This window comes from Pinus tabuliformis, chromosome 9 (genome assembly GCF_031772625.1).
Source record: "Pinus tabuliformis cultivar Carrire ecotype Pingquan chromosome 9, CPIR1, whole genome shotgun sequence".
Lineage (NCBI taxonomy): Eukaryota > Viridiplantae > Streptophyta > Pinopsida > Pinales > Pinaceae > Pinus > Pinus tabuliformis.
Genome location: NC_142307.1, coordinates 632,255,739 through 632,399,917, shown reverse-complemented (window position 1 = coordinate 632,399,917; position 144,179 = coordinate 632,255,739). Strand labels below are relative to the sequence as shown.

At 37.2% G+C, this 144,179-nt stretch overlaps 1 protein-coding gene across 1 annotated transcript; it reads right to left on the bottom strand.

Moving 5' to 3' along the window:
- Positions 1 to 64,141: 64,141 nt before the first annotated feature.
- Positions 64,142 to 134,255, bottom strand: LOC149150222 (putative methyltransferase At1g29790). Its single transcript, XM_089442738.1, has 4 exons — positions 134,009 to 134,255; positions 69,104 to 69,242; positions 67,552 to 67,788; positions 64,142 to 64,472 (listed from the first exon to the last, which is right to left on the bottom strand). The coding sequence occupies exons 1-4, from the start codon at positions 134,253 to 134,255 to the stop codon at positions 64,142 to 64,144; spliced, it is 954 nt and encodes a 317-aa protein (XP_089298864.1).
- Between the last annotated feature and the right edge of the window lie 9,924 nt (positions 134,256 to 144,179).

The window sequence follows — 144,179 nt, the reverse complement described above, 5'->3', positions numbered from 1 at the left end:
AAAGAAGGATGCCACTATGTCTTCTTGAGTCATCTTTTTGGTCCTTATCTCATTCTCCAAACTTGCTAATTGACTAATGTTCTTAATAATAAATAAATTTGACAAGGCATCATACAATTCCTAAGCATTATCGATGTTAGCTATGAATGGACAAGGTTTTCCTTTATTCCTTCTACCATTAGAGTCATGGCCACCAATTCTAGTTCCATGAATTTCACTTTGTCATCATCATTGTAATCCTCTGTATCCTTCTTCACTTTTCCTTTGACCAAATCTAGTACCTTATTCTTTTCAAGAATGAGGTCAATCCTTTTCTTTGAGGGCTTGTACTTAGAGGCTCCTTCAAGTTTATTCTCTCCCTTGATTGTGTTAGACATCTTCCTTGAATATAGTATATTCCTTCCTTGAGATAATCCTTTTGATTGGTTCCTTGAACAAGTGCTTGAGTCTGCCTTTTTCTTCCTTCTTCACCAAAGCTTTGATACTATGTTAAAAATTCAGAAAGGCAGAAATATTTTCTTATTATTGATAATTACTTGTGATGTTTCTTGTTATTACGATTCTTTATATCTTCTTTCTTTTAGTTCATCAAGAAATTACCAAAGCAACAACACATAAAACAATAAACACCAGATGTAGGCACTATACCAAGGAAAAACCCCCCCTCGAGGGGAAAACCCAGTCAATAAATTCTTCCTTTCAATAGTATTCTTTGAGACTTTTCACCCTAGAAGAAGACTAGATCTTCCCTCCACACCAAGTCAGCCTCCTAGAATTTCGACCCCTTTCTAGAAACTTCGACTAGGTAGCGGCTTCTGGCAATTGGTAGCTTCCGGAAACAATGAAACTTGGAAGCCCTCGATCTCCCAATCTAGGGCACAAAACACAGAGAGAGAGAGGTACCAAAATTTATATTTTCTTCTTCTCCATAGGATCCACCATACTCGCACTTCCTTTGGCTTCTTGGAAATAGACTTCACACTTTTCCCAGCTACAAGAGATATCTAACTTCTTGTGAGAAAGTGTGTTCCAAATGAATTCTACGTGCTTGTATTTATAAGCTCCATATGAGGTCAAATAGGGTCCTTAGGCTAGCTTGATATCTTCTAGGTTGACTTGGTGTGGAGGATACATAAATCATATTTGACTCAATACTTAACATTTTTACATGATTCAAAATCCCAAGGAGTGTGTCTTTAAAAGTATAATGACTCTATTGACTCATAATAAATCCTAGAAGTCCTCAATGGGGAATTTGACCTAAAACACGGTGAGTTAAGCATGAAACCCATGCTTTAATAAGTCACAATAATAATAATAAAAATTATTTTATTTATTCTTTTGACAATTACATTACAAGATGACTCAAATACATTAAATGAAGACTAAACCTAGTTACATTTTCCAACATATAAAATACCTGTTTCAGTGGAAAGCAAGAACCCACATTACTTAGAGTTAGGAAAATTTACCCCAACTGGATGCAATTCCTCAACCATTTTTCAAAACCAAGTATTGGGTTTTGTTTTAAGGAGGCTTTACAAGGAATGTTGGAGAATTCCTTGGATCCATGCTCTTCAAATTCTAAGTCCTACAAAATCTTATCCCAAATTTCATACAAGGAGTGTAAGAGGGACAAGGTGTGTTCCAGCTAATACATTTGGTACAAGTGAAAAGATAATGTTTGATAATGAAAATCAATACAGAGGGATTTTAAGGTGTAGACAAGATAAACAAATGAAAGATGCACAGAGAAGAAAAATCACATGGATCTTACAAAAATCAATCAATAGAAAGGCAATTGTCATCGTCAAAATGCACTCATCAGAAGAAGAGCAGGAAGATAAAGAGGGGGTTAAGATAAAAGATAAATGGGGGTGGTCTAAGAAAATGAAGTATAGGCTAAAGCAAAGAGAAAGGAAAACTCTATCAACAAACAAAGAAGAAAGTTGTAGGAACACATACAACCCCACAACCACTCCACTTTTGTGGTCATCAAAGCTTTATATAAGTGATCTCATCAGTGTTAGGTCCCTATAATACTAGTGTATTCCCTCATTGTTATTAGTGTAGCCCTATTATTGTTATTTTTGTGCCCCATAGAAGCCCACTATTGTTATTGTTGTGCCCTTACATTATTATTGCTATGTCAACTCTGATTATATTGTGACCCCTTAGACTCCTATATATAGAAAGGAGGTGTTGCCATTTGAAGCATCCAAGAATTTTTCATTTGTGTAATGTAAAGGAGGTTTCCCCCTCGAAGCTTTTTATTTTGAAGTCGTTGATCTATATTTTCTTCTATTTTGTGAGCTTGTTGCATAACATTTGGTGCTAGAGCTTTGGATTCTATGGTTTCACTACTTCAAACAGATCATCGTGGCATTTTCGCTATAATTTTTTTTTCTAAGAAGCTTCAGAAGTTGAAAAACCCATTTGATATGACAACTTGAAGAAGTTCGTGTCCATATTTTAGACCGTTTCTCGCAAAATTTTTGAAGATATGAACCGAGGAAGTTAGGGTTTTTGCAGGCTCCTGAACTCCATCGCAAGTGGATGACCTTGGGAAAATCGTCATAAATTTCTCTTTGAGCATCATATTCAAATTTCGTAAAAATGTACGGAAATAATACGAATGGTAGTTTGTTGGGTATCATTTTCAGGGCTTAAGGTCAAAACAATGACACATGGAACTTCGCACAAGTTCGCTCTACTGAAATAGTGTATAATCAAGTCATTGTGGGAGATTGTGCATAACTCTTTCTTGGAAAATCCAATCTTGATCAGACTTGTGGGGTTGAAAGGAGGGCTTAGAAGTCTATGACAAGATGAAATTTTAGTACTTAGAGACCATAAATTTCAGAGATACATCATATTCAAAATCGATCTCCTATAAAGAAAAACAAAAAAATAAAGGGTGTGTAGTATATTTTAAAATTTGCTGAAGTTTTGTTTGAAAAATTAGTTTGAAGTGATTCAAAGGGAGTAGTGAAGCATAATTATCATTAATTGATGCCCTGAAGAAAGAAAATGGAACTACCTAGTAATAAACCCGAAATCTCTTCTATGATTCATGAAGAAGAGGAAGAAATGCAACATAATATATCAAAATTACGAGACCAAGTGCAACAAATTTCACTCTCACAAAAAGTAATAGAAGCTAAGATGGATGATTTGAAGAATGACATGGAAGCTAAGATGGATTGTTTGAAGAATGGCATGGAATTTAAGATTGATAGTTTTAAGAATGGCATCAATGAATAAAAAGGAAACATTGAATATTTGAAGAAAGACATGGAAGGTTTGAAGGGAGGTTTCGCAAAGTTGCTACATGAAATGCTTCCTAATGGCAAAAAGGTAGTAGAGGAAACTCATGATGAGAACAAAATAAATGTTAATAATGATTTCATAGACTCTAATACTAGATTGAAGACCCACCATATTCCAAATTATGATATGAGGAAGTTTGATGGCAATGATCCCGTAACATGTATACTACAGATGGAGCAATATTTTGATCTCCATAATGTGCAAAACAAACAAAAAGTATGCATTGCAACTTTATATTTAGAACCCAATCATTTTGTATGGTATCAATGGATTTTCTCTCGTAAACAAATTGTCACTTGGTCAATTTTTATGAAGGAAATGATAGCACATTATGAATATAAAAAGAGAAACACATTCATTAGCCAATTGATAAATCTGAAACAAAAGGGTTCAATAGTGGAGCACATTGAAATCTTCCAAAAGTTTAATATAAGGGTAAATGATATTCTAGAGGATCATTGGATTGATGTATTCATAGGGACTCTAAAGGATAACATCCAACATGAGGTTCGCCTTTAGGAACCTCATTCATTGGAGAAGGCATTCAGGTTGGCAAGAAAAATTGAAAGAAAAATTATGGCAACAAGGAATCCTACCACTCACAAATATAAAGATGGAAGTGTGGTTTCTCCTAGCCTTCCACAACCTACAAGTTTGACACCACAAAAATTGGAAGAAAAAAGAGAAAAATGGCTTTATTATAGTGGTGATAGAAAGCACACTAAGGGTCATAAGTGTGCTGAGAAGAAATTATTTTACATTGATTGTGAAGAGGAGGAAGAAAAGGAACAAGAAACATCAAAAGAATAATATATACACCAGGAACCAACCCTAGAGAAATAAGAAATGAATCTGACCATATATTGTAATGAATTGGTAGGAACTGCCACTCCTCAAACTCTAAAGATAGAAGGACATGTAAAGAAGAAAAAGGTAATAGTGTTGATTGATTCGGGTAGTACCCATAATTTTATTCATTGTAATATAGCCAAGGAACTAAGTTACTTCCTATATCCAACACCAGAGTGTCAAGTGATGGTTGCAAATGGAGGAGCCATAAATTTCTCAGGAAAGTTCCATAATATCAAGCTATCCATGGGAGAATATGTATTGAATATTCTAATGATTTTCATTCCAATGGGTGGTGCAGATGTTGTACTAGGAGTCCAATGGTTACAATATTTGGGTATGATAGATTTTAATTTTCAAGAACTTTTCTTGAAGTTTTTTTGGGAAGGAAAGGAATTTGAATTAAGGGGTATCACAGGGAAACTAGGAAAGATAATCAGCTCTAATAGCATGAAAAATCTTCTAAAGAAATAACAACCGAACGTAATTTCACAATTATGTTTACTTGAGGCTAAAACATTGAAATCATCTATTTCTCTAGACCTCAAAAAAGTCTTGGACAATCACTCCAAGGTATTTGAGACTCCCAAAGGCATCCCACCTATTCGTGATCCTGATCATGCTATTAATTTGATTCCAGGAAGTATTCCTCCAAACATCAAGCCTTACAGATATCCCTATGCCCAAAAGAGTCAAATTGAATGTATGGTTGCAGAAATGTTAGAGGCTGGTATAATTCAACCTAGTCAATGATCTTTGTCTGCTCTAATGGTATTGGTGCACAAGAAGGATGGATCATGGCACATGTGTCTGGATTATAGGGAGCTCAACAGGAGCACTATTAAAGATAAATTTCCCATTCCTGTCATTGATGAATTATTGGATGAATTACATGGAGCAGTTTACTTCACCAAGTTGCATCTTCATTCAGGATATCATCAAATAAGAATGAAGACTGAAGACATTCTAAAAACAACATTTGGAACTCATTAGGGTCATTATGAATTTTTGGTCATGCCTTTTGGCCTTACAAATGCACCTTCTACATTTCAAGGTTTGATGAATTCCATTTTCAAACCCTTCCTTAGAAAATTTGTGTTAGTATTTTTTGATGATATACTAATCTACAACAGGTCTTGGAAGGATCATGTTCAACATGTGGACAGGGTGCTCAAGCTATTGGAGGAGAAACAATTATATGCAAAAACCTCCAAATGTTTCTTTGGAGTACAAGAGGTGGAATATATGGGTCATATTGTATCTCATGAGGGTGTTAAGGTATACCCTAACAAAATTAAAACCATTAAGGAATGGAAAATACCCACATCCATAAAGCATTTGCGAGGATTTCTTGGGTTGACATGGTATTATTGCAAGTTTTTTAAGAATTATGGGAGAATAGCAACACATCTAACAACATTACTGAAGAAAAATGCATTTTCTTGGACTCCAGAAGCAAATAAGGCCTTTGAGAATCTTAAAGAGGCAATGTGCCAAGCATCGTATTAGCTACGCTAGACTTCACAAAAAATTTTATTGTGGAATGTGATGCCTTAGGAAATGGAATTGGTGTTGTTTTAATGCAAGAAAGAACACCCATTGCTTTTAAAAGTCATCCAATCAAAGGAAAGTATTTATACAAATCTATTTATGAGAAGGAAATGATGAAAATAATACATGCACTTAAGAAATGACAACCTTACTTAATGGTAAGGAACTTCAATGTAAAAATAGATCATGATAATCTTAAATACTTTTTAGAACAAATATTATCTTCAGAAGAGCAACAAAAATGGGTCACAAAGATGTTGGATTATGACTTTGAAATTATCTACGAAAAGGGGAAGTAAAATGTTGTTGTAGATGCACTCTCAAGAAAGGATGAGGATGTGGAAGCATTGCTTTGTGCCATTTCTATTATCCAACCAGATTGGATAACCAAAGAAAGGGATGAATGGAAGAATGATGAAGAAGTGTGGGCACTCATTCAAAAATTGTAGCAAGATCCTAGTACATTTGAGAATTCAGCTGGAATAATGATTAATTATGGTACAAAGATCAATTGTACCTTTGTAAGAATTCCCAACTCAAACAAAATATTCTTTTGGAATTTCACACCTCTGCCTTAGGAGGGAACTTAGGATTTTTAAGAACTTACCACATGGTTAAGAAGGAATTTTTTTGGGGTGGCATTACATCTGATATTCAAAAGTTTATGGCGGAATGTTTGGTTTTCCAACAAAATAAATTTGAGAGAATTAAGACCCCGGCTCGGTTCTGTTACAACCTTTATCCATTCCAAGTCAATGTTGGGAGGAGGTTTCAATGGATTTTATCACAGGTTTACCCAAGTCCAAAGAAAAGAGTGTCCTCATGGTGGTAGTTAATAGAATTACCAAGTATGCACACTTTTGTGCAATATCTCATCCATTTAAAGCTAGTACAATTACTAATGCATTTATGAAAATAATTCAAAACCTACATGGAAACCCAAAGATTATTGTAAGCGACAAAGATCCTATTTTCACTGGAAAGTTTTGGACGAAATTATTTTCTTGTCTAGGTACTCAATTAGCTCACAGATCATCTTATCATCGTCAATCGGATAGGAAAATTGAGATAGTGAACAAATGTTTGGAAGGATACCTTCATTGCTTTGTATCTGATAAACATACATAATGGGTCAAGTGGTTACCTCTGGCTGAATGGTGGTATAACACTTCCTTCCATACTGTAGCAAAAATGACCCCATTTATGGCACTTTATGGATATCATACACAGTTCATCACATCATATTTACGAGAAAATTCTAAGGTTAAATAAGTGGAAGATCACATCGAGCGTCAACAATAAGTTCTCCAACTTTTAAAGGATAACCTCACTTTGCCGCATAATAGAATAAAATAACAGGCTGATCAACATCGCAGCGAAATAAGTTTTGACGTAGGTAACTGGGTATTTTTACGGCTAGAAGCATACAAACAAATGTCCCTCAAGCAAGCTAAGAAATATAATAAATTATCACCAAAGTATTATGGTCCTTACAAGGTGTTGCAAAAGATTGGTACCGTGGCATACAAATTGGAGCTTCCTACATCTTCTCGAGTGCACACAATTTTCCATGTTTCATGCTTAAAGAAGGTTATAGGTGACAAGATCCCAATTCAAACAATATTTCCATAAATTGATGAGGAAGGACAAATCATATTGGAACCTAAAGCAGTCATGGAAACAAGAACTCGAAAGATACGAAATCGATCAATTTCAGAGTATCTGATCAAGTGGAAGAACTTACCTGCAAAATATTCCACATGGGAGGATGAGAATCTTATACAGAAGCATCTAGAACTACTCAAGTGTTGAGGACAACACTTTTTTTGAAGGATAGGGGCATGTTAGGTCCCTATAATACTAGTGTATTCCTTCATTGTTATTAGTGTAGCTCCCTTATTGTTATTGTTGTGCCCCATAGAAGCTCACTATTGTTATTGTTGTGCCCTTACATTATTATTGTTATGTCGACTTTGATGATATTTTGACCCCTTAGACTCCTATATATAAAAAGGAGGTTCTGTCATTTGAATCATCCAATAATTGTTCATTTGTGTAATGTAAAGGAGGTTGCCCCCTCAAAGAGGCTAATTTTGAAGTCGTTGATCTATCCTTTCTTCTATTCTTTGAGCTGGTTGCATAACAATGAGCATGAAAATAAGAATTCAACTTATTGAATTGAAGGAACAACATGAAGACTTAAAGAAAAAATAAATGTTAGTACTTAGTCATAAACTTGAAAAGGAAAATGATGTTCTCAGAGAGTAGATAATAAATTTGTAAAACAATATGGAAAGAGGGCAACAACAATTGATCACTTTGAGACAAGAATTAGACAAAACCAAGATAGTTGAAGAAAAAGGCTTGGAGACAGGGAACATTAGCAGCACCAAAAAAATAGAAGAGTTTCAATCAAACTTGGCAAGCATGGAGATGAGAGAAATAAATCTAAGACAACAAATGAAAGAGACTAAATCATGGGCACAAGTGGTAAAGTAACCATCAGTCGAGCAAAAGGAAATCATGGAGAGGTAAAACAAGATGCAAGTAAGAGAAGAAAAAGATAGGTAAGTCAAGGCTACAAATGTAATTATAAAAGGTTTTAAGGACTTTTGAGAGAAATAGAGGAAATATATTCTAGTGAGGGACTTTCTCAAGGATGAGTTGAAATGGTCAGGCTATATTCAATAGGCAAACAAGATAGACAGGAAAGCAGAAAATGGAAGTAGCAGACATGTGAGAGTTATTTTGAGAAGTATAGAATATAATATGGCTATCCTAAGAACAAGGGGATGCTTAGAGATACTCCTATTTACCTGGATAATGAATTGACATTTCAAAAACAAGAAGAATGGAGGAAGGAATGGGAGAAAGTGAAATCAACAAGGGAGGCAAGAAAACGTGCATCGCTAAAAAATGGGAAAGCCCAAATTGATGAGCCTGTAAAAAATAAAAAATAGGGATTCGAGGCCCTCATGGAGTATCTAAACTTGGTAAGTTGGAATTATAGAGGTTATCCATGGAGGAGAGGACCAATTTTGGGGCCCATAGCTGAAGGGAAATACATCAATTTTCTTATGGAAACTCATGAACATGATGGTTTCAGGGTTCTAGAATTTGAGGGATACAATAAAATTCCAGTATGGAATAAAGAGAATATAATATGTAAAGGGAATGGAGGGATCATAGTTCTAATATGAGAAAGTTGGAGTGGAATTGCAAAAGTGGAAAAAGTGGACCCAAATAAGCAATTTATATGGCTTAATATAACATACAATGATGCAACAATTAGGCTTCATTCTTGTTATTTTTCTCCCAAAAATTCGAATTTCTACAAGAAGGAAAACTTAGACAGTGAAGACCCTTATGATACTCCAAAAAAAGACATTTCCGCCTTCAATACTTTAGGAGATATAATTTTTATTGGTGACTTTAATGCAAATACAAAGAACAATCAATCTATGCAATTAGGTAGTGATGTGAACATGTACAACAATCCTCTTTGGCTAAATGAGAGTGAGGATCACACGTGGAAAATATATTCTCAAGATAGAAAAGGGAGTGTTTCACACTTTGGTACTGAATTGTTAGGCTTATTTAATTGCTATGACATGGTGATTTGAAATGGTAGGAAAGTTTGGCCTAGATCTAGTGACATTACATGTAAAAATTACAATGGTCAAAGTGTGGTGGATTATGTGATTTGCTCTCATATATTTATTTCTAATTTGTCAGAGTTCAACATTGGAGCTTGTCATATTGAGTTGAAATAAGATCATATGCCTCTCTTCGTCAAGTTGGGCAAGCACGCAAGTGGGATGTAGGTAGAAAAAAACCATAATTTACATAAGAAAGTTCATGCAAAAGGTAAAGTCATTATGAATTAGGAAAATCAAGAGCTCTTTGTTGCTGCTCTGGAACATCAATTTTTATTGACAAAAGTCAACTCAGAAAGGGAAGAAGACAGTGTAGTAGTAGATAATATTGGTAGTAGTATGGTGATCCCTTTAATCCACAAAGCCTTAAAGGTCTGCAAAATATCTCATCCAATGAAGAGAATTTCAAACAATTTTCCAACCAATCCCTAGTTTGATGAGGAGTGTAAGGCTACAAAAAAATCACTTAAAGAGAATGAGGTAAACAGTGAAAGCACAAAAAGTACAAAAATATGATAAAAACAAAAAAAGAGAAGTATGTGACTTCAAGAAGGATTGAATTAATTTCTTTGGGAAAACTTAATCCCAAAAGATTTTGGAGGGAACTACAACAAAATAAAAAGAAAATGGATAATAATATCTCAGCTACTCAATGGTTAGATTATGCGAAGCTTCTATACGAGAGAGAACAAGAGAGAAGCAACACTCCCATAATCAACACTTCAACTGAGTTATTTTCATTAGAATATGTCAAGCGTGGTATAACAAAGTTAGCAAATGGTAAAGCTCAAGACACTAATGGATTGCAAGAAGAATTTTTAAAGTGGGGGGTTGAAACCTTGGCTCCGATTATCAAAAGGATCTTCAACAACATCACACAAAGAAATTTCCCAACTGAATGGACAACTAGTGTTTCTATCACTATTTACAAAAGTGGAGACATTAATATTCCCTCCAATTACTGCACTATTATGGTTAATCCTCTTTTTGGAAAGATATTTGAAAGCATGTTGGAGTGTAGAATTAATAGTTGGGCAGAAAAGGAAGGTAAAAGAGAAAAAAAGGTAGGCTAGTTTTAGGCCGCGACATTCTACCATTGATCATTGTATCACTCTTAGGCCTCTCAGAGAAAAATTATGGGACATATAGGGTGAGGTGGCCTTTTGTTTCTTTATTGATTTCAAGAAAGATTTCGATATTATTCCTAGAGACAAGCTGTGGTGAAGGATGGAAGAGATCAAAATTCCAAGCGAATATAGTGCAATAGTTCAGAATCTTTACAAGAAAGTTAAAGCTAAAATCAAAACTAAGGAATGCTTTTCTGAATGATTTAGTAGTGACATTGGGGTCAAGCAGGGGTGCCCTCTTTCCCCCAAACTGTTTGGCTTATATATTCATAAGCTAGAATAATGGCTAAGAAGTAACAATGGAGAGGGTATTCAATTAGCAAGTTATGTGGTGAGGCTTCTTTTGTATGCTGATAACCTTATCATAATTGAAAATTTGGCTAACGTGACGAGAGAGAATCTGAAGGCCTTAGAGATATTTTGTCAAGAGGTTGGGATGCAAGTAAACGTTAGCAAAACCAAGATCATGATCTTCTCCTTGAAGAGGAAAAAACAATAGGTTAATTTTATTTTTGAGGGGAAACCCTTGGAAATTGTGGAAGAATACAAGTATCTAGGAATTTTTTTTCACAACAGGCTCAATTGGGAGACATGTAGAGCTAAAAGGATTCAAGGGGGATGGAGAGACTTTTACCTTCTATAGAACATATGTAAGAAATAAGTATTAGGGGACTGGAAGACCAAGAAAACCATTTTTGGGTTATTGGTTACACCGGTTGTACTCTATGGATGTGAAGTTTGGGGGAGAAATATGTCAAACCACAAGTGGAGGCAATTAGAAAGAAATCAAAAGCACTTAATCACTAATAATTTCAAAGTCAAATAAGTGGTCCCTTATGAGATCCTACTAGTTGAGGCTAGTTTATTTCCGATGGAGGCTGAGGCGGTCTTTCACTTGTTAAGTTACTTAAAAAAGGTTGAAGGTATGGATGGGCATCGTTGGTCTAAAATATTTATTATAGAGGAGTGAAAAAGGAGGAAGAAAACTTGGAGGAAACAAAATGAAGAGTGGTTGGGTAAGTGGGGCATTAAGTGGCAGAATTGTCCTAACTCTAAAGAGGAGATAAAAAAATGGGTTCTTGAAAAATTCAGGAACCATATGGGAAAAGCAGATTGGTAAAAAAAAATCTATATATGTCAACGATTTCAACCTGACATGGTCTCACAATGAGAAGATATATTTCGGTACCAAAATCACAAGAAAGGCTAGATTATTAATAACATGGTTGAGGATCGGGTCTCATCATCTCATATGTGAAACAGGTAGATGGAAAACTCCAAAAGAAGAGTGGGAAGAAATAATCTATATCTTTTGTAGGAAAGGAGAGGTTGAAGAATGACACTACATCATGGATTGTCTAGCTTATGAAGATATCCATAATCAGTTTAGTAGCATTTTGAAGGTGGACTGTTTGAACAAGATGTTCAAGGAAGCGAGACTTATCAAAACTATGAGCTTGTTTGTCAAGATTCACGACAAGATAGTGGACTTAGAAAAAAGTTTGAAGTCGTAATATGTTGGAATCCTAAGTCCCTTAGACTACTTGGTCTCGTGGACATCATTAAAATCCCTTCATTCATTCATTCAACCTAGGAAGTCCACACTTAAAGAGTTCTTAGTGTGTGCCCATTCTCTGCACCTGAACACCTATTTCAATGATTATATAGATTTTAAATTCATGCTAAGCTACTAGAGAAACTCTCGTGGATTTCTATCTTCTTCATCGATTTTAAACTCATGATTAGTCTTCATTCCTTGGATATAGCACTTGTTGTCTTTGTTATGACATGCACATTCTCACAATTTTCTATGTTTTCTTGGCTCTCACTAAGTTAGGTTTAGCAAGCTTGGTGCAGACACATTTCTAATATCTTGTTCGAAACAAAAGAATGCTCTCCAATGTACAAAGTGAAAAATAAGAAGAGGAATCAAAACATTTGTGTCAATTGTAGATTCGCAAAATCTGCTTACCTGTCAGGTCGGGTCCACCTTTCCGTCTCCATTAACATAGACGGACGTTGGCATACTGAAACCTTTATCGCCGGAAAAGTTTTGCAGGCGGAAGTTTATGTTGTACGTTATATTGTGTTCTTTTCTTCCTTGGTCCTCCTGTCGTCAATGAAGAGCTCAAGAGACAGAATGCAGCTTCAAAGTTTACGAAAGTAGTATTAACAACCCATTTCATAGTGTTTTATTTGTATTTGAATTATTATTTCTCTGTAATGGATATTCAAAAATCATGTTGCCATGTTCCAAATTAGTTTTATTAAAATAATATTTTGGTAATTATATATATGAAATTGTAAAAAATAAAAATAAAACAATGAATATAAAATTGTCGTCATGAATTTTGTTCATTAGTATACATCTTGAAAAAATGATTTTTGTTTATTATTCTAAATTTTAAGAAACCTAAACTTTTCAATGAATATAAATTTTCCATAATGAATTTGATATTTTGTCTATTAGTCTAAATTTTAAGAAATTGATTTTTGTTTATTAGTCTAAGTTTTAAGAAATCTAAACTTCTCAAACAAGTAGTGAGAAGCTAAACTTAATCATGTAGAGGGACATTTTCAAACTAAGCTAATTATGTACTCAAAATATTTTTTGTTAATATAATCTAATCATGTACCCAAAGCATTTATTTTATCCATTAAGACCCCGGCCTGAGTCTGTTACAACCTTTATCCATTCCAAGTCAACTTTGGGAGGAGGTTTCAATGGATTTTATCAAAGGTTTTTCCAAGTCTGAATAAAATAGTGTCATCATGGTGGTAGTTGATAGACTTACCAAGAATGTACACTTTTGTGCGTTATCTCATCCATTTAAAGCTAGTACAGTTGCTACTGCATTTATGGAAATAATTCAAAAGCTACATGGAAACCTAAAGATTATTATAAGTGACAGAGATCCTATTTTCACTGGAAATATTTGGACAAAATTATTTTCTTTTATGGGTACTTAATTAGCTCATAGATCATCTTATGATCCTCAATCAAATGGGAAAACTGAGATAGTGAACAAATGTTTGGAAGGATACCTTCATTGCTTTGTATCTAATAAACATATACAATGGGTCAAGTGGTTACCTCTGACTGAATGGCAGTATAACACTTCCTTCCTTACTGCAGCAAAAATGACCCCATTTATGGCACTTTATGGATATCATCCACCGTCCATCACATCATCTTTACGAGAAAATTCTAAGGTTGAAGCAGTGGAAGATCACATAGAGCATCGACAACAATTTCTCCAACTCTTAAAGGATAACCTCACTTTGGCGCATAATAGAATGAAACAACAGGCTGATCAACATCGCAACGAAAGAATTTTTGATGTAGGCGACTGGGTATTGTTACGGATACAATCATACAAAAAAATGTCCCTCAAGTAAGCTAAGAAAGATAATAAATTATCACCAAAGTATTATGGTCCTTACAAGGTGTTGCAAAAGATTGGTACTATGGAATACAAATTGGAGCTTCCTACATCTTCTCGAGTGCACCCAATTTTCCATGTTTCATGCTTAAATAAGGTTATAGGTGACAAGATACCCATTCAAAAAATATTTCCATAACTTTATGAGGAAGGACAAATCATATTGGAACTTGAAGCAGTCATGGAAACAAGAACTCAATAGCTACGAAATTGATCGATTTCAGAGTATCTGATCAAGTGGAAGAACTTACCTGCGAAATATTCCACATAGGAGGATGAGAATTTTATACAGAAGCATCCATAACTATTCAAGCATTGAGGACAACACTTTGTTTGAAGGAGAGGGGCATGTTAGGTCCCTATAATACTAGTGTATTCCCTCATTTTCATTAGTGTATCTCCGTTATTTTTATTTTTGTGCCCTATAGAAGCCCACTATTGTTATTGTTGTGCCCTTACATTATTATTGTTATGTCGACTTTTATTATATTGAGACCCCTTATAATAACATATATAGAAAAGAGGTTTTGTCATTTGAATCATCCAAGAACTATTCATTTGTGTAATGTAAAGAAGGTTGCCCCCTCAAAGAGGCTGATTTTGAAGTTGTTGATCTATCCTTTCTTCTATTTTATGAGATGGTTGCATAACAATGAGCATGAAAAGAAGAATTGATATTATTGAATTGAAGGAACAACATGAAGATTCAAAGATAAAATAAATGTTAGTACTCAGTCATAAACTTGAAAAGGAAAACGAGGTTCTCAGAGAGCAGATAATAAAATTGCAAAACAATATGGAAACAGGGCAACAACATTTGATCACTTTGAGACAGAAATTAGAGCAAACCAATGTAGTTGAGGAAAAAGGCTCGGAGATAGGGAAAATTAGAAACACAAAACAAATAGAAGAGTTTCAATTAGCCTTGGAAAGCATGGAGATGAGAGAAATCAATCTAAGACAACAAAAAGAAGAGGCTAAATCTTGGTCACAAGTGGTAAAGGAAGAATCAGTTGAGCAAAAGGAAATCATGGAGAGGAAAATCAAGATGCAAGTAAGAGAAGAAAAAGATGGGCAAGTCAAGGCTACAAATGTAATTATAAAAGTTTTTAAGGACTTTGGAGAGAAATAGAGGACATATATTCTAGTCAGGGACTTTCTCAAGGATGAGTTGAAATGGTTAGGCTATATTCAACAGGCAAACAAGATAGGTAGGAAAGCAGAAAATGGAAGTAGCAGACATGTGGGAGTTATTTTGAGAAGTATAGAAGATAATATGGCTATCCTAAGGAATATGGGGATGCTTAGAGATACTCCTATTTACCTGGATGATGAATTGACATTTGAAAAACAAGAAGAGTGAAGGAAGGAATGGGAGAAAGTGAAATCAACAAGGGAGGCAAGAAAACGTGCATGGCTAAAAAATGGGAAAGCCCAAATCAATGAGCCTGTAACAAATTAAAAATAGGGATTCGGGCCCCCCCGGGAGTATCTAAACATGGTAAGTTGGAATTGCAGAGGTTATCCATGGAGGAGATGACCAATTTTAGGGCCCATAGCAGAAGGGAAAGAAATCATTTTTCTTATGGAAACTCATGAACATGATGATTGCAGGGTTCTAGAATTTAAGGGATACAATAAAATTCTAGTATGGAATAAAGAGAATATAATAGGTAAAGGGCATGGAGGGATCACAGTTATAATATGAGAAAGTTGGAGTGGAATTGTAAAAGTGGGAAAAGAGGACCCAAATACGAAATTTATATGGCTTAATATAACAGGCAATAATGCAACAATCAAGCTTCCTTCTTGTTACTTTGCTCCCAAAAATTCAAAGTTCTACAAGAAGGCAAACTTAGATAGTGAAGACCCTTATGATACTCTAAAAAACACATTTCCGCCTTCAATACTTTAGGAGATACAATTTTGATTGGTGACTTTAATGCAAGGAGAACGAACAATCAATATATGCAGTTAGGTAGTGATGAGAACATGGACAACAATCCTCTTTGGCTAAATGAGAGTGGGGATCACACATGGAAAATATATTCTGAAGATGTAAAAGGAAGTGTTTCACACTTTGGTACTGAATTGTTAGGCTTATTTAACCTCTATGACATGGTCATTTGAAATGGTAGGAAATCTTGGCCTAGATCCAGTGACATTACATGCAAAAATTACAATGGTCAAAGTATGGTGGATTATGTGATTTTCTCTCATATCTTTATTTCTAACTTGTCAGAGTTCAATATTGGAGCTTGTCTTATTGAGTTGAAATCAGATCATATGCCCCTCTTCATTAAGTTGGGCTGGAACACAAGTGGGATGCAGGTAGAAAAAAACCATCATTTACATAAAAAAGTTCATGCAAAAGGTAAAGTCATTATGAATCAGGAAAAACAAGAGCTCTTTGTTGCTGCTCTGGAACATCAATTTCTATTGACAAAAGTCAACTCAGAAAGGGAAGAGGACAGTGCAGTAGTAGAGAACATTGGTAGTAGTATGGTGATCCCTTTAATACACAAGGCCTTAAAGGTGTTTAAAAGATATCGTCCAATGAAGAGAATTTCAAACACTTCTCCAACCAATTCCTGGTTTGATGAGGAGTGTAAGGTTGAAAAAAGATCACTTAAAGAGAATGAGGTAAATAGTGAAAGCACAAAAAAGTACAAAAATATGATAAAAAAAAAAAAAAAAAAGTATGTGACTTCAAGAAGGATTGAATTAATTTCTTTGGGAAAACTTAATCCCAAAAGATTCTGGAGGGAACTACAACAAAAGAAAAACAAAAAGGATAATAATATCTTAGCTACTTAATGGTTAGATTATGTGAATCTTCTATACGAGAGAGAACAAGAGAGAAGCAACACTCCCATTATCAACACTTCAATTGAGTTATTTTCATTACAATATGTCAAGAATGGTATAACAAAACTAGAAAATGGTAAAGCTCAAGACATTGATGAATTGCAAGCATAATTTTTAAAATGGGGGGTTGAAATCTTGGCTCCAATTATCAAAAGGATCTTCAACAAGATCACACAAAGAAATTTCCCAACTAAATTGACAACTAGTGCTACTATCCCTATTTACAAAAGTGGAGACATTAATATTCCCTCCAATTACCGTAATATTATGGTTAATCCTCTTTTTGAAAAGCTATTTGGAAGCATGGTGGAGTGTAGAATTAGAAACTGGGCAGAAAAGGAAGGTAAAAGAGCAAACAAGGCAGGCTGGTTTTAGGTCGTGACATTCTTCCATTGATCATTGTATCACTCTTAGGCATCTCAAAGAAAAACTATGGGACATACAGGGTGAGGAGACCTTTTGTTTCTTTTCTGATTTCAAGAAAGATTTCAATATTATTCCTATAGACAAGTTGTGGAGAAGGATGGTAGAGATCAAAATTCCAAGGGAATATAGTGCAACAGTTCAAAAGCTTTACGAGAAAGTTAAATATAAAATCAGAACTAAGGAAGGATTTTCTCAATGATTTGGTAGTGACATTGGGGTCAAGTAGGGGTGCCCTCTTTCCCCGACACTGTTTCGATTATATATTGATAAGCTAGAAGAATGGTTAAGAAGTAACAGTGGAGAAGGTATTCAATTAGCAAGTTATATGGTGAGCCTTCTTTTGTATGTTGACGACCTTATCATAATTGCAAAATTGGCTCATGTTCTGAGAAAGCATCTAAAGGCCTTAGAGATATTTTGTCAAGAGGTTGGGATGCAAGTAAACATTAGCAAAACCAAGATCATGATCTTCTCCTTGAAGAGGAAAAATCAACAGGTTAATTTTATTTTTAAGGGGAAACCCTGGGAAATTGTGGAAGAATACAAGTATATAGGAATTGTTTTTCATAACAGGATCAATTGTGAGACATGTAGAGCTAAAAGGATTCAAGGGGGTTGGAGATATTTTTACCTTCTATAGAAAAAATGCAAGAAAGAAGAATTATGGGACTGGAAGACCAAGAAAACCCTTCTAGGTTATTGGTTACATCAGTTGTACTCTACGGGTGTGATGTTTTGGGGTGAAATATGTCAAACCACAAGTGTAGGCAATTAGAAAGAATTCAAAAACACTTAATTACTAAGAATTTCAAAGTCAAATAAATGGTCCCTTATGAGATCCTACTCGCTGAGGCTAGTTTATTTCTGATGGAGGCTGAGGTAGTCTTTCGCTTGTTAAGTTACTTAAAAAAGGTTGAAGTTATGGATGAGCATCGTTGGTATAAAATATTTTTTGTAGAGGAGTTAAAAAGGAGAAAGAAAACTTGGAGGAAACAAAATGAAAAGTTGTTGGGTAGGTGGGGCATTAAGTGGCAGAATTGCCCTAACTCTAAAGAGGAGATAAAAAAATGGGTGCTTGAAAAATTTAGGACTACCATGTAGGAAAAGAAGATTGGTTGAAAAAAATATCTGTATGTCAAGGATTTCAACTTGACATGGTCTCATGATGAGAAGATATATTTGGGTACCAAAATCACAGGAAAGGCTAGATTATTAATAACACAGTTGAGGACGGAGTCTTATCATCTCATATGTGAAACAGGTAGATGGAAAACTCCAAAAGAAGAGTGGGAAGAAATAATCTACATCTTTTGTAGGAAAGGAGAGGTTGAAATAGAATGACACTACATCATGGATTGTCCGATTTATGAAGATATCGGTAACCAGTTTAGTAGCATTTTGAAGGTGGACTGTTTGAACAAGATTTTCAAGGAAGCGAGACTTATCAAAACTGTGAGTTTGTTGGTCAAGATTCATGACAAGAGAATGGACTTAGAAAAAAGTTTGATTCTAAAGTTTGAAGTCATGATGTGTTGGAATCCTAGGTCCCTTAGACTGCTTGGTCTCATGGACACCATTAAAATCCCTTCATTCATTCATTCAACCTAGGAAGTCCACCCTTAAGGAGTTCTGAGTGTGTGCCCATTCTCTGCACCTGAACGCCCATTTCCATACTCAAATGGATTTTAAATTCGTGCTAAGCTATTAGAGGAAATCTCATGGCTTTCTATCTTCTGTGTCTACTTTAAAATCATGATTAATCTTCATTCCTGGGCTATAGAACTTCTTGTCTTCGTCATGACGTGCACATTCTCACCATTTTTCTATGTTTTCTTGGCTCTCACCGAGTTAGGGTTAGCAAGGTTGGTGCATACACATTTTTAATATCTTGTTCAAAATAAAAGAATGCTCTCCAATGTACAAAGTGAAAAAGAGAAGAGGAATCAAAACATTTGTGCCAATTGCAGATTCACAAAATGTGCTTACCTATCAGGTCAGGTCCACCTTTCCATTTCCATTAAAATATACAGACGTTGGCATAAAGAAACCTTTATCACCGGAAAAGTTTTGCAGGCGGAAGTTTATGTTGTACGTTGTATTGTGTTCTTTTCTTCCTTGGTCCTTGTGTCGTCAATAAAGAGCTCAAGGGATGGAAAGCAGCTTCAAATTTTATGAAAGTATTTTAGTCTCACGGACCTTAACATATTATTTCATTTCATTATTATTGTTTTATGTGTTTGAATTATTATTTCTCTGTAATGGATATTCAAAAATCATGTTTCCATGTTCCAAATTAGTTTTATTAAAATAATATTTTGTTAATTATATATATATGAAATTTTAAAAAATAAAAATAAAACAATGAATATAAAATTATGGTCATGAATTTTGTTCATTAGTCTAAATTTTAAAAATATATTTTTTGTTTATTATTCTAAATTTTAAGAAACCTAAACTTTTCTAATGAATATAATTTTTCCATAATGAATTTGATATTTTGTCTATTAATCTAAATTTTAAGAAATTAATTTTTTTTATTAGTCTAAGTTTTAAGAAATCTAAACTTCTCCAACAAGCAAGCAGTGAGAAGCTGAACTTAATCATGTAGAGGGACATTTTTAGACTAAGCTAATTATGTACTCAAAATCATTTTTTTTTATAATCTAATCATGTACCCAAAACATTTCTTTTATAATCTAATAAGATTGCTTAAAATTTTTAGACATGATAGTAGTTTCATTATGATGCAAGTTTTATTAAAAGAAATTGACATTTTTCCTAACCAAAATTTAAAAGAATACAAACTTTAAATCCACAGAATCTCTAACTTCTAATAAAGAAAACCCATCTAACATAACATTCTCGATTTAGATCTTTCTTTGTGCATATTCTTCCATTAAAAATTAAAATAAAGCTTACTCCTTTATCGAAAATCAATCATAACATTAGTCAATAATACATTATCCTTTTTATTATAATAATGATAAGTTGTCATATTTATAAATAGTTATTAAAAATTAATAATAATTATCTTTTTTTGTAAATTAATAAAAAACATTACATAATAATTTAACATTTCTAATTTATAATTGTAATAATTTTTATTCCATTAAAAAAAATATCCTAATAAAAATTGTATTATATTTTAAAAATTACTTTTATATTTAATATTTGATATAATATTTTTAAATTAAAAAAATAAAATGCTTAAAAAATTTATACCATTTATTAATCTACTATTTAACTTTTATTTAATATTTTTAATAAAAATTAACTAAAATGTTTTAAAATTAATTTTTAAATAACTAATTTTTATTAATTTTTTATTTAATATAATTTCACATTTATTTAGTAAATTATAAAAGAATATTTAATTTCTTAATAAATTTAATGTTATTTTTAATTGTTAAATGAAATATTAGTGAGAATAAGTGAAGAATTTTAGGAATTCTTATGAACTCTTAATGTTGGACTAAGTATCAATAGCTATTTGAAACTGATTTGGAGGCATAATGGAGGCTATGGTTACACAAGTTTTTAACTCTCTTCATGCCACTGTCATGGCTCATGGCTTTGTTTCAATCAAGGTGCTCATGCCATGGAGTGGAGAAAGGAAACAAGGCTATCTTTCGCTCATAGTCTGGTTTCAACCGTTGACTCTGAATGTAGGGGATGTATCTCTCACTAGCTTCATGGTTTGTTTGACCTCAAAGGGAGCTCGTGAGAAGATTATCTGTTGGTATCATCTTCCTGTGTTGGTATCAACCCCATTCTGATTTCCTGCATTGTATATCTTTGCATTTTTTGATAAAAGTGTGTGGCGGTTATGTTCAAAAGAATGAGTGTTTTTTTCAACGAGATTTCTTTCGGCCCTTGTCCACTTTTTCTTAGTCTCGCATGTATGCTCTATATCAAACACAACAAAGAAGGGGGCAGCTATGGCGCTTGTGCACCCTTTGGAGGACCTCGTCATGGGGATTCTCTCCTTTTGCCTCAGTTCAAGGCTCCAAAGCCACTGACAAAGAATAATCTGAAGCTTTCTTTTCAAATTTTTATTAAAAACACCTGCATGAAAACCTCAGAGTTTTGGGTTAGAGAAACATTTTTTGTCTCTTCATGCTTGCATATTTGCAGAGTTTACAATTTGAAGGGAAGGTTCTGCAATATCCCCTTCAGCTTAAAGATTATAGTATTATAGGAAACTCAACTTTCATTCTAAACTTAAGGCCCCTATATTGTAGAACAAATGGAGAAAGCTCCAACCATGGATGTAAACCTCCTTGAGGTATCTTCCCTTTTCTCTATTCTTCAATCAAAAGAAGTTATTTGTAGATTCAATGGCTTATGGCCTAAACCTAAAGCTTTATTTTAGTGGATTTTCTCCTTATGGATTCCAAACTATGACATATACCTTTTCTCAAAGGGTTTTTTCATAGTCCAATTTGAGACAAAGAAGGATCTAGATTATGCTCTAAATGAAGGGCCTTAGTTTTGGAGTAGAGCGAGGCCATTCATCACTCCATGGTTCCCTGAGTTTGATGCCAACACTATGGTGGTCTCCACTATGTCAATTTGGGTGAGGCTTTCAAACCTCCCCCTTCCTTTTTGGCATCATAAAGTACTTGAAGATATAGGAAAGACTTTGGAAAAATTCAAAAAAATAGATATGGAAAGAACAGAAAATGGCCTCTTCACATATGCCAGAATATGTGTGGAGATTGATCTTAGCAAAGGGCTCCTAGATCATATAAATTTGAAACACAATAACTTCCACTGGTCACAAGTTCTTAATTATGAGAACATGACATTCCAATGACGTGTATGCTTTCAAACAGGTCATTTACAAAACTCATGTGAACAGGAAAAGAAGAATCCTAAGAAGAAGAATAGGTAGTCTAATAGACCAAAAGGGTGGCAATTTTCAAAGCATCATCCTTTTGAGGATGAAGAAGAAGATAACAAGGAAAGTCAACCTAAAAAAGAAGAAATGAATGTTACGTCCCAGCAGGGAGACAAACTGAATGGGGACACTATGGTTTAGTTAGGAACGATCAACATTCAATAGAAAGGAATGGATCCTGAGGACTCTCTGAAATTAGGTGGAATTGGGAGCACAAAAAGAGCACATGTCTTAGAGAGCTTAGATTTTGAAAAGGAAGTCCCACATGTGGGACAAGAATTGGTTTTGGTTCTTATTGAATCAAATTTTGATGGTTGGCAAAAAGTGCAAAAAAGGAAAGAAAATAAAGAAAAGATCAACACTAGTTGTCAGCCATAATTTTCTTTGCTCTTTTGTTGTTATTTCTTGGCACATGATCTATGGTTTGTAGTCATTGAAAGAACCTTTCTGATGTTTTATAGCACTTTAGCTTCATCATGTTTTTTATCGTTCTATATGAGTACACACTATATGTGTTTACAAAATGATTTTTATATACTATTAATAAAAAAACTGTCTATATGCATACACACTATATGTGTTTACAAAATGTAAATTTTATACTATTAATAAAAATTACGATTTTTTCTTAGAAAAAAATAAATCAATTTTAACATTAATTTTAGGGGTAGTGTTTTTAAAGAAAAATATAAATATTATTTTACTTGTATTTTTTATTGGTTTATTTAAATGTTAAGTGTAGGTAGTAATTTAGATGTAAAACAAATACATAATCTTCATATTTTGAAGTAAATCAACACAGAGATAAATTGAAAAACCAATTAAAAAAATATTATTTTTAGTGTGGGTGCACTCAAAATTATGCAAAGAATACTTGTTAGATGTGAAATTTAACTATACATGTTTTTTATGTTATAATAAATATCTAAATAAATTAGGTAAAAAAAAAAATGAAAAATAGCTTTTATTTTTATTTTTTATTTTTTAATATGTAATTTTATTTTATTGTTATTGTTTAAAAAGTTTAGTATAAATTTATGAATTCCTTTAATAATAACATCTAAATCAAGAACCCCAGATGGGGTGCTTGAGAAGGGGGGGTGGTGGGGGGGAGAGGCATGTTGTCATCATCCCGCTAGCCCACATTTTAATAGGATGTGGCAACACACCCCCTTATAAACATATCACTTTTCTTACAACTTGCGTGGGCCAACATTATGTTCCACCACTCAATGATCTCGTCAGTTAATTTCCGTAAATTCTTCATGGAAAAGAGGATGGTAGAAGGTACAAGAAAATTTAGAAGTTTAAATGAAGGTCATACCAGGCCACCGAGCGAGCCTACCAAGTTGTGCCCTCACTAAATCTACATTCAATAACATAGAGAGGCAAGCACTTACTCTTAGATTTCGACCTTGGGATATAAAATTCATCATTGTTCTCAGTAGAGGTCTTGGTCATGGTGCATTATCTCCACGATGGGGGTCCTCAAGCTCTCTAGAGTCATGTGATTTTTATTAATCATGTTGTAGTGGGAAAATGTTAGTCTTCATCAAAGAGAGTTTTTCTTCATCCTTGTGTGCATTTATGGCATATGCCTTTCCATCCTTGACTAGCCTATACTTACTTTCTCTCTTCGTGAAGATGATAATGAAAGTTAGAATTGAGCCTTGGGATTATTATTCATTCTTTATCTTTCAAAAAGTTATTTTGTACCATTTTGGTCTCTACTAGAGAATTATCCTCGATTATGAAGATTAAAAAGAGTGTTGAATCATGTTGGATCATTATGGAACAAGTTGTATTAGTATTTTTTTAGATTATTCTTAGAGAAAAGATGTTGGGTTAAACTTCAGTGTGTAAAATAGTCATAGTTGTCATGTCAACAATAATGGTTTCGAGAACATGGTATTGATGATTTGTGGTAATTAACCCATGGATTACATGTAATGAAGCCTTTAAAATTCTTGAGGATACTTCATTGTAATGTCCCAAGAGGTGACAGGTGAAATATCACTTAATCAACTTGGTTAGGTTTAGCCAAAGGAATAATAGACCTATTTGTTGGTTTTTCTCATAATGGTTTTATAGGATAAATCACATGTGATTTATGTGTGCATGTCTATATGATTTGATATAATTATCTTTCTCTTACATTATTAATTCTTACATGTTGTATCATAGGAAGATTATGCCTTCAAGAGGACACCTTTATTTCTAAGGGTTTGGCTTGTTTTAGGTTTATGACAAGGTATTAACTAACAAATCACAATGATACAGGTTAGGTTGTGACAAGGAAATAAGAAATTTGATGTGATATTGGTGACTTATGGTATTGAGCTTATGGATTACATGTAATGAAGCCTTTAAAAGGCTTGAGGATACTCCATTGTAATGTGCCAGGAGGTGAGTGATGAATGCTAATTTGGATGTGTTTGGTCAAGGGAATAACATATTTATTAATTAGTTTTTTCAGTAAAGGATTTCCAAAATAAATTATGTGTGATTTATGTGTGTATGTTGTTATTATTTGTTATAATTATTTTTCTCTAAATTTTTTAGCTTTTACAAAAGAGTGGTTGATGTCACTCTATTCCTTGAGTATTTTAGTTGATAAGTTAATATGAGGTAATACATGATCAATTCCATGTTGTTTGTGAGAGATATGATATCCCTATGAGCTATAGAATTAAGCATAATGTTGTCTTTATTGCCAAATTATTGTTAGGATTATTAGCAAGATTAATTACATTGGATTTTTTTTAATATAGAGTTAGTGAGAAGACTGGACTTACAAGTAGAGTTTGTGTTTGTGTTGTGTTGTAAGAAAGTGGTGGCATGAGATTAACATGATAGTTGAGGTCATTCTAAGACTGTCTTGAAATACAAAACCCAAATATATTATAAATTGCGTCAGGGTTGTGCTTGAGTGCTCAAGTTACCACATTTAGACTTGTTTCTTCATCACTCGATCTGAGAGTGACTTCTACACAAGGTAATGTTTATGTCTAAATGGACTAGGTAAAGAACTAAAAAATCTTATAGCCATTGCACTATCACTAAATTATGACATCAAAATGACATTTATAGAAGAAAATTTGAATCCCCATGAATTCCATCTTGAAGGAAAGATTATAGAATAATGCTAAAAAGTTTCTAGAATAATCACTCATGTGTTGCTATTGGGTGGAAAGTTGTTAATTTTAGTTTTATTTCTAGAAATTGCAACAATTAATATGTTGTAATGTTAATGGAGAGAAAATTTGAAGGGCATAATTTTCTATGTGCATGTGTATGAGATTGGTCTATTTTGCTTTCACTATTTTATATTTTAGATTTATTTTACTTGTTAAAAATCCTTTAAGTGCTTTTATTCAGTAAAATTGCAACTAATAAATTTACATCAATGAGTTTACTAGGAAATAAAATTCCAGTAGCAAGGGTTAGTAAAACTAATATGGTATTAGAGCTTGCACTCTAGGAGCCAATTTCTAGGTTTTACACATATCAACCAATGGTTAATTGGCGGAGGACATTCTTTGGAGGGAGAAAGGGAGGACATACCAATCAAGGGTTTGAGAGAAATTATTTTTTTGTGAGTGTTTTAAAGGGCCAAAACCTATATCCACAAATATTCGTAGTTGAGGAGGTATATGTGCACTAGAATGAATGTGCATAATTGAGCAAATGTTGTTTCACTAATAATGTAAAAATGCAATTTTTATCATTGTCAGGTGCAAAAATTGGTTATGAAAAATTTAAAAAAGTGTAAATAACCATTGGTGTTTTTGTAGCGAACACCTCATTTTTACCATCTAGCACATCCATGCATTGTACAAAAACTATGATAATATAATGCACTTGATAATGTGCAAGCACATATGATGATATTTGTGATAATTATACCCAAGGGTTTCTAAGGTGGCTAACATAAAGGTCATTGGTTGTTCTATTTAACGATTATGCATAATCACAAATAAAACACCAACAAGTACTAGCTATTCTTGGGGAGAGATTTCAATCAGATATATCTTTAGAATAACTTGTAAACATGTATGCCTTGTATTTGGGATAGTTGAAGAGAGTATTTGGAGAAGAACATTTTTAATTTTAGTTTTGATAGATAAATCAAGGGTAACCCAATATTTAAGGAACTCTTTCCTTTTGACAAATGTTTTGGCATCCAAGGAACTACAAATGTTGTTCATTTGGGAATTTCCTTTCTTATATCTACTATCACTTGGGAAGAACCAAGACATCTATTGGGATATTATGTTCCTATATTAGTTCATTGTTATGATAGGCCCTCCCAAGTGAAATACCATGGTAATGAGCTCTGATATAACCAACAAGATGCAATAACTAAGTGGGAGTTGAATTGTAGCTTTGTATGTAAGGTAAACATTCATATATGCATTAAAGTGCCTAGAGAGGCCCTTTTGAATTAATTTATTTTGCATACCTAGAGAAACCATGAGATAAGATAGAATAAAATCACATTTTCTAAACTTTGGTTGCAAATTCACACCTACTATAAGGCATGAGTGACTATAAGAATCATTAGTATGGTCCACGATCATATCCCTCAAATCGTCATGAACAAAATACATTTATGTAGAGCTACTCTTGAGTAAGTCCTCGTGGCACAATTTATCTCTACTCCTTTGAAGCAATGGGAATTTGATTGTCAAAGTATTTTTTTAGTTGATCCCTACAGATGCCAATTGAAAATTCTAATGTTGATGGTGATGTTTACCTGTATGCATGGGACATGGGATTATGCCTTATGACTATAATGATTTTGGATCAATTTTGTTATCGTAATGTTTTCAAGCATAGAAATAAATTCTAAAAATTTCAAAATAATCTCTTAACTTTTTAAGGTCCAATAGGGTCATTTTTAATTTAGAAGACATTAATCACTATCATCATCATCATAATCATATAAAGATATCATGTGTGCCAAACTTTAGGCATAAATTTACACCTACCATAACTTTAAAGTGACTATAGAAATCACCAATAAGGTCAATATTCATATCCCTCAAATCATTATGAACAAATTGCATTGATATGATGCCTACTCTTGAACAAGTCTTTGTGGCACAATGTATATTTACTCCTTTGAAGCAATGGGAAATATATTGTGAAAGTTCCTTTTTGGCCAATCCCTACAGATGCCAATTGGACATTCCAAAGTTGATGTTGAATTTTACCTGTATGCATGGGATATGGAACTATGCACTATAACTATAGTGATTTTGGAGTGCTTCTCTTATCTTGATTTTTTTTTCAAGCATAAAAATAAATTCTAAAAAATCCAAAATAATCTCTTAACTACTTAAGGTCCAATAGGGCCATTTTCAATCTTAATAGATGTTAATCACTATCATCATCATCATAATCATATAAATATATATCATTCTTTGTAGTTTAGGATTCATTATGACCAATGGGAGAACATTTTATACAAATGAATATTACCTCACTCTATTTTGACATTTTGTGCAGTCTTGAACAATTATGAATATTTGTGGCTAACTTATTTATTAAGTCCTAAAGATGTCAATCAAACAAATAATATTAAATCAATAACAACATAGGTTGAACATCATTTGATGAGTTCACATTGAGCACACACGCTATTGTGTGATTTGTATCAACAATAAGCATCATATCTCTAAACTAGGGTGAGATTCCAACAATGTTGGATTTATTTCAGCTAAAGTAGAAGCAACGTTGACACTGAGTGACACTTGTAGATGTGTTGGAAATGATAGGAATACTCAAGTGGAGAGATAAGAATGCACACCTCCTCGATGAGGTGGGATGCTTAGAGAATCTAGTAACTTGAAAGTTGATTGTATTGGATCATTAGAAGAAACATTGACAATTTCATATCACTTGTCCAAAGACATCAAGGGATGATAAATTGAAAATAAAAAAGCCTTAGTTGGTGCAAGAGAAGGCGTGGATAGGGAAATATAGGACAATGAATCCAATAATTTTTTCCACTAATCATGAGGTATAATGACTAAATCATCTTTAGTAGAGTGAATTGGTGATATGGAGGAGTGAAATATAAAACCAAAATGGCCTAGAAATCTATTGACTGGACTATAAGGAATATCTCTCTTCTTCCACCAATATGGTAGTTAATAATGATGTGTATACAACCAGACTACATAACCATTTGTGGTGGCTGAAGTGGGGATGATATGGGATAGGGATAATACCAGTTTGTAGATAACAAAAATAGAGATGTATGAAGGCCATGGGAGACATGGATAAACATGGTGGAATTCAAGTGGGCTAAGGTGGCCTATAAGTAGCAAGTTTAGGGTATATGGAAACTGGGGTGAACAATAGGAAAATGATAGTAGATAGGTAGAGGAGTGGGGGGTTGTAGGGAGGAACGGTTATAAGTAGATGATCTAGGGTTTATGTTATGTGGGGTGAACAATAGGAAAAACATAACACATAGGTAGAGGAGAAGGTGATTATAAGGAGGAAGTTGAGGGCATGGAGTTGTGAAAAAAAAGGTTTTAAAATAGTTAAACTAATACGTAAATATGAACTAAATATACGATTGTTGGAATTGGGAGAATGTAGAAATATGGGTTGAAAGGAGACACATAATGTTGTAGGACATTGCAAAGTTGGTGTGTATGAGACAATCATCTAGGAGATTTGAAAATATTTTTTGTAAGTATGGCTGAAGCTCTAGAGCTATATTATGGAGAGTTAAGAACACATTAGATCACACGATACATGAATTAGGCCCTATTGATGTAAATTTGATCTAGTGAGGGTTATGTATGTTAAGAGTGAAACATGCCATGTTAGTAATTGATACAAGTAATAGATGCAAAGAGCCAAAAAAATAGATTTGAATATTTGTCCCAATAAACACACATCTTTTATGTTTAGAACATTTGTATAGTTATAAGAGTAAAATAGAAAATGGGGGTAGATAATAGTTGATTGAATCAACAAATATGCTAATTATCTTGATAAAGACTAAGCTAAATTGCTAATAAGCTAACAACTTGGTAGATACCCCTCATATCAATCCGAACAAGATTTAAGAGCCATATCAACATGCTTTTCAAAGTCATTTATTTTAGGTTCTTCTACCCATTCGAGAAAAATGGACACTGTGAAAACAAGAGTGAATACATTATTTTATCTTTGAAAATAGGTTGATATTGTCTACATGGATCAATCCCAACTAAATTTAGGGTCCATAACAACAGGCTTTTCAAAGCCCTATTTTCTGCTCTTCTAGAGATTCGAAAAAAAGGGTCATTATGAAAACAAGAGTGATTGCATGCTTTTTTCTTTCCAAAATATTCACTCTTTTGTATTTCCAAAATGTCAAAATTCTTATTTTTGAAGTTAATTACTTATTATATGGAAAATAATATTTAAATTCCATATGAAGTCATAGTTTTATTTTTCAAGACATTTTTTGAATAGGTAACAATGCCAAGGCACTCTCTAAAGACAAAGAACCTCCCTATTTTACTTTTCAAACTAGATCTTGTGGTAGCAAGAGTAACCCTCAAATATATTCAATGTTGACTACCCACTATAATTTTAGCTTGCTTCTATAAACTTCAAAATTTCAAGTATAATGATTGATGGAAAAAATATAATAAAGTAATATTACAAAATTTAGGTACAACTATTGATGATTGATGGACAAAATATAATAAAGAAATATTAGAGCCAAGGACTTAGGCAATCACATTTAACTCTTTCGTGTAGGGATTTATCCATTAGGATCCATTATCCTATGTTGCAAAAAAATAAAGTTGATTGAACATACTGAGCATTAGGAATTCAGCCTAGAAATTTAACTTAGTTCATAAGAACTGTAGGCTAACCTCAAACATTCAAGACATGTAAAAGATTCCATTTCATAATATAGATTGACAATACATATCAAAATATATGTGTATTCATGAACAAAACTCTTTAGACCTTAAAAACATCTATAAGTATCTATTGCAAGGTATAAATGGATATAGTAAATATCTTGAATTGCATTTACTTGTTCAAGAAATTCAAAACTATTGCAAGTTACAAAGGGATATAGTAAATATATTTAAATGCATTTAATTGTTCAGGAAATTCAGAAATGTTGACAACCATAATAAGAAATTTGTAACATAAATTTCTTCTTAATGGGTGTGAATACAATTCTAACCAACTATGATGCAACCTAGGCGAATAAATTGACCAAAGGCTCGAGCTCTCTTCTCTCAGCTATAACTCCCTTCAACTAAACTTTAAGTTTCTCCCATGATCAAATCCACCATAGCCCTTCTTCATAAACCCCATATCATAAGGGGAAATCCCAAAGTGCTCATTGTACATTGTAAGACCTTTAACAATCTGGCACCTATTACCTTCCTTGAGAACCCAATTATGTGCATTCATCCCTATCAAGCTTGAAAATTTCATGAATTGAAGGGTGCATCACCATCATATTTGATCTTCAATGTTTGAATCTTTCTCAAGAAGCTCAATGCAACCTCCAAAGGATGATTTCAAACCCCTTTTTGTTTGTCTCACAATTAATGATTGTACAACACTTGGTTTTTCCTTGCACTAGGTCTCAATTTTGGAAGCCAATTTCAATTTCCCACATTTTGATTTTGTCCCACAATTTTGCCAATGGAAAAAAAAATGGTTTTGCATAGCCACTTTACAATCTGGGTGCACCTTCCATCTCATCTCATTGTAATTTTACACAACAAGTTCCACCTTTCCTCATATGATCTCCTTAAGTGATTCCCACCATCGTTTGCCTCCACTCTAAATTTCCTTCTCAAGGGCAAAATAATATTCAATGCAATTGTTGGATCTAGTATTTCAAATAGAAGAACTCTCTATCTCTCTCCTTTACCCAAAACCCCTACATAGCAATTTCATTATCAATCAATCATTCATGAGTTCTAGTCTTTCGATCCCCTCACCGACTCTTGAATTTGTAACCAATGAATTCAATATTATTATGTTTGACACATAATAGGTTTCTACTTTTCTCTTTTACATAGATCAACATATAAAACATGCCAAAAAAAATATCCAAGACAGACCAAGTCTTCGCACTCAAAACCAACATAATTATATTCACAAGTATACAAAGGCATAATTTGGCCAGATTTACATTAAAAATTCCATTATAGCCTCATACCATATTTGGCTTTACAACTCTTTCTTTCCCTCACACTCACACCTCTTACACTCTATATCGATAATTCTTTTATGAATTCACTTACATTTTTGTACAAAAGGACTGAAAACCAACTTTTGGTTTCAGATCCTCAGTTTCCTTTTAGAACCACAAAAGACTCACCTAGACCTCTCAACTTAGGCTGTGAATCTACCAACAATCTAACCACCCAATATTCTCTCCAACTCTCACATAATCATCAATATCTCTATGAAAAAGAGATCCAATTACATTTTCCCACACTTTTATACAAATGGTCATGATACATAGGTTTATGCACTCAAAATAAATAATTAAAACAAACTTAGGGAACAACCTCCCTTAGTAAATGGCTTTGACCTTTTGGTCAATTTTCTGTAGTAAAATGAAGAGTTGATGCTCCTACATCATAATCCTCAAGTTAAAAGAGTTCATGGTCTCCTGACCATGTGTTGATGAAGAAAAGTACACCTGGATCCCACATTTTAGTTTGCAATTGATCTATCTCTTTGTCATGCTGCTACTACATTGTCTTCTTCTTTTGCATTCTCCCTGGTTTCCAAATTTTATGTTGTAATATTTCTTTCATCTTGTTGATGTATTCTCATCTTGCCTTCATCAAAAATTATTTTCCACCTTCTTTCCTCTCTGCCACATGTCTCTTTTGGGACACTTTCACTGTTAACCTTATAATTTGCTTGATCTCCTTGTGTAAGTTTCCCTCTTGCTGCCACAACTCATCCTTTCTTTGCTAGAATGTACTATTTCCCTCCATTAAATCTCCATCACTGTTTTCCCTTTGTTCATTCTCAATAAAAGTTTGCAACAAATGATACATGTCTTCACGTTGTACTGTCCTACTATGTGATTGTTCCAACAATTTTATACTTACCATTTTATTAAAAAGACAAATTATCCTTAGATAATTCATACTTTTGTGCAAGTTATCCTTCATAGTTCCGTTCCATTGTCCTTCATTCTTTCCCCTCTATAGGCTTACATGATTTCCTCCAAATCTCCTTTCACCCCTTCATCATTTTGACAAATTTTAGTACTTGTACCTACCTTCTTTTCCATTTTCTTGATTAGATGAGGCAATTCTATTCTCTTCACAAAATTATGAATCTTAATCTCTTTTCTTTCTTCATGTCCCACATCCAAAAAATATATGTCAGTTTAAAAAACATAGGACTTTATAGCCCCTTTTGGTGTTTCTAGCACCCTTTCCTTGTGCAACATACAACCATTCAAGTTGCCCATCAATTCTTCCTCAACTTCTCTAACTTGCTCCTCAATATCTATTCCAATATACTTATAACTTCCAGGTTGTTCTATCCTCTTCTTAGCATGCATAATAACCCTCAATTCCTATTCTCTCTCATTTGACATAACCTCCTATTCATCACTACCATCCTCTCCAAGGATGGATCCTTCCTTTGGTGCACAAATACACTCTCCCTCTTACTCTAACTCTGTCTCTGTCTTTAGTTTAGATTCAACTTTTCTGAGCTTCCTCATCCATATTCTTTGGTTCCCTTCTTGTATACTCATCATTGGCCATTTCACCTTTTTCTGATGGTGTTGGACCTGACAACATGTTATGCGATCTCCCTGGTAAGAAGTCCCAATTAGACCTCAGACCGTTTGGTGTAGGAGTCCCAGCAGTGGGTTGTAAGGTACTGCCATGACCGCGATGTCACACAGAGGCAAGTAAGATAACTCTGTTAGTAGCAAGGGTGTGACTTCCGCAATGAGTCAAGGAAGGTGAATGAGAGGGTCTAACACATGGGGGGTGAGATGAGTGCACCCCTTAAGAACCTGTAGCAATACTCAGCTGAGAAGGGAACACACGAGAAAAGATGCATCACAAGCTAGAAAGAAGATCAGTCGACAATCCAAAGTGATGGTTAAACCAACAACACATCTGTAAAAAGATTAATATAATCGCATACGAAGCAGTTCATACACAAATACGTAAGTTAAACAACATATATTGCTAAGCAACCAGAGCAGTCCAACTACAATAACAACATATGCATGAAAATGTGTTGGCTCTTATTATATAAATAAGTGTAAGTCCCAATCATACAGTACATCCATGTAAACTTTCTAGCCCTAACAGTGGAATGTTACAACCACATCTTCTTGCTCCTCCAAAGAGATAAACTAGCTCCGTGTAGTGGATCAACCAAGGCGCGTTACAATACTATCCAAGCTTTCTTCAAGATAGTCTTATTAGAAGCTTGGCTCACCAAAAGTGGTTACAATGAGTTATGAGGGACTATTTATAGCAAAGACTGGGGTGACCATTACATTCTCCTTTGTGACAGTTCAACTACCCTCATGACTCTTCACCTACTCTATGACTATTACATCCAACTATTGACACTTGACTTACACTTGACATGACTAAACATTACAATGAACATGTACTCATGTGAGACAAAATAGCTTGAGAAAGCCATGCAAGACATCACTGACACTTAGTCTGTTGTGATGATACCAACTCTTTGACATTCTTATGATGGTGAAGGTGGCGAGCTGATGCCAGGATTGGTCATCCATGATGGTGTGCATACACCCCATGGTGACATCTTGCTGAAGCAAACTCTTGCCTCTGTTTTATCTGGTGCATTGGTTTGGTTCCTTCATCCAACTCATCTGCTAACATGTGCATGGTCTTCTTGGCTACAACTGAACCAGCACACATTGATGCATAGTGTTCGTGCTAATATTCAAGTGTGCACTGGTGGTCATGCGCATCAACTTGCCGAAGTACATGTTCAGCTCCAGTTGGACTTGATTCTTGTCTTCGCCTTGGTGAGTGTGCTAAATGGGTTGGATTTCATGCATGCACACAATGACATGCATACTACTGAATCCCTTGCATGCGATCAACATCACTACTCACCATGTTTGCTCTGTGCCAGATGCTGGGATGAATCTTTAACTTGTATGGGCACAATTTCATCCGTGAGTGCATGTTGCGCCTAGTGTTGTTCATGTTCCTACTACAACTCATTTGTTTGTCTCTACAGCTTCATGTTATTCCTTGAGTTGTTGCTTTAGCACATGCAACTCCTTCTTTTTTCCATTATATTTCTTCGCGTGATCTTCATGTCGCGCCGTCACCTCATAGCCCGAGTCTCCCAAGTTTCTTTCATCATTGGTGGATCTGCTTGATCTTGCAACTTTGTTCCACCTCTGTGTTGTCAACAACCTTCATCTTGCATTCATTGCATTCGATGTGTTCACTGCATTCATTGCGTTTGTTGCATTCGTTACGCTTGCTGCATTCGGTATACTGCCTGCAGCTGCTATTCATGATGCCGCTCACTGTGATATCTTGATGTTCTTGTCTACGAACAACTTGATTTATTCGTGAGTAGGAAAGCTCATAGAAATTTGATCGACTACATCTACAAGTGTGCTCTGAGCTGTGTCTTTGACTCTTCCCTCTTGGAAACCATTTCACTTGCACTGTTGAGAGGTAGATGAACACCTGCAATACCTGGAGACAGGAAACACTCATGGCAAGCAATCTGTCAGTAGAAAACTGAAATGAACTTGAGAACCGACTTGTAGCATACCTGTGTGATTGATCATGAAGGTTGCGTAATTTCAGTTGGGAGACTGACTGCCAAGACCACACAAGGAATAGTATGAGCTACTGGGAGACTGACTGACTATTGGAACTGCATAATGCACAATCCAGTTTGACTGCTGACTACTAGAATTGTGCAATGTGCAATCTTAGCTGATAATGCCTATAGGCTCAGTGACTTCATTGCATAATTATCTGGGCCAATAATCACTGTCCCTCAGAAAAGCGTAAAAAAATCCTGGGGATAGTGACTGGGAAGAAATGCACATTTCCTGAGAGGAAGATAGAGATTTCCCTCTCAGGATTGTGCAATGTTGTCTTGGTGAGGCTCTTGGTGAGGCAGAGTTTGGGCCAAGGCTGCCTAGACTCATCGACGGGCAACTAGAAGTGAATGTGAGTGTGACTGCATGGTGATGATGAGTGTAAGCATAAGTGAATGATCATGCATGCACAAAACAAATGACCGATTAAGAAAATGAAACAACATCCATGTGGGTGAGGGGGGTCGTCGAATCAATGACAGTTCGTGAAAAACAGTTTCATGCATGCGACAACAGTGAGATAGCAATGAAAAATGAAACAATGCTAGTACAAGCTAATATACATGTAAAAAAAAACAAGCACTCACTGAAATCAAGCAAACAGTACTCACACGAGGTGAAACACAAAAAGCACCAAAAATGCAACACAAGTCATGGAAAGCAGTCTTACCCCAAAACAACTGAGCTGAATATGTCAACTGCTCCTAGATGTGATGTGGGATGTCAGAGATGCAAGGTTGATGTGAGGAATAAGCTCTACAACGTCCATTTGATGAGTTTTAATAATATCGAGGTTGTGATGCACATGCCATAAATCTAGGGAAAGTGACACTTGGTGGGAGGTTCCTGAAAGGAAGTTTGCATGTAACCTCCATCTGCTAAACATAGATCCCTGAAATAAGGGATGCCTTTGCATGTTGCCTTGGGAGAAGCAACCCATGCATGCAAGTTAGTTTTTCTTGGTCTTAGAGGGAACCGATCAACTCAGGTGCACATGCAAGAGACTGCTCGACTGCTGGGAGAAAATGCGCATTTCTTGCTGGAAGTTGGGCTGGCTGCCTAGGAGATTTACTCAAACTTATGGGCAGAGCAACTGACTACTTCCCAGATTTGAACAAATTCTGGGTTGAGCATCCCTGCTAGGGAAAATTGCTTAATTTTCGCTGTGAGTGTTGACTGCAAGAATTGTACAATTCTGGAACTCAGCCTACAACTGGACCAAGTCTGGGTGAACATCCTATGAGGGGAATGCATCAAGTTGTGATCAATAGGCTGCCTTTGTGCAAGCAAAGCACTGAAACTTGTGAACTTGATGAAACAAGACAAGTTGCTGTGAAGGTTCGAAGGGAGGCTCCAAAACAAAGCTAAGACAAAATTTTGGAGGGTGGTTGTAGCCGCTACAACACCTTCATACCCATATAAATACCACTTTTCAATTCTCGCCTCAAGCTTTCTTGTAGCTGCCTTGTCTGCATTTGTAACTGCTCCTTCATCTTGTTGAATTCCTCTTTCAGTTGAGCCATTTATAGCTCTTTTTCTTCATGACTCATACCAACTATCTTGACATTCCTCTTCCTATGAATGTGGCCTTTTTCTGAACCCATCACATGACTTCTTGTAGTCATTTTGGCCTTTTGTCTTCTCCTTTCTCTTGTGAACCCCCTTGTTCACTTGTGAGCTACAACCTACCCTTTCTCCTTGTCTTTGTAACAAGCCTGCTGCTTGCTACACAAAACCAAGTTCTCCTCTTGGTTTTCTTTCTTCCTCTGGACAATTTTACCCACACTCTCTGTGGAACTGTTTGGAAACTTCTACCCAACTTTTTCTGTTGGAAGTTGTCCTCTTCCTTGGTCCTCTGTAGTAAGACCTTTCTCACACTCTTTCTTCGGAGTGCACCTTCTCCTCAACTTCCCTAGTTGTCTGGCTATTGCAATTCTCATCTTGCTCACTTCTCCTTTGAGAACTATTCTTCCACTGTTCTCCTTTCCTTCTTTCTACAACACTAACCTCTGTTGCTAATTCTTTGTCACAGTTCCTGGTTTATTTTCTACTCTTCTTTAGCCTTGTTGTCTAACTGATATCACCTCTTCTAGGGATCTACTTCATTCTATAAAATTCTAGCTTCTACTTCTTTCTTGTCACTATTTTGATAGTTGTTTCTTGTTTTTTCATTTCAACTGTTCACCGTGACACAATTGTCTTATGGCCAGCATACACATTCCAATATTTATCAAATCCTCTTCTTTTGACAATTTTTATAACATGTTCAAGCTTTCTAAATGATGATTGGACTGTTAGTGCCACAATCATTAACTTCCTGTGTCCATCACCAAAATCTACAAATTCATATAGTTTCTAATAACTGGAAACTGTCAATTTAATAGGCCCCAAATATGGCACATCAACGATTTCCAGAAAAATCACAAGAAATACAAGAATGGAAAGCTTTGTGACTACACCTTTCAATGTTGACAACAATACCATGTTTGTGATGTTCAGAAAACGTCTTGGAAACAAGAATGCACCTGGCTCCTCATTGGAAATTCAACGACCTTTTCTCATTGCCTTGACATTTGCCAATTCATTTCAAGCAGTCCAAACTTCAGTGTAACCCTTCATCAACGATCAACATTGGACACTAACAAACCTCAGGCATACCTTCACTCTGTTTTTGAACTTATATGCTACAATTCCTAGTCCCAACGTAGATTTTAATTCCAGAATTTCAAATCACGAAATTCCCATACCCTTGCACATGATTTCAATGAAATCTCTGTGATCCACTTACCTTAGATTTTGATAAAAATGGTAATGTTTGTATTAATGAAAATAAAACCCACTGTTCAGCTCTATGAAAGAGAGTTTGAACCAAGAGAGTCTGGCTCTGCAAAACGCTCTCCATTGTCCATCAACATTACACATTAAATAGAATACATGGTTTTAGGGAAGTTAGAACAACATCCTAAGAAATAGAAACTAACTCCTATCTTGAGGCTACGTGAACCAACTCTACCTATTCTAGGATATTCTCCATTATCTTCAACACTCCCCCTTAATGGAGAATGGGTTCACATATATGCTTAACATCTCCCTAAACATTTGAAATTTTACTTTTCCAAGGGGCTTAGTGAAAATGTCTGCAACATTATCACATGTATTACAATATTCCAGATGAATTTCTTTAGATTGCACTTTCTCCCTTACAAAATGGAATTGAGTATCAATATGTTTAGTGTTTTTATGAAACACCAGATTGTTGGCCAGCTTGATTGAACTTTGATTGTCACATCTGATTGTTGTTGTGACTGTCTGTTCTTCCCCAACATCCTGGAGAAGTCTCCACAACCAAACCGCCTCGCACGTTGCTACACACATGGCTTGATACTCTGCTTCTGCTGAGGACAAGGAGACTGTGTTCTGCTTCTTGCTGCTCTAAGTGAACACCCTGGATCTAAGACTAAATGCATAACCTGTTATAGATTTGCGATCATCCACATTTCCTGCCCATTCTGAATCTGCAAATCTTGCCAATCTAACATCAGAAGAGTCAGTGTAAATAATTCCATAATCTACAGTAGCTTATAGATACCTCAAAACATTCTTCACTGCATCCCAATGGCTTTCAAGTGGATTATACATAAATTGGCTTAACACGCTGATTGCATAAGCCAAATCAGGTCTATTGGTGGTTAGGTGGATCAGACTCCCAACCAGTTGTCTGTAAAGTGTTGCATCCGCCGCTTTTGAGCCATCCTCACACTACAATTTGATGTTTTGCTGCAATGATACCTGTGTAGACTTGCATTGATCCATTCTAAACTTCACTAATAGGCCTTTGACATACTTTACTTGAGACAGAAATGTTTGACCTGAATCTCTCCAAATTTCGAGACCTAAACAATATCTGAGTTCACCGAGATGCTTCATCTCAAACATTTGTGACATCTGCTACTTGATTTCATCAATTAGATATATAACATCACCTGTAATTATCAAATCATCTACATATAATGAAATCAACACTACAAACCCTTGTTCATCTTTCATGGTTCAAAGATTAGGGTCATTCTTGCTTCTATTGTAGCCAGCTTGTAGAAAAAATGAATCAATTTCCTCATACCATGACCTAGGAGCTTGTTTTTGTCCATAGAGTGCTTTCTTCAACCTACAGACTAAATTTTCTTTTCCCTTCTGGAAAAACCCTTCCGGTTGCTCTAAATAAGCCTCTTCTTTCAGTTCTCCATTCAGAAATGCAGACTTTACATCTATTTGGTGCATCATCTAATGTTTCTTGATAACTAAGGCAATTAACATTCTAATGGTGTTCAATTTAGCTACAGGGGCGAAGGTTTCCTCATAATCTATCCCTTCTTTTTGTGTGTACCCCTTTGCAACCAACCTGGCTTTCAGTTTTTCTATAGTTCCATCTGCATTAATTTTTGGCTTATATAACCATTTGCAACCTATGACCTGTTTTCCTCTAGGGAGTTCTACCAATTCCCAGGTGTTATTTCTGATTATTGAATCATATTCCTGTTTCATGGCTATTTTCCATTCATTACTTTCATTTGCTTCTTTATAACTAGATGGTTCAACAACATTCATCATACTAGTTATAAACAGGGAAAATTTTAAGAACCCCCCCCTAAATTTATATGTATAATAAATGGGCAAATCTCCATGGTATATAGGAAAAATGGAAGGAGATTTTATCAATAATATAATATGTATATATAATTTTTTGGCGAATCTCTCACCAGGCATGGCGAATATTTTACTAAATTATAAAATCTTGTAAGATCTTGGTGAGTCTTTCACTAAATAATAAAACTTTGTAAAGTCCTAGTGAATCTTAGCATTGTGAACTCTTAGAGAATTTTTTGAAAAAGCACAAAACCATATATGACAAGAGCCACATGGTGGCAATATCACTGTTCTTTTTTCACATTTCCACGACATGGAACTTGTTTATAAAATTATAAAAAAGCCAACCAAGTCCCTTATAATATGCAGGTAAGCTTATAACAGAGTCTGATACCTCTACTATACTTGTCTGCATTCAAGTGTCATAGCTGCTATACTTAACACTGTGAATCACAACTCTCTCAGAACTCAACTTGATAGTGTAATTAAAACCTTTGGAAATTGAATCCGACAACTCTATAAAAAGGATTAGTGAAATAGAAGCTTTTGTGAATGATTCCACTAACTATCACTGCTAAATAATCAATCTAGACTATGAAGTCTTCCATCTTGATCACAATCGTGCTCATGATCAAGGGAGTGCGACCACCTGGCCTGACATAATGGCCATCATAGCTTCCAATAATCAACAACCACCTTGCAAGAACATGCTAGCTCATGTCTCATGAATTTTATTCATCAATCTTAACTGATATAAATCTTATAAAGATAATATTAGAATCCTCTCTAGATTCACTGTTAATACAAGGGTAAAGGTCCAAATGAAATTTTCTAGCTCAAGGCACTAGCCAATACCAACTTTGGTATTTGTGACCCCTTTGTGGGGATGCACCTACCCTGCCCCATTGGGTTTCTGCCTTGTAACATAGTTCAAGGATCACAAGACTTTCCAATATTCCTATTCCATTAGACACACTTTATATGCTATACATAGTGAATGGAAAAGAAACATTATAGAACACACAATTTCACATAAGGAAGAAAAATCTTAGCCAGTTCAATATCAAAATCTTAACCATTGATTAATAAAGAATAACAAGTAGTGTAATGAATTGTTCCGAGTTATTTATTTACAAGCTGTAAAGAATGTAGTGGAATGGAAAATATTACTTAGGCAACCCTTCAATATTTTCTACTAATATGTGTGTGCATGTAGATATGAAATTAAGAGCATTGTTCAATACAAAGTTTTCTTTTCTCTTGCCTCCATTTTGACAAATCAGTGTGAAATTAGTGTCACTTTGAATCTCCTTTCCTGTGTGGATGTTTTGAGAAATCAATGTGAAATCAAAGTCACTTTGAATTTCCTTTCCTGCGAGGGATCACATCCACAGTTGATTAGTAAAAGATAATCTACTATATATTGTGTTCAAGAAACTGACTGCAATCTACACTGGAAATGAGACCTCAATTCTTATTCTGAATTTGAATATCTCAGGACAACATAAGAGATAAAAATGCATATGGCCTTAGTAGCTAGAAAACAATCACTCCATCATTACAGGACCACCTAGATTTTGGCACTTAATCTAAATAATGGCACTAGTTGCAGTGCATATTTGCATTAACACCATGGAAAAGTAACAACAATGTTTCAAAACACACTTATTGGAAAAGTTGTAACGTTTCGAGAATATTTATTAGCATCTAAACCTCGTAGATATGGTGGGGAAACTAGGGAACCCAAATCTTGGAAGATATCTCATACCAAATCTGAGAAAAAAATAAAAAAAGGGAAAAAATCAAAATCTATAAATCAAGCAATGAATTGTTTACAAATCAAATACAATTCCTTTAACTAGCAGTTAAATTATGGTGATATATTTAAATATTTAGTAAGAGGGGAACTTCAAACCATGGAATATTACCTTTGTCATTATTGTCATCCCTCAGTGACTGAGATTACAAATCAACACTTATGGAAAGATTGTAAGAAATTCTGTGAAATAGTAAAGCATTACCTCTATTTTCAAGCAACAAAATCAAGACATTGTTACATCGAGAGCCATAATTAATACATAATCAATGAATCAAGTCCTTATATGGCACAGGCTTGTTTCACAACCTCTATTTTCTCAATAACAAAATCAAGACATTGTATGTGGTTATTGCCAAAAGGAAACTGCGTTCTACTTTGGAAGAGGATCTTATCGAAAGACATGGATTTATTCAAAGCTACAAAGCCTAATGGGTTACTGAAAAATAAGTTGGAATATGGGATCATGATACTTAAATTGAAAAAATATGCTTTCCTTTTATAAACATTACAGTTATACAATGTTTTTTGAAAGCATTAGAATTTGAAATTGGGCCTTTCTATCAAGACAAATTTTCATTAACAAAATGTACTTTCCTACCTGAAGCATTGTAGATATCCAAGAAAAAATTGAAAAGTATAAGAGAACTTAGCATAACGTACTTTCTTTCCTTCCTTAACATTCTTAAAGAGTTGAGGTTCCCCAAGTCATAAAGTAACTTTCGAAGGAAATGACAGTTAGTAATAATCCAATTCACAACTGAAAATGTGTAACAAATACAAGAGGACATCTCCTCTAAATCAAAAAAGTGCTCTAGGTTAAAATCTAGCATTATTGGAAGCTTAATGCTCAACTGGGTGTTATTGAACCCAGACATTTTTCCAATCTTCACTAAAAGCTTAAAGATAGCTTCTCTAAGTTATACATGACTTTACTATGCTCTTGAAGTGGGGGCACATGCAACCTCTCCAAGTGAATAGTCTTAAACTAAGTGAAGATAAGGTCGATAGATCATTCAGTGTGGATCTCTTTAACCCATAATTGAATACTATGTCTCTCTTGAACCCATAATTGAATACTATTAGGACTTTCAAAATTTTCATGGAACTCAAAAATGTTGGAAGAAAGTATTTGCTTCCAGAAAAGAATAAAACTAAAGCCTCTGCTTGAGGACAATTGATGTCACACCACTAATACTTCTCCATGAAATTTGTATAAGTAAACCACAAATGCAAAATTCCATTATAATATTTTGTTTATTGAATACATAAATGAAATCATTGCATTTCTTTAAAATATCTTTTGAAATCAAAATTACCAAAATTACATATCGATAACCTAGTGGGTGTAGTATAAAATTCACCTGTGTCATTCACGAAAAGCATGAGAAAAAACCTAATACTATATATAAAACCAAGAAAAATTCAAATTCATCACTTCTAGGGACCTTGTAACCACCCTGCCAATACAAAAGTATGTTCCTGTTTGCAGTTAGAAAAATTACCCAAATTACAATTTGTATACTCCAGCCTATGTTGGAAAGTTATAGAAGGATGACTAGTGCAATCAATCCATTCCTTTTAGCCCTGGATTTGTTTCAGTTTAAAATAGAAGTACACAAATATACTTGTCCAATGTCTATGCTTTAACCATTCACCTTAAGATGTTTTTACAATATAATTTCCTAAGTCTATTTAATATCTTCATTATCATAAAAACCAACCTATATCCATCTTAACTCCACATCTACCACTCTTAGGGGGATGAAATGGGATAAAATCTATTTATCCCTCTAAGAATTAGATGGATCTAAGATGATAGAATTTCCCCTTTAAATAGTCTATGCTCACATGAATACCATGGTATTACCATGGGTCAATACCATGGGTTATCATAAACCTGGAGCTTAAAAATTACTATTAGTAATTTATAAAAATTAATAAAATGAATAGTTAACTTTTATTTTAATGAAGCTAAAATGTTTAACATACATTAAATTACAACATCCATTTTTACTCTTGATCCACCAAGCCCCGAGAGGGATTAAATATTTTTTCACTCTATGCTAGTTTGCATATCACGATATTTGATACCTCTCGGGGGTTAGTAGATCCAGAGTAAAAATGGATCTATGCTGGTTTAATTCCCCCATTTAAATAGGCTACATTCCAGGTGAATACCATGGGTCATGGGGTTAGTAGATCCAGAGTAAAGATGGATCTATGTTGGTTTAATTCCCCCATTTAAATAGGCTACATTCCAGGTGAATACCATGGGTCAATACCATGTGCCATTTTGTTGCATACCATGGGTCAATACCATGTGCCATTTTTATTTTTATTAATACTAATATTAGGGTTAATAATGTTTTTTTGCATGGTATTAATAATAATCTAGCCCATGGTATTTGTCCCATAGTATTTTTCCCATAGGTTTCACCTAAATATAATGCATTTTTTGAGTGTTCGTAAATATAAGGTGACTTATGGAGTAAATATTAAAAAATGTTTTATTTGTTTACCATACCTCTCGTTTATTTATATTTTATTTAATTTACCATACCTCTTTTACAAATATGGTATTTGGCCCCTAGGATTCACTTAAATAAAACCTCTTTTTTGAGCCTTCATAAATAGAACGAGGGTTATGGACTAAATATAAAAAGAGGTTTTATTTATTTACCATACGTCTAGTTTATTTATATTTTTATTTATTTACCATACCTTTTGAGTAAGTATAAAAAGACGTTTTATTTATTTACCATACCTCCACTTTACTTATATTTTTATTTGTTTACACCCTTGCATGTATATAAGGTGACTTATGGAGTAAATATAAAAAATGTTTTATTTATTTACCATACCTCTCATTTATTTATATTTTTATTAATTTACCATACCTCTTTTATAAATATGGTATTTGGCCCATAGGATTCATTTAAATAAAACCTATTCTTGAAAATTAGGGGGAATAGAAGGTTGTAACTCCTAATTTCAAGGGCTAAATTTACCTTTTTTACCCTCTCCCTTAAAATAAGGTGGGCTATTTGAGGTGATTTGTAAAAATGTACTATGATACAAAATATTCGCCCACTAAAAATTTAAAACCCCTTAATTTCGCCAAAGGGTGAACATTCACCCCTAAAATTTTCCACGGTTATAAATGCATTTTCCCTATATCTTGTAGGCATTTGAGCTTTCCTACCTGATCTCCTGAGTGGTGGGGTGGTGGTTTCAAACTTGATTTCTTCCTGCTGCTGCTGTTGTTGCTGTTGCAGTTGTTGCGGTTGCTGTTGTTGTTCATCCTCTGCCTTTGTTTGCTGCTGATCCTGATTGTTCTCTGCATCCTCTTCTTCAAAGTACAGAATGTCCCATCCATCATAGTGCTCATCAATTTCTTCATTATCCTGCTCATGGAATTTAACATCTCTACTAACAAAGATCTTGTGAGTAGAGGGATTAAATAATCTGTATGCTTTATATGATGAACAATACCCTATAAAAGTACATCTGATGGCTTTTGAGTCTAATTTCTTTTTATCTTCCTTGGGTATGTGGGCAAATGATTTACATCCAAATATTCTTAAGTGTTTTACTACAGGTTTATATCCATACAAAGCTTCAAATCTTGATCTGTAATCAAGTTCTTTGTTATACCAGGCACATACATAACATTATAATTTTTTTTGATATTACCATCAAGTAGAATGACAGAAACTTTCCCACATCCTTTGATTTGATGACTTCTGTCATCTCCTAGGTAAATTTGTGCGCCTTCATTGATCTCTTTAAAATCCTCCAGCCAGTGCTTGTTCCTTGTCATGTGTGTTGACGCTCCTGAATCTACATACCAGATGTCTGCATCAACATTTTCATCACGATCTACCATGAATAACCTCAAATTCTGTACCTGAGCATTGTTTGCGAGATGACTTGCATGTCTCTTTAGCTTCTATTGTTCTTCATGATACTTCTTTTTCCTACATTCCCTAGCAATATGACCCAATTTTCCACAATAAAATCATTTAGTTTTAGAGTAGTTTTTATTCGAATGCATACCTTGAGTCAGATTTAGCCGTTTATGTGAACTTGCTTCGTTTTGCTGTTGTGGACCTCCTTTCCCTTTGTAGAAGTTTTTCCGAGCCACCAATGCAAGATTGACAGAATGGGGCTTCAAAGTCAGTCTCCTCTCTTCTTCCTGCATTAGTATACCTGTCAGCTCTTCAAAATGCGGGATCTTCTCTCTGGCATTGATCCCAGTGATGAAAATATGATAATCATTGTTGAATGAATATGAAAATAATGAAGAAAAGAAATAAACTAATTCAGTTATACATTGACCAAGAAAACAACATAACTGATTGGAAACCAAACTCACAAATAGACAACAGGACTTACGTGGTAAAACCTCAACAGGGTGTCAAGGAAACATCCACGGGGCAAGGGATTGGAATTTATTAATTCAACAATGATTCTCCACACTTACATTTCTCGTGCATTCACCAGTTTTATACCAGCCACCTTCGTTACATAACTAACATTTTGGTATAGAACTAACAAGTTACATTTTACCCAAAATTACATAATTCGTTGTCAAACTAACAAACTCCACCTTGACAACAATTTTCCTAATTCCTTGCCCATGCCTATTCATCATCTTTTCTGCCAGCCAAGAGAAGCTAAACACCACCGCAGCTTCTCTACTGTAACTGGCTTTGTGAATATGTCTGCACAATTCTCTCACGTATGGACCTTTTGAAGAGCTACTTTTCCGCCATCGATCACATGTCTCAGAAAATTATCACTTTACATCAATGTGCTTGGTTCTGCTATGATACGTAGGGTTTGTAGCCAAGTGAATAGCGCTTTGACTGTCACAAAGTACATTCACTTTCTCCTGCGTTCTTCCAATTTCATCGAGCAGACCCTTTAACCAGATTACTTATTTACTGGCATCTGAAGCAGCTATATATTCAGCTTCGGTAGTGGACAACGCAACTGTTTCTTGAAGCTTTGACATCCAACTAATTGCTCCACCTGCAAGAGTAAAGACATAACCTATAATAGATCTTCTTTTGTCCAAATCACCTGCATAGTCATCATCTACATATCCGCAGACTGATCCTTCACTACCATTAAAGACGATGCAATGGTCACTTGTGCCTCTTAGATATCGAAGCACCCATTTCACTGCTTGCCAATGTTCTTTACCTTGATTTTCCATGAACCTGCTGACAACTCCAACTGCATGTGAAATGTCATGTCTTGTAGATACCATCACATACATTAAGTTGCCTACAACGTTTGCATATGGTACATGAGACATATACTGCTTTTCTTCATCAGCTCTAGGACTCAAAATCGAAGAAATCTTAAAATGGGAAGCTAGTGGAACATTAACAGGTTTCACATTGTTCATAGAGAACTTTTCAAGTACTTTCTCCACATACTTCTGCTGTGATAACCAAAGCTTACCATTTTTCCTGTCTCTGTGTATCTCCATGCCCAAGATATGTTTTTCCGCTCCAAGATCCTTCATATCAAACATCCTAGAGAGTTGAGCCTTTAACCTGTTGATCTCTTCCATGATTTTGCTTGCAATAAGCATATCGTCAACATACAAATCTAAGATAATAAATATGTCATTGAAACTTTTGAAGTATACACAATGATCATACTCACTTCTTATAAAGTTCTGGCTCACCATGAAGGAATCAAACTTCTTGTACCATTGTCTGGGAGATTGCCTCAGACCATACAATGATTTCCTGAGCTTGCAAACTAATCTTCTACTGCGACCTTGTACAAAACATTATGGTTATTCCATATATATCTCTTCGTTCAAATCACCATGTAGAAATGTTGTTTTAACATCTAACTGTTCTAACTCAATATTAAGTAATGCAGTTAGTGCCAACACAGTATGAATAGAAACAAGTTTTACAATTGGAAAAAAAATCTCATGAAAGTATATACCTTCAACCTCATAATACCCTTTTGCTACCAATCTCGCCTTATACCTTTCGATACTTCCATCAACTTTCTGTTTCAGCTTGAAGACCCATTTGCATCCAACAATACTTCTCCATTCAGGAAGCTCTACAAGATCCCAGGTATTGTTCTTGGCTAAGGAGTCCATTTCTTCTTCCATAGCCGTTTTCCATTTTACGCTATCTATATCATCTACTACTTCATGATAACAAGAAGGTTCCCCATCTTCAGTAATCAAAGCAAAAGATGAAGCAGAATCGTCATACCTTTTGGGAGTTTTCCTTTCCCTTGTAGACCTTCTTAGAGTGACTGGTTGCTGAACTGGTTCAGAAACTTGCACTAGCTCAAAAGCTTCAACGGCTTTCTTTGTGTCTTCAACACCTTTTTCTCCAGAAGTTTCTCCTTCCTTTCGACTGTCACCGAAAGGTCTAGCCTCCAACTGAACTCATTGATTTGGCGATACCTGTTCTTGTTCAATTCTTTCAAAATTTGATTTTAAAAGAGAGGATTCATCAAATGTTACATCTCTACTAATGACTATCTTCCGCAATATAGGATCCCACAACCTATATTCTTTCACTGCATAGTCATACCCAACAAAGACATAACATTTCGACTTTGGATCTAATTTTGAACGCTAATTTTTCGGAATAAGAGAATAACCATCACAACCAAATATCCTCAAATGTGAATAGTCACAAGACTGACCTATCCAAAATTCTTCAGGAATTTTACAATCAATTTCTACTGAAGGTGATTTGTTAACTAAATAACAGGCAGTAGATACTACTTCTGCCCACAACTCCTTTTGCAAGTTAGCATTGTTGATCATGCTTCTGGCTCTTTCCATAAGAGTCTGATTCATATGCTTAGCAACACCATTTTGCTGAGGAGTATAAACAACAGTTTTGTGTCTAATAATTCCCTCATCCTTACAGTATTGTTCAAATTCAACTGAAGTGAAATCACCACCATTGTCAGTTCTTAAACATTTAATAGATTTTCCTGTTCTTTTCTCTACCATTACTTTAAATTGTTTAAAAACATTTAATACATCAGCTTTCCTTTTTAGCATATAGACCCAAACTTTATGGGAGTAATCATCAATAAACGTTAAAAAATACAGTGCACCTCCATATGACACAACAGGGGATGGTCCCCACAGATCAGAATGAATATAGTCTAAAACATCTTTACTATTATGGTTTCCAACTTTAAATCTCTGTTTACACCGTTTTCCACACACACAATGTTTTCAGAAATCTAATTTCAAGGATTTCAGATCGGGAGGAGATTTACGTTTCATCAGTATCTGAAGACCTTTCTCGCTCATATGACCCAATCGCTGATGCCATAGACAAGTACCTGCTTCTTCCTTTTCTGATGCAACTGCTGCTTCACTGACCTGAGTACTTCCTTTTAACCTATAAAGATTTCCGACCTTTTCTACCTTCATAACCACAAGGGCTCCTTTAAAGAATTTCAAGACACCATCTTGACCTATAAACTTATAACCATCTGAATCCAACACTACCAAAGAAATCAAATTTTTCTTCAAATCAGGTACATGTCTAACACTAGTTAATGTTCTAACTGTGTTATCATACATCTTAATCCTGATATATCCCATCCCAACAGTCTGATACGACACATTATTACCCATAAACACAGAACTACCATTTACATTTTTATACGAAGTAAACCAATTTCTATGTGGGCACATGTGATGCGAAGCACCAGAGTCTAATAGCCAGCTATCTAAACCCTGAGAGACATTACATTCAGGTGAAGTTTCATCTATCATACATAATTCTTCAGCAGATAAAACTTCGTCTATCATACCTGAATCGACCTAATTCGCTTCCTTCTTCGGGTTTTCAGATTCCTTTCGTTTCCAACAGTCCTTCTTCAAGTGTCCAATTTTATTGCAGTTCCAACATTTTGCCTTACACTTCTTTCCCTTCGATTTCGATCTGGAAGACCCCCTTGGTTTTTCTCCTCTTTCCTTTGAGTGTCCTCTAGCTACCATGGCTTCTGATGCAGCTGTTTCAGTGCTGGATTTCCTTCGTACTTCTTTAGATAAGAGAGCTCCCACGACTGATTCAAACTTCAAAGAATCAATAGTGCTCAAGCTGATTGAAGTTACGAAGTGATCCCATGATTCAGGCAAAGAACACAACAAGGTTATGGCTTTATCTTCTTCCTGTATTTTAACTTCCATATCTGTTAATTGACATATTAGTGTATTAAAAACATTCAAATGTTCTGCAACGTTTGAGCCTTCTTTCATTCGAAGACTGTATAAGTGTCTTTTCATATAAATTCTGTTGGTTAATGACTTTGTCATATAGAGTTTTTCAAGTTTTTCCCACAATCCTGAAGCTGTAGTCTCTTCAACGATATTGAAGAGAACTTCATCCGCTAGGCATAACCGAATGGTACTAAGAGCTCGGACATCCAAGTCCTCCTAGTCTAAAGTAGTCATGGTTGCAGGTTTCTTAGTTGCCCCATCCGATGCCTTGTGCAACCCTTGTTGCACAAGCAGATCCCTAACCTTTAGTTTCCAAAGAGAAAAATTTCTCTTTCCAGTGAATTTCTCCACCTCGAATTTCGCATTCGACATCTTAGCCATTTTTCCTCTTTCTAGGGTTTCAGTCTTTCTAGGGTTTTTCCTTTTCAACTAAGGTGTATATTTCCTTATTTCTCCAAAAAAAATTTCAATTTAAATAGAAAAACCCTTTAAAAAAAACTTATTTTCTCCTTTCCTTCAATTAAAAAAAAAAAAAATCTGTCTTCTTTTTTCTTCAATTTCACACATTCACCCCTTTATTTTCCACAAATTTCTGGAAAAAAAATTTCTGAAACAAGATTTGTCTCAAAAATTAAAAAAATACCCGAATTTCTTTTGCTGATCAAGATCCTTTGGTAATATCTATGGTTTCCTCAATTTTTGGTTTTCTCAAGCAACCAGCACTGGCAGCACGTAGAGAACAGTTCTGCCAGTTCTGCTAGACAGCTTCCTCAGCCACGCAGAGAACAGCTTCACACTCCAAACCACCCAGCGAATTTGTTCCATGCTTTTCCACACTTCCACGCTCAGCCTTTGACATACGCAGAGACACCAGGTGGATGAGGGTTCTGAACGGGCACAACAGTCAGCGAATGTCTGGCAAATATGCAGGTTCTGGGACGTAGAGGGTTTTCCTTGCACGCAGACTATTTTTCTTGCACCCAGAGGTCACACCTTCCCAGCGTATTTTTTCTTGCACACCTCACGTAGACAACGGATTTTCTGGTCAAGCAGCAGCACCAGACTCACGCGACGTAGCACCAATAGCATTGCACGCAGAGACAACAACGGCTTCCTGGCCTTCACGCAGGCAGGCAAAGGCAAGGACTCATGCAGAGACCTCCCAGCGTATTTTTCCTTCACACGTAGAAACAGTTTCTTCACACGCAGAAACAGGATGTTATCTGCTTGTCTTTACACGTAGAGACAGGGTGTTGCTAACAGCTTCCACGGGTTTGACAACAGCTCCATGAAAAACACACACTCCCTTCACACAGCAATGAGCTCGCCTTCATGCATAGCCTCCACGATTTTCCACTCTGGTCCACACGCAGATTGCCCCTCAATTCGCTCTGATACCAATTGTTGAATGAATATGGAAATAATGAAGAAAAGAAACTAAACTAATTTAGTTATACATTAACCAAGAAAACAACATAACTGACTGGAAACCAAACTCACAAATAGACAACAAAACCTTGACAGGGTGTCAAGGAAACATCCACGAGGCAAGGGATTGGAATTTATTAATTCAACAATGATTCTCCACACTTACATTTCTCGGGCATTCACCAATTTTATACCAGCCACCTCCGTTACATAACTAACATTTCAGTATAGAACTGACTAGTTACATTTTACCCAGAATTACATAATTCGTTGTCAAACTAACAATCAATAGTGACACCATTCATTGTAATGGTCACAAGATCTATATCGTCCATTGTATGACCAATATCTGATAATTTGATTTTTAGATCCTTGATCCTTGCTACAAATGAAGCAATCGTTTCATTCTCCTCCATCTTCATGGACAAGATCTTACTCTTGAGGAACAAAAGACGATTTGAATTTCTGATCTCGTAGAATTCCTTCATAGTTCCCCAGATCTCGTTAGCTAACTTACCTTCTCTGATGTGCAGTATAATGTAGTCTTTCACTAACATCTTTAACATTGTCCTTGCTCTGCTTTCTCATTTCTCCCAATCTGGGACTGATGCTGATCCGACCGCAAGCCTCGGCTCATCCCCATTCACAATCTGCCAAGAATTCTGCGCTTCTAGCAAAATCTACATCTTCAACTTCCAATTTGCATAATTGGAACCATCGAGCTTATTATGCTCGTTCATGCATGCTTCAAATATATTGTTATTCATCTTGGTGATTTAGAAAAAAAATTCGACAGGTAAAATATGTTAAATTTACCCCAGATCTATGACAGAGACAGATCAGTGTTGTTTAGTCTTGCAACACAAGCCCAGATCACCGTGGCTTTCTTCTCAGCCTCCAAACAACCTCTTGTTGTCAGCTACAACCTTGTTCTTGGCTTCCCCACTCAGCTTTTCTGGCAGTTACAGCCTTGTTCTTGGCTCCCTTTGCAATTTCTTTGATTTACATGATCGTCGCTGATATTTGCCCAATATCCGAGACTAGTTGCAACTGTCACTGATATTTTCCCAATATCCGAGACTAGTCATAGAAAAACACCAATTTTCAGAGACTAGTCGCAATCGTCGCAACTATACACTGGAAAAATGCGACGATCGAAAAATGAAATTTTTGAGAAGTGTAGTAGTGTATCATCGCGGCTATCCACTCAAAACCTGCAACGATTTCGGTTCAAAGAACCACCCACCAACCAACGTACAGGTTCCTCAACCCTGACACTCTGATACCATGATAAAAATGGCAATGTTTGTATTAATGAAAAGAAAACCCATTGGTCAACTCTATGAAAGAGTCTGAACCAGGAGAATCTGGCTTTGCAGAGCGCTCTCCATTGTTCATCAACATTACACATTAAATAGAATACATGGTTTTAGGGAAGTTAGAACAACATCTTAAGAAACAGAAACTAATTCCTATCCTCAGGCTACGTGAACCAACTCTACCTATTCTAGGATATTCTCCATTATCTTCAACATATTTGTCTCAGCTTCCATGGAAATTTCTCTAATAATGATTCCAGGTCTCACTGTTTTGGCGATAATTAGTTCAACAAGAACTCAGTACAATTCCAAGAATGTTTTCTACATGCAATCTACCTCTCGAATTAAAAGAATGCATTCTGTTGCAAACTTATGCAAACAAGAAATTAATTTTCTTAATTAATTTCAAAACAATATTCAACCCTGTTCTTTGCTTCTTTCAACAGTTCAACCTGTTCTCCCTTTAGAAATTATTTTTAGATCTTCGTAGCATTTAAAAACCTCTAGATTTTTAAATAAAATTCCTCCACAATAATGTGCGCTTTCTTCATCTAGGTATGCAGGTTTTCACTAACTTCCTTCCTTATTCAATTCTATAATCTCTTCCAAGTTTGCAAGAGGCATACCCAAAAACTATGGATCAATTCATTAAATAAAATTACTATACCAAAGTAATTGCTCGTTCTCGAATAATGCTTGCTCTTCAACAATATACACAAATATATAATAATGCACTAATTTATTTAAGCAAACAATGTAAGAGAACACAACTTTACCTTCCTTACGAACTTCAGAACACGATCTTCAAGCTTGAACGTCTATCCATCTTTGAAAATTTCAGCAATTCCAGTGATTCACAAGCAGGCAGATTTTTCTCCCCCATAGACAATTCCTAAACATGATCCTCTTACCTGCTCTGATTCTTCAGCAACGGCCTCGATCCTTCATCTATGAACAAGTTTCCTTGCTAACTTCTTTTATGCAAAATTTTTCTTCTGCTCTCTGATACCAAATCATGCAACCTTAGCCAATAAATTAACCAAGGCTCGGGTTCTCTTCTCTTAGTGGCATCTCCCTTCAATTAAACCTAAAATTTCTTCCAAGATCAAATCCACCAAATCCTTGCTTCACAAACTCCAAATCATAAGGGGAAATCCCAAAGTTCTCATTGTACATTGTAAGACATTTAATAATTTGGCACCTATTACCTTCCTTGAGAACCCAATTATGTGCATTCATCCCTATAAAACTTGAAAATTTCATGAATTTAAGGGTGCATCACCATCATATTTGATCGTCAATGATTGAATATTTCTCAAGAAGCTCAACGCAACCTCCAAAGGACGATTTTAGACCGATTTTTGTTTGTCTCACAATTAATGATTTTTCAACACTCAGTTTTTCCTTGCACTAGGTCTCAATCTCAGAAGGCAATTTCAATTTTCCACATTTCCATTCTGTCCCACGATTTCGCCAATGGACCAAAAAAACTGGTTTTGCATAGCCACTTTACAATGTGGGCACACCTATCCATCTCAACTCATTGAAATTTTACACAACGAGTTCCACCTTTCCTCATATGATCTCCTTCAACGATTCCCACCATTGTTTTCCTCATCTCTATGTTTCCTTCTCAAGAACTCAATAATCTTCAACGTAATTGTTGGATCTAGTATTTCGGATAAAATATCTCTTTCTCTCTCCTTTACCCAAAACCCTTACATAGTAATTTTACCATAAATCAATCAATCATAAAAAAAAATCTAGTCTTTAGATACGTTTCCTTCTTAAGAGCTCAATAATCTTCAACGTGATTGTTAGATCTGGTATTTCAAATAAAAGATCTCTCTCTCCCCTTTACCCAAAACCCCTACATAGAAATTTTACCATCAATCAATTAATCATGAGATCTAGTCTTTAGATCCCCTCACCGACTCTTGAATTCGTAACCAATGAATTCAAGACACATAATATGCCTCTACTTATCTATTTTACATAGATCAACATATAAAACATGCCCAACAAGAGATCCAAGACAAACAAAGTCTCCACACTCAAAACAAACAAAATTATATTCATAGGTATATATAAAGGCCCAATTTGGCTAAATTTACATTAACGGGCCCATTTTGGCCTCAAGCTAGATTTGGCTTTACAACTCTCGCTTTTCCTCACACTCACACCTCTTACACTTTATTTAGATAATTCTTTTATGAGTTTACTTACATTTTTATACAACAGGATTGAAAATGAACTTTTGATTTCAGATCCTCAATTTCCTCTTAGATCCACAAAAAGCTCACCTAAACCCCTCAACTTAGGCTATGAATCTACCAACAATTTAACCACCCAATATTCTCTCCAAATCTCAGATAATTGTCAAGATCTCTATGAAAAAAATCCAATTACATTTTCCCACACTTTTATACAAATGGTCATGATAGATAAATTTATGCACTCAAAATAAATAATTAAAACAAATTTAGGGAACAACTCCCTTGGTAAATGGATTTGACCTCCAGGTCAATTTTCTGCAGTAAAATGAAGAATTGATGCTCCTACATCAAACTAACTAAAAAATGAAGTAAGAGAAGAAGAAAGTTACACAAAAGAGAAATATATGGAACATAAAAAAATTAATTATGCCATAACCATAATGAATGCTTTGGTAGAGTCCTAGATCTGCTGGAATATATAATGGGCAATTGGGATTTGATAAAACTTAGCTTTTAGGCCGCAAAAAAAATTCCTCTCCTCCCAATATTCAACATTTCACTTTATTTTGTCTTTACTACTAATTTCCAAGCTCATGTAATGTAATTACTTTCCAAGAATAGAATGACCATACCATCACCTTCACTGGCCTGGGCATTGATCATAGCATTCAAGTTTTCCATTCAAGTGACTTCACTGACCTGGGCTGAGAAATCCTACAACTTCACTGGCATAGGCATTGGCCATTTTTCATAGCATTCAAATTTTCTATTCAAGTCACCACTGTCACCATAACATTCAATATGTTTAATATAAGCAAGCTTTGAATGCTATGGTCATTGGTCAAGTGATTCACCTTCCTAGATTGAGAGAATTATCATGTCGAGATCCTAATAAACCAGCCTAGATAATGTTTAATATGAAACCATGTTTCCTTCTTATCAATTTTTTTCTGTTTATTATGACTATTTGCGCTGAAATTGAATCCACTACCTCTCTGAAAATAACGTTTCACCAAAATGGCATAAGGGTTCAATTGTTGTTGTTGTTGGGTTTGGCGAAGAAAGTATATATGCGGTGGTGGATTCAGCGAGTTGCGCTTTGCCGAAAAAACAAATAGGAACCAAATACAATGTCTAAAAGTTGCAAGTCAACATTAGCTTCGGAGTGGGCCGACTCAACTTCTCCAATGTCGACGAATCATTACCATTTCATCTGGCCTATTAACAATGTAAACACTGGCCTTGACCCTGACATGTTTTTGCTGTTTCAGAGAGTAAATGGAGATTTGTAACTTTGAGTTTGATTTTTTTGGGAGGGAGGGTGAGTGATTGATGGAAACTTGCTTTAATTTCATCTCCACCTAACCACAACCTTTCAATTTTGAAATTTTTTCTGGAAATGGGAGTGTGGGATGATCGTAGACGGAGATGGTAACATAAATGGACTGGGGAAATAAGCAACATCGACAAGCAGAAGATAATATGCAATCGAGATAAGCTCAATTATATAGGATATGCTCTTTTGAGGCTTGACAATATGCATGCAATCGAGAACACATCGATCAAGGCCCGGGTAAACTCAATCAATTGTTGATCCTATGTTGATTCTAAGGTGTTGCTCATCAGGAGAGGGGGAAATACACAACCCCACGAGTGAGCCATTGTGGTAAGGACTAGCATTTTCACTTTATGTTGCAAAGGAAACGCCGTAAGGCATAGAGTGGGGAAGAATAGCATAAAGTGAAGAAGAATAGAGACATGTATAGAGTGGGGAAGAATAGGGACATGTGAATGGACATTGTTGAAAGCAAGGGTGGATGATAATGAGTTACAATTGCAATAGTTAGTTATGTGTATTCTGAAAATGAATATTTTGTAAATAATAATAGTTTGTGGAAGAATTTATAAAAAGTATGCCATCAACTACACAATTGATATCTACAGAAATAGAAGGCTAGAAAACAAGAATTTTAATTTATAAGATCCAATTTACATGGTTGGTCAACATGTAGAAACCCCTTGTGTCATCTCTCTGTCCAAGTGGAGAATAATAATATGACAATGGAATCACTATTGTGAATACGCAGAGACATAATACTATGGCATGCTTATAGATCGTTGTTGGCTGAATGACTTGCAATTGGCTTTCAAGCTACTGGTTCACCATAAGTTGGATCTACAAAATATTAGTTGGATCTGAAGAACAAATAAAGCTAGGATAAAAGGTCAAAATTTCTGAAATTATTAGTTTCTTCCTTCCCCACCTTTCCATTGTTGTTATTATTATTATAATACTAATGAAATATTATTATTATTACCAGATAGCTGCCTGGATGTCGACAAATAATTAATATTTATTTTATTAGAACAAATCAAGGTACGGATAGAAAGCTAGAATTTCTGAAATTATTAGTTTCTTCCTTCCCCTCTTTTTCACTCTTAGAATTATGACACTTCCTTTCACATCCTACAGTGGATTGAACTTGCAAGAATATTCGAAGTGAACCTTATACCTCTGCCTCTTTTGTTCATTTTTGTACAAAAGGAGGTATATACATCTTCAGTGCATATTTCTAGCCATTATCAACACCTAATACATGCTTCTGTATACAGGGAATTAAATTTTCATCATGTTTGAACTCAACTATTTGCCTTCCAAGGCTGGCTAAAATGGTTGTTGGGTTGAGGGCCTCCACTACAAATATTTTTATTGACAATGGCCCTTACAGAGAGTTTATTTTCAAGCATTTTCAAGTGGCTTCTGTGGATGAAGAAAGTGCAGCAGTAGTTTTAATAAGTTGATCAGTCTATAAAAGAAATTCCCATCTGAAGCCCTGAGTAGGCTATGAGTGAGACTTTTTGCCTCTTCATAAGAGTTCATTAGATAATGTGTTCTACAAACCCCTCTCACATACTCAACTTCATGACTACCCTATTCAAGAAGCCAGCTATTCCAATAAGCATGTGAATGAAAATCACCTATACAATTTACCAATTACAACAACAACCAACCAACAAAAAAAAAAAATTACTCAGCAGACTAAGGCAACAAACTGGTCAAGTAATAATCCTCAAAAGGGCCAATATACTGGAACTCTCCATTCAACTAGGTATTACCACCTATATTTTATCTTGATTTAAGTATATTTCCAGTAACAATTCACCAAACTGTAGTCAGCCTATGTGATGAAACAATATCACCAAAAGTTCAAACTACGCATGTTACCAATAAAATTGTTGGCTAAATCTATAAACAATCTTAATCATCCACTTCTACCTGCCTTCTTAGTATTAGGCTTTTACCAACATGTGTGTGATTAAGTTGTTTCTCATCTTTTATCAGCTACCAGGTTTGACAGAAAAGAAGTGCAAATTTCCTGCCTCCACTATTTAACAAATCTGCTAATTTTTGAATCATTCAAAACTTGAACAGGGCCAATATATTGATATAACACCATGAGAGCCTCAAAATTTATGCCTCCATTTATAAGCTATCTTAACTAAGCCATTTCTTTTGGTAATCCAAATAACAAAAAAACCATTCCATTTCTTGCCTTTAAAACAGATATTTTCATCCAACAACTTCTAGTGGCATGCAGAGGAAGATTCATTGAATTTTACCATTCACGCCAGTCTTGGTATGCAGAGGTAGATTCATTGAAATCGAATATTTCTTTTAGCAAAATATAACAATGTGATGAATATGTTGGCAACGATTAAATGACCCCTGGTCCACTGCAACGAGGAGAACATGATTAAATAACTATTCGAAGGCTCTGCATGTACAAATGTAGTACACTGTTTTCCTCTGCCCAAGCTACATTTATGGTTGTGATCATCACAGTCTTGTTAGGCATTGAAGTTTTTTCTCGACCACTCCCTAAATCAAAGGCAGTTACAGATGAATTCAACTCTGAACTCTGCAAGAGATTGGCTCTTAATTGAACCGTAATAGCCATGGAAATTTATTTATAAAAAGTATGCCATCAACCAGACAGTGAATCTGACCTATTCATGCCTCTTTGTTCTCTGAGTTATTGAAGAGAAAAAGTTTTGTTAATGTCGATTGTTTTATCTAAGAAGATGCCTACTTATTCCTTGTGCTTGTAATAAGGCCAAGAAGCCTATGTCACATAAAGCACTGCTATATACTATCATGCTCTGTGAATTTGTCTGACCAGTATAGGTCATTGGGGCTGTGATTTCTTGATCTCCGGGCTATAAAAGAAGAAAGGTGGTGGACTTCTCATTCCACATATTTGTAAGGAAGCGGAGAATCTTTTAAAGGAAAGTTCTAAGGCCCTTATAATTTAAGGAAGTCGAGATTCTGTTTGCATATATTTGCAAGCCTTGAAATGACAATCAGTGGGCATCCTATGTCATCTATATTAGTAAAATCAAGGAACCCTATTTGTGCATTGAAGAAGAGGCTAAGTCCTTATCACTGTTACAAGCGCAATATATAGATATATTTAAAAGTGTTAAAAGCATGTTCCATTCAAGCCAACTTGCAAATCAATAAGGAATATATATTCATGTGTTTGAAACCTTCATAAGAGGTGCCCTGAAGCCAATAAAAATAGAGGATGCAGTTATGAGAAGGGATGGTCCCTTTAGACATCAGTCTGAAAATGATTTTTGAATAATAGTAAAAGCCCTCCATAATGTCATTATCTAGCAGTTGATGTGATTTTTTTGAGAAGGTTTAGTGGCAGCCCTCCATGTGATCCTATTTTTGTCTAGCAACTGAAGCAAAGGAAGTTCATCCAAGAAAAGTTTGCAACTCCTTTGTGTTGGCACCATTGGATAAGGGTGACAATACCCTTGGAAGTCTGGAAGATAGAAGAAGTGTGAGGCACTTTGGAGCAGACCCCTGTAGCAGCGTGTGTGAACATAAAATCAGAGGTATGGTATCTCTCAAGGTGCCTCATGAAGAACACATTGGAAGAAGGATGTGCATGGCTGATCCTATGTCTTGGCGAGCACAATGAGCAGAGGGCACTGTGAGGACACTGATTTTGGCATCTTGATTAGGTCATTGGGCACTTTAATGCGTTGAGCCAGGATCTTATGAAAGACGGTCTTATGAATATGGATGCCTGGATGCGAAGGACCCCTCCTCATCATGGATTGGGTAATTTATTGCATATTACCCATTTAATGCAGTGATTTAGTTTTTTTTAGGGACTTTTGATATGCTATTTGCGGAGGTAATATTTCAATGTTCTTACAATAGGAAAGTCCTCCTTCAGCAGCTAAACCACGTGTCATGATAAGAAGTCAATGAAGAGTTTTGTTTTAAGAATTTGTTGATCTGAGTCCAATCTTCACAGTGGATAAAGCAGTCAACAGTATGTTTGAAGATCTGATCCCTTTGGCACCTCCGCATTAGAATTCTGAAGCTAGCAGTCCTTCCATCCAGTCACCTGTGCTCACATAAATTCAAGTCTTGTAAACAAAGATGTCCAACAAGAAAATTTGTTGAGGATCAAATAAGTGACTCTAGGGATACATATATTTATTTGGATTTGATCAATGAATTAAAGAGAGTCCTATGGAGCAATGAAGAACCAAGTTGTTGGCCTAGTTCTCTGAACCACATTAAGAAGGAGCCAAGTGTTCCTATTGTTCTGAGCACAAGAAACAATAAAGGTCTGCTATGCAATGGAGCTATCTCTCTTTTACATTCTGGGCATAAGTATGCTTTTGGATAAGTCTTTTGAAAATAACTTTATTCTCCTAGGAGGCCAAGAAAAGTGCAAGAACACAAGAATATGCCAAAGGTCATTTCATGAAGCCAACCTTGGAGAAAGGATTACTCTGTTCTCGATCTTGTGGTATGGAGACAGAAATGTTATGGTGGACTGCTTAATATTAAAAAGCGGACACACCTGCACTTCTCAAAATCCAACATGCATGATTGCTGGCCTCATCCCTTTGAGGGTTACTGCCATTAGGGTAGGGCACACTACAGTAAGAATGGCCAGATGACTAATGCCCTTAAGATCTTAATTAAACAAATAACTTGTTGAATTTAATTAAACAGAAATTAAATTTTAGGCCATATCATCAATTACACAATAGCTGGAAACTAAATAGTGGAAGCATAAAACAGTTTCACACATACAGAGGTAATTTCTCCTTCAAAATCAGATTTTCATTCTTTCAAAAACACTTACGAAGAAACCTTCATAGTGTGCTAAAATCTAGCAGCTCTATGGTCAAAAAATCACCCTAAACTGAGCAGTACAGTTGGCTCGAGAAGATACGGCATGATGTATGTCTGGACTGTGTTGCTTTATGGATTTCACGGCCCTATCTGCATGAACATATGGAACTATTTTGTAAACCACATGGAACTACCTAGATCCGTATGAATGTACATATCTGCTCTGCATGGTCTCTCCTTACTGTCGTATATTCTCTCTTGCTCTTCAATTCAGACAGTGAATCAGACCTATTCATGCCTCTTTGTTCTCTGAGTTATTGAAGAGAGAAAGTTTTGTTAATGTCGATTGTTTTATCTAAGAAGATGCCTACTTATTCCTTGTGCTTGTAATAAGGCCAAGAAGCCTATGTCACATAAAGCACTGCTATATACTGTCATGCTCTGTGAATTTGGCCGACCAGTATAGGTCATTGGAGCTGTGATTTCTTGATCTCTGGGCTATAAAAGAAGAAAGGTGGTGGACTTGTCATTCCACATATTTGTAAGGAAGCGGAGAATCTTTTAAAGGACAGTTCTAAGGCCGTTCATAATTTAAGGAAGTCGAGATTTTGTATGCATATATTTCCAAGCCTTGAAAAGACAATCAGTGGGCATCATATGTCATCTATATTAGTAAAATAAAGGAACCCTATTTTGTGTATTGAAGAAGAGGCCAAGTCCTTATCACTGTTACAAAGAGTTTGGACACAGTACACAAATTCTACATTTCACAACCATAAAAATGACGCGATTTTACTGTATACCGTATCTGCTTGTTATTCCATTCGTAATTAAAGATTCATTTTGTCATTTAGACTCTAGAGTAACCACTTAATCTTCATTTTCTCTTCTAATCAAGTAATAGATCTACGAATCTAACTCTTGAAGTTGGTTGTTTCTGACAGATCTTCCACACAGAGGCGGGTGTTGCACTCCTCTGAATCTCTTGCTGAACAATTTGTGGTGTTAGAAGATCCCTTAGTGTCTCACAGAAATACATTAGAAGAAGCAATATCATGTGATCAAGAACTTGGGAAAGCAGCTTGCTCTTCCTCTTCATATTCTCTTCTAGCGTTTGGTATATATCAAGGAAATAGTTGTATGATTCTAGCATGATAAATAGTTGATTACATTTAAGTAGAGTTTCATAAAAAAGAGGAGAGAGCCGCGATTCCAGCATGATAAATAGTTGACTACATTTAAGCAGAGTTTCATAAAAAAGAGGAGAGAGCCGCGGAGAAACAAATTTGTTTTTGCATTTGATCGCCAGTTTGAAATAAAAGTATTGTCTAAAAGTGATTTGCCACCTTTTGATAAAAGACCATAATCAAGATAAAGCACTCGTGGGTTCCAAATTGGCTAAAATAACACCTGTGCTGAATGGCCATTTAAGGCTTGGTCTAGTAGTGTTTCATTTGTACCATACTTCATTACCTGCACAACAATACAAATATTATTCTGAATATGCTTTAAGCAATGCTTTCACCAAGTGATCTGTTAGAACTATTAGATGGTTTGTCAAACTATTTCTCAGAATTCTTTTTAAAATGCATCAAATATTTCATCAGTGAACAATAAAAAGCACATCATGCAATCCACATCATCAGGCCAAAGCTTGAATGTGAAAGCTTCTGCACGAGACAACAAATCCTCTTCGGCACCAGCTCCAAGTGAATATAACTGTTTTTTTTATTTAATGAACCTCTGTATCTAATTTCGCATGGTACTTGTGCCCAAATAACCTTTAATCTGGAAGTAAGAGATCGCTTTATGGCCATCTTAGTCACTATTTCTGTCACAAATTTGTATAGGATAGATCCGGAGCAAATATTTCATTTGAAAGCTTTACAGCCCTTCAAAATCCATTTCATAGATCATACAAAAGTAAAACAAATTTATACAACCGTAGGTACGATCAGCTATTTGATTAATCACAACCAACAACAACTCCATAAGCCATTGGAAAGTCAACTACAATTAGAGAGAAGATTGTATTTATATGTGGAGCAGAGCTTATCCATGCACAAAAATCTTTAATTTTATCATAGGAAGGAATCTATTTTGAACCAATAGCGTGTATACTTTTTTGGGGCTTCATAATATTTGGTGTCCCAATCCTAAAAACTTCATAATTGAAAGTGGCATTATATTATTTGTAGACAACTATGGACCATGCAATTATGTAAGATAAAAATCATGATTTTTGAGAGAGATAAAAAGGAGTATCTTTCTTCTTACTCTAGGTGGAGGTACTTGGGTCTTTGTTAACTACTGATAAAAGTTGTTTCTATTCTTGAGCTTGATGGATTTGTATTCTCCTAGGCTTTCAACAAGTTCTCCTTTTGTTGAGGTATTTTAATCACTTTAACAAAAGAATGAGTAATTTGTAGCTCTATCAATTCATTCATTATGTTATAAGTCATCTTCATCATTGCATTAGCTTGTTCCTTGTATGCTATTCATTAGCTTGATGAAGGGTTGAATGAGGAGTATTATTGAATGCTTTTCCTTTACCTACTTGATTTCTAGGCTTGAACCTACTTAGTTGAGCTCTTTCTTGAATGAAATTCTCTTGATCTTTTTCATAATTTTCATGTTCATCATAGTTTTACGGAGTAAAAGTTTGTATGCTCTCTTCACATTGCATGCATTCTAGGAAATTTGATTCTTGAATTCTTTCATTGGTTGAAGGATCTGAGTACTCATGAAGTTCTTCAAAAGTGCCATTTTCTTTCAAAATGACTACATTTGGATTTGGCGCACAAAATTCTCTTGGTCCATGTCCTTTGGGCTTCTAATTTTAATCAATTTGTTCTCTAGAATTCAACATCACCGCTTTTCCTATTTGTCATGAGATAAGCTTATCATTTCTCTTGATAAGCTTATCTCGATGAATTCCAATTAATTTGCAGTTTCGCCATTGCAGTCAAGACCTACTAAACATGGCCATTGAATTTCAACCCTTGACCATTACAGATGAACCATCCACATTTTTTCAAAAATCAATGAAAACCATGGCACGGTAGAAAATCCAGAAATTCAAATTGCAGATGTGTTTTATATATTAATATGAATATGAAAATCTTGGAGCCCTAAATCAAACCCAGATACATGAACCATACACTGAAAGTGGCAAATATCTTAAAAACAGGCAAGGGCATCATATATATTCCCATAATTGAAAATTAAAATACATTACAGAGAGAAATGTTTATTTGTTTTAAGTTAAGGGGCCTTAAGCCCATGAAACTTAAAAATACATATACAAGTAGCATGTGCACTGCCTCTTAAGTGGCTTCTCCAAGACAGCAGAGATATACATTTCTTTGAGCTCGGACCCTCTATCCAACTTAGGGGCAACAGACCATTTCAGCTTCTTATACCCTAGCTGCTCAATCATGGGCACATAGATCTTCAGCTGATCCTTTGTGCAGAAAAAATGATCTAGCCAGAACAGGCCTCCAGGTCTCAGAATCCTGTAGATATCATAGAGTACAAATTCCAGCAGCTGTGAGGGAATCCAATTGCTCAAGACATGCATAGAATGAACAATGTCCAAAGTATTTTCAAAGAATGGCAGCCTCTGTGTTATAGTGATATACATGGGAATAACCCCTCTGGAGGCAATGAAACTGTTGAAGGGCTCGTTCAAGTTCATGGAAGTCGTACCTGTATGATACAGAAGAAAAGATACTGGTATAGAAATACCAAAATCACCTGCACTTCAACTCCGCCTCAAGTAGGACACAAAAAATAAGCAAAACCTGATGCTTACTTCAATCTCTAGGGTACCAGGTTCATTGTCGGGATAACTAGTCTTCAAAGAGGTTATATCTGACCAATGAATCTCCATATTGCTCTTCAGACCACCCTCCAAGACTTCCCAAACAAGTCTACGCTTTGCATCATAGCATTTTACCACCAAGTCTCCTTCATATCTTGAAATACGCTGGCATCATCAGCATCTTTATGTCAATGCAATCTTGCTAAATGTGCATTACTTACTACCATATCATGAGTTTCCATCAGTGCCTATCAAAAGGCTTGTTCAGGTGAACAAAAAATATTTAATATGTTCTGACAAGATTGAAGAATTTAATATGCAAACTTAGCTGTATTAATTTCTTATGCATATTACCTCCCAAGAACCAATTCTCAAAACCAAGGCTGGGAAGTTTGAGGCCTTGTACTTGTCAGCAATAGCCGGTCCTGGTGCACACTTTGATTCATTCTTTCTCCCCACCTCCAGGCTGGAATTATTTATAGCTAAGGGAGCTGCTGAGTCCCCTTCAGAAAGATTCATTTGAATAAGTTCTATGAATGAAGGTGTTTTCTTCAGCGTTAAACCCAATGGACTAGCCTCCTCGAATGGATGCAACAAAAATCCTGGAGAGAATGTTGTGCTTGTTACAGGGCTCCCCTGCTAATCCACCAAAACATGAAATAGAAGCATCATTGCCAAAGAGAATAGAAGGTAGATACAAAAACAAACTAAGGAAATCCACACCATGCAATGCCTCAACGAAGTTTTGTAGAAGCACACAACTTTCTTAAATTCCTCAACAATGTCAAAAGACATATTTTCAATTCTTGATACCCTACAAAAAAAATCAAGATTCTCAAGACATTCAAAATTTATTAATGACCAACCAGGTAAAAACAAAAATTTTATTGAGGTTGTAAACAAATTCAGAGTGCCACTAATACGGCAAACATCGTATTATTGACGATTTAAACAAATTTTGGGCAAAAACGTATTTTGAGCAAATGATGTTTTATTTAATTTTGCCCAACAGAATTTCAGGGCTCAAACATAGCTTCATACTTGTAAGTCACCAACATTCTTGAAGTACTCTGGGAGGTTTCAACCAATTTCTTATCCATTTACACTTTCATTCATAACAGTCTTGGTGACCCAGGGTACTCTTCAAATCACTTTTCTCAAAACATTTCAACATAGCCATTGGAAAAAGGGAGGTGAATTGAATAGTTAAAAACTTAAAGACTCTTTTACTCCACCTCTACAGGTCCTAAGGAGAGATGTTTATTTGGTTTTTCACTAGCAAAGCTCAAGGCTCAATCTTAACTTTATGCTTATGTTCCACTCACGTTATAGATGAGGCTTAGCAGTTCTACATAAATTTTCAAACATCATAGCCATTGGAAAAATGGAGGTAAATTGAATGGTTAAAAACTTAAAAATCTTTAATTCCATCTCTGCATGTCCTAAGGAGAGATGTTTATTTGGTTTTGCTTTCTAGATGTGGCTTAGCAGCTCTGCACCAGCTTCTCATAAATTTTCAAACATTTCATTTCACTCGTTGCAATCATGGTGAACCAGGTCCCTCTCCAAATCACTCTCCCCAACTCCATCTGTATTCTCACAGGCTGATGATATGGATACCTTTAGGCTCCTTTCGGCCTAGAGACCAACCCTGATCCATTTATTTCAAAAATAAAGACTCACCCAAAGCAAACTACACTCCATAAAAATGAAAAGAACAATGAATATGTCCTGTAACAACCATAGGATTAAAGTCTATTTGTTGGTTTTATAACTCATACTACAACATATAATCAAACTCAACATAATCAATGATGGGTATGTTCATGCAGGCCAGATTCGTAATAAAAAAAAGCTAAAACTCAAATAAAGGACTTGAAAAATAAAAATATAAACAATGAGCATTATTCACTGGGAAAATTACCAGATGATACTTGGTGCGCTTGTGTCTCAGATGGCGTTCTTCACCAACAGTTTCATCCGCATCTATTTTTGTAGTGCCATCGTGATATTTAGTCATAAGATCGCTAGCCATGATTGCTAAAAACTCTCTCCTAAAACCCGGCTCCATTTCCACCACGGTTAAATCCAGGCCCAAAAACAAGGTTCAGTTCTTATTATTGTTATCATAAAAGCTGCCCTAAATTGCTCCCTGCACCATGATGCCGCTTCACCCGAACTAATATATATATATAATCAAGCTGAATATAAATAAAAGACAAGCTCCCAAGCTCGATTTTCCCTATTCTACCATTATGTTAATTAGCACATTCAATCAAAATCATCAAATTGGCAGCAACCTGCAAATCCACTTATTCTTCTCTCAATAACCTCCTTTCTGCAGATTTCAAAGCTCGATTATAACTGAAACCCAAAGCTCGATTATGACTGAAACCCAAAGCTCGATTATGGCTGAGACCCAATTCACCTAGTACAGAGCAGATAAGAGAAATTTGATCGAAGCCTCGAAAAAAAGGAGGAGGGAATGCCAATGGCTGAGTGGGTTTCTAATCAATTTGTCTGCGTTCGAATCGGAGGAAATTTTTTGACAACAAAATGGAAAGGCCCACCGATAGTTCCTGAATGGGTGATCGAAACATGCAATCTCGATGATGCCCAGTGGCAATCTCGATGATACCCAGTGGCAAATCTGCTCAACCCACCTGTACATACTTTCGATTTTTCCCTTCTTCGCCCCCTTATATTTTCTTTTCTACGGTTTTCTTGTCGCTATTACAGGCATATACGTTCATGTTTGCTGACCCGACGGCCCCGTCATATCATGGGACCGCCTGGCAGCATGCTGTGAGGGAATCCAATTGCTCAAGACATGCATAGAATGAACAATGTCCAAAGTATTTTCAAAGAATGGCAGCCTCTGTGTTATAGTGATATACATGGGAATAACCCCTCTGGAGGCAATGAAACTGTTGAAGGGCCCGTTCAAGTTCATGGAAGTCGTAATAATTGTTACATTCCGCTCCCTCATTCTCACAGCAAAAGTTCCTGTTCCTCCTCCGATGTCCAACCCAATTCGAATTATCTTCTTCTTCAAATTCAAGACCTCGTCGATAGAGTAATCCATGGAGCCACCGCCATTAGGGTGGGACAGACTACAGGAAGAACGCAATCCTGGTGGACTGCTTAATATCCAATACGCATCATCACCCAGCCTCGCCCCTTTGAGACTCTTGCCTTCAGATAGAACACACTACAGCAAGAATGTAACCCTGGGGGACTGCCTAGGATTCAGTATCCACCATCAACCAGCCTCATACCTTCGAGATTTAGTAGACACGCCTGAACTTCTCAAAATACATTATACCCCGTCTCCCAGCCTCGTGCCTTTGAGATTTCCTGCCATTTGGGTAGGGTCCATTACAGTAAGAATGTAATATGGGTGGACTGCATGGTATCCAATATGCATCGTTACCCCAATCTCATCCCCTTTGAGATTCCTGCTATGAGGATAGGGCATACTGCAGTAAGAATGGAATCCTCGTGGACAGTTTATTTTTAGAAAGTAGACACACCCACTACTCAAAATGAATATGAACCATTTCCCATCCTCATTCCTTTGAGACTTTGTGTCGTTAGGGATCAGGACAGGGCACACTACATTATGAACTGAATACTGATGGAATGCTTAGTGTTTGACATGCACCATCGCACAGTCTCATCCCTTTGAAACTCCTACCATTAGTTTAGGGCAGACTACAACAAGAAAGGAATTCAAGAGGACTGCCTAGTATCTAATATGCACCATCACACATCTCTGCCCTTTGAGACTCCTGCCATTTGGGGTAGGTCACAGTGGACACAACAGTGAAAAATGAAATCCTGGTGGACTGCTTAATATTAGAAAGCGGACACACCTGCACTTCTCAAATTCCAACATGCATGATCGCTAGCCTCATCCCTTTGAGGGTTATTGCCATTAGGGTAGGGCACACTACAGTAAGAATGGTCGGATGACTAATGCCGTTATGATCTTAATTAAACAAATAACTTGCTGAATTTAATTAACCAAAAATTAAATTTCAGGCCATATCATCAATCACACAATAGCTGGAAATTAAATAGTGGAAGCATAAAACAGTTTCACACATACAGAGGTAATTTATCCTTCAAAATCAGATTTTCATTCTTTCAAAAACACTTATGAAGAAACCTTCACAGTGTGCTAAAATCCAGCAGCTCTATGGTCAACAAATCACCCTAAACTGAGCAGCACAGTTGACCCGAGAAGATACGATATGTTGTATGTCTGGACTGTGTTGCTTTATGGATTGCACGGCCCTATCTGCATGAACATATGGAACTGTTTTGTAAACTACATGGAACTACCTAGATCCGTATGAATGTACATATCTGCTCTGCATGGTCTCCTTTACAGAGTAATCCATGGAGCCACCGCCATTTACCTACCTGGTTTTCTCCCGGCCTTGAAGATTGAAGCAGTCTTTGCAGTCATCGAAGCCCTTCTGGTATTTTCTCTGAATGAGGTAGGAGTAATCCTTGCAAGAATATGCAGTCCAAACGACACTGGAATGGGGCTTTTCCCATGCTCGGCGCACAGATGTCAAGTGGAAAGTGGAACATTTTTAAATATTTTTTAATGGTTTAAAACATTTTTTATTAAATCAGACGGTTGATTTTTGTTTAATCGTCTAACAAAAGATCTAACGGCTACGATTAGGACAGAAAGGCATTTGGGGGAGTTCATTTCAGAGGGAAACGCCTTACGGCGTGAAAACGTGAATGAGGTATCACCCAACTAAAAAGTTTGTGTAGGTGGTTAACCGACCCAGTTGACTCTCACCAACAAATCAATCCACTCATATTCTCACCTGTTTATCTACCATTCTAGCTTGCTAGAGCTAAAACCCCTGTGCTTGTTGTTGTTACATTCGGAGAAAGAAGAAATTCCATTCACATTCAAGGTTGTCCAATCTACTGTTTTGGGTGATCTTTGCACTTATCGACACTATTATTCTCTGCTCCATCCTTGACTCGCCTCAGCTCTTAGAAACACCACTAATTTGTTGTATCGTTTTTACAAGGATACCGTTGGCATTCTTTATTGTCTCCTCGTAACAGTAAGTTGTTTTTTTACTGTGTATTCACGGCTTTGCTACACGGTGTGACTATTGCTAGCTCTAAAGAGGAGAATATTCCTGAAGTAGTGGTTTAGTAGAGATTTCGTTAGGCTACCACCTGGTGAGAAGATGAGGGTACAATTTTCAAATGTGAGCATGAAGTCGACTAAGGGATTTACAAATATGAAAATGAAGTTTCCAAGGGAACCACCACTGATTTATGCTACTTGCAATTTCCGATATTATTGAATCAGATATCATACGCACTACACATAGACTTTGTTCTTTCAAGGCCATTTCTCCACAATGACGTTCTATCAATCTTGCATTCTACACATGTCCTCGCAACTTCTCCATTCGGAAATTTAGGATACATTTCTCTAGTTTTATGAGAGTAAATTTCTCCATTATCATTTTATCCAAACAATGGTTTGAGATCGTCTAGTTCTTTTCATCCATAATTAATAACACTAAATTCTGTTAATTATGCTTAGATAAGGATGGCTAGACAGGAAGCATTGGAGCAATCATGAATATATTATCTTGTCTTTATTTTTTTGTTTATTTTAGTAAAAGTTGCAAATGATGAGCAGGAAATCTATATTCAAGATTTATATGTGAAGCCTCTAGTATACTGTACATTGCTACGACATTTTCATTTCCAGAGATTGATATAGCAAAAAAAGAAACAACAATTTGAGAAAGTTCATGGTCGGGATACTAAACCTAATTCGTGGACACTACTTGACTTTGGTGATGATAACTATATGCAAAAACATAAAGTTGTACACATTAGGTTACAAATTTGAAATTTTATATGGAATTTCGACATTTGTGAGCATTTGATGCCCATAACTTGTGGTTTGTAAAGGTTGGATTCTTAAGGGTACAAGCATGTATCTCTTTTCCTTAATTATTTTATCATTTGTTGAGTTTAAGATATCAAGAAAATGGTTAGAATTACGGAGTTATTAGAGTTTTTGATCGAGGTGGATGTTGGTGGCCATCCACCTATACCACTTGGACACCCACCACTATCTTTTTCATTTTTTCAGTTTCCTTAATTGCAGCACAATTTGCTATTTTTGGCAATTTTTCGGGTCTTGAACTTTCAAAGCTGTTTTGAGGCCCTAAACGACATTTTTTGGCAAAATTGGTTTGGCGATTGCTATTGCAATCACATCAACAACTGTATTCCTTAGAGAGATCTTTCCAACGAGGTATCATACGTGTCAAACGAAGATAATATGACCAATTTAGAACCCCGGGAAGTTGGCTGCCCAGCGAACCCCAATGGGGCCCATAAACTCTTGGTGTTACATCTCCTCGAGTTAGATTTTTGGTTATTTAGGGTTTTCTCTTATTGTTCAATAATGAAAAGGCCCTTGAGCCTCATTCTAACTTAGTTTAGAGCAATCTAGCCTCTACATCTCTTCTCGGAGATACGTTGTCATCACCCGAGCTAGTCTTCTTTCCATTCTGTTTGTAAGCATACTTCAGTATTTGATATTAATGAAATGAAGTGTTATTTCTGTTGCATCTCTGTATTTATGGTTATATATGTAATTTGTTGTGTTCTTGTTTAAATCCAGATCAGTTGCTAGATATTCTTATAATATTCTCCACTGTTGATTTTATTACAATCAAAATCCTCACTGATTTTTGAGCCGGTTTACAAGATGCACATGAAAAAACTATGTTTCTCTAACTCAAATCATAGCTCTAGTGAGATGAACTACAATAAAAGAGACATCATTCTTAATCATTTCTTATTTAGAATAATTCTCTTTTTGAGTTTGATATAGACTCTTATCAGTATCCAACACTTGATCATATAAATGAGGGCACTTTAGGAGTAGTGTCACACGAACATGCATAAGTTTAGCCTACACTTCCCAACCCATCATTAGACTTTGGGAAGAAATTATTGACAACAAACATAGAACTGTTCTAAGATATGAAAATGATGTGTTCTTTTACATTCCAAACTATTCCAAACCAATATGATTTCAGGGTGCTAGATTTCTTCAGGACAATTCACCTTCAATTGCTCCTCTTCCATGACCATTAAATCAGATTGTTAAATGCCAAAATTGTGATCAAGTTGTCCATGTAAAAGATCAATGCTTTGATCTCCACCCTTGTTAGCATTGTGGAAAACATAGTCATGATTTAGACATATGTTCTAGAAGCAAGACTCTTGCAAGAACAAAGATTCACCTTGGATGGATCACTTCTTGGCAATGATCTTCAACAACCAAGAAGATATATCAATCATACCTTAGAGTTCATTCTTGAGTATTGACACATCTTACAATGGAGAAATAATCATCTTATCACTTTGTATATATTAGGGGGCAATTGATGGTTAGTTACCAAATTTGAAGATAAATCAAGCGATATTAAGCCATAGCCTAAACCAAAGCCAACTGCTAGAGCCTAAAGTTAGAGTTAGCTAGTACCAGAGAGATAATTGTAGCTAGAGATAGATTGATGTTCCATGAGCATGATTTGGTTGGTGGTCTACCTTAAACTTTCACTTGTATAATACCTTGACTTCTACTACATGTTTCATCAATTTATGGTCATCTTTAAACCATCATTAGGAAGCACTTCCACTTCGCAAAATACTTCAACTTGTAGCCAGATTTGGAACTATTCTAGGAACTACTTCAAGCCAAGTTCAAGAGTTGGTGGTCAACCTTAAATCACCGTCGGTAGAAACTTTTATTTTTTCTACTTCATTTGGTTTGTGGTCTTCCTTAAACCACCATTTTAGAGAGCACATCCAGCCATTCACTGCCATATATTCTTGTATTTTAGCTCTCTTTTCAGATTCACATACACCACTTCAGATTATGGGGGAATGTTGGACACCTAATCTGTTAGGGTATGAATAAATTCCAAAAGTCATATAAGTCCAAGAGACCTCTTGGAAGATGAAAACCAAGGGTGAGTGACATGTATTAATATGTATATTCTATTACGGAAATGAATCACACAAATTATCTAAATTAGAATATTATTTGGTGTGTGTTAAATATATATATATATATATATATATATATATATATATATATATATATATATATATATATATATATATATATATATATATATATATATATATATATATATATATAGTACATTGTAATCGATCTTGATATTTTTTCATAAACAATTCTCTTGGAAACACTTTCCCTCTTTGCCATCTTTAAATATCAATTACATGATAACAGATGATCTATAAACTACCATGGATATTCTGCTGGACAGTTCATTACAACAAATCTGATAATATTATATAAGAAATCTGAAACTCTACACTATTATAGTTTTATCAAATTACTAGATTTGTATATTTTACTTTAATTAGTGCATGCAAATGAATGGAAATTACGTAGAAAGTAGAGAACGAAAAAATAAAAAGCTCTCACACACATAATGTTACAAAATTGGAAAGGTAAAAATATTTTTTTATGTTGATAATTACTTGTGATATTCTTGTAGATTTATTATCTTTTCTTATGTTCTTCTTTTATCTTAGATTCATCAAGGAATCATAAAAAAAAGAATGAATATCAACGACAACAGGTGTAGGTACTTAGTTAGGGCTAAAACCCCTTTATAGGGGAAAACCTAGTCAAAATATTCCACTAGTAAATAAAATTGATACAGACCAAGAACTTAGACTCAAAAGACCTTCCTCCTCCACCAATTCAACCTTCCAATATGATTCAGTAAACTTTAGTTGTCTCTTCTTGTCCAACAGGTACAACCCATCAACTGTAACACCCTCCTCCCACATCTACCCAAGTAACTGACCAACCGGGGTAAACATGTGACGAGATGCTACTATGATTGGATTCAACATCCTAGGTGACCTTAAGAAAATGGAATCGATGGAAACACATAATACAGACCTTCCACATCAACTACATGACCCCTAAGAACCATCCCAACACTTCTACTAACCAACACCTGGGTCCCACTAAGGTTTAAGACCTCTTGACCTATGGATGCTTCCATGCTATGGTCCTGATAGGGTCCAAGAGGCTCTAGATGCTCTCATGACAAGGCATGCCCACGTCTAGGGACTATTTTTCTCAGTGTTGTGCCAACGTCCTTGGTATTTGAGCCACTTTTTCAGGCCCAGAGCCTAGGTCATTACCCAGAATTGAATGGCACCTTCATAACAGAAAGATAACAATGAAATAATGATGCAATTGCAAATACTTGATAAATCCCTTGACTATACCCCTACTAGCCATGACATGCATTTAGCCAAACACATCAAGAATATGAAATCTACATGTATAAATAATATATCTAAGCATATGGGTCTCATACTCATTTGAGAATTGCTAAGAAGCATTGATGCCTCAACACATTAGCTGCAGTTTCATCCGTTAGGTCATAGATACATTGATAATTGATTTACAAATGAAAAAATGATGAGAGACACACATAGTCACCATCTTAATACATATTTATAACCAACATAATAGGGATAGAAATACCAAGGAAAAAATAGCCATATAATCCACATATAAACCAATACAATACTCATAAAATACAAGGAGAAATAAAATCATATTGATGATGCAAAATCCAAACTCGGGACGAGACTACCATGTTCCACCCGACCATAGAATGGTTGAGCCAAATATCTCTTCATCCATTCACTTCCGTGCCATATTCCAAGCATGAATGTGGGATCTCATAAAACACATCAATCCAAAACCATCCAAGGCTTCCAAAGGCCAACCACCTCAACCCATCAAATAGTGATTCCACCTCATGGTCGGACATCACTAAACCATCATAAAATTGGTCCTTACCCAAGCCTTCCAGGGCTCCAGAGTGTTTGTTCCAACCAAGGCTTCTATGACTAGTAACTCAACCCACAACTTATTCCAAGCTTCCAGAGCGTTTGTCCAACTAGGGCTTCCAGGACTAGTAACTCAACCCACCTAGGTATTTTAGAGCATCTGTTCAGCCAAGGCTTCCAGGACTAGTAACTCAACCCAATCTATTACATGGCTTCTAGAACGTTTGTCTAACTAGGGATTCCAAGAACTAGTAACTCAACCCAAGCTAAGGAAACATGATAACTAACCTAAAAAACAAAGAAATAAAGCAAAAACACCATGGATATCCAGGAAATGGAAATGCTAGGAAAATTCACTATCAATCCAGGCAATCCTCGATGCTAGTGACACATCATGACCAATAAACTACACACATATTCCATGCGTGCCAAAACTAGTGAGGAAAACATACATGCAACTTGGTATCTGCAAGAAAAAGTCATTGTAGCTATTGGTCCCAATGTCCTCTTGTGCTTTCCTACTTTTCATGCGCCTTCTTGCTCCAAAACTCCAAGTATGCCACATCGTCCAAGAGTGCTTCAAGAAAACTCTAAGTGCCCAAGAGTGAGAGAGAGAATAATGAGAGAGCTCCAAAACTTAACTGACCAAGCTTACCCACTAATCCTTAAAAGCCTTTTTATCAATAAGGCCTCTATTTTCTTTACTTTCCATTACTTTCCTTCATTTTCCTCCTCACATGCAACTTGTGACCTTTCACCTTCCTTTTCTCCTAATTTCCATTATTTCATAAATAAACGTGCCAAAATGTCATTTTGCCTTTCCAAAACCTTTACCATTTCCTTTATCAATTTTCTTAGCCGTAATAACCGAAATGAACACCCACTAGGATGATTTTCCCACGATTTAGCTTGGAATACGTGTCCCATCCCTATGGAATTATATATTTTTACATGATTTTTTAACCAGGGCTTTTACATAACCCTCCCCCTTAGGGGAACATCATCCTTAGTGTTCAATGACACCTATAACCAACAAGACTATTGAAAACAAAACATACTGTCCATGGAGATTTATAACACAACTTGTTGTAGTATTTACAATGACCATCTGCTGAAATATGACAAACATATCATTTACTGAATATTTATAACACAAATCATTATGACATTTACAATAATAACCACATATACTCACATACACATTTTCTTCACCCAACAAATAATCATATTTTCTATGGAGCTTTATAAATCCAACTCGATACAATATTTACAATAGTATACACATATACAAATATGCACATTTACTCAACTGACAAATAAAGGATATGATGCTTGCATCTACAACAAGGGAATCAAAAGGCTCACACCTCCACTGTCAAAGTAATACCAAGATTCATCTCCTTTCTAGGAATACGAAAATTCACTTCCAAAGTCAAAACTACATCAAATTGTCCATTGCTACAATCCAGCGCCACTTTTCCTCTCAGTGAACAATTACAATCTCATTGTTCCAGGGAACACTCCCAATGCGCATTTGATTCCATCTGGCAATGATAATGACCAAAAAAATCCATCCTCGGCCTTCCCTTATCTTCTACACAGTCCCTTTGGCAATCCTGTCACCCCCTTCCGTGCAATCATACACCTTCTAAGTTCCACTAGCACCCCCATCCCAGGTAGTCCATCCCTTGGCAAGGCTTCCTTGCATTGGAAGATACAAACCCAAGGCATATCCATGCCTCAAACCATCATACCTTTCATAGCATGCTCATGAAAATTAATGGACACTATTGGGAAACAATGTCCCATAATGGCCTTGCTCCTGAAGTGCTTTACCAACATACTATTGCTTGTTTAAATTTCTTTCATTGTTGCTGCTAATTCTTGTAGTCGATTTCAACCACCCAATCAGGCATTTCATGCATTCCTACACCAAGCACATAATTTCCATTAGAATCAAAATAAATTGAAATAACTTCAAATCATACCTCATTGTTAGCTCGTCAATAAGGTACACTTGCAATCCCATTTAATTCCTGTCACAACAAGTCAAACTAGCATCTTTGACCAAACCATCATGTATAAACATATCACATTAGGTTATCTCCAAACACAACCATCATAGATTAAAATCATAAATCACATCTAACCATCATAAACCAGAATCATAGATCACATGTAATCATCATAGACCAGAACCATAAATCACATGCATAATAAAACTAAAATAAAATATTGATACTTATCCTTTAATCAATCCTTGACTTCTACCTTTGTCCTTATTCCATACGCACATCAGATCAGTTGCCACACCTGACAATCACCATGTGCCTTCTCCTCAACCATGTGCACATACACATACAACCACACGCGACATACAACACGATGCAATACATGCACCTACACTTGACATAAGACATATACACCTACACTTAGTGTACAACACAACATAATACATATGACTACATCTAGTGTATAAAACAACACAAATACATAAACAAAGTGCAACACAATGAATACATATGTTGCGATACCACGAATACACAATGCACTTACATAGCACCACATGCCCGCAACACAACATATACGACATACACAAAATACCACATGTACACCAATACCATATGTACCACATGTACATAGTACCACCTGTACAAAGCATCACCAATAAAACATGTGCAGAACATCACATGTACACAAAACCACTTGCACAACGTGTACAAAATGCCACATGTACATCATACCGCATGTACAATGTTTACACAATATCAGACATACACAACACCACATGTACAGAACACCATATGCATGACATCTACACAACACCACCTTCACATAGCACCATATGTACAACATGTACAACATGTACATGGCACCACATTCCCACAACACCACTTATACATTCATGCACACAACACCATATGTACATAGCACCATATGTACAACATTCACACAACAACATATGTACATAGAATTTCATATACAACATGTACATAGCACCATCTATACCCAAAAATGCATATGCAATATTTACACAACACTAATTATACCACCCTATGCATAACATTGTATAAAAAACATGTACAGACATTATATATACACAACACCGCATGTGCACAACATCACATATGCAACATGTACAACATATACAACATATGCACAACAACATTACCACGCATCCAAAGCCACACTGTCTCTAGCAATAAACCTTGCTTCCAGTGTCTTATCCATGGTTGTCCCAATATGTTGCAGACCACACTACTCTCATTTCATTGATATATCCCTTGGTATAACTTGTCCATAACATAAACATACTATAATAACATAATATTGATTCATATCCACATGATATTGATCTCATATATTCATCAGGGATACTCTTCCCCATTGATTCCTTATAAACTAGGAACCTCTTCATACCATTCACATGCATAAGCAATCATTCCTCCACAAGAATGATCCCTGGTGACCCTGTCAGACAATGCCATACATAGATACATTTATAGATATAAACATCAACATAAAACAATCATGATTTGTGATGACCTTTTCAGATAACAACGTACATACATACATATATGCATATAAACATTAGCATAAAACAATCATGATCTATGATGACCCTGTCAGAGATGACATACATACATGTATCACAACATAAATACCAGATATCATAAGGTCAAGGTTAAGAGAACTCCCTTCATCCATGCACATCATGCACAACATTGAAAACAAAAGTTCCCAACATAGCCAAGGCATATGATGCCTCAAATCCATTCACCTACCTTCCCTGTTAGCTTTCTCATGATTTTCCTGCCATCATCATTTACACCAATGGATCGAACCAATACAATTGGCTATCATACTCTTGCCTTCAACTACCCTTATACATGCACCGAGCTTCATCCAGGTCTTACCTTACTTGTCGAGTACCACACAGCTCTCCCCAAGCTCCATTAACTTTCATCTTTACCAACCAATTCCCAAGACTCAAAGCATAAAAGGAAAGGCAAGAAACAAGAAAGAATAAAATCATGAAAATCAATAACTATATGACACCGCAAACAAAGTGGCAAGGCCTTACACTAGACATAGAAAAGATGCAATCAAGCACAACCAAATCAAAAATGCCAAAAGAAAAAAAAAACTAATAACAGACACCATGACTCAATCCCCATGGTTCCCAGTGCTTCCAAAGGAAAACTCAACCCGAGCCTTCCTTATAATTTCATGGCAGTCTCTTTTCCATGCAATCCCTTGCATCATACTATGCATCAACACATAACTATCAGTGCATAAATAAACATTAAAATATATTGGTTACCTTACCTTGTTGTTCCAAGCATGTTATCTTGCAACTAAACACATCCATGACATCTCTAAAGGGACTCCAATTCCCTTGAAAGATCTAGCTATAACTAGACACCAACTGTTATACCTGTCAAATACATCTCCATGAATATAGCACCTACCCACATAATATTAGTGGAAATCAAGGTTAAGAAGACTTCATGTATGCAAATCACTCATTCGTTTGGAATTAGGGTTTCCAAACATAGCCAAAGGAATTATTTCCCAATTCCTTTCTTTTACCTTATTACCTTGTTGCAATTAAATATTACTATGTACTATCACATCACCCCACTGTTAGTTATATAGCCAATTCAACTATTACCTTGTCATGTTAATACCAAGCATATTTCCCTGCAACTTCTCACACGTCAACCACATGTTAAAATACCAAGACAATCATATCTATCAATTTGAAATCAACCTTTACCAATACTAATAATAATGTCATAATACACAATCAACTCACATTCATAAGTCATAATACATAATGCTATAACAACCTACTTACACTCAAGTACATATCAACTGTCTCAACACATATGTATAAGTACAACCATCTTAATACAAGATCGTTTCGGAAATAAATCTTATAAACACATACTCATATCATTCAATTAATCAAACATTCAGGAAACAGATAGATGAGATAATAGACACCAAACACCCAAATACCAAATAAATGACATAATCAAACATTCAAGCACAAGTAGACGACATAAGCAAGCTCATACCTTAATGTATCCTAGGGGAGGTTATCTTGTCTACATAGTAAATCCATATTAGCATGATATAACTTCACGACATATCAACTCAAACACAAATAAGGTCATGATATCCATAATAGTCACTAGCTAACGTGTTCACATCATAAACTCATAAATAATTATCATTCTTGCATAACAATCACATATGCAAAGTCAATCAAGATTAGTATAACATAATATCACATCACATTAACTCATACATGAATGTCATAACCCTAACCATTTTCATTGACCAATCCAACATAGTATGATACATATAACATCAAAACCCTAATCATAAAGTTACTAGCATATAGCAACACCAAGTTATATATCATGCTCATCAACAACATAAAACCTAGTCATCAAGCTAACTATCATATAATAGCAACAAGTTAACCTATAACATACTCAACAAATACATATAACATAATCATAACAACTTAACCTATAACATACTTGTAACAACCCTGGTGAAAATTCCATGTAATAAAAGTAAATAATGGAAAAATAATAACCACGGATGATGGGACACTTATTCCAAGCTAAATGTTGGGAAAAATCCTAGGGATGTGGATCACTTGTGATTGTTTATGGTTAAGGAAATTGGAAAATGTAATGGATAAGGCTTTGGAAAAGAAAATTGGCATTTTTGGCACAATTATTTATGAAAATAAGGGAAATTAGGAGAAAAGGGAGGTGAAAGGTCACATGTTGCATGTGAGGAAGAAATTGAAGAAAAATAATGGAAAATGAAGAAAATAGAGACCTCATTCATAAAAAGGATTCAAAGGATCAGTTGGTAACCTTTTGTCAGTTTAGTTTCAGATCTCTTTCATTATTCTCTCTCTCTCTCTCATACTCTTGGAGACGTAGAGTTTTCTTGGAGCACTCTTGGTGGGTGTGGCATACTTGGATTTTTGGCACAAGAAGGCATCAAGATCAATAACTACATCATATTTCTTGCAGGTACCAAGTTGCATGTATGTTTCCTTCACTATTTTTGGTATGCATGGCACATGCATGTGGTTTCTTGGTTGTGATCTGTCATTGGCATGGAAGATTGCCTGGATTGATAGTGGATTGCCTAGCCTTGCCATTTCCTGGATAGCCATGGTGATTGTGGGTTTACTTTCATTGTTTGTTTTTGGTTGGTTCTCATGTTTCCTTAGCTTGTGTAGAGTTATTAGTTTCTGGAAGCCCTTGTTGGACAAATACTCTGGAAGCCCTATAACAACTTGGGTTTAGTTACTACTCCTGGAAACCTTGATTGGAAAAAAGCTCTGAAAGCCCTTGGTGGGTTGAGTTACTAATCGTGGAAGCCTTGGTTGGACAAACTCTCTCGAAGCCCAATGAAAGTTGTGGGTTGAGTTACTAGTCCTGGAAGCCTTGGTTGGAGGAAATGCTCTAGAAGATCAAGGAAGAAATATCAAATAGCTAGCGAGATCGCTGACTACAAAGACTCTCCTTATGAATCTAGAGAGTAGTATGGTGTTGGGAACCCTTCTGATTTGGCAGTTAGGATGAGAAGTCTAAAGTAAGAAATAAGGAGTTGTAAGGCAGATAATGACAAAATCATACAAGCATAGGAGAAACAAGCAAAGGTAAATCTAGATATACTTCAGAGTTTCTTAGAATTGCAGCGACAGGGACCACCTCGGATCAACTATGAGCAGAAGCATAAGACTAATGGGACATATGGTAGTCAGTCGAGTGGTGGTCATAGATCAAATAGAGATGACACAATAAGAGATGATAGATGGTTGGACACTCCAGATAGGATAAGGGATAGACACAGGTATGATTCTAGTTCTGATTCAGATCAGCACCATGATCATCATTGGTATCATCCTTACAAGAGGAGTGATATGGGATACTTTCCAGATGAGTTTAAGAAATAAAACCCACCAAAATTTGATGGAGAGATGAAGAAAGAACACGATGCAAAGGAATGGTTGTTTGACATGCAAAAATTCTTCACGTTGCATGATTATTTAGAGAAAATGAAAGCTAGAGTGGCCACATTTAGTCTCAAAGGTAAAGCAGACATTTGGTGGGAAATGTGAAGAATGTTAGATGTATTCATGAGGAGGATTTGACTTGGAGTGAGTTTGAGAGGCTATTCAAGAAGAAGTACTTGTTAGAGAGATACTTTAAAGACAAAGCAAAATAATTTTATGAGCTAAAGATGGGTTCCATGACAGATGATGAGTACACTAGTAGGTTCTTGGAGTTCCTGAGGTATGTGCCTTATCTCACAAAGGAAAATTCTAAGCTTTAGAGGTTCATTAGTGGGTTACCGGTTGCATTTAAATATAGAATTGAGTTCAATGAGCCTAGATCATTAGAGGAGGCCATTCGAAAGCTAAGGCATTGCTATGAACAATTGAAGCACAAAAACGAGACTAAGCCAGACTGGAGAGGTAATGCAAAGAACAAAGGAGAATGGGATAGAAAGAGAGCAAGACCTCAAGATATAGGTAACAAGGAGAATGTCACACCACCTAAGCATTTCAATGCATCAGATAGAGGACAGGGATTCCGACTAGGAGAACAGAACAAGGAGACAGGTTAGAAGCCTATAGAGTGTTGGACTTTTGGCAAGGATCATCGCAGGAGAGATTGCTTGTAGAATTAGGGTGGTAGAACTCAGATATACATTATGTAGGAGGCACAAAATGTTGGGGATGTTGGTCAGAGTATTCCACATATCTATGCAACATTGGATAACAAACAGGCAGATCATCAGGCATCTATCATTGAGATGGATGGTAAGCTTTGTGATCAAGTTATTTCTATTTTGATTGACGCTAGATCTAATTATAGCTATGTTAGTCTTCACTTGGTGGAAAAGTGTGGTTTGAGTAAGGAATTGCATGCATATTCTGGTTAGTACATTTGGCTACAGGTTCAAAGAAACAAGTTCATCATTGGGTAAGAGCTTGTGCATTTGATTTGAATGGTATGCCTACCGCAACACATTTGAATGTATTACCGTTGGGTTCATACAGTATGTTGTTGGGCATGGATTGGTTGTATCTTCACAGAACCAAGGTAGACTGTTATGACAAAGCCATTTTGTGTGTTGATGATAATGGAGAACCAATAGTCTTATAGGGTGAGAAGAAAGATACATTAGTTAGGATGGTGACAACTATGCAAGCAAAGCATATCCGCAGGAAAGGGTGTAAGTTATTCAAAGTGAACGTTTCTAGTGATAAGGGTAAGGAAGTTGAGGATATGGATGTGTTGAGCAGGTACTTAGTTTTACAATAGTTTAGGGATGTATTTCTCGAGGACATTACATATTTTCCACCTCACAAAGAAGTATAATTTTCTATTGAGTTAGTGCTAGGGGCAACTCCAACATCAAAATCACCTTAGAGGATGAGCACATTTGAGTCGGTTGAGTTAAAATTGTAGCTGAAGGAACTGTTGGACAAGGGATACATTAGGCCAAGTGTATCACCATGGGGCACACTGACATTGTTCGTAAAGAAGAAAGATGGAACACTTAGATTATGAATTAATTACAGGTAGTTGAACAAAGTGACTATCAAGAATAGGTACCATTTTCCAAGGATTGATGACGTATTCAAACAGTTGAAGGGAGCAACAATGTTCTCGAAGATTGGCTTGAGATCTAGATACCATCACGTACACATCAAAGAGGAGGAAATTTAAAAGATTGTGTTTCGGACCAGGTATGGGTATTATGAGTTTGTTGTTGTTCCATTTGGATTAACTAATGCTCCAACTACATGCATATGCTTGATGAATAATGCGTTGCATCCATATTTGGATAGATTTTTTATTGTGTTCATTGATGATATACTGGTATATTCTAAAAATGAGGAAGAGCATGCCGAACATTTATCAATAGTGTTGAGGTTGTTGAGAGAACAGCAGTTGTATGCTAAGCTCAACAAGTGTAGTTTCTTTCATACTAAGGTACACTACTTGGAGTATGTTGTCTCCAAGGAGGGCATTGCAGTAGATCCAGAGAAGATAAGGGCCATCATGGAGTGGGTAGCTCCTAAGAGTGTGGATGAGGTGAGATCTTTCATGAGTTTGGAAAGATACTATAGGATGTTCATCAAGGACTTCTTGCAGATTGCTTACCCCATTACATAATTGCAAACGAAAGGCAAGAAGTTTGAATGGATAGAGGAGTGTGAGGCTAGCTTTGAGTAGCTTAAGCATTTGTTGACACATGCACTAGAGTTACAAATTGCAGATCCGGAAAAAGAGTTTGTGGTATGCACAAATGCTTGCAAGAGAGGGTTTGGTGGAGTCCTTATGCAAGATGGATAGGTAGTATGTTATGAGTCCTAGAAACTAAACGAGTATGAGAAGAACTACCCAACACATGATTTGAAGTTAGGAGCAATCATACATGCATTGAAGACGTGGAGACACTATTTTCTTGGCAGAAGGTTTGTACTTATGAGTGATCACATTGGGTTGAGGTATTTATTTGACCAGCTGAATCTAAATGCCAGGCAGGCTAGATGGTTGGCCACAATCAATGAGCTTGATTTCGAGATCAAGTACATCAAAGGTAAAGAGAAAAGGAAGGCAGATTCTCTCAATAGACGGGTACAAGTAAATCACTTGGCAACCATGAGCTCCTATGGGACAAACTTACAAGATAGGATCTTGTAGGTAGGTCATCATGATGTCAGGTATATGGAGATTGTGCATAGGTGGTAGTACAAGTATAGGTGCAGGTACAAGTACAGATGGGTTGGTCAAGTTCCAAGACATCTATATGTACTGGATAACATCAATCTCAAGAAGGTGATATTGAGGGAGTTTCATGTGAAACCTTATTCAGGTCACCCAGGCTATCAGAAGACACTAACAACATTGAAGAAATTTTACTATTGGCCGAATTTGTGGAGGGATGTAGCAGATTTGGTGGCTAGATGTTTTGATTGTCATTGAGTGAAAGCAGAACGTAAACATCAAGGTAGGTTGCTACAGTGGATCATGATTCTAGAATGGAAATGGAAGGGTATTTCGATGGATTTCATCACAGGATTCCCGAATACAATGAAGCATCATGATTCCATTATTGTTATGGTGGAAAGGCCGACGAAGGCTACACATTTAATTCTAGTGAAGTCTACATTCTCAACTAGTGATGTAGCACGGTATTCATCTGAGATGTGGTTAGAATACATGGTTTTTCAAAGAATATTGTGTCACATAGGGATGCAAAGTTCACTTCCAAGTTTTGGAAGGAGTTATTTCCAGGTTTGGGCACATAGTTGGCCTTCAACACAACTTATCATCCGTAGACAGATGGACAGAGAGAGGGTCAATGAGATATTAAAGGACATGTTGAAGATGTATGTGATGCATCAACATAGGAAGTGGGAAGAGTATCTCCCTTTGGTAGAGTTCGCATACAACAACAGTTATTAGGAGTCATTGAGGATGAGTCATTTTGAGGCATTGTATGGGTGAAGTTGTAACACTCCTATCAGTTGGAGTGATCCGGTTAATAGGGTGTTGATTAGACCAAATATTTTAGCAAACATGGAACATGAAATGCAGGTGATCAAGAAGAATCTAAAGGCAGCACATGATACGAAGAAGAGTTATGAAGATAGGAACATGTTGTTCAAGGAGTTCCAAGTTGGGGAACATGTGTACTTGCGCATCAAATCAAAGAACAAATCATTATGGATTAGATCATGTGCCAAGTTGGCACCATGGTTTTGTGGACCCTTCAATATCATTAAGAGGATTGGGCCAGTAGCCTATCAAATTGAAATGCCTCTGCTAGTGAAAGTCCATGATGTTTTCCATGTGTCTTTTCTTAAGAAGTGTGTTAAGGATGATGATCATGTGGTTGACTGGTTTTTATTGCAAGTGGAACTAGATGGAGAATTCCAGCCGGAGCCTTAGTGTATATTGCATAAAAAGGTGCTCATGCTCCGGAACCAAGAAATAAAGCAAGTTAAGGTGCAATTAAAGCAATTTGGGCCCGATGAAGCTATGTATCCTTCCTTGTTTGTCGGTTGAGGAAAAGCAATTTTGGTTTGGTGTTTTGGTGTGATTTTGGTATATGTTTCGATGATGTTGGTTTATGTACATATGTATATGGATGTAAATACCTCAATGAGCTATGTTATAAATCTTCATTATGCAGTATGTTGTTATGATGTCATGTTACGATGTTTTTATGTTGGTTTTCTTTCAGCAGGATGATCATTGTAAATACTGCATTGAGCTAAGTTATAAAGCTCCATCAACAATATATTTTGCTTACAACAATCTTGTGGTTATAGGTGTTTTTGAACACCGAGGCTGGTGTTCCCTCAAAGGGGGAGGTTTCTATAAGAACCTTGGTGAAAATTCCATGTAATAAAAGTAAATAAAGGCAAAATAATAACCATGAATGATGGGACACTTATTCCAAGCTGAATGTTGGGAAAAAATTTAGTGATGGGGATGAATTGTGATTGTTTATGGCAAAGGCAATGGCTAAGGCTTTAGAAAGGCAAAATGAAATTTTTGGCACAATTATTTATGAAAACAATGGAAATTAGGAGGAAAGGGAGGTGAAAGGTCACATGTTGCATGTGAGGAGGAAATTGAAGAAAAATAATGGAAAATGAAGAAAATAGACGAATCATTCATAAAAATGCTTCATAGGATCAGTTGGTAGCCTTTTGTCAGTTTAGTTTTGGAGCTCTCTCATTATTCTCTCTCTCTCTCATACTCTTGGAGATATGGAGCTCTCTCATTATTCTCTCTCTCTCTCATACTCTTGGAGACTTATATTTTTCTTGGAGAACTCTTGGTGGGTGTGGTACAAGGATAATTTTAGGGGCGAATGTTCGCCCTTTGGCGAAATTAAGGGGTTTTAAATTTTTAGTGGGCGAATATTTTGTATCATAGTACATTTTTACAAATCACCTCAAATAGCCCACCTTATTTTAAGGGAGAGGGTAAAAAAGGTAAATTTAGCCCTTGAAATTAGGACTTACAACCTTCCATTCACCCATTTTCAAGAATAGGTTTTATTTAAGTGAATCCATTCGCCCATTTTCAAGAACAGGTTTTATTTAAGTGAATCCTATGGGCCAAATACCATATTTATAAAAGAGGTATGGTAAATTAATAAAAATATAAATAAATGAGAGGTATGGTAAATAAATAAAACATTTTTTATATTTACTCCATAAGTCACCTTATATACATGTAAGGGTGTAAACAAATAAAAATATAAGTAAAGTGGAGGTATGGTAAATAAATAAAACGTCTTTTTATACTTACTCAAAAGGTATGGTAAATAAATAAAAATATAAATAAACTAGACGTATCGTAAATAAATAAAAACTCTTTTTATATTTAGTCCATAACCCTCGTTCTATTTATAAAGGCTCAAGAAAGAGGTTTTATTTAAGTGAATCCTATGGGCCAAATACCATATTTGTAAAAGAGGTATGGTAAATTAATAAAAATATAAATAAACCAGAGGTATGGTAAACAAACAATTTTTTTTTTTATATTTACTCCATAAGTCACCTTATATTTACGAACACTCAAAAAATGGGTTATATTTAGGTGAAACCTATGGCCAAAATACTATGGGACAAATACCATGGACTAGATTGTTATTAATACCATGCAAAAAACCATTATTAACCCTAATATTAGAATTAATAAAAACAAAAATGGCACATGGTATTGACCCATGGTATTCACCAAAATGGCACATGGTATTGACCCATGGTATTCACGTGGAATGTAGCCTATTTAAATGGGGGAATTAAACCAACATGTAGCCTATGCTAAGATTCACTAGGACTTTACAAAGTTTTATTATTTAGTGAAAGACTCGCCAAGATCTTACAAGATTTTATAATTGAGTAAAATATTCGCCATGCCTAGTGAGAGATTCGCCAAAAAATTATATATACATATTATATTATTGATAAAATCGCCTTCCATTTTTCCTATATACCATGGAGATTCGCCTATTTATTATATTTATAAATTTAGGGGGGGTTTTTTAAATTTTCCCTGGTGTGGTATACTTGGATTTGGAGAAAAAAGGAAAGGGAAGATCAAGAAAGTGAAAGAATGCATCAAGATCAACAACTACATCAGATTTGCTTGTAGGTACTAAGTTGCATGTATGTTTCCTTCACTAGTTTTGGCGTGCATGACACATGCATGTGGTTTCTTGGTTGTGATCTGTCATTGGCATGGAGGATTGTTTGGATTAACAATGGATTGCCTAGTCTTTCCATTTCATGGATAACCATGGTGATTGTGGATTTACTTTCATTGGTTTCTTTTGGTGGTTTTCATGTTTCCTTAGATTGGGTTAAGTTATTAATTCCTAGAAGCCCTGGTTGGAAAAACACTTTGGAAGGCCTATAACAACTTGGGTTGAGTTAGTAATCCTAGAAGCCCTTGGTGGGTTGAGTTACTAGTCCTAGAAGCTTTGGTTGGAAAAACACTTTGGAAGCTCGATGACAGTTGTGGGTTGAGTTACTAGTCCTGGAAGACATGGTTGGAACAAATGATCTGGAAGATTTGGAAGTTTTGGATAAATACCAAACTGATGATGGTTTTATGATGTCTAACCATGAGGTGGAATCAAAGTTTGATGGCTTGAGTTGGATGGCCTCTGAAAGTCCTGGATGAGTTTTGATTGATGTGTTCTATGAGATCCCACATTCATGCTTGGAATATGGCACAGGGGTGAACGAAGAGATATTTGGCTCAACCATTCTATGATTGGGCGGAACATGGAAGTACCATCCCGGGTTTGGATTTTTCATCATTAATAAAAGGTTATTTCTCCTTGTATTTATATGAGCATTTGGATGGATTGTATGTGGTCTATATGGCTATACTTTCATGAGTATTTCTACTGCTATTATACTGGTGATGTATGTTTTTTATTACAACATCCATGTATGGATTTCCTCATGTTTTTACTTGTGAATGAGCAATGTATCTATGACCTAATGGATGGAATGGAATTTGATGTGTTGAGGCATCAATGGTTCTTTGCAATTCTCATTTAGGTATGAGACCCCTATGCTTAGAACTATTAATTACACCTGTAGATTACACATTTGCAATATGTTTGATGAAATGTCTGTCATGGCTAGTAGGGGTCCAGTCAAGGTCTTGAACAAGTATTTGGTTTAGTATTGTCATTTCCATGTTATTTTACTAATTTGAAGAGAAGGTTCAATTTTCGGCGGTGACTCAAATCCTAGAGTCACTGGCATAACACTGATAGTTTTAGTCTCTGGTCGCTAGTAGGCAAGCCTATGGGAGTGACTTTGAGTTGTTGGTCACACTCATGCTTATATAATGCGAGGAGTGAATAAGCCTTAAATTGTCCAAAAGCTCAGCGGGACCCCAAGGCAAGCTGTCTAAATTATTGGATTGGTTCATGAGGGTCATTTTGTTGATGACTAATGTCTGTATGGTGTGTTTCCATCAGTTCCACTTCCATAACGTGACTTAGGAGGTCAAATCATATCATAGTGGCCTCTCAGAGATGTTTACCCCGCTTGGTTGGTTGCTTGGGTAGGTTTGGAAGGAGGGTGTTATAGAGTGGTATCAAAGGTCCATATCACCAGCATAATAGCAGCAGACGGGTCTCATCCTTTAGCTCATAAAATTATTTTTCTCTGTTATCAAAGTATATCTCTGACAAATACTTCTTCTTGAATAACCGCTCAAACTCACTCCAAGTGAAATCCTCCTCATGAATGCATTTGAAATTCTTCACATCTTCCCACCAAATGTCTGCTTTACCTTTGAGACTGAATGTAGCCACTCTAGCTTTCATGTTCTCTGAATATTCATGCAACATGAAGAATTTCCGCATGCCAAGAAACCATGCTTCTATAGCTTGTGGTTTCTTCATCTCTCCATCAAATTTGGTGGCCTTGATTTCTGAAACTCATCTGACAAGTATCTTCTATCACCCCTCCTATAATGATGATACAGATTACGATCATGGTTCTTATATGAATTAGAACTAGAATCATACTTGTGTCTATCCCTTCTCCTATTTGGAGTGTTCAACCATCTGTTATCTTTGATTGTGTCATCTCTATATGATCTATGACCACCATGCGACCGACTACCATATTACCCATTAGTCATATCCTCCTGCTCATAGATGATCTGATGTGGTCCCTGTCGCTGCAATTATGAGAAACTCCGAAGTATTACTCCATTTACCTTTGCTTGTTTCTTTTGTGCCTATATGATTCTATCATTATTTGCCTCACAAATCCTTATTTATTCCTTTAGGCTCCTCAATGTAACTGCCAAATCAGAAGGGTTCCCAACACCATACTACTCTTCGGATTCATAGGGAGAGTCTTTTTATTCAACCATCTTGCTAACCATTTGATATTTCATCCTTCAAGAATGAACTGGAAGCCCTGGAAGGTTGGATGTTATTTTACTGATTTGAAGAGATGGTTCAATTCTCAGCAGTGACCTGGGCCCTAGGCCTGAAAACATGGCTTAAATCCCAGAGTCACTGGCATAACAATGATAGTTTTGGCCTCTGATCATTGGCAGGCAAGCTTGTGAGAGGGACTTTGAGTTTCTCGTCGGCGGTTGCACTCATGCCTATAAAATGGGAGCGACTGAGCCTTAAATTAGCCAAAAGCTCAGTGGGACCATAAGGAAAGATTTTCAAAGTATTGGATTGGTTCTTGAGGGTCCTGTAGCTGATAATTAATGTTTGTATGGTGTGTTTCCGTCAGTTCCACTTCCTTAACATGACTTAGGAGGTAAAATAATATCATAGTGGCCTTTGATCTCATGTTTACCTAGGCTGGTCGGTTGCTTAGGTAGATGTGGGAGGAGGGTATATCAGAGTGGTATCAGAGCATGGTTCACCGCTCAGACTAGATGAGCTATGTATTGGTCATGCATGCATGTAAGTTGCATGTGTGTCTCTCACACTTACATTCTTGTTACATTTTCATGATGTTGTTCATGGTTGTAATGATGTCATAATGTGAAATTTGAGGTGTTATTGTGGAATTCATCATTGTGAGTATATGACTAGTTACATGTCAATTTATGTCGCTTACATGTATTGTTGTAGTATGTTTGGTTACATTCTTGCATGTTTGGTTACATTATTGTATGCTTGGTTGTGTGTATCATTCTTGTAGGTTTGATTTCAATTATTGTTCATTCATGCTTGGTCATATGTGTTTATGCATATGTGTGGATGGTTATGCATCACTTATGCATGTTTCTGGTTACATGTGGTCAAGTGTGTAGTGACGTAATGATGGTTTTTTTCATGCATGAGGTCATGGTTTGGGTTATTATGGAGGTCATGCATTGATGATTGGACCCTAGATAGAATGACAGTTTCATGGTCATATGATTATGTTTTATGTTTCTATATGTTGTCATGATTATGTTATACATGTATCACGCTGATTTATTAATCTTGCAAATGAGGTATCCTCAATGAACTATACTAAGGTATGTTGGTTTATTGTGATTTGGTTTAGCTGACATGATATACCTTGCAGGAAGAAATATCAAATGGCTAGCAGGATGGTTGACTACAAAGTCTTTCCCTATGAATCTGAAGAGCAGTATGGTGTTGGGAACCCTTCTGATTTGGTAGTTACACTGAGAAGCCTAAAGGAAGAAATAAGGAGTTGTAAGGCAGAGAATGACAAAATCGTATAGGCACGTGAGAAACAAGCAGAGGTAAATGTAGTAATACTTCAGAGTTTGTTAGAATTGTAGCGATAGGGACCACATCGGATCAACTATGAGCAAGAGGATATGACTAATGGGGCATATGGTAGTCGGTCACATGGTGCTCATAGATCAGATAGAGATGACACAATTAGAGATGGAAGATGGTTGGACACTCCAGATAGGAGAAGGGATAGACATAGGTATGATTCTAGTTTTGATTAAGATAAGCACGATGATCGCCATCTGTATCATCCTTATAGGAGAAGTGATAGGGGATACTTTCCGGATGACTTTAAGAAAGTAAAGTCACCAACATTTGATGGAGAGATGAAGAAACCAAAGGATGTAGAGGCATGGTTTCTTGGCATGCGGAAATTCTTCAAGTTGCATGAGTATTCAGAGAACATGAAAGCTAGAGTGGCTACATTCAGTCTCAAAGGTAAAGCAAACATTTGCTAGGAAGATGTGAACAATGTGAGATGCATTCATGAGGAGCATTTGACTTGGAGTGAGTTTGAGTGGTTATTCAAGAAGTATTTGTCAGAGAAAAAGAATTTTATGAGCTAAATATGGGTTCCATGAAAGATGATGAGTACACTAGAAGGTTCTTTGAGTCATTGAGGTATGTTCCTGATCTCACAGAAGAAAAAGCCAATATTCAGAGGTTCATTTGGGTTACCAATTGCATTTAAAGATAGAATTGAGTTAGATGAGCCTAGATTATTGGAGGAGGCCATTTTGAAGCTAAGGCATTTCTATGAACAATGAAATGCAGAACTAAGACTAAGCCAGACTGGAGAGGTAATACAAAGAACGAAGGAAAATGGGGAAGAAAGAGAGTGAGACCTCAGGATACAAGTAACAAGGAGAATGTCACACCACCTAAGAATTTCAATGCGTCAAATAGAGGACATGTATTTCGATCATGAGAACACAACAAGGAGACATGTTGTAAGCCTATAGAGTGTTGGATTTGTGGAAAGGATCATCACAAGATAGATTTCCCACACAATCAGAGTGGTAGAACTCATATATACAGTGTGCAGGAGGCACAGACTATTGGGGATGTTGGTAAGAGTATTCCACGTATCTATGCAACAATGGATAACAAACAAGAGATCATCAGGCATCTATCATTTAGATGGACAATGATATTTTTGATCAAGTTATTTATATTTTGATCGAACCTAGATCTAATTATAGCTATGTTAGTCTTGACTTGGTGGAGAAGTGTGGTTTGAGTCAAGAATTGCATGCAGGGTCTTGGTTAGTATATTTGGATACAGGTAAAAGAAACGAGTTCATCATTCGATAAGAGCTTGTGCATTTTATTTGAATGGTATGCCTACCGCAACACATTTGAATGTATTACCATTGGGTTCATACAGTATGTTGTTGGGCGTGGACTGGTTTTATCTTCATAGAACCAAGGTAGACTGTTATGACAAAGCCAATGAGTGTGTTGATGACAATGGAGAACCAAGATTCTTATAGGGTAAGAAGAGAGGTACATTAGTTAGGATGGTGACAACTATGCAAGAAAAGTGTAGCCGCATGAAAGCGTGTAAGTTATTCACAGTGCATATTTATAGTGATAAAAGGAAGTTGAGGATATGGATGTGTTGAGCAAGTACCCAACTTTACAGTAGTTCAAGGATGTATTTCCTGAGGACATCACATAGCCTCCGCCTCATAGAGAGGTAGAATTTTCTATTGAGTTAGTGCCAGGGGAAACTCCAGCATCAAAAGCACCTTACAGGATGAGCACACTTGAGTTGAAGGAAATGTTTGACAAGGGATACATTAGGCTAAGTGTATCACCATGCGGCGCACCGGTATTGTTCGTAAAAAAGAAATATGGAACACTCAGAGTATGCATTGATTACAGGAAATTGAAAAAATTGACTATCAAGAATAGGTACCCTTTGCCAAGGATTAATGACTTATTCGATCAGATGAAGGGAGATGTAGTGTTCTCGAAGATCGACTTGAGATCCGGATACCATCAGATACACATCAAAGAGGAGGACATTTACAAGATTTGGTTCCAGGCTAGGAATGGGCATTATGAGTTTGTTGTTGTTCCATTTGGCTTAACTAATTCTCTAGCTACATTTATGTGTTTGATGAATAACATGTTGCATCCATATTTGGATAAGTTTGTTATTGTGCTCATTGATGATATACTAGTATATTCTAAAAATGAGGAAGAGCATGCCAAACATTTAGCAGTAGTGTTGAGGTTGTTGAGAGAGCATCAGTTGTATGCTAAGCTTAGCAAGTGTAGTTTCTTTCAGACTGAGGTATACTACTTGGGGCATGTTGTCTCCATGGAGGGCATTGAAATATATCGAGAGAAGATAAGGGCCATCATGGAGTGGGTAGCTCCTAAGAGTGTGGATGAGGTGAGATATTTCATGGGCTTGGCAGGCTACTATAGGAGGTTCATCAAGAAATTCTTGCAGTTTTCTTACCACATTACATCATTGCAAAGGAAAGTTAACAAGTTTGAATGGATAGAGAAGCGTGAGGCTAGCTTTGAGCAACTTAAGCGATTGTTGACAGATGCACCAGTGCTACAAATTACAAATCCAGATAAAGAATTTGTGGTATGAAAATATTCTTGTAAGAGAGGACTTGGTGGAGTCCTTATGCAAAATGGACAATTAGTATGCTATGAATCCTGGAAATTGAACGAACAAGAGCAGAACTACCCGACACATGATGTTGAGTTGGCAATGATCATACATGCATTGAAGATGTGGAGACACTATCTTATTGGCAAGAGGTTTTTACTTATGAGCGATCACATTGGGTTGAGGTATTTATTTGACCAACCGAATATGAACGGAAGGCAAGCTAGATGGTTGGCCACGATCAACAAGTTTGACTTCGAGATAAGGTACATCAAAGGTAAAGAGAAAAGGGTGGAAGATTCTCTCAAGAGGCAGGTATAGGTAAATCAATTGGCAGCTATGATCTCCTATGGGACAAAATTATAGGATAGGATCTTGCAGGAAGATCAATAGGATGTCAAGTATATGGAGATTGTGCACAGGTTGTAGTAGGATGTTAGTATAGGTACAGCTACAGGTGCACAATGTGTGAATTATTGTCTTACAATAGATGGATTGGTCAGGTTCCGAGACATGATATATGTATTGGATAAAAGTGAGCTCAAGAAGGTGATCTTTAGGGAGTTTCATACGAAACCTTATTAAGGTCAACTGAGTTATCAAAAGAAACTAACAACAGTGAAGAGATATTATTATTGGCCAAATTTGAAGAGGGATGTAGCAGAGTTTGTGGCAAGGTGTTTTGACTGTCAATGAGTGAAAGAAGAGTGTAAACATCTAGGTGGACTGCTACAGGCGATCGCAATTCTAGAGTGGAAATCGAAGGTTATTTCCATGGATTTCATCACAGGGTTTCTAAAGACAGTGAAGCAACATGATTCCATCATGGTCATTGTGGACAGGTGGACGAAGGGTTCACATTTCATTCCGGTGAAGTCTACATTCTTAGCTAGGGATGTAACACAAGTATTCATCTGAGATGTGGTTAGATTGCATGGTGTTCTGAAGAAGATTGTGTCAGAAAGGGATGCGAAGTTCACTTCCAAGTTTTAGAGGTGTTATTTGTAGGTTTGGGCACAAAGTTGGCCTCAACACAACTTATCATCCGCAGAAAGATGGATAGACAGAGAGGGTCAACCAGATATTAGAGGACATGTTGAGGATGTATGTGATGCATCAATAGAGGAAGTGGGAAGAGTATATCCCTTTGGTAGAGTTCACATACAACAAAAGTTATCAGGAGTCATTGAGGATGAGCCTTTCTGAGGCATTGAATGGGCGGAGTTGTAACACTCCTATCAATTGGAGTGATCTAGTTAAGAGGGTGTTGATTGGACCAGATATGTTGGCGGATACAGAACAAGAAATGTAGGTGATCGAGATGAAACTAGAGGTAAAATAGGATAGGTAGAAGAGTTATGCAGATAGGAATAAGTTATTCAAGGAGTTCCAGGTTGGGGAACAAGTGTACTTGCTCATCAAACCAAAGAAGAGCTCCTTGTGGATTGGATCATGTGCCAAGATGGCACCACAGTTTTTTCGACCCTTCAATATTGTTGAGAGGATTGGGCCAATATCCTATCGACTTGAACTTCCTCTGACAGTGAAAGTCCATGATGTTTTCCATGTGTCTTTGCTTAAGAAGTATGTTAAGGATGTTGATCATGTGATTGACTGGTCTGTATTGCAGGTGGAACCAGATGGAGAATTCTAGCTGGAGCCTTAGTGTATATTGTAGAAAAAGGTGTTCATGCTCTATAATTGAGAAATCAATCAAGTTAAGGTGCAGTGGAAGAACTTTGGGCTCATTCAAGCTACATGGGAGATGGTGGATCAGATGCGGGCTATGTATCCTTCCTTGTTTTCTGGTTAAGGCAAAGCAGTTTTGGCTTGGTGTTTTGGTGCGATTTGGTATATGTTTTGATGATGTTGGTTTATGTACATTTGATTGATGTGTTCTATGAGATCCCACATTCATGTTTGGAATATGATATGAGGGTGAATGGTTGAAGAGAGATTTTTCTGAACCATTCTATAGTCAGGTGGAGTGTGGAAGTCTGATCCCGAGTTTGGATTTTGTATCTGTAATGAAAGGTTAATTCCCTTGTATTTCTATGAGAATTTTGATGGATTGTATGTGGTCCATATGGATGTACTTTCATGAGTATTTTTGCTACTATTATCCTGATTATGTATGTGTTTTATGACAATAGCCATGTGTGGCTCTCATCATGTTTTTACTTGTAATCAAATGATCAATGTATATATGACCTAATGGATGAAATGGAAATTGATGTGTTGAGGCATCAATGGTTCTTAGCGATTCTAAGCTAAGTATGATACTGCTATGCTCAAAACTGTTAATTACACCTATATATTACACATTTGCAATATGTTTGGCAAAATGTCTGTTATGGCTAGTAGGCGTCCAGTCGATGTATTGAACAAGTATTTTCTTTAGTACTATCATTTCCATGTTATTTTACTAATTTGAAGAGATGGTTCAATTCTACGCAGTGACCTGGGCTCTGGGCTTCAAAAAGTGGCTCAAATCCTAGAGTCGCTGGCATAGCACTAACAATTTTGGTCTCTAGTCGCTAGCAGGAAAGCCTGTGAGAGTGAATTTGAGTTGTTGATCACACTCATGCCTATAAAATGGGAGCGATTGAGCCTTAAATTGTCCAAAAGCGTAGTGGGACACCAAGCAAAATTGTTTAAAGTATTGGATTGGTTTTTGAGGGTCTTGTAGCTGATGATTAATGTCTGTATGGTTTTTTTTGTCGGTTCCACTTCCTTTGATCTAGGTGGATATTGGTGGCCACCTACCAAGTCCACTTGTACCCCCACAATTTTTGGTTTCAACTTTTCAGTTTCCTTAATTGTAGCACAATTTACTATTTTTAGCAGTTTTTCGGGTCCTGAACTTCCGGAGCCGTTTTGAGGCCCTAAACGACGTTTTTTGGGAAGACTGGAAACAACATGGGTCCATGGACCGATGTTGCTCTTCCCAAAGTTGTAGTTCTCGGATAGATCTTTCTAATGAGATCCTGTGCACGTCAAATGGAGATCGTATGCCAAAGTTACAAACCGGGAAGTTGATGTACCAACTTACCCAAAACGGGGCCCACAATTTAGCGTTTCATCTTCTAGGGTTAGGTTTTGGGATGTGAAGGGTTTTCCATTATTTCTCAACAATAAATAGGCCTTCCAGCCTTATTGTAACATAGTTCAGAGGCATGTAGCTGCCACATCTCTTCTCAGAGATAAGCTACCATCGTCGTAGCTGGTTTATTTCCATTTCTGTCTGTAAACATATTTCAGTATTTTACATTAATGAAATGAAGTATTATTTCCGCTACATCTATGTGTTTATATTTATCTCTATAATTTTTTGCATTCCTATTTAAATCTAGATCAATGGTACTAGAGCGGTCTGCTTTTTCTCAGTTTTTGTTTGCACGTCCCTAACGAGGTTGGGATATAAGGAGTTAGGGCTTGAACTGGTCGAACCTTTGCAAGACCAGCCTCGCAAATCCCGATGGCCTCCCATGGCAGATGAAAAGAAAGACGAGGGGGAAAGAGATCCTATCAAAATCTTGTTTGAAGAAGCCCTCGAGCGACAAAGGAACGCGATGATGGACAACTTTGCCCAGATCCTTTAGTGGCTACCGAGAGGCGACGCATCGGTTTCCAACAGCTACTCTGGAAATGCCACGCCCTTTAAGGTACAAGTTAATTTTGAAATCCCCATATTCGAGGGTCACATAGAGGCAAATTTCGTAGATAAATGGTTAAATCTGCTAGAGGGTTATTTTTCTGTTCATGAATTTTTGAGTCGAGAAAAGATTGTTTTCGCTCTTCTCAAAGCAGCCCCCCACGTCAAGGACTGTGAGAAAACTACTACGAGTAGAAGGATGAAAGTACGAACTCACTATTCTCAGCCGCACCCACTTGGAATCCCTTCCAGGATGCCATCAAGGAGCAGTACTACCCTGTCAAAAGCTATGAGGACAAATACAAAAAGTGGACCACGATGCGGCAGGGACGAGACCAATATGTGTCAGAGTTCACAAACATTTTTCATACCATTCACACATAGTCAGGTATCAAATTCTGAGCTGCATCTGGTACTCAAATACCGCGACTGCCTACACAGATACATCCAAGAAGAGATGGAGTTCCTAAACATCTCCTCGCTCGGCACAGCATACTGATATGCTACCAACATCGAGCAAAAGTTCAAACAGAAGAAGAGAGATTTTGGATTTGCGAATTCAAAGACCAAAGGACAAAGCCAAGGCGGGGTGACCCAAGACAACCCGTCTAAGCCACAAGAAAAGAACTACACCATGAAGTTGAAGAAGCACACAGGAAAGTGGTGTGAGTTCCTTAAGAGCCCCACTCACAACACAAGTGAGTGTCAGACCAAGCAGCCGCTGGTGGCAGAGTTGAAGGCTTCAGAATTAGATGCCTGTTCCGACCCTAAGTCAGAACCCAGCAAGGGGATTGGCAAAGGGAATCAGATCATCGATGCAGAGACCAACATCATTTTTGCCACCACAAAGATCCAGAAGAATGAGCCCGAAGATCCACAGGAGGGGGAGCATCTTTTCCACTCACAAATGTGGTTGAAGGGTTCGCCGCTGCAATTCATTGTCGACAATGGCAGCTAAAAGAACCTCATTTCAGCATAGGTCGTGAAGTGGTTGGGACTACCAACTACACCACACCCACAGTCGTATGGTATCGAGTGGCTTCACGAAGGATGAGATATCTGAGTTCGCCAGCAGTGTCGCCTTCCCTACAGCATCAAGCCCTTCACAGACGAGGTATTGTGTGATGTTGCACCTCTAGATGTTTGTGATGTACTATTTGGCCAACCATACTTGTGGAGGCGACATGCTCTGTATGAGTCAAGGCCTCACACTTTTATTATTACTTTGGGTAATTCATTATACAAGATACCGGAGGCAGCCCCACCTACTGCCACCTCTTTAATCTATGCTAAGAAATGCAGCAAGATCATCTCGCAGACTAGGAAATTCATTTTCTGTCTGGTTCGCTCCCAAAGTAAGGGAAAGATCGTAGCCACATCCATGACCCCAGCGAAGGGTTCCTCCATGCAACAGTAGCAGCAAAGGGATACGGTCATGATAGAACACAGGAACAACTTCTCCTCACCCACAGGGTTACCACACAAGTTTCAGGTGGATGACAAAGTCTGGTCGCATTTGCAGAAAGAACGCCCGACAAGAGCCCATCAGAAGCTCAAACCACTTAAACATGGTCCTTACAACATTACCAAGGCTATGGGAAACAATGCTTTGGAGCACAACATTCCCCCATTCCTTGGCCTGCACCCAGTGTTCAATGTGGACCACCTTTGGCCATACTTTCCACCATCATTAGACACATCCAACATTGCAGAACAACTCACACCCACAAAGTTAAATCCAGATTGCATGGAACAAACTGCAACTGATCGAATCATAGACACACAGATCAAGCACACTCGCCAGCAGAATATCCAACTGTATCAAGTTGTCAAAGCAGGCCAACTCCTTCACCAGGGACCAAGTTCAACAGAAGTTTCCTCATTGCATGGAGGGACTCAATGCAATGGGGACCATTGCTTCCTAAGGGGGGAGGAATGATCCAGGTGGATATTGGTGGCCACCTGCCAAGTCCACTTAGACCCCCACCATTTTTTTTTCAACTTTTCAGTTTCCTTAATTGTAGCACAATTTACTATTTTTAGCAATTTTTCAGGTCCTGAACTTCCGGAGCCATTTTGAGGCCCTAAATGACGTTTTTTGGGAAAACTAGGAGCAACATGGGTCCATGGACTAACGTTGCTCTTCCCAAAGTTGTATTTCTTGGATAGATCTTTCTAACGAGATGATGTGCACATTAAACGAAGATCGTATGCCAAAGTTACAACCCCAGGAAGTTGATGTACCAACTTACCCAAAACAGGGCCCACAATTTGGTGTTTCATATTATAGGGTTAGGTTTTGGGATGTGAAGGGTTTTCCATTGTTTCTCAACAATAAATAGGCCTTCGAGCCTCATTGTAACACAGTTCAGAGGCATGTAGCCGCCACATCTCTTCTCAGAGATAAGCTACCATCACCCTAACTAGTTTATTTCCATTTCTGTCTGTAAGCATATTTCAGTATTTTACATTAATGAAATGAAGTATTATTTCCATGCATCTATGTGTTTATGGTTATCTCTGTAATTTTTTGCGTTCCTGTTTAAATCTGGATCATCCTTAACCTGACTTAAGAGGTTGAATCATATCGTAGTGGCCTCTCGTCGCATGTTTACCCCGATTGGCCAGTTTCTTGGGTAGATGTGGGGAGAGGGTGTTACAATACTCATCAACAACATATAACTTAATCATGAATTTATCTAACATAAAACAATAATAGCAATGCATACAACCACAAATTACTATCATTCATGACTATCTGACACATGTATATATGACTACACTGATCAACTAGTATATACCATGCATGTAAAAACAATACCAATAAAATGACCAACATGTATATAAACCTAATGCATATAACAATCCATTAACTAACATGCCTGCATACCAAAAATACAATACTTGTATGACAATATGCTTTTACCCAAAATTCTAATGCCATAACCACATTCTAAAGATTTTCAAATGTTACTCTATCTCAGCCAAAACATTAGCATCATAACATACCAATATCATTATGATGACCTAATTTCATACAATGACCTCATGCACAACAACCCTTACCATGACAATGCATTCATGACAACATATAAACACTAACATGCATAAAAAATGCATATACAACCATACACTCATGTCGACACATCCCACAACAACACCATTAACCTTCACATGGCGACATCACTACAACAATGATCAATACCATGCAAATGCAACAAGAACATGGACTACAAGCATAGGGAACACCTATGCAATAGAAATGAATGCATGATCGAAACACAACCCATCAAGTCCGAGGGGTGAACCATGCTCTGGTACCACTTTGTAACACCCTCCTCCCACATCTACCTAAGTAACTGGCCAACTGGGGTAAACATGTGACGAGAGGCTACTATGATTGGATTCAAAGTCCTATGTGACCTTAAGGAAATAGAATCGATGGAAACACATCATACAAATCTTCCACATCAGCTACAAGACCCCTAAGAACCATCCCAACACTTTTGGTAACCAACCCCTGGGTCCCACTAAGGTTTTAGACCTCTTGACCTCTGGACGCTCCCATGCTATGGGCCTGACAACATCTAGGAGGCTCTGGATGCTCTCATGACAAGGCATGCCAGTGTCTAGGGACTATTTTTCTCAGTGTTGTGCCAGCATCCTCGGGATTCAAGCCACTTTTTTAGGCCCATAGCCCAGGTCACTACCTAGAATTGAATGACACCTTCAGAACAAAAAGATAACACTGAAACAATGATGCAATTGCAAATACTTGAATAAGCCCTTGACTGGACCCCTACTAGCCATGACAAGAATTTTGTCAAACATATCACGAATATGCAATCTACAGGTGTAAATATCATATCTAAGCATAGGGGTCTCATACTTATCTAAGAATCACTCAGAAGCATTGATGCCTCAACACATTAGCTATGATTTCATCCATTAGGTCATAAATAAATTGGTCATTCATTTACAAGTGAAAATATGATGAGAGCAATATATAGTCACTACCATAATACAGATTCATAACCAACATAATAGGGATAGAAATACGAAGGAAAAAAAAACCATATAATCCACATATAAACCAGTACAATACTCATAAAATACAAGGAGAAATAGCCTCATATTGATGATGCAAAATCCAAACCTAGGACGGGACTACCACGTTCCACCCGACCGTAGAATGGGTAAGAAAAATCTCTCTTCATCCATTCACCCCTGTGCCATATTCCAAGCATGAATGTGGGATCTCATAAAACACATCAATCCAAAACCATCCAGGGCTTCCAGAGGCCAACCACCTCAACCCATAAAACAGTGATTCCACCTCACGGTCAGACATCGCAAAACCATCATCAGATTGGTCTCTACCCAATCCTTCTAGGGCTCTGTTGTGCTCTACAACAACCCCCCATTTCATAACATTTTCATTCACACAAAAAATTAACATATGGAATGGGTCCCTTTTAAAAAATTTAATTGGCATCAATGCTTTTGTGTTCAAAAAGGTATGATAATCAAATGAGTTTATGTATTTAAGCCTTTTTGAATAATAGTGTTCCAATAATAAAGCAATCTTTTGTTATTGCGATAAAGCGATCGCAAGATCGCATATCGCAATGACATGAGAAATACATTAAAACGGCACCTTGTTCTCCGCCGATGCGATATCGCTGTCGGCGATATTCCACGCACACCTAATAAGGGCACATAACTCACGCCCCAATGCGATGCGATATCGGCGATCGGCTATCGGCGCTCCCTCATGTGGGAAGAAACCCTTTAAGTTATACGCCCGACCCGATGCGATATCGCTATCGGCCGTCGGCAGGATCTCATGCACTTTGATAAGGCGCTCGGGTCTTACCCCCGATGCGATGCGATATCGCAATCGGAAATCGGCAAATCACTTTATATGCACTTTGTAATGTTTCCACGCGCTAGTCCGATGCGATGTCGCAATCGGCACTCGGCAGGATCTTTTTCTAATGATTGTGTAGCATCTATTCCCCAATGCGATGCGATATCGCTCATCGGCGGTCGGCATTCTCAAAAAGTCATCAAGCCTTAAAGTTATATTGATATCCGGTTGATAAAGCGCAAATTTCAAAATGCCGTTAAATGCAGGGATAAGGTAATGCATGTGTATTTAAAACTTTGCCCCTTCGATTAACGAACACTTGCGTTTAACCGCCAAAATATCTGTTGCACGCTTAAGGGGGTCATTCAGCCGGATAACGGTGTGATACTCATTTAATGGGTAGCAGGCCTTAAATCACCATTAATGCATCTGCAATATCTTTCCAGTGATTGGATCCGCAGCCACTTTTGAGAATTAATCTCACCACGCTTCAAATGATATATCTTTCCCTTTATGGATTGTCATTGTTATTTCCTTGTTACGATTTCTCTTGCATTTGTGTAGAATTCATCTGTTGAGAGAAGCCTAAGCATGATGGGGAAGAAATCCAAGAGGACCGCGGGCTCCGCTGCTACATCTGTTGCAGGACAAGCTGCCGCAGATAAGAAGAAAGGCCTAATTTCAGACACTACGTGCACTGGTCTCACTAGGACTTCATGGCAGGGCACCTATAATCTATTAGAGGCTGAGGAACCGAAAGTAATAGTGACAGAAGCTAGTGTGGATGTACTGAAGAAGTCCGATGCTACTCTCAAAGACTTGGCTGATTCCTTCCTCCACAGGATAGCAGCCAGAGAGTAGGTCCTTCCCTACACTGATGTAGTGCACTGGGCAATCGAGGAAATTCCAATCATCGATAGACCGTTTCACACAAGGGATGGAAGGATTTTCGGGTCGTTCAAGCCAGAGCACCTAAGGCAAATGTATCATTTGCCCGAGCCAGAGAAAATCTATAACAAAGCCTTCGTGGAGAAATTTGCAGCCGAGAATGAAGTACAATCTGAACCCATCCGGGATTGGAGGCAGAATCCAGCCAAACACAAGCACGAAAGCTCGGGTAAGTACTCTGTCGATTCTTTGGCTTCTCCCTATTGCTATGCGGGGATTATGATGTGTAGGCTATGGGGGTTACATGACTCTGCTAATTTCGACATAGAAATGGTTCCCCTGATGGAAGCATTTGTTAATAGTATAATCATGGATTGGGCCACCATTCTTTCTGATAAGTTGGCCGTTGCTGTTCGTGACTTTAGAGCCAAATCCAGAGTTACCGAAAGGAAAATCCCGCCATTTTATTATAGTGCTTACATTATGGATACTTTGTGTTTTAATTCTGAGTTTCCTATCCTCGGTTGGAGGTGGACCACCCAAGACCCCTCACCCATTCATTTGTACCATCAGAAATTGTGGAAGTCCTCTTACAAGGACCATTTGTATCAAATTTGCAATGGTTTTATGGTTCCCATTCATTATTCCATTTTTGATCGGCCTATTCCCAAAATCTCCTATCTGGCTTCCTTCGACTTACCAGCTGTAGCAGGTTGGTTTGGAGAAGAGCATTTTACCTATATTAGGGTTTTTGGGAGCCAAGCCAAGCCGCATGTTCTCCCTTTATATGTTCCAGACAAATTGTTGGCCCGAGAAATCTCCTACCAGATTATGGCCGAGAGTGTCACACAAACTCTCAAGAAAGAAAAGAAGAGGGGCTGGCCCTCTTTTCCCTTGAGAATTGGTGTTTTTACTCTGCATGATCTCAAGCATGCAGAAAAAGAGGCAACAAAGATGCAAGCTTTATCCCTAGCCACTATCCCAAGCAGACTCTATGATCCACATAAAATTGTATACACTGCCCTAGAACAGGCCAAATTAACAAAATTTGACCATCAAGAGGATATGTTTGATGACCTGTTCGTCGCCGCCGATACAATAGGCCAGGCCAAACAGCTTGCTAGAATGAGATATAATGATGAGACGTTAACTGAGTTCAATAAACTTAGAGAGCAGAGGTTGCAAACTATGCCTCTAGATTTATTGACAACAACCCCAGCGTCTTCCTCAAGCGAGCCTGTTCGGCAACAGACGAGCCAACCTCCTGTTACAACTAATGATCAAAAGAAACAACAGGAGGAAAGGCAAAAGAAGCTGCAGGCAGAAAAGCAAAGAAAAGAGCAAGCTGAGAGGTAGAAGAAGGAACAGTTAGAAAAACAACAAAAGGCGCAGAAGGATCAAGAACAGAGAAATTAGAAAGAGATAGAGGAACAAAAGAAGAAGGAAGAAGAGGAAAAACAAAAGAAAGAACTGGCAGATAGGCAGAAAAGAGAGCAAGAGGAGCAGCAGCGAAAAGAGTTAGAGGAGCAGCAGAGGTTAGAACAAGAAAAAGAGCGGAGCAGATCCCAGACAGAACAACATAAACAGACCTCCATTGATCCTGAATTGCTTAAACAATGGAACCAATTCGATTCCATTATCAGTGGAAAGGAAGGCTCCAAAGATACAGACACCTCTAAGACAAGCGATGTACCAGATACCACTTCTTCTCAGGTTCTAAGCGGAACCAGCGGCCCACCCATTTCAAAGGATGTTGAAGTAATTACTATAGACCCTTCCGATCAAATTGTTCTCCAGGTGGAAGATATTCCTCCCCTGGATGTTTTCTATAGCCCAAAGTATAAAGCTGTTGTTAAGCGCTCAAGGAAGAGACGAAGGCTTGATCAACCTTCTATCTTTCCTGAGCAAACAATCACGGGCAATGTAGTCTGGAAGGAGGAATTGGATCCCTCCGATGATCTAACAAAGCTGTCGCAGTATGCGGGAGCTTATTCTGCAGCGACTATTGACAAAGCATCGGAGGTAAGTCTTCTATTGAAGACTAAGGATAGGGAGATTTGTACATTACAGGCAGAAGTAACCGAGGCGAAAAACAAGGCAGCGCAGGTAGAAGAGCAGTTGCTAGCACAACAGCAAGAAAACAATATATTAACCCAGCAACTGCAGACTGAAAAACAGAGAATCGACCAGAGCGCAATCCAGAAGCAGAAAGAATTGTCGGAGGCATTGGCACAGTTGAGAGAGGCGAATGAGCTGATGATGAAATCAAAAGACGAGCAAATAGCTCGACTATTAGCGCAGCTTGAAGACATCAAGGGCACCCAGAAAGTGGAGGATTTCAGAGCAGAAGCAGCTCAAATAAATGGCGCATTAATATCTCAGATTAGACTCCTATGCCAGCAACTTACAGAGGCTGAGCCATTATGCGAAATATCTACAGCAGTATGTCAGCAGATAGAGAAAGCCAGAAATGAGCTAGATCAGGCCGAAGAAACCATAGCCGGATATCTTGATTGGCAAGATACTGATGTGGGGAAGGCAGCGAACTTGCCTAGAATCTATGAGACATACAAAGACATACTCTTCACGGAATGGAACACTCAGGTGATGAAAGCGGAAAGGGCAGCTTCAAGGTGTAAAATGATTGCCAGCAATATGATTGATTTAGTCAACAACACACTCTATTTGGCAAACATGATTTCACAGTGCACACCTGGAAGCATAACAACAGCAAACATGATTGAACAAACAAGTTATCATGACTTGGAAGAAAAGAGAAAGTTAATCGCTGGAGTAAATACTTTAACCTCCGAGGCATATTGGCTCTTTCTAATCAAGCCACACACTCAAAGGTCGGCCCTTAAATGTTTAACAGATGCTCTCGGATGCCTGATCTCCGACATTCAGGATGCCACATATGATGCCCAACTCACTTCGCGTCTCAACACTCCACCGGAAGTAGAGCCAATGCTGGCGATATGTCAGCTGAGGTTTAAAGGCAAAGAGCCCACCTAATGAAGCATTGCTGCCGACTGCCAGATCGCCAAGGAAGATGGAAAATATTTATTGATGCCAATTTAATAGCTTTTCAGTTTCTTAGATATTTAGATTAGCTTAGTATTTATAGACCCTTTCATTGTTTTGGAAAGGGTCGTAAAATTTTGTAATAGACTTAAAGGCTGAAGTTTGCACTATTGTGCTTCAGCCTATATTCTTTTGTGAAACTCGACCGATAGTTCTTAATTTAACGAGAAGGTTGTTTTATACAATTGCGCACTATTGTCTCTTGTTTGGAATGCTTTCTAGTTTGAAGGAAGGACTGCGACATAGCGATTAATATACTGGATTGTTAAGCAGCTTACATGGTACTTTTATCTGCAACTGTGTTCTTTCCTCTTATATGAATTGCTATGTTATTATTTTTGCTATTGTTGAATACATGCATGCGCTGTAACAAAAAATCTTCATTTCGATCCACTATTGGATGTTTCGTGATTTGCCCTCTCTTTTAATCATGCATGTAGCAATGATATGAATGACAAAGTGTAGTAATTCGCTATTATCGCTCTGCATAACTAATTATGCAGAGCAATCTTAAATGGTTTAAACATCTATGCTTTAGCGTTAGAGTCATCTATATGCCTGCCTTAAAGCACAGATTATCAAACGCTACGCTTTAAAAATTGATAAGTCCCGGGATTAGATTATAGTTATTATATTTCGCCAATAGTTTTAGTTGTTCGCTTATCACCACCATATATCATAAGTCACTCATCCATCCCGTTTACTTATAATTCTTGGGAAACTGGTCCCATTATCCCCAGTCGGAGCCACTATTCCAAACGGAAAAGGAGCTGTACTAAGGTCCGGACCGGGTGGTTTCCCCAATGTTGTTGCAACGATTTTCGGGGCATCAACAGGCTCCATAGTGTTTGTTCCAACCAAGGCTTCCAGGACTAGTAACTCAACCCACCTAGGCCTTCCGGAGTGTTTGTCCAACCAAGGATTCCAAGACTAGTAACTCAACCTAAGTCGTTACAGGGCTTCCATAACGTTTGTCCAACTAGGGTTCCAGGAACTAGTAACTCAACCCAAGCTAAGGAAACATGAGAACCAACCAGAAAAATAAAAAAATAAACCCACAACACCATGGATGTCTAGGAAATGGAAAGGCTAGGAAAATTCACTGTCAACCCAGGCAATCTTCCGTCTCAGTGACAAATCATGACCAATAAACCACATGCATATGCCATGCATGCCAAAACTAGTGAGAAAATCACACATGCAATTTGCAAGAAAAACTTGATGTAGCTGCTAATCATGATGTCTTCTTGCACTTTCCTTCTCTTCATGTGCCTTCTTACTCCAAAAATCCAAGTATGCCACACCCTCCAAGAGTGATCCAAGAAAACTCTAAGTGTCCAAGAGTGGAAGAGAGAGAGAATAATAAGAGAGCTCCAAAACTGAACTGACCAAGCTTACCCACTGATCCTCAAAAGCCTTTTTAGCAATGAGGCCTCTATTTTCTTTACTTTCCATTATTTTCCTTCATTTTACTCCTGACATGCAACCTATGACCTACCTCCTTCATTTTCTCCTAATTTCTATTATTTTTATAAATAAATGTGTCAAAATACTATTTTTCCTTTCAAAATCCATTGCCATTGCCTTTTCTAATTTCCTTAGCCATAATAACCAAAATGAACACCCACTAGAATGTTTTTCCCACCATTCATCTTGGAATACATGTCCCATCACCATGGACTTATATATTTTTACATTAATTTTTAACCACGGCTATTACATCAACAACCCATAATTTTGACCCCAACAACTTCAGAATTTCAGCCAAGATACAATCCAAAAGTTCACACGTGCAAGATAGGTTTCCCAAGAAATTGATTGGACTTCCAGCTTCTTCAATCTTGTAACATCCTTGGTTAAAAATCCATGTAAAAGAAAATATAAGACCAAGGTTATGGGACACGTATTCCAAGCTGAATGGTGGGCAAAACATCCTAGTGGGTGTTCCTTTCGATTATTATGGCTAAAGGAAAATGGAAAAGGATTTATAAAGGCATAAGGCATTAATTGGCATTTTATTTAGGAAAATAATGGAAAATAAGAGAAAAGGAAGGTGAAAGGTCATAGGTTTCATGTGAGGAGGAAAATGAAGGAAAATAATGGAAAATTGAAAAAATTAGAGGCCTAATTGATAAAAAGGCTTCTCAGGATTAGTTCATTGATTTTTTTCAGTTCAATTTTGGAGTTCTCTCTCTATTCTCTCTCTCTCACTCTTGGACACTTAGACTTTTCTTGGAGCACTTCAACATTGGACCAAGAAAATCAAAGAAGGCAAAGGAAAGAAAGGATAAAGAAAGGAAGAGTAGGATCAAGAAGCTATAACGAGATTATTTGCCAGTATCGGTTTGCATATATGATTTCCTTGCTACTTTTGGCATGCATGGCTATGCATGTGTGTTCTCGGTTCTCTTGCTATCATGGGCATATGTTTTGCTAGGTGTGACATTGTTTTTCAGCCTAGCCTTGCCATTTCCAAATAATCATGGTGTGATGGGGTTCTCATGTTTTAGTTGAGCTGGATTGTCGGATTGATTTGAGACTGAGTGAGGTGGATCTCTAAAAGAAAGAACACATGACATACTGATCCCTGAACTAGACCATGGATTGCGTTAAATCCTTGACCTAGTAGCCCCTGAACTAGAATGTGGGTTGTGGTAAGGACAAATTTTGTGTTGCCTTAGTGGGCTTAGGAATCCCCAACTAGTGAATGATGAGAAATATGATAAAGCTTAGAGGCGGGTTCCCTTGATCATGCCTAGGAATCCTTGGCCAATGAATGGTGAGATATATGGTAAATACTAGAGGGTGGTGTCTTGATTATGGCCTAGTGATCCTTGAATTAGAATGTGGATTTTGGTAAAGCCTAGAGACTATGAGACAACAAAATTCCTCACGGTATAGGTGAAGAAATCCAATGGCATCCATGCTTTTTTAGGGCCTAGTGATCTGGTGAGGATTGCGGTAAATCATGGTTCTATTGATGAGGGTGAGGTTGTGCAGCCATGGGAAGCCCTGGTTGATTTTTGGTTATAAGTCCCACGTTCATGCTTAGAATATGGCACGTGGGTGATTTGTTGAAAAAAAAAATTGGTTCAACCAATCTATGGTCACATTGTTCATGGAAGTCCCAAACCTAGTTGACTTTTGCATTCATTAATATGAGTTCCTTATCCTTGGTATTTCATGTGTAAATGTACTTTTTTATATGTGGATTCTATGGTTGTTGTATCCTTATTATTTCTGTTGTTTATATGCTAGTTATGAGTATGTTTTATAGCAGTAATAATGTATGGCTCTCATCATGTTTTGGTTGATAAATGAATGAACAGTGAATATGTATCCTAATAGATGATAATGCAACTAATGTGATAATACATCGATGCTTCTTAGCGATTCTGAGATAAGTGTTGGTACCAATTTATGACTGATTATTTTATGTTAAAACCCTCTTTTATTCATCATTTTAATTTATTTAGCCTTTAAATTTCCTCCATATTCCTTAGAAACTGATTGATATAATGTTATTTCTATTATTTTTATCGTGGAATTAATCTTAGGAATTTTTGTGTTGAAATTGGAAATTTCTAGAAAATTACAAGTTGTTGTAACTTCCTGTAATGGCTCCATGGTTTGACATGTTGCAGGACAGGTTGGCAAATTCAAAGACCTAGGGTTTGATCCTAAATGTACAAGGATGGTGGAATACCTATCCACTCTCAGATATGAAGATTCTAGGTGGTCGATCAATGCTGGTCAAACCCAAACATTTTAGCAGAAATTCCAAATTTTGTGAACAAACTTTGCTATTTTTGGGATTTTGCTCAAATTGAGGATCTGAACTAATTCGACCTCCTTTGATGTAATTGTTAGGATTTCATTAGGATTATGATGAGTACGAATATCTTCCTCTTGTTGTGAAGATTTAGGATAAATAACTCAAAAGGAGAATTATGTAGTTTAGTAGTTATTGATACATGAAAACTCTGGAACACAATTTATGTATTTTTGATTTCCAAACTTGAATATAGAGATACAGTGTTGGAGTCCATATTTATGTTTCAGATCCAGTAGTTGTCTTCATTTGAATTAGTCTAAGGTGTTCTTGCAAAGTGTGGATGGCCCCCACTACAGAAATGGTACACTTTTCCTTGAATTTTCTTTTACAATTGCATACATACATACATACATATATATATATATATATATATATATATATATATATATATATATATATATATATATATATATATATATATATATATATATATATATAGATATATATATATATATAGATATATATATGATACTTAGAATTGTCATTCAATTCATATGCTACAAGTTTACAAAATTGGAAATTGTTAATTGAAGAGATCCACATTTGTTGTGAAATAGTTTTGTAAGAAAACCTCAATTGATATTCATCTCGAAATTGACAATTGTGCTTGCTATTTCATGGTTTTTATCTCATAACTTGATCTACAGTTCGTTGTTCATTGGTTATGATTTGTAGTTGCGGAGCTCAATTGGTAGTTTGTTGACTGAACCTTGTAAGAGGTTCCACTATTGTTGATCTCCAAAGCTACATATTTCATTCATTGTTTTGTGTGATAAGTAATTATGACTCTGTTTTCCATATAGACAATTAGATTTGTTTCATTTAAGTAATTGATTAAGTGTTAAAAAGACAAAGAGAAACCTCTTGTAAAAGAGAATTGTTGATTTTTCCACATTAAGCTATCATTTAGAAACTAAATCCTTTTATATATATATATTAGATAGCGCCTCTAAGTGTACCTACTCAAGTTGACAGAAAAATTAAAGCCCGATTTACATCAAATACAGAAGGAGTACACCCTACAATCCACAGGCCAATGGACAAGTGGAATCTACAAACAAGACACTAGAAGGGATCATGACTAAAATAGTGGCAACAAATAGAAAAGATTGGGCAGATAAGCTCAATGAGGCACTCTGGGCATATAGAATCACCTGGAAAAACACAATAGGGTTTACACCTTATCAGCTGGTGTATGGCAAAGAAGTCATGCTCCCAATAGAATTTCAAATACATACTTACAAATTGGCAGCAGACTTAGGCATTGAACTCTCTGAAGCACAACAAGAAATAATTATCCAAGTGAATCAGTTGGATGAGATGAGACAACAAGCAATAGAAAGGACAACACTGATCCAACAACAAAGACAACAATGGCACGACAAACTAGTCAAGAAGAAGGAGTTTAAAGTTGGTGATTGGGCTCTATTATTTGACTCCAAATTTAAAGATTATAAAGCCAAATTTACAACACACTGGATGGGCCCATATGAAATACTTGAAGTTTTCTAGAATGGATCACTCAAACTCGGAACCATTGACCAAGAAGACCGAACATTTATAGTAAATGGGCACAGGTCGAAGATCTACCATAAGCTTGTCAGCAAAGAAGATTTCATGAAAACAGTGACACGACAAAATGAGGTTCAGATAGTACAACTCTCTGCTATGATATCTATGCCTTAATCATTTTTGTACTTTAAGTTTAAAAAAAAGTAATAAAAAATAAAATTTAAAAATAAAAATTAAAAAACAAAAAAAAAAACAATAACAGTTTAGATGTGAAAACCAGACTCTGGCACACTCTAAACTCGAATTCTTACAGGAAAACCAAGGAATTGGCCAGTAAGAATTCGGTCTTTTTTATTTGTATTTCAAAATAAAAAAACCTTTTCCTATTTGAATTTCAAATTGATGACTTGAGGACAAGTCATATGATCAGCAGAGGAGGAGAAAAGTTTGAACTTTTTCATGCTCTTTCATCTCCTTATTTTCAGAATTTCATTACAGCAGAGGAAGGAATTTGTTTTATTTTCATTCTTTAGTGGAATTTTCAACAAAGGATTGGTGTTCATTATTTCTCAAGAAGGATTTGTTCAATCTAAATTTAGAACACATCAGCAAAGGGACCTGTTGCTTGATAATATTTTAGAAGGGACTTGTTGCTTGATAATCTTTCAGAAGGGACATGTTGCTTGATAATCTTTCAGAAGGGACCTGTTAAGAAGAAGAAGACTGCATCATCAGATTATGTCATGTCTTGTACACATCAAATAAGTCAAGCATGGTTAAATTTCAACAAGGAAACATCTAAAGGCTGTAAGAAATTTTCATTTTAAATACTTGAATTTCTTTTATTAATTTCAATTTTTAAATAGTGGTTAATGATATTTATTGATTTCAGTTTCTCAAACATTCAACCTATTCTATATCATATTCACTTAGCCTATCCCTCACTCAGCCGAATAGCCTGATCCCTAAACCTGTACTCAGTATTCTATTCCTATATGATCTATTCCTACTCTTAAAAGCTATCCATACTAACCTATATATCCTATTTCTTTATCATGTATATAACACCTCGATCCTTAAGCCTATACTCCAATACATCAGTCAAATGTGCCAACAGATCCACTAAAACAAACCTAGTTAGATCTAGTCAAACATAGTCACAAATTAGACATTTCTGAGGTATGCGGTATAGGTTCAAAGATTTTAAATAGCAATGCAATTTTTTTTTATGGTTTTTAACCAATTTTTTTTTTTTACGAAATGCATACGTTTGTAGGTTTTAACCCCATACAGAAATTACCTGGATACGAATTCTAAAACACATAAAATAAACAATGCAAGAGCATAACACATAAAACACATATACACAGACATCTTCCCCTGGATCTCAAAACCGGGACTACCAGCTTGATTTTTCATTATATTCCTTTCAATGTTACAATACATATTTATACATGCTGAAGCATCCAATACCATGGACCGAAAACCATAGGTAGGTTCATCCAACCTAATATAGGGTCCAAGTAGAGGGGGGCTACTTGTGTTATGAAACCAGCCCAAGAAAAGATAGAAAAGATAGATCAACACCTTAGAATTCAGCCTCTTCGAGGGGGCAACCTCATTTACATTACATAAATGAACAATTCTTTGATGATTCTAATGACAAAACCTCCTTTCTATATATAGGAGTCTAAGGAGTCACAATATAATCCAGCCGACCTAACAATAATAATATAAAGCCACAAAAATAACAATAGAGGGATTCTATGGGGCACAGAAATAACAATATGGGGGTAATAGGGGCACAACAATATAAATAAGGGGCATAACTATAATAGTAATGGGGTAATCACTAGTATTATAGGGACCCAACATGCCCCTCTCCTTCAAAAAAGTGTTGTCCTCAACGCTTGAGTAATTCTGGATACTTCTGCATAAAATTCTCATCCTCCCATGTGGAATCTTCAGCAGATAAGTTCTTCCACTTGATAAGATACTCTGAAATTGATCGATTTCGTAGCTATCGAGTTCTTGTTTCTGTGACTGCTTCCGGTTCCAATATAATTTTTCCTTCCTCGTCAAGTTCTGGCAATATTGTTTGAATTGGGAGCTTGTCGCCTATAACCTTCTTTAAACATGAAACATGGAAAACTGGGTGCAATCGAGAAGCTGCAGGAAGCTCCAATTTGTATGCCATAGTACCAATCTTTTGCAACACCTTGTACGGACCATAATACTTTGGTGATAATTTATTATCCTTCTTAGCTTGCTTTAGGGACATTTGCTTATATGGTTGTAGCCGTAGGAATACCCAATCACCTACATCAAAACTTCTTTCACTGCGATGTTGATCTGCCTGTTGTTTCATTCTATTTTGTGCCAACACGAGGTTATCCTTTAAGAGTTGGAGGACTTGTTGTTGATGTTCGATGTGATGTTCCACTACCTGAACCTTAGAATTTTCTCTTAAATATGATGTGATGGATGGTGGTTGATACCCATAAAGTGCCATAAATGGGGTCATTTTTGTTGCTGTATGGAAGGAAGTGTTATACCACCATTCAGCCAGAGGCAACCATTTGACCCATTGTGTCTGTTTATTAGATACAAAGCAACGAAGATATCCTTCCAAACATTTGTTTACTATCTCAGTTTTCCCATCAGATTGAGGATGATAAGATGAGCTATGAGCTAACTGAGTACCAAGACAAGAAAATAATTCTGTCCAAAAATTTCCAGTGAAAATGGGATCTCTGTCACTTACAATAATCTTTGGGTTTCCATGTAGCTTTTGAATTGTTTCCATAAATGCAGTAGAAACTGTATTGGCTTTAAATGGGTGTGATAATGCACAAAAGTGTGCATACTTGGTAAGTTTGTCAACTACCACCATGATGACACTCTTTCCCTCAGACTTGGGTAAACCTGTGATAAAATCCATTGAAACCTCCTCCCAACGTTGGCTTGGAATGGATAAAGGTTGTAATAGACCCGGTGTCTTAATTGTTTCAACTTTATTTTGTTGGAAAACCAAACATTCCACCACAAAGTTTTGAATATCTGATTTAAGGCCATCCCAAAAAAATTCCTTCTTAACCCTGTGGTAAGTTTTTAAAAATCCTGAGTGCCCTCCTAAGGGAGAAGTGTGCAATTCCATAAGAATCTTTTGTTTTAGCTGGGAATTCTTACAGAGGTATAAGAAATCTTTTTACCATAACGAATCATTTTGCCAGCTAAATGTATCAGAAGTACTGGAATCTTGTTGTAGCTTTCGAATAAGTTCCCACACTTCTTCGTCATTCTTCCATTCCTCCCTTGCTTCGTTTATCCAATCTGGTTGGATAATAGAAATGGCACACAACAATGCTTCCACATCCTCATCCTTTCTTGAGAGTGCATCTGCCACCACATTTTGCTTCCCTTTTTTGTAGATGATTTCAAAGTCATAACCCAACATCTTTGTGACCCACTTTTGTTGCTCTTCAGAGGATAATATTTGTTCTAAAAAGTATTTAAGGCTATCATGATCCGTTTTTACCTTGAAGTGTCTTCCCATTAGGTAAGGTCGCCATTTCTTAAGTGCATGGAGTATTGCCAACATTTCCTTCTCATAAATAGCTTTGCTTAAAAACTTTCCCTTGATTGGACAACTTTCAAAAGCAATGGGTCTTTCATCTTGCATTAGAACAACACCAATTCCATTTCCTGAAGCATCACATTCCACAATAAAGGTTTTTTTGAAGTCCGGTGTAGCTAAGACCGGTGCTTGGCACATTGCCTCTTTAAGATGTTCAAAGGCCTTTGTTGCTTCCGGAGTCCATGAAAATGAATCTTTCTTCAATAATGTTGTTAGAGGTGCTGCTATTCTCCCATAATTCTTAACAAACTTGCGATAATACCCTGTCAACCCAAGAAATCCTCGCAGATGCTTTATGGATGTGGGGATTTTCCATTCCTTAATGGCTTTAATTTTGCTAGGGTCTACCTTAACTCCTTCATGAGATACAATATGACCCAAATATTCCACCTCCTGGACTCCAAAGAAACATTTGGATCTTTTTGCATATAATTGTTTCTCCTCCAATAGTTGTAGCACCCTGTCAACATGTTCAACATGATCCTTCCAAGACTTGTTGTAGATTAGTATATCATCAAAAAATACTAACACAAATTTTCTAAGGAATGGTTTGAAAATTGAATTCATCAAACCTTGAAATGTTGAAGGTGCATTGGTAAGGCCAAAAGGCATGACCAAAAATTCATAATGACCCTCATGAGTTCTAAATTCCATTTTCGGAATGTCTTCAATCTTCATTCTGATTTGATGATATCCCAAACGAAGATCCAACTTGGTGAAGTAAATTGATCCATGCAATTCATCCAGTAATTCATCAATGACAGGAATGGGGAACTTATCTTTAATAGTGAGCTTGTTGAGCTCCCTATAATCCGGACACATGCGCCATGATCCATCCTTCTTGTGCACCAATACTACTGGAGCTGAGAAAGAACTTTGACTTGGTTGAATTATACCAGCCTCTAGCATTTCTGCAACCATACGTTCAATTTCACTTTTTTGGACATAGGGATATTTGTACGGCCTGATGTTTGGAGGAACACTTCCTGGAATCAGATGAATAGCATGATCATGATCACGCATAGGTGGGAGACCTTTGGGAGTCTCAAATACCTTGGAATGATTGTCCAGGACTTTTTGGAGATCTGGAGAAATAGATGATTCCAATGTGGAAACATCTAGCGAACATAATTGTGCAATTACACCTCTTTGCTCCTTTTTTAGAAGCTTAGTCATGCCATTAGAGCTGATTATCTTTCCTGGTTTCCCTGCAATACCCCTTAATTCAACTTCCTTTCCTTCTGTAGAAAATTTGATGAAAAGTTCTTGAAAATTAAAAGCTATTGTACCCAAGGATTGTAGCCATTGGACTCCTAGTACAACATCGGCACCTCCCATTAATGGAAAGCATTGGGCTAGTCAATACATATTCTCCCATGGATAGCTTGATATTATGGCACTTTCCAGAGCAATTTATTGTTCCTCCATTTGCAATCATCACTTGACACTCTGGTGCTGGATATAGGAAGCAATTCAATTCTTTTGCTACCCTACAATGAATAAAATTGTGGGTGCTTCCTGAATCAATCAACACTATTACCTTTTTCTTCTTGATTTGTCCTTCTATCTTGATGGTTTGGGGAGTGGTAATTCCCGCCAATGCATTACAAGATATGGTCGGATTTATTTGTTCTTCATCTAGGCTTTGTTCCTGGAATATATCCTCTTCTTTTGACCTTTCTTGCTCCTTTTCTTCTTCCTCTTCACAATCTATGTAGAATAATTTCTTCTCAGCACACTTATGACCTTTTGTGTATTTGCTATCACAATTGTAACAAAGCCCTTTTGCTCTTTTTTCTTCCAATTTTGTGGTGTCAACCTTGTAGGTTGTGGAAGACTAGGGGCAACAACACTTTCGTCTTTATAGTTGTGAGTGGTATGCTTCCTAGTTGCCATAATTTTGCTTTCCATTTTTCTTGCTAACCTGAATGCCTTCTCTAATGAATCAGGTTCCCAAAGGCGAACATCATGTTGGATATTATCCTTTAAAGACCCTATGAACACATCAATCCTATGCTCCTCTGGAATATCTTTTACCCTTATGTTCAATTTTTGGAACTCCTCAATGTGCTCCATTATTGAACCCTTTTGTTTGAGACTTATCAATTGGCTAAAAAAAGTGTTGCTTTTTGTATCCTCATAATGTGCTATCAATTCTTCCGTAAAAATTGCCCAAGTGATAAATTGTTTACGAGAACAAAGCCATTGATACCATACAAACTGATTTGGTTCCAAATATACAGTTGCCATACGTACCTTTTGTGCGTTTTGCACATTATTGAGATCGAAGAATTGCTCCATCTGTAATATCCATGTGGCGGGATCCTTGCCATCAAACTTCCTCATATCAATTTTTGGAATATGGTGATTCTTCGATCCAACATTAGCGTCTATGGAATCATGATTAACATTTCTTTTGTTCTCATCATGATTTTCCTTTACTACCTTTTCACCATTAGTAAGTATTTCTTATAGAAAATTTGTCAAATATGTCTTCAAATCTGTCATGCGTGTCTTCAAATTTGTGTTCAAATCTATCTTCAAATTGTCCATCTTAGCTTCCACACCATTTATCTTAGCTTCCACGCCATTTATCTTAGCATCTGTTAACTTTTGTGAGCGTGAAATTTGTTGCACTTGTTCTTGTAATTTTGATATATCATGTAGCATTTCTTCCTCTTCTTCATGAGTCATGCTAGAGATTTCAGGTTCCTTACTAGGTGTTTGCATTTTCTTTCCTCGGGGCATCAATTACCGATAATAATGCTCTACTATGCCCTTTGAATTCCTTCAAAATAAATTTTCAAACCAAGCTTAAGCAAAAATTTAAAAAAATATACACGCCTTTTTTCACTTTGTAGGAGCTCGATATTGCCTCTGATGTATCTCTGTACTTTCCAATCATATAGTTCTAAAATTATGACCTATAGTAGCTCTCTGTGTCCTCTTTCCAATGCCACCAGTCTGATCCAAATTGGATTCTCCAAGAAAGAGTTATGCACAATCTCCCAAGATGACCTGATTATAGACCTTTCCAGAAGAGCGAAGTTGTATGAAGTGCCACATGTACAATTTTCGATATTTGGTTCTGAAAAAGATACAAAAGAAACTATAGTCCGTCCTCTTTCTGTACCTTCTTACGAAATTTCAATCTGATTCCCAGAGAGAAAGTTATGACAATTTTCCCCAGGTCACCTGTTTTGAATGTAGTTCAGGAGTCTGCAAAAAGACCAACTTCCTCAGATCATATCTCCGAAAATATCGCGCTAAAAGCTCTGAAATTTGGACCCCAGGTTCAGCGTGATTTCTTCTCAAATGGGTTTCTTTTGAGACTTCTGAAACTTCATAGAAGAAAAGTTATAGCGAAAATTCTACGATGACCTGTTTGGAGCAGCGAAACCCTAGAATCCAAAGCTCTGATACCAAATGTTATGAAACCAGCGCAAGAAAAGATAGAAAAGATAGATCAACGCCTTAGAATTTAGCCTCTTCAAGGGGGCAACCTCCTTTACATTACATAAATGAACAATTCTTTGATGATTCTAATGACAATACCTCCTTTCTATATATAGGAGTCTAAGGAGTCACAATATAATCCAGCCGACCTAACAATAATAATATAAAGCCACAAAAATAACAATAGAGGGATTCTATGGGGCACAAAAATAACAATATGGGGGTAATAGGGGCACAACAATATAAATAAGGGGCATAACTATAATAGTAATGGGGTAATCACTAGTATTATAGGGACCCAACAACTTGCCCCCCTCAAACCCCCCCGTTGCGCAATCGGGGCAACAAAGGGGGGGCTCCACCCCGACCCCCCCCCCCAAACCCCCCAGTTCACTATGTATGTTAGTCGTGGAAAGAATATAACACAACCCAACATTCTCCCACTTGTTGTTTTCTTTCCACAGGGGGCTACATGAGAGCTTAGTCATTTTTCCAACCCTGAAATGCCCATTGTTTCTCTACACCAGGAGAACTTCTGAGAGCTCACAAATTTTGTCAATGCATCTGCAGTATTCTTCAAAGTGTCCACCTTTACCAGCAACACCTTTTTGTCTTCTATCATATCCCTCACAAAGTGATACTGAACATCAATGTGTTTTGTCTTTGAATGATAAGCAGGGTTCTTTGCCAAGAAAATTGTGCTTTGGCTATCACAGTCTATCCTTATAACTCCCTGTACTAACCCCATACTTGAACACAATCGTTGCAACCAAACTACTTCCTTGCTTGCATGAGTGGCTACCATGTATTTTGCCTCTCTAGTTGATAGTGCCACTATAGATTGTTTCTTACTCATCCAACTGACTACACCTCTAAATAGGTTAAACACATACCCACTTGTAGATCTTCTTTGATCCAAATATCCAACCCAGTCTACATCAAAAAAGCCATGGATATCCAAAACTTTGTCCAATCCTGGTCTTCCTTGGTAGCACAAACCATAATCTCTAATACCATGCAAATACCTGAAAACCCGCTTCACTATTGTCCAATGCTCCTTCCCTGGTTTTGACATAAACCTGCTCAATACTCCCACTACATGTGCAATGTCTAGTCTTGTACAGATCATTGCATACATCAGGCTACCGACTACACTTGCATATGGAACACGGGACATATCCTCTTCCTATTCTTGTTTCTTGGGACACTATTCAGCAGATAACTTTACATCTACAGGAATAGGAACCTTCACCGGTTTACTATCCTATATATTAAACCTCGCAATATTGTCTCGACATACTTCCTCTGGTTTAACCAGAGCTTCCTCTTTGCCCGATCTCTTTTAATTTCCATGCCCAAAATATAGTTTGCAACACCAAGATCTTTCATGTCGAATTTCGAGGACAATTGGGTCTTCAAATCCTGGATAATTTCTTTGTCATTTCCAACCAGCAACATATCATCCACATACAAGATCAAATAAATAACACGGACACCAGTTAATTTAAAATACACACATATCTGCTTTTCTTCTGGTGAAGCCAAATTCCTTTATAAATGGATCAAATTTTTGATACCACATCCTTGGTGATTGTTTTAACCCATACAGAGACTTCTTTAACTTGCATACTAGTTCTTTCTTACCCTTCACTACAAAGCCTTCAGGTTGCTTCATGTAGATCTACTCTTCCAGATCCCCATGAAGAAATTTTGTCTTCACATCCATCTGTTCTACCTCAAAAGCAGCAACAACAAATAAAAGTAATCTAATAGAAGTTACCTTGGCAACAGGAGAAAAAATATCACCAAAATCAATTCCTAGCACCTAGGAATAACCTTTTGCTACCAACCGAACTTTGTATTTCTCCACCTTTCCTTCTGCATTTGTCTTCTTCTTGAGCACCCATTTGCTGCCAATGGGTTTCCTTCCATCCATCAACTCCACCAGATCCCAAGCCTCATTTTTGTGCAAAGATGCCATTTCATCAACCATGGCCTCTTTCCAGAGTTTTCCATCCTCTGAATCTACTGCTTCCTTCACAGTTCTGGGATCATCATCAAAAATAGATAAAGCAAAATTTGAATAGAAAGCAGATGGACTATACCTTTCTGGTTTCCTTCTTTCTCGAATTGATCTTCTCACACTCGAAGTTTGTGGCTCTTCATCTTTTGATTCCTCCTATGTTGTAGAGTCTGATTCTTCCTCCTTTAGCTCAAACTCTATCTTCTCAGGTTCCTTTGGTTGGACTTCATGTTTAATAACATCTTTCACCTCTCTGAACACCACATCTATGTTGTACACAACATTCCTTGTTGCTGGGTTCCAAAGCTTATAACCCTTTAAACTATCCTTATACCCAATAAAGATGCACTTTTTAGATTTACTATCCAACTTGGTTCGTTTCTCCTTTGGAACATGTACATATGCATCACATCCGAATACCCTCAAATGTGAAAGAGAGGGTTTCTTACCAGTCCATACCTCTTGTGGAGTTTTATCCTCCAATGCTGATGAAGGTGATCTGTTGACCAGATAACATGTTGTCTCCACTGCCTCTGCCCAAAATTCTTGTCCTAACCCAGCACCACTAAGCATGCTTCTTGCCCTTTCCATCAACGTCTTGTTCATTCTTTTTGCAATTCCATTTTGCTGAGGTGTATATGGAGTAGTCTTCTACAGTGCTATACCACACTTCTTACAGAATTCTTCAAATTCCTTACTGCAAAACTCTCCACCGCTATCTGTCCTCAGCACCTTTATCTTCTTCTCTATCTAGTTTTCCACCAGAGCCTTAAATTCTTTAAATCTGTCAAAGACTTCAGATTTCTTCTTAGTGAAATATATCCATGTATTCCTTGAGAAGTCATATATAGATGATACATACTACACAGAATTACCTAGTGATGGAACCTTCATAGGTCCAAACACATCACTGTGCACAAGCTCTAATATCTGTTTCGCCCTCTTACCACCAGAGGGGAAACTCAACCGATTCTGCTTCCCATATACACAATTTTCATAGAAATCAAAATCTAGAGAGCTATTACTCATACCTTCTACCATATCTTTACCATGAAGTATTCAAAGGCCCTTCTCTCCAATATGTCCAAGCCTTTGATGCCACAGCATGGTCTTCTCTTTAGAGACCACTAGATTTTCTGCTCCATTTTCAGGAACCATAGAACTGTTGCACCCATCAACAATAGTGCTACCTTGCAGCTTGTACAGAGTTCTAGTCTAAACTCCCCGCATCAATACCAGTGCTCCTCAAACCATCTTGCAGGTATCCTTCTCGAACACTGTTTTTACACCTGCATCATCCAACTTGCTTATAGAAATCAGATTTCTGGCTAATGCAGGAATATGCAGAACACCCGGAAGTGTTTTAGCCCTTCCACCTTGCAACTTCAACTTTACTTTTCCATGACCAATGATTCTAGCCTTGCTATCATCCCCTAAGAAGACATCACCACCATCATATTTATCATACTCGCAGAACCACTCTCTATGGGGAGTGAAGTGAAAGGATGCACCTGAGTCAATCAGCCATGCCTCATGATCTACATGTGTACTTGAAGAAGCCAAGTACACATCCCCACCTTCATCTGAGGTGCAGAAGGAGCATCATCATATCCCTTTCCCTTATCAGGAGCTTTAGATTTACAGTCCCTTTTGTAGTGCCCTTCCTTTCTGCATTTCTAGCACACCACCTTTACAGGTTTTCCTGGAGATTTAGATCTCCCACTCGATGAATTTTTTTTGTATCTGTTCTGGGACTGTCCTTGTATAGACAAGGCATCACCATTCTAGCTCTCCATATTTTTCCGTCTCATCTCCTCCGTCAGTAAGGATGAGACTATTTCATCAAAAAACAAAGCAGTTGCATTGCTACCTATTGCAATAACTAGACTATCCCACGAATCTTTTAGAGAACACAACAAGCTGATGCACTTATCTTCATCTAAAATTTTAATATCAACAGATGCTAACTGAATTACCACAGTATTAAATGCATTTAGATGCTCTGTCACTGAGTCTCCATCTTTCATCCTCAGGTTATACAGCGTTTCCGTCGGAACAGTTTATTCACCAGAGACTTAGATTGGTACAAAGACCCTAACTTTTCCCACAAGGCCTTTGCCGTAGCTTCCCTTGATACATTCAGTAATACCGAATCTGAGACACACAATCGTATTGTGCCTTTGCCTTCTGATCCAACTTCTTCCATTCTTCATTAGACACTCCCGTTGGTTTAGTACCCGGATCTACCGCGATCCACTGATCTTTATCCACCAACAGATCCTCCATCTTGAGTTTCCACAACTCAAAACTCTGACCATTAAATTTCTCGATCTCTATCTTTTCACTACTTGCCATCCTCTTTTACCACTAGAATCGATCTCGCAGATCTCCCACTGAACAAGGTCTACCTTAGGCCCAAACGAAACCTCTCAGCAGCAAAGACGTCCCCTTGAAGCCAAAACAGCTCCAATACCAAATGTAGGTTTTAACCCCATACATAAATTACTTGCATATGAATTCTAAAACACATAAAATAAACAATGCGAGAGCATAACACATAAAACACATATACACAAAGGTTTTCCCCTGGATCCCAAAATCGGGACTACCAGCTTGATTTTTCATTATATTCCTTTCAATGCTACAATATATATTTATACATGCTGAAGCATCTAATACCATGGACCAAAAACCATTGCGTCCAAAACCATGGACCAAAAACCATAGGTAGGTTCGCCCAACCTAATATAGGGTCCAAAAAAAATTTTCTCGGGGTGTTGCCCAAGACCCTGTAGAGGGCGGCTACCCGCCCCCCTCAAACCCCCCAGACAGGGGGGGGGGCTGTCGCCCCCCCTGTGACCCCCCCCGCTGCACAATCAGCACAACGAAGGGGGTCTCCGACCCCCCTCTAACCCCCCGGTTCACTACGTAGGTTAGTCGTGGAAAGAATATAACACAACCCAACAATGTTACGATGAAACGTTTTGATTGGAAAGAGTATTAAGGGATGATATGACAAAGTGTCATCATAACAAGGATCAACGGATAATTTCATAATAGGGATATTATGACAAAGTATCATTATAACAGGGATTCCATAGTTATTCACGATCTCAGCTAGGGTTCATACCATGCCATTATGCCGAAGCTCATCATTTTGAATGTGATTGTTCCACATAACCATCGTGCTTATCATTATTGAGTATTGTGTTGTAGGAGAGTTTCATTACTATTGAATGCTATAGGAAAGGTTCATTAGTGTTGAACGTTGTTTTCATTAATGTTTTATAAAGCCCAAATGCGTCAAAAAGCATTTCTCTGTTTTTAGAAACCCTGAACGCCTAAGAAATCCTCCTTGAGGCATGCATGAATTGTAATAAGGAGAGAAAGCTGAATGCATAGACAAGCATTTTCTCTGTTTCTAGAACCCCAAACGCCTGAGAAACCCTCCTTGGGGTATGTGTGAAGTGTAATAACGAGAGCTACGAGTATGTTGACAATGGAAATGTCAACATATGAGTCTTAAGGGAAAAATTACATAGGACCAGCCGAGAATTAAGAAGGAGATTCCATTTGAGGACAACAGTTGTTTTCACTCCAGCAGAGACGAGAAATTTAAGGCAAAAGAACGACATTCAGGTCAGTGTAGGACCAAGTAGTTTTTTTCTTTTTCTATCAAAAACATTGGTCAATTTTTCTTACAGAATAGGGTAAAAGTAAAATAATTCTCATGGCAAATAGAACCGAACCGGAACAAATTGATATTTCTAAACTGTATAAAGACTGTGTAGACATCCTTAGAGCAAAACTTTTCTAGAAAAAATTAACGACCACAATGAGTTAACAACTAGGGAATTTGCTTCTTCTTTCACTAGAGAGAGAGCCACGGTAGGGAACCTATCCTTTAGAGTTTCAGAGGATACAATTGCCCAAGCTATAGGCATAAGTCCAGAGGGAGAGAAATATTTCAAAACTAAGCAGTTTAAGGAGAAATCCTGGACACATTTTGTATCTAGAACAAGAGTATCAACAGTTGATTGGAAGATAGGAATTCCTAGGAGTTGGCTTAGTCATCCTTGTGATGAAATAGTCTATGTGATTCAAAAATTCATAACGTGTGAGGGCAGATGCAGTATAGTGTTTCTTTATCATATTAAATTGCTGATGCATTTGAGGGGAGATTATGTTATAAATTTACCTTATTTTCTTCTGCAAAGTTTAACTAAGTTTTCCAAAACTATACAAAAATAGAGAAGTAACATGGATAGGAGCTTATATCATTTTGGCTTGGTGAAAATTTTAATTGAGTTTGAATTGCAGAAGATAGGACTATCTTGGAAAAGATTTCTAGTTTCTAATGAATTTATAGCAGATGAAGAGGAACAAGAAAAGAAACAAGATCCAGAATTATTGGTTGATGTGGATGATGTAGAAGAGGAATTTTCAGAGCACATACCTAATACCTCTGCTCCATCTAGTAGCAGTGTAAAAACCAGAAAAATGGTAAGGGAAGAAACTGAGAAAGCTGAGAAGGATAAGATTTTTACCACCTATGAAAGGAAGTCTAGGAAGACTAAATTTGGACAAAAAGGGAAAACATTGGAAGAAGATGACATCTTACAATAGCCTCAGTATGATTATATACAGGAATTGGAAATAAAGGTGAAAGAGGAAGAACCACAGGAACAAAAATTTTCAGGCAAAAAGAGAAGGAAATTGGAAACGAAAATTGAAATATTGCAGCGACAACTTATGGAGTCTGAAATTATGGAAAGAGTTGTGAAGAAAGAAAATGAAACCCTTAGAACACAAAGTAAAAAATTTTGGGATGAAAATGATAAGTTGAAGAAGAAGGTCATGGAACTCCAAGGCTATAAGGTTCAGATTGGTAAGAGGACCTATAAATTATACAAACAAAAGAAGGCCATCAAAACTAAATACCAAATTTTGAAAACTGAATACAAGGCCTAGATGAACATCGATGCCTTACTCCAGGAAACATAGGTAGAGGTAGAAGCAGAAGCAGAGGGAAGAGTTTGACAAGTTAGAATTCATTTGCATGAAGACATGCAAAGTCTTGTGTTTGGGGGACCAATTTATGACTGATTATTTTATGTAAAAACCCTTTTTTATTCATCATTTTCCTTTATTTAGCCTTTAAATTGCCTCCATATTCCTTAGAAACTGATTGATATAATGTTATTTCCATTATTTTTATTTTGGAATTAATCTTAGGAATTTTTGTGTTGAAATTGGAAATTTCCATAAAATTACAAGTTGTTGTAACTTCCTATAATGGCTCCATGGTTTGACATGTTGCAGGACAGGTTGGAAAATTCGAAGACCTGTGGTTTTATCCTAAATGTACAAGGATGGTGGAATACCTATCCACTCTTGGATTTGAATATTATAGGTGGTCGGTCAACGCTGGTCAAACCCAGCCATTTCAGCATAAATACCAGCTTTTGTGAACAAACTTTGCTATTTTTGGGATTTTGCTCAAATTGAGGATCTAAACTAATTCGACCTCCTTTGATGTAATTGTTAGGCTTTCATTAGGATTATGAGGAGCACGAATAGCTTCCTCTTGTTGTGAAGATTTAGGATAAATAACTAAAAAGGAGAATTATGTAGTTTAGTAGTTATTGATACATGAAAACTTTGGAACGCAGTTTATGTATTTTTTATTTCTAGACTTGAATACATAGATACTGTGTTGGAGTCCATATTTATGTTTCAGATCCAGTAGTTGTCTTTATTTGAATTAGTCTAAGGTGTGCTTGCAAAGTGTGGAGGCCCCCCACTACAGAGCTGGTACACTTTTCCTTGAATTTTCTTTTACAATTGCATAGATATATCTGATACTTAGAATTGTCATTCAATTCATATGCTGCAAGTTTACAAAAATGGAAATTGTTAATTGAAGAGATCCACATATGTTGTGAAAAAGTTTTGTAAGAAAACCTCAATTGATATTCATCTCGAAATTGACAATTGTGCTTGCTATTTCATAGTTTTTATCTCATGGCTTGATCTATAGTTCGTTGTTCATTGGTTATGATTTGTAGTTGCAGAGCCCAATTGGTAGTTTGTTGACTGAACCTTGTAAGATGTTCCACAATTGTTGATCTCCAAAGCTACATATTTCATTCACTGTTTTGTGTGATAAATAATTATGACTGTTTTCCATATAGGCAATTAGATTTGTTTCATTTAAGTGAATGCTTAAGTGTTAAGTAGACAAAGAGAAACCTCTTGTAAAAGAGCATTGTTGATTTTTCCACATTAAGCTATCATTTAGAAACTAAATCCTTCTAGAACTATATATATTAGATAGCGCCTCTAAGTGTACCTACTCGGCTTGACAGATAAATTGAAGCCCGATTTACATTAGTAAGTAAGGCCCAACAATAAGTATGAGACCCCTATGGTCATATATGTTATTATGACCTATAGATTACATGTTCATGACGTGTTCAATGAAATATCTCTCATGGTTAGTCTTGGTTAGGTTAAGTATTTGATCAAGTTTTGTGTTAGAGGATTTCTCTTGGTGTCATTTATTGTCTTGGAAAGTCTCATCAAGTTCCAGGCAGTGGTATGGATACTAGCCCTGAAAAAGTGGCTTAAATCTCACAGTCTCTGGCACAAATTTGGCTGAAAAAGGCTACAGTCTCTCCCTTGCAGGAATTATGGGAGTGATTAGAGGGTTTCAGTCACATGGATGTCTTGTCATGGGAGTGAATGGGGGTTTAATTCATTGAAAGGCTAGGTTAAGTCAAGGGTTGGGTACCTAGAGTGGTGGATTAGCTCCTAGGAGTCCTGTAGCACTTGATGAAGGTCTATAAAGTGTTGGTTCATTGGTTCCACTTCCTTAACTGCACTTAGGGAGTTAAATCATATCAGAGTAACTCTTCATCACATGTTTACCCCGGTGGACCGGTTAGCTTGGGTAAATTTTGGAGGAGGGCGTTACAGAGTGGTATCAGAACATGGTTCAAAAATCAGACTAGATGGGAAGAATTTGTTTGTCATCCATGCATGTAGGTTGTATATGTGCTTATTATGTATGCATGGTAGTGGTCATTTTTGCAGTTGTGTTTTCAGTTGAAAGTTGATGATGTTGTTATTGGGATGCATTGGTCATGAATGCTTGTCGACTTTATATGAATTTGTTATGCATGTGAGAGTCTATATGTTGATGTGCATACATTTTCATGGTTATAATTGATGTGCATGAGATCATTGTAGGAATTTTAGGTCATCATGATTTTTTTGGTATGTTATGATGTTGATGTGGTGGCTGAGATAGAACAAGGGATTCATATCATCAAAGTGAAGTTGTGGCATTAGACTTTGGGGTAAGAGTTAATCATCATATAGGTTTGTATATTTGGCATGCAGGTATGTGGTTAATGGTTGCTATAAGAATCAGGGTTACTTATATCATTTTAATTCTATTATTATGGTTACATACATGATATATTCTAGTTAATTAGTTTGTTCATATGCATATGGGTCAGATAGTCGTGATTGGTAGTAACTTGTTGTTATATGCATTACAGTTGTACACATGTTATTATGGTCATTGCATTTAAGATCTTGATGTTATATGTATCATGATAATTTGGATTGGCCTATGCATATTGTTAGGGTTATGACATTCAAGTATGAGTCGACCTATTTGTGATATTGTGTTATACTAGTCCAAATTGAATGTGAATATGCGATTGGTAGGGATGAATGACAATTGTTTATGAGTTTATGATGTGAATATGTTAGCTAGTTACTGTTATGTATGTCATGGCCCTAATTATATTGAGTTGATGTGTTGTGAAGTTATATCATGCTAAACTAGATTAATTGTGCAGACAAGATAGCCTCCCCTAAGATACATTAAGGTATGAGTTTGATTATGTCATCTATTTGATGGTTGAGTGTTTGATTATGTCATCTAGTTGATTTATTTAACATGGTATGTTTGCAAGTTGTTTGAATGTTTGATTAATTACATGATATGAGTATGTGTATGAAAGATTGCACAAATGAATGGTCTTGTTTTAAGATGGTTTTACTAATGCATTATGTGTTGAGACAACTGATATGTACTTGAGTGTAAGTGTGTGCTAGTTGTAGTATTATGATTTTGACTATTAGTTGATTATGACATGGATGTTAGTCCTGGAAAAGGTTGATTTTAATTAATAGACATGATGTTTTGATCCTTGGAACATATGGTTGACATGTGTAAATAGTTGTAGGGAAACATGTTGGGTATTAGCATGACAAGGTAATAGTTGATTTTATTATATAACTATATGTTGGGTGATGTGACAATACATATTAAGACTCAATTGAAACAGGGTAAAGGTAAAAGAAACGAATCATGTGATAATTCCTTTGGCTATGTTTGGAACCATAATTCCAAATGAATGAGTGATTTGCATGAATACAAGAAGTCTTCTTATCCTAGATTTTGTCTCATATTATGTGGATATATGTTATATTCCTAAACAAGTATTTAACATATATGTTAGCTAGATTCTAGTTATAGTTGGATTTGTCAAGAGAATTGGAATTCCTTGAGGAATGATATATGCAGGTGTACAATGTGGCAACGTGTTGCGCACAACAAGGCAAGATAAATGGTATCTGTTATGTTTACTTATGCATTGACAGTTGTGTGTTTATCATTGTTAGGTAGGGGATCCCCCAATAGTGGGTTTTTGGGGCTTAAAGGCAAGTTTTGGGTCAATGTAATGTAAGACCCCGCAAAATGCGGGCACAGAGCGCGCGAGTCTAGGGTAGTCTACCCTAAAATATTGTAATTTAATATCGAATATGTCGGCCTACCCATGGTCCGTGGACCATGGGAATGTATAAATAAAGTGAGGCTCTAAGGGTAGAGGGTAGCTTTTGTTCTGATCTTAAATGTAATGGGTTTGTGAATGCGATATTCGCTCTGAGTCTATAAGTTCGAGTCGTGGTTGGTAGTAGTAAGAGTAGGCTCTACCGCTATGTGTGCAGAGGCCTGGTAGAGTTTGCAGCTGTTTGCATGGACCCCTGTAGTTGAGTGTGTAGGTAGAGTTGGGATTGTAATAGAGAAGAAGATTAATGAAAGATAAGTGATTCTGAAATATTGTGCCTGCTCGTAGATCTATGTGTTTATACTTCTATTATGGTTTTATGCATCTCTTTATCATTTATGGTTGCACACAATTGTTATGAATATTGAATGATTGATAAATACTATTAAATTAAGTCAGATCTATAATAATAACATACTAAGGGTAAGGGATCTAGACAATGCCTCTTCACGCTCAGTACAAGAGATACGTGAAGGTCAGAAAACTACATGGAACCATACAAGAGTGTGAGATAGGTTTGCGAACTTCCTAGACCTCATCAAGACATCCCTAGGGTGCGGAAACCTGGTTCCAACACCCCCCCCCCCCCCCCCACTAGCTCGAATGAGACCTTAGTCCACGCTCTGCAAACTATTGCCAAAAGGGCTGGTAGTGCGAGATTTGTTTGGCTAAATCATTTCTGAACCTGGGTCAAGCCCCAATAAGCTAATAAATGGTTTTGTTGTTGGGACCGCGATCTGCCTAAGGGATGTCTGATGTCAGAACACTAGAACCCCACAAAGAAGGAAATCGAAGAGTGGTTGGATCAAAAGCTTCACGAGTTCGTGGTACAAGAAAACAGAACTCCGCAGATATCCGAGAAGAGGTGGTTGGATCGCTACGTATATATGGAAATCCACGAGATTTTCTTCGTGTCCTTGTCTTCTAAACTATATGAGTGGACCGCAAGGTTAGCTAACAACCAGGTAAGGTATAAGCTCAATCAACTGCTAGTGTGGACTCTGGAGCTAGTGCGCAGAATAGAGGCATCAGAAGATAAGATCGCGCAAGCTGTGGACCACTGGCTCGACCGGATAATAGGAGGATTTATCACTGAGTTCACGATAGATACGACCATGAGCTATAGCGAAGCAGAACGACATTTTCTTAAGGGACCATGAGGTAGGTACATCAAATCCCTGAATACTTGGATTAAGATGCTGTTATGTGAAAATCAAGTTATGCGAATAAATTAATGAGTGGAACTATGTGGAGTGGAAATATCTACAAATGGATCGAAGGGTTAGGGAACAGTCCTTTAATTTCACTTTCGCGAGAGAGCAAGGAAGAGCGCGCTCGAGTTTCTTCGAGAAGTGCAGTCAGTTTGATAAGGTAACAAATTCCATAGTTATCACCTCCACTTATGCCATCACCCACTTCACCTACTTCACCTCCATCTTCAACCACCCCACCTCCACCAAACTCGCAGTTCAGCATGGCGAGCATGATCAAGCTACCCGTATTCAGAGGAGTAGGGAATGAGGATCCGGATCAGTTCTGGTTCATGGTAAGAGAAGTGTGGGAAGCACATGGGGTCACGGATGACAACATTAAGAAGGCCACCTTGGTAAGTGCGCTACAGGATCGCGCGTTGACATGGTATATCAAGCACTCGAATGATCACCCAAATGCAGGAATAGCAGAGATACAGAATGCGTTGAACAAAGAATTTAGCCGACCGAAATCAGAGACACAGTCAATCATCAGATTTAAAGAGATCCTGATGATTCCAGGTGAAACCCCCTGGGATCTAGATCAAAGGCTGAAAAGTATGATCCACGAGGTCAATATGACACTGACGGATGCGCAACACCGCTCGTGGTTTGTGGCGTATTTGACACAACACCTAAGGACGACGTTGTCACAGCAGAAGCTTTCAACCCAGGAAAGAGCGTTGGAAATGGCGATGAGGTTGCATGAAGCATTGATACAGGATCTGGGGTTGGGAGTCCAACAAATCCATGCACAGCTATAGAACTTATGCTTGGAGATACAGAGTTTGAAGCAAGATAGGGCACCCCAGCCAAAAGCATGCAAAGAAGTGTGGTTCATAAAATGTAAAGGCCAGGGCCATGATAAGGATCACTATCCAGTATTCGCGAACCATTTGGCAGGAGGAGGACCAATGCTATTGAGACTAGAGGCATAGGCAGGGCCAAGTGTGGCACCTGCGCTTTGGTGTGCAATTTGTCAGGTGGGAGGAAAGCACACGACGGCAAACTATCATTTGTTGCAGAAATATACACAGACTCCCCAACAGTTGTTTTGCAATTTTTGTAGATTGGTGGGCCACAACGAGCGTACTTGTCATAGCTACAAGTTAATGATGGAATGGACCTTAGCATATAGAATGCAGACATAAACGTGAGACCTCGACCCAGCCGCGGGGATGGCGCGTGTTGGATTTCAAGGCCGAGGCCGAGGATGTGGAGGAATGGGACCAAGAAGGGGTCGTGGATAGTTAATCTGTTATAATTGCGGAGGACCAAGGCACTACACTCGCGATTGTACCAACCCAACGAGAATATCTTGTTCGTACTGTGAGTAGTTTGATCATGAAATGGTAGATTGTCCTACGTTGATCGCATAGATGTGCGAGTAAGGGTACTACAACCTACTCCAACTCAGAATATCCAAATGAAGAGGTATGAACTGCACAAAGAAGACCCTAACATGAACATGATGCTCAGAAGCAGTGCAACCAAAGGGGAATATAAGGGGAAGTAGCCTAAGGGAGATACATGGGTTCAGAAGGCTCCTACAAAGGAACCTGAGTTTGACTTGGAACGTGCAAGGGAGATGTTTATGGAAGCTAATAAGAGCTTCACAGAGGCCTCTACTTCAGGTAGTAAGGATCAACCAGAGCCGGGAATGGATCCTTCTATGCTTACTACCTTTTTAGAGACATGCATGAAGCTGTTGCGCTAAAATAAGTACTATAAGATATGATCACTAGGTGCACAGGGTCAGGTGAATCGCGTGTAGTCCGGAAACTGGGAAAGCATGCATTGAGCACCAGAAGGGAAATGAGATTGACGGCACAGATTGGCGAATATGAAATGGATCAGGTAATCCTGGACCTAGGTTCGGATGTGAATGTGTTACCAAAGCAGATGTGGGAACGTATGGGTAGGCCCATGTTACAATGGTCCCCTATTCAATTACAGATGGTGAACCAACAAAAGATCTTTCCCATGGGGAGATTGCAAGGGGTAACAATGGATATCAAAGGTGTGAGCACACAAATGGACTTTGAAATAATAGAGATTGTTGATGATAGCAATTCTTATCCCGCGTTGCTAGGAATAGACTAGGCCACTGATATGAATGGAGTCATCAACCTGAAGAAGCGGAAGATGATATTCGAAAAAAAGTCGCTATGTGTAGTAATTCCACTAGATCCAGCCAAAGGAGCACGCTATACTGAACTGGTGCGCAACAATGACAGCGACGATGAATTGGATTTCATTTACCAGATAACGGTGCAAGATTAGGATCGGGGGAACCCGACAGTAGATGGGAGAATCTCATGGGAGCGCGATAGTTCCTGTACTTCGGATTCAGATGAAGAAATAGAGCGCTAGCAGAACCGATTGCACGAAGTGACAATGTTGAATTACAACATGATGATTAGATCGCTACGGCGTGTGACGACTGAAGTAAGGGAACTGCTACCATATGATGGGGTAACAAGATTGGATGAATCCTTAAACAAATTTGAAAGTGCAGTACTGGAAAAGCAGCAGTGAAGTGCGCTAGAAGGGGTGTTACCCGCGACACCCGCACGGTGCGGGCATATAGCTCAGAAGACTATGGGGAACTAGCACGAATGTAGAAGACAGATAAGCTTACGATTTGGAAGTCCCCAGTGATGAATGTGAGCTGGGTAACTAGAATGCAACAGTTTTCACGCCCACTTGTGTCAATGGGTGCAGACGTGTGTTGTGCAAGCACCTCCTAGACTAGGGATCGAAAATCAGGGAATGCAACGCATGCCACAGAAATTTCATGTCGGTGCCTTCACAAAGCTATGTGGAATCATGAATAGAGTTTACCAGATAGGACGAACTTATTGGGACTTGCGCATACCAGTGGTCTGATGGGCATATAGGGCCATGTATGGGAACCGGGGCGCGGAAATGATTCTGAAGACGACGAGCAGAGTCAAGGCCGTAGTTTTGGGAAAGAATCCTCACACAATCACTCCCATAATTGCACCAACACATGAGGACCAGGGCGAAGAGATTATGCAGTTGCGCGAGAACAAACATACGTAGATTCAAGAAGCCATTTAGCGGGGGAACATTGAGCTTCATGAACTCGAAGAAGATCGGGTACGACTGAAGCATAAAAGCATATTAATGGACAAGGATATTAGAGAACTGGAGACCAAAATCTCGCAAGCATTACACGCCGACAGTAGGACAGGGTCATGTATGGGAAACCCCACCACCGTGCTTGAAGATTGTCACCAGGAGCTGTTGGCTATATTACAATGGCTCCGACCACACCTTATCAGGCAAAGCAACCAAAGAAGCGCTCCACATAAGGGAGAATGCGAGGCGCTGATTGGCTCAAGGGTAACTAAGGAAGGCCAACGGACCAGGTCAGGCAGTGACTTGAAGCCTCGCACCAGTAGTGCGACCACCTGACTATCCGTAGGAAGCACAGTCTCAGCGCTCCAAGTAGTTGAAAGAGAGCGTGGGACTATAAAAGAGTTTGTATGGGAGCTGCGCAACCCGGACATTGCACGTAAGATTAGTGTGACACACAGATCGCATTCATGCATAAGGGACTAACCTGCCATGTGGATGGGATGGAAAGTGATCGTTGGTGACACTGTTCATGACAAGGTGTCCAATATAAGGCAATAAGGAGCAGACGGTGGACAATTAAGACATGGGGTCATAACTAGATTTGAAAGGATCTATTGCTAATATCACATTAATGAGCCAAGAAAGGGGGGAACGGTCGAATTTGAATTCCGGCAGGCTTATAAATCCAACATGGTCATCCGCCGAATAACCCTTTGCATCTTGAGAATTCAGTTATTGCGCATGGACTTTATGGCTTTAGAGGCTTTGACAGTGAGTTCAGTATTTGAAGCATTACCGAAAGAGACACAGGACCTTCTTAGAAAATCAATGTCGACCACCAAGGACACCACACTGAGCCCTATGTCACCAGTGGGGGATTCCAAAATCACCCCGAATGTCAAGGGCCAAAAAGCATCCACAGGTAGCAGGACCAGTCCGTATGTCTACGTGAAATCCGCGGTTCGGAAAACTGTCGATGGAAGAGAAGAGCAAAACAATTAATATTGAGAGCGATGATGAGGAAGAGGATCCTCCGATCTTTGTCGAAGAGATGGAAGAAGACATCCAGCCAGTACACACCACAAAAAAGCTACCCAAGTATGTTCCTCTGCGGAAAGAGAGGTTAAAGGTATCTAAAGATTTGGATGTCGTTAAGAGCACACTCAACACCCCATTCCTCCCCCGCAGAAGTTCTATTTGAGGGTTCGGTTATGGGCCGTGTACCCACTATGAAGTTTGAAGACTGGGACGTCGCAGATAATGAGAAGTTCCCTAATTTGGAAAATAGCTAGCTGATGGAACAAAGCACGGAGGGGGCAGTTACAACACTGCAACCATGCACATGGCTACGCGGGGTGGAGGAGGCCGGGCTACTCGACCTCCTATCGATTTCACACTTTCATTGGGCCCCAATCATGATATTTGTCATCAGGCAATTGCTTTGCTTGGTGCATGATGGGTACTTGTGGCTAGAAGAGCCCATTCCCATCATGGCGAAGCTCATTCATAAGATTTCTTGGCTTCCCTGTGCAGGAAGGGACCCCGCAGAAATAGCAGGCATAACTGGAGACTTGGTAATTGTAGAGGCCATGAAAAAGAAATATAAGATGGAGAAAAAGCAGAGGGGGTACGTTATTACTAGTATTCAGAACAAAGGGGTCCGCGTCACTACCTAGTTGTTGGCAAGAAAGGTGATGAGAAAATGTTGGGGCAATGAGGTACAAGGAATGGTCATCGCGTTGGCTGAGCAATGCGCAGAAGGGGTATGATTCAACTGGGTGCAGTTTCTATGCGACGAGTTCCTGACGAACTGTAGGGAGGCCCAAGATCAGGGTAAGATCTTCCACTACGCATTGTTCCTCTTATCCATCCTATTGGTTACAATTGAATTTCCTGAGGATAGTCAGTTTCCTCCCCTTGACTAGGACTGGCTAGAGGCAACAAGATACGTGTCGCTATGGGTGACGAAGGATGTTACGCGAATCCGAGAAACCAAGATATTCTAGGTACTGATGGAGGTGAGCATATGACTGTGGATCAAAAAACGGACACGCTTATTCGCCTCAGTATAGGACAGTCTGAAGAGCTTTGTAGAATTTAAAGAAAATATGCACAATGTGTATATCAGGGCGCAAAAGGATCCAGAACAGAAGTGGACCACACTCCCCTTCATCGCCATAGATGACGTTGTTTTCACAATACTCGACACATGGCCACTGGAATGGCACTCACTAGATTTGGTGGCACGTGATGAGACAAAGATTCAAAGATAGAAGGCTACTGCCAAGCTACTAGCACAACAGAAGTGGAACGAACAACTCGTTGAAGAAGTATGGGTGTCCCAAGAGGCAGCGAAGGCCACCGCGGAAAAGGCAGCAACAGGAGGGGCCGCTACAACACAGGACGAAAGAGGCCTAACCATAACCACAGAACACGGGACATATGCGACAACAAAAGGCATGGACCCAGGCACCACCTTGACACAATTGAAACGATCGCACAGAACCGAACGAACAGGGCCACAAAAGAAGACCAAGGCTTCCAAGTTGGATGGGGAACCTATTATACTGACCAAGGGTGACCTATACGACATTGGCGACATAGTTCATGAAGTCACCAGGGAGGTGCTTCAGGAGGTAATGACAGAGCAACAGAATGTGTTGGGGGAGCTTAGGGCGCAACTCTAGGAACTTTAGGTGTGGGCGCGACAGCAAGCAACGGTAGCCGGGGATACAGGTACATTAGCAACCGAGCAATTGCTGCGGCCAAAATGGCAAATACCGTTGCACTGTCGGAAGGAGAACTGACATCGGCCAATACGAAGGATAGAGCTATGGTAAGCCCGCTCAAGGGACTTGGTTTAAACTTGGCTGCCTTGCCACGAGAAATCTTATACTAGCTGCAGGATGGAGCGACGACAAAGCTCCACGCTAGGGAAGGACGCGCAGTCCATGTGCTCAGTGAACATCGAATCAACATCAAGCAACTAAGCCTCCAACGTGATGAAGCAGTAGCACAGGATCAACAGCTAGAGAAAATCATCGAGGAAGCATGTCGCCACGTCCCCGAGCTAGAGATTGCAACAGACTTACCAGTGGGTATCCAGATCCACAAACTGGCCAGTGGATTCTGCCAGGCACAGGAGGAAGCAACAAAGATCCAGATGGACCTCAACCTGTAGATCGCGGAGCTGAGGCTGAAAGCGCAACCCTCTACACCGCTGGAAGTCAGAGAGCAGCGGAACTGCGACATTCAATCAGGGTTGGAAACAATAGAGCGCACCATATGGGACTGTACAGGCTTGTTAGATCAGTAACTCTCCACCATCACTTCACTACAGGAAGATCCCACGCTACAACGGTTAGAGATAGAAGCACGGGAATTGCAGTGGGCCTACGACAATGTCTGGGGGACCATACAGACGGTCACCCTTACTCAGTGATTGGCCAAGATGAGGGAGGCCCAGGCTCTCAAGGCATAGGTGGACGCCGCACGTCAAAAAGAAGCAGTGCTTAAAGAACGAATCTAACCTTGGCTCCAGGAATCATTCACGGTTACAGCCAAGATCGAGGGAAAGCTGGCACAGATGCAGGGTGTATACGCATTCAGGCAAGGAATTTCACCTGACAACGAAGCATCGAAGATACATGCACAATAGGTACAACAGACAGTGGAAGAAAGCACTGCGAACGTAAGCAAAGCATAGAGGTTACTGGATGGCCTTCGCGTGAAGATCGCCACACCAGCCGAGTGACTCGGGACAAGTCACAATGATTGTGTTAGGGGCCTGTTGGGTAGCGGATCCCCCAATAGTGGGTTTTTGGGGCTTAAGGCCGAGTTTTGGGTCAATGTAATGCAAGACCCCGCAAAATGCAGGTGCGAAGCACGAGAGTCTAGGGTAGTCCGCCCTAAAATATTGTAATTTAATATAGAATATGTCAAACTACCCATGGTCCGCAGACCATGAGAATGTATAAATAGAGTGAGGTTCTAAGGGTAGAGGGTAGCTTTTGTTTTGATCTTAAGTGTTATGGGTTTGTGAATGCGATATTTGCTCCAAGTTTGTATGTCCGAGTTGTGGTTGGTAGTAGTAAGAGTAGGCTCTATAGTTGTGTGTGTAGAGGCCTGGTAGAGTCCGCAGCTGTGTGTGCGGACCCCTGCAGTTGAGTGCGCAGGCAGAGTTGGGATTGTAACAAAGAAGAAGATTAATAAAAGATTAGTGATTTTGAAATATTGTGCCTCTGCTCGTAGATCTGTGTGTTTATACTTCTGTTATGGTTTTATGCATCTCTTTATAGTTTATGGTTGTGCGCACTTGCTATGAATATTAAATGATCAATAAAGACTCTTAAATTAAGTCAGATATATAATAATAACATACTAAGGGTAAGGGATCTAGACAACGCCTCTTCGCGCTCGGTACAAGAGATACGCGAAGGTCAGACAACTGTGCGGAACCGTACAAGTGCGCGAGATCGGTTCGCGAACTTCCTAGATGTCATCAAGACATCCCTAGGGTGCAGAAACCTAGTTCCATCACCCTCCCCTACTACCTCGTGTGAGACCTCAGTACATGCTCCACAAACTGTTGTCGAAAGGGTTGGTAGTGCGGGATTTGTTTGGCTAAATCATTTCTAAACTTGGGTCAGGCCCCAATAAGCCAACAATCATAGTATGATGCATGGGATTACATGGAAAAAGAGATTGCCATGAAATATTGAAGAAGTCTCAGGGTGAATTTCCCTTGGAGGATTTGGGAACCATGGGGATTGAGTCATGGTGTTTGTTGCTAGTCTTGTGCTTTCGGTGTTTTGTGATTTTCTTGCGCTTAATTTTTAGTTTTTGTTTGTGTCTTGTGTATGGCCATACCACTTTATTTTTGGTGTCTTATCGCTATTGGTGCTTCATGGTTTTTTTATTATATATTTCTTGTTCTTACCTTTATGTTTTAGGGTCTTGGGAATTGGTTGGGAAGGAGGAAGTTAATGGAGCTTGGGGAGAGCTTTGTGGTACTTAATAACTAATGAAAGACCTAGATGAAGCTCAGTTCATGAATAAGGGAAGTTGAAGGTAAGAATATGACATTCGGTTGGATTGGTTGGGTCCATTGTGGTAAATAGACAGTGGCAGTACAAACCAGAAAGTTAAAGTAAATGGATTTGAGGCGTCAAATGCCTTGGCTATGTTAAGAACCATTGTTCTCAATGTTATGCATGCTGTGAATGGATAAAGGGAGTTCTCTTAAGCTTGACCTTATGCTATTTTGTAATTATGTTGTGATCATGATTATATCGATGTCTATATATGTATACATATATGCATGTATGTCATGGTCTAACAGGGTTGTTAGAAATCATGATTGTTTAATGCTAATATTTATATGTATATATGTATGTATGTATGTAGTTTTCTTACAGGATCATGATTGTTTTATGCTAATGTTTATATATATGTATATATGTATGTATCTATATCACTATTTGATAGGGTTGTCAGGGATCATTCTGTGGAGGAATGATTGCTTATGCAGGTGAAGGGCATGAAAGAGGTTCTTGGTCTTATGAGGAATCAAGTGGGAAGAGTAGGATTGAAAAATTTGTGAGGTCAGTATCATGTGGATATGAGTTGATATTATGTGTTTATACTATGCCTATGTTTATGTTATGGATAGGTAATGCTGAGAGATACATCAACGGAATGAAAAAAAAAACATGATCCACGACATGCTAGGATAAGCATGGATGGCAGAAAGACACTAGAAGAAAGGTTTCTTGGTAGAGACAATATGGTTTTGGATGTGGAGTGCTACTATTGTATATATGTTTTGCAGATTGTATATTCAGTGATTGTACCTATGGTGTGTGTACATATTCCATATGTAGTGATGGGTATAGATAATGTTATTAACATGTTGGATATGCAGTGTTGTGTACATATTGTATTGTGCGCATGATGAATATGCGGTGTTGTGTGCATATGGTGTTGTGCACATATTGGATATGCGATACTGTGTACATATGGTGTTATGTACATGTTGTATATGTAGTGATATGTACATATGGTGTTGTGTCCATGTTGTACATGTGGTGCTATGTACATATGGTGTTGTGTGCATGATTGTACATGTGGTTTTGTGTACATGTTCTACATGTGGTGTTGTGTGTAGGTGGTGTTGTGTACATGTCGTGGAAGTGGCGTTGTGTACATGTGGTGTCATGTACATTTCGTGTATGTTGTGTTATATACATGTGGTATTGTGCACATGTTGTACATGTAGTGCAGTGTACATGTGCCACTGTGTACACATTATGCAGGTGATTTCATGTACATGTGATGTTGTACACACGTTATGTAGGTGGTGTTGTGTACATGTGGTACTATGTACATGTTGTACATATGGTAGTGGTGTACATGTGGTACTATGTATGTGTATTTTGTAGTTGTGGTATCATGACATGTGTATTCGTTGTGTTGTACTCTATGTAGTACATGTGTTGTGTTGTGTTGTACGCCAGGTATAGGTACATGTATTGTGTGGTGTTGTACATTATGTGTGGATATACATGTTGTGATGTACATTGTGTGTATGTGTACATGATTGAAAGAAGAAAAGGCATTGGGTGCTTGTCAGGTGTGGCAACCGATCTAATGTGTGTATAGAAATAATAAAGGCAGGAGTAAGGACCAATTAAAAGATCAGTATCGGTATTTTATTTAAGTTTTATTATGCATGTGATATATAATTATGATTTATGATGATTGCATGTGATTTATGATTTTGATCTATGATGGTTTTGTTTTGAACTAATTGGATATGATATGTTTATACATGATGATTTGGTCAAAGAACTAGTTTGCTTATTGTGACAGGTAGTAAACAGAGTTGTAGGTGTACCTTACTGATGAGCTACCAATGAGGTATGATTTGAATTTTATTTCAATTTGTTTTGAATCTAATGACAATTATGTGTTTTGTTATGAAACCAACTCACAAAAAGATAGAAAAGATACATCAACGCCTTAGAAATAAGCCTCTTCTAGGGGGCAACCTCCTTTACATTACACAAATGAACAATTCTTAGATGATACAAATGACAAGACCTCCTTTCTATATATATGAGTCTAAGGGATCATAATATAATCAGAGCCAATATAACAATAATAATGTAAGGGCACAATGATAACAATAGTGGGCTTCTATGGAGCACAATAATAACAATATGGGGACTACATGGGCACAACTATATAATAAGGGGGTTGTACTAATAACAATAAGGGGTTATACTAGTAGTATAGGGACCTAACATGCCCCTCTCCTTCAAAAAGTGTTGTCCTCAACGCTTGAGTAGTTCTTCATGCTTCTGTATAAAATTCTTGTCCTCCCATGTGGAATGTTCAGTGGTTAAGTTCTTCCACTTGATGAGATACTCTGAAATTGATCGATTTCATAGCTATCAGGTTCTTGTTTCTGCGACTGCTCTAGGCTCCAATATGATTTTTCCTTCCTCGTCAAGTTCTGGAAATATTGTTTGAACTGGGATCTTCTACAACTTTTGAATGAGCGGCCACACTTCTTCATCCTTCTTCCATTCATCCCTTGCTTCGTTTATCCAAGATGGTTGGATAATAGAAATAACACAAAACAATGCTTCCACATCCTCATCCTTTCTTGAGAGTGCATCTGCAAAAACATTTTTCTTTCCTTTTTTGTAGATGATTTCAAAGTCATAACTCAACATATTTCTGACCCATTTTTCTGTTCTCCTAAAGATAATCTTTGTTCTAAAAAGTATTTAAGACTATCATGATTCATTTTTACCTTGAAGTGTGTTCCCATTAGGTAAGGTCGCCATTTCTTAAGTGCATGTAGTATTTCCAACATTTCCTTCTCATAAATAGCTTACTTGAGATGTAGCCGTAAAAATACCCGATCGCCTACATCAAAACTTCTTTCACCGCGATGTTGATCTACCCATTGTTTCATTCAATTCTGCACCAAAGTAGTGTTATCCTTTAAAAGTTGGAGAACTTGTTGTTGATGCTCGATGTGATCTTTCACTTCTTGAATCTTTTTCTTCTTCATATGTTCTTTTATCTTGAGAGTTTGAGGAGTCATAATTTCTTCCAATGCATTACAAGATACGATTGGATTCATTTCTTGATGCTCGATGTGATCTTTCACTTCTTGAAAATTTTTCTTCTTGATATGTCCTTCTATCTTGATAGTTTGATTAGTGGTAAGTCTGGCCAATGCATTACAAGATATGGTCAGATTCATTTCTTATTTCTCGATGTGATCTTTCACTTCTTGAACCTTTTTCTTCTTGATATGTCCTTCTATCTTATGAGTTTGAGGAGTGGTAACTTTTGCCAATGCTTTACAAGATATGGTTGAATTCATTTATTTTTTCTCTGGGGTTGGTTCATGGTGTATATCCTCTTCTTTTGATGTTTCTTGATACTTTTCTTCCTCCTCTTCATAATCTATGTAAAATAATTTCTTCTTAGCACACTTATGACCTTTAGTGTATTTGCTATCACAATTGTGAGAAATCCCTTTTTCTCTTTTTTCTTCCAATTGTTGTCGTGTAAACCTTGTAGGTTGAAGAAGGATAGGAGAAAAAATACTTCCATAATTGTAGTCGTGAGTGGTGGGATTCCTTGTTTCCATAATTTCGCTTTCAATTTTTCTTGCCAACCTGAATGCCTTCTCCAATGAATCAGGTTCCCAAAGATGAACCTCATGTTGAATGTTATCCTTTAAAGTCCCTATGAAGAAATCAATCATTTTCTTCTTTGGAATATCATTTACCCTTATATTTAATTTTTGAAAGTCCTCAATGTGCTCTGCCTTTGAATCCTTTTGTTCGATATTTATCAATTAGCTAAAGAAGGTGTTACTCTTTGTATCCTCATAATGTGCTATCATTTCTTTTGTGAAAAATGACGAAGTGACAAGTGCTTTATGAGAACAAAGCCCTTTATACCATAAAAATTGATTTGGTTCTAAATATAGAGATGCAATATGTACCTTTTGTAACAGTTGAACCTCATGTAGATCAAAATATTGCTCCATATGTAGTATCCAATTTACCAGATCCTTGCCATCAAACTTCCTCATGTCGCCTTTTCTTGATTTTAGGAGCTTGATCTTGAAACGACTGTAACTTGGTAATTTCAAATCTCCAAGTTCTGAAATTGTGTCCTACAGTAGCCCTCTGAGTCCTCTTTCCAACCCCACAAGTCTGATAAGATTTTGATTCTCCAAGAAAGAGTTATGCCCAATCTCCTAAGATGACCTGATTATATAATGTTTTAGTAGATCAAACTTGTATGACGTGCCACGTGTCATTGTTTTGACCTTCGTATCTGCAAAATATACACTGAATAACACAATCTGCCCTCTTTCTGTAACTTCTTACGAAATTTCAATTTGTTTCTCAAAGAGAAGGTTATGACGCATTTCCATAGGTCAACTGTTTGGAATGTAATTCAGGAGTCTGCAAGAACCCTAACTTCCTCATATCATATCTCCTAAAATATAGTGAGACAAGCTCTGAAATTTGGACCTAAAGTTGAGAACGAGTTCGGCTCAAATGAGTTCATTTTTTTAGCTTCTGAAACGTCGTAGAAAAAAATTTATAGCGAAAATTCCACGATGACTTGTTTGGAGTAGCGAAACCATAGAATCCAAAGCTCTGATACCAAATGTTATGAAACCAGATCACAAAAGGATAGAAAAGATAGATCAAAGCCTTATAAATAAGCCTCTTTGAGGGAGAAACCTCCTTTCCATTACACAAATGAACAATTCTTAGATGATACAAATGACAAGACCTCCTTCCAATATATAGGAGTCTAAGGGATCATAATATAACCAGAGCCGATATAACAATAATAATGTAAGGGCACAATAATAACAAT

Excerpts from the sequence above, each read along its gene's own strand:
- LOC149150222 (XM_089442738.1), bottom strand. The coding sequence starts at position 134,255 with ATGAAGCTCAATGTTCCCCCGCTAAATGGCTTCTTGAATCTACGTATG. Across the intron at positions 69,243-134,008 it reads GTATGCGCAAGTCCCAATAA|CATGGGAAAAGCCCCATTCC; the intron begins GTTCGTCCTATC and ends CTGTGCGCCGAG. Across the intron at positions 64,473-67,551 it reads TATATCACTATAACACAGAG|GCTGCCATTCTTTGAAAATA; the intron begins GCTGCCATTCTT and ends TATAACACAGAG.